Here is a 100,946-nt window from a genome sequence, read left to right as displayed (position 1 = left end):
CTCATTCGTCTAAGTTATGAGTTCTCAGTGGGAGACCAGGGCATTGACCTGAGGCTAGGTTATTGGGAGCCCCGATGAGAGATCAGGAGAGATGATGTTCCTTCCAGGACATTTTCCTTCTCTTTCTGAGGCTTCTAAAACACTATGAGTGTTGACTGTCTACCTTCCATTTCATTGGCCCATTTCTGGACTGAGTTGGTCTATTAGGCAAGTGTTCTTCATAAACGCAAGCATGGGATTTCATTGACATGCTGCTCTGAAGTCCCACAACTCTGGGAATAAGAGTGATTCTAAAAATATAATTACCTATTATAATCAGGCTCCTATAGGCAATAGAAAAATAAAATAATTTATCCAGTTACTTGTAACTTTAATTAACTGTAATAAGTTAACAGTTACTTGTTAAGCAAGTAACAAATTAACAGTGATATAAGTGCTTAATGAGAAGTGCAAAGGCTTCAAAGAGGGAGCAGATACAAGATCCATCTGGTTGGGAGGGGTCAGAAGTCTTGATGGAGCAGGTATCACTAAACTGGATCTTGAAGGAAGAACAGAGCCTTAGTTACGTATTGGAATTTGGTCAAGTATGGTCTGACCGTTGGTGATAGGGGCATAATGAGGCTTGGAGGTGAATCTTGCATCCCAGCAGACAGAGCTGGTTCTCCTGGAATACAGTGCTTTACACTACTTAATAATTCACTTGTCAGACAGCTGACTGTTGGGGTCAGCATGTGGTACTGAAAAAGCACAATGTTCAGGCCTTCAAGTCAGAGCTGCCAAGGCTTGGGTGCCACCCTGTCATGTTCTGTGCGGTTGTGGATAGGATATCTCAGGCTTGTGGGCTTCGGTTTCCCATTTGTAAAATGGAAACAATACCAACCTTAGCTCTTAGGTTGCTGCCAATATCAAATAGTATAGCATAGGAAAAGTGCTTTCTCACAGTGCCAGGCATCTAATATCTCAGTGAAGAACAGCTGTCTCTCCTTCCCTGTGTGTACCTGCATAGTGCTGAGGCAGATAGTAAAACCAAATAAGACTCACTGCTGGTGCGAAAGTAAAACTCTGGACAACAGTTTGGCAGTTCCTCAAAATGTTAAAATAGAGTTACCATATGACCCGGCAATTCCACTCCTAGGTATATACCAAAGGAATTGAAAACAGTTGTTGAAACAACCCCTTGTACAGAATGTTCATAGCAGCACTATTCACAATAGCTGAAAGGTGGAAGCAACTCAAGTGTCCATCAATGGATGACTGGATGAGCAAATGTGGTCTATCCATACCATGCAACATTATTCAGCCATGAAAAGCAATGAAGTACTGATACATGCTAGGACATGGGTGAACTTTGAGAACAAAAGTGAAAGAGGCTGAACGTAAAAGTTCACACATTACGTGTTTCCATTTAAATGAAACATCAGGAATAGGTAAATCCATAGAGACAGAAAGCAGGTTAGTCGTTGCCAGGGGCTCGGGAGCGGTGGAAATAGGGAGTGACTGCCTACTGACTAATAGGTCTCCTTTTGGGGTAAAGAAAATGCTTTGGAACTAGATAGAGGTGGTAGTTACACAACATTGTGAATGTACTAAATGCCACTGAATTGTACACATTTAAATGGTTAATTAAAAATAAAATAATAGGGCTTCCCTGGTGGGGCAGTGGTTAAGAGTCCGCCTGCCAATGCAGCGGACACGGGTTCGAGCCCTGGTCTGGGAGGATCCCACATGCCGTGGAGCAACTGGGCCCGTACGCCACAACTACTGAGCCTGTGCTCTAGAGCCCGCGAGCCACAACTACTGAAGCCAGTGTGCCACAACTACTGAAGCCCACATGCCTGGAGCCTGTGCTCTACAAAAAGAGAGGCCACCACAATGAGAGGCCCACGCACCGCAACGAAGAGTAGCCCCCTTTCTCAGCAACTAGAGAAAACCCGCGTGCAGCAGCGAAGAGCCAATGCAGCCAAAAATTAAATAAATGAATAAATAAATACATTTATTTTATAAATAAATAAATAATAGAATAGAATAAAATAACACACCTGCCTTACCTTTAGGAGTTCACAATCTTAGCTGGGTCTCTTTAGACTCTTAAGAGTTGGCTGAGGGAACTTCCCTGGTGTTCCAGTGGTTAAGAATCCACCTTCCAGTACAGGGAACACGGGTTCGATCCCTAGTCAGGGAACTAAGATCCCACATGCCGTGGGGCAACTAAGTCTGCGCCACAACTACTGAGCCTGTGCACCACAGCTGGAAAGAAGCCGGTGCGCTGTAACAAAAGATCCCACGTGCCGCAACTAAGACCCGATGCAGCCAAAAATAAATAAATACTTTTTTTAAAAAAAGAGTTGGCTGAGGCACATTTGCAGCAACATGGATGGACCTAGAGATTATCATGCTAAGTGAAGTCAGAAAGAGAAAGACAAACACCATATGATATCACTTATATGTGGAATCTAAAATATGACACAAATGAACTCATCTACAAAACAGAAACAGACTCACATAGAGAACAGACTTGTGGTTGCTAAGGGGGAGGGGGCGTGGGGGAGGGATGGATTGGGAGTTTGGGATGGGCAGATGCAAACTATTATATATAGGATGGATAAACAATAAGGTCCTAATGTAGAGCACAGGGAACTATATACAATATTCTGTGATAAATCATAACAAAAAAATCTGGAAAAGAATGTACATATATGTATAACTGAATCACTTTGCTGCACAGCAGAAATTAACACATTGTAAATCAACTATAGTTCAATAAAATAAATTTTAAAAAAATAAAGAAGAAGTTGGCTGAGGCAGAGACAGGTAGCTTTCCAAGCCTCAGTTTCATCATCTGCATGCAGGGCCAAGAGTATGGAATGTGCTGAGACTTCCAGACTTTATTTCTTACACAGAGAATTACCCATAATTCCTCTATCCAGAGACAAATGCTGCCAATGTTTGGTGTAACCATTCAGACTTTTCTCTCTGCATGCTTTTGTGTATAAATTATTTTTGTTATATTTTTCCAAAAATGAATGAAAACATACTGTTTTATAACCTTTATAGCTTGGTGCTATATTTTGACAATTATTTTTCATGTCAATAAATCCTCCTCATTATTTATGGCTATGAGGAAGGTTAAAAAGCCTGAATGTAAACCAAGGTCATTGGGTGTTGAGGCCACAGAAGCCGGTGAGAATACAGGAAAGAGAGGGCAGGGACAGATCAAGGACCTGTGACCCCTCAGCTTGACTATTAGGTTTCTGACTGGTTATTATTAGATAGACTCATTAGGGATACTCAGCTGTACTTTGGAGCCTTCTATTCTCTTTTGATTCTTAGTTCAAGTTTTGCTTAACATTTAAAAAAATATTAAAATGTACTGAAAACAATGTAACATACCCATGGCTCACCACCCTGCCTTCATGTTAGTTAAACCCTTGTGGCCTTTTTGCGTGCCAAAGATCTGGAGCCTCAGCAGTCTCCATCAGCAGCCCTGGATTCCAGCTGCCAGGATGGCACCTTTGGGGTGGTCATGATCTTTCTCTCCAAGTCTGGTCTCTCTCCAGCGTCTTCCTAGATGCTCTTGCCAGAAATCTGACTGTCATCTCTGACCACTTCTTCATCCTCAGATCATCAACTCTTGCCATTTCTGCCCCCAAAGTGCACCTCCAAGTGGGCCAGGTCACACCCATGGCCCAACTCTGGTCCAAGTCACTGCTTTCTCTTGTAGGACCCCTGCTAGCCTAAATGGCTCCTTTGTGAACATAGATCAAGGCACCCCCTTCACAAAGACACAACCTATTGGAAACACAGTTCAGTGAGCAGCGACACCTTTGAGCAAATAAGGAAAAGGTGTCTTTTCCTTTGGTCAGACTCAGCTCTGTGCCAGGGCTCATGGATTTTAGTTCCCACTAGCCTTCTTGGGCGAGGTGCTCTTTTACAGTGAGCAGCCTGCATATCTGTATCTGGAGGCCCTTCTTTCGCCTGGACTGCTGTGCTAGCCTCTGGGGGCAGGGGGATATATGCTTCCATTCCTGGCTCTTCCAATCCATTTTCCACATGTAGCCAGAGTAATAGACACACACCACACACCCCACCCCTACCTCTGGTTATGTTACTCCCCAGCTAAAAGCATAGCAATGGCCTCCTGGTGTTCTTGGAATCGAATCCAAACTTCTTAACCTGGATGATAGGCCCTGCATGGCCAGGTTCCTGCTGCCCTCATCCAGCTATGAAGCACCTTGTGTGCTGAGCCAGGGGACTTGGACTCTGGTCTGTGATGACAGAGCACAGGGTGAGGGGCAGATTCCCCAGGGTCATAGCAGCTGTGTGGAGGGGCTGAGGGTGGACATCAGAGAGCACCAAGGTGCTGGGTGAACTGCTGTGTTGTGGGGTGTAGGCCGTCCACAAGGGCAAGGACTCCTGAGCTGTACCAGACCCTGCGTACCTGCCCCCTCCAGGCTAATTCCCCAGTGATCAGAGAGTGCAGAATGGACTCCTTGCTCCATCATAGCCCAGCTACTTGAGCCTGGGATTTATGATGAACAAATATCCAGGAGCTGGCCAATGAGGTGCTGTACAGGACCTGGCCCCTGGAAGTGGAGAGTGCCCTTGCAGTCTCTCCTGGATGCCAGGTGGAGGCTGAGGGCAGCGGCTGCCCTGGACACTCATGGCTCTTGTGGTAGCAGGTGAGAGGCCATGGGTGGAAGGACAGTGTTCTTAGGTGTGGCCTGGAGCTCTGGACCCTCCTCTGGCTCTCAAGGCTGGTCTATTTTTGGTGTTTGGCTCTTATGCCACCTCAACAGCCTGAAAATTTGCAAACAAGTGGGAAGAAGCCTTTGTTGAAACTTGTACTTGGAAACACAGGACTACTGCAGTGTATGGTCCCTGGGAGAGGGACACATGCTTGGCTGCTGCATGGTGCCACCCCAATGTATGGAGAAGCTGAGAGAGCCAGGGAAAGGGGAAAGAGGGAGAGAGGAGGGTACTTTATAACCAGAGATTTGTATATGTTATTTTAGTAAATCCTCTAAACAACTTCAGAAGACAGGTTCTTAGAGAAGATTATGTAACGTGTCCAAGGTCATGCATGGAGACAGGATCAAATGCAGACCTTTCTGCTGACTCTACTCCTTCTCCCAGTGGTTGTGGCCCATTTCTTCTTGGGTAGAAGCAGAAAGACACATCCTTGAGCAGGGTCATCCCCGGTTCTGGGGGGTGGGGTGGGAGGATAAGCCACTCACATGGCTTCTTCTCTCGCCCCCAGGGCTGCCAGGAAGTGATACAGGGACTCCTACCTCTCTCTTGAACTTTGAGATCCAGATACAGAAGTCTTCCATGGCTCCTTATCAAATCCACAAATACCAGGAAAATTATTGCAAATGGGTCGTGGGCTTGTTCTCCAAGGTGATGACCGAGCACCTTCCCACCACCTTCCACCACATCCGAAAGCTGCCAAGAACACTTGTGCTCTTGCTTGCAGGGGCCCCTTGCCCTATTCCTGGTCTCTGGCTCCTGGGTCCTGGCCTTCGTGGTCAGCCTCGCCCTCCTTGCTGCCCTGAGGTTTCTTGCCAAATATCCCTGGATCCAGTTTGAGGTCATGTCTTGGCACACAGACATGTCTGACATCACCAAATCCTACTTCAGTGAGATTGGCTCCTGCTTCTGGGTGGTTGAGTCTGAGGGGGCAGGTGGTGGGTATGGTGGGAGTGCTGCCCGTTAAGAAGCCCACCCTGTGGAATGAGCAGTTGCAGCTGCTTCACCTACATGTGGCCCTGGAGCACCGCGGTCAGGGGATAAGTAAAAGCCCTGGTCAGGACTATCCGAGTCTGCGTGGGACCAGGGCTACAGAGCAGTGGTCCTCGGCACCAGCACACTGCAGTACTCTGCCCTGGCCCTTTACCAGCGCCTCGGCTTCTGGAAGATGGGCTAGTTTTTCTTCTCCACAAGCTATAGGCTAGTTGCTGTCCCTGCAATTTGTCTACCGTCTCCCCTCTGCTCAGGTCTCTCAGGCACTGGAGCAAGGAGGGGGCCTATGATCTGTGTCGTTGTGGATTAGTTAGGAGGGATCGGCTCTGCTGCAGTAATAAGCAAACCCTGCAGTCTCACTGCGACGGCACAGTAAAAGCTTACTGCTTGTTCACATTGGAACCCAATGGCCTTGGTGTTGGGGTGGCTCTGCTCCATTCAGTTTTTTGGGGTTGCTACTGTTTCATTTATCTAGTGCCATGAGAATGTTTCATAAAAAACCACCACAGGGCTTCCCTGGTGGCGCAGGAGTTGAGAGTCCGCCTGTCGATGCAGGGGACACGGGTTCGTGTCCCGGTCCGGGAAGATCCCACATGCCGCGGGCCCGCGAGCCATGGCTGCTGAGCCTGCGCGTCCGGAGCCTGTGCTCCGCAACGGGAGAGGCCACGACAGTGAGAGGCCCGCGTACCGCAGGAAAAAAAAAAAACCACCACAAAATAATGATAAACATTTTTTTAGCTCACGAGTCTGTGAGTCGGCAGCTTAGGCTGAGTTCAGCTGGGCCGCCCCTCAGATCTCCAGGTGTCGTGCCCTGCCTCTTCAGTGAGAGGAAATGCGAAGTCATGTGGAAAGGGCATGGAGAAGGAGTGTGAGAAGAATCCACGTGAGAAGGATCAGGGCCAATGATGCCATCAGTCCGCTATGGCCCGCAAGGTCTCTGCTGAAGGGGAAGAAGGCAGCCAGGGACAGACTGTGGGATTTGACATGGACTAGACCTAGAAGTGACACAACCCACATTCCACTGGCCAGGACCAGGTCATGATTTAAATCAAGCTTCTGTTGCCTCTTGAGTTGTGTCTACTAAAGGCTAATGGCCCCGAAGGAAGCTGGAATGAGGCTAGGAGGTAGCTCTGGACCCAAGGCACCTGTGTCTGCTAAGTCTCTGGGCCCACCTGGTGGCTACCCTAACCAGACACTGTCTGACACCAAGTCAACAAAAGGGCTCTCACCGTGTTATGCTGCATTTCTTTTCCTTGACTGGTGCTTTTAGACTGAAGTTCCCCACACACCTCAGGGAGACACTGCATAGCTCCCTGCACCTCTACAGATGGGAAATAAATAACACTCTGCTGCTTGCTTTACTATGAGTCAATCAGAAGTTATTTTCTATAAAAACACATACTAAAAGGGACTTACTCTTGCCTAGAATTAAGATAATACCATTGTAACAAACATCCCTGTGGGCAAGGCCACTGTGGAGAAAGTATTGCTCCTAAACCATTAATAATCTCAGTCATCATTCTACCCAAGACTCTTTAGAAGGTTACTACTTCTAAATTACACATGGGCAGCAAGGTAGGTTTTATTAAACCAGACTCATGAAAGTAAGGATTGTGCTCCTTCAGGCCGATAAGAGATAATTCCAAGGCTCTGAGGAAAATACTCTTATGTCAGTTCCAAGGAACCTTTCTCCCCAAGAGTTGATTGGTCACTTTCTGTGGAGGAAGAGAAAGGCAGGAAAGAAGTTAGATACTCTTGCCACTAGGGGGCAGACAGCCACTCCTCACCGCAGACATGCTGCTGCTGCAGAGACCAGTGTTGTTCTCCCCAAGTCTTGTTTATCTTTCCCAGCTACAGAAACTATGGCAATTACACAAAAAATACTTCCTGAAGTGTTTAGGGAAGATGATCTGCAGTCTATTATAGACTACACAAAAATATAATATTAATATAATCCTAATAGAGTAATCCATCCATCAGTTCACAAGCACAGTAAGAGGCCTGGCCTTGCGATGCTGACACACCAGACAGGCCAAGTAGTGCCCGGGGCGTCCCCACTTGAGGGAGCCCAGCCTGAGCTGTGGTATGCGCTCCAGAAGCAGCTCTCCAATCCCACATCGGTCTGGTATGGACTCGTCTCTTGGTTTCTGGCTTTCAGAGTCCTCTGGGGGTGAAGTGAGGGGGTTGGGAAAGAAATGAGAACACTGAAGGATCTGGACCTTCAGACATAATAGCCCATCTGCTTTCTCAAGGAATTAATTGGTAGCAAGTCCCCTGGCCTGTGAGGTTCTGGGACTTGCAGTAGCACTGATTCTACTGGGGCTGTGGGCAGGAAATGGTAGTGGCTTCAAGGCTCTGAGTACCCAAACTGCCAACTTGTATGCCACACTTGGACATTTTCCAATTTATTTAAAAAGTTCTAGTAGTATATGATTCACCCATAAGGGGCATAAAACTATCATTTGGGACTCTGGATGAAAACTCATCAGTTCTGAAAGATGTGGGCATTTCCAGCATGGCATCTAAACTGACACCCAAGTATGAAATTTGGTTTCATTCCAAATGTATGCCTGGAAGGTGCCTTATTTGTTTATTTATTAAACAATTTTAAAACATTAAAACAATTTTTTTCTCGACCATGCCGTGCGTCATGTGAGATCTTAGTTCTCTGGCCAGGGATCAAACCTGTGCCCCCTGCAGTGGAAGCATTGAGTCTTAACCACTGGACCACCATGGAAGTCCCTGGAAGATGCCTTTTTTAGATTTGCCTTTCTAGATTTTCAGATTTGAAGTCTAGTTACAGGTGCTTTTATCTTCTAAATTTTAGTAGTGGTACAATGCGTTATGAGCTTAAATTCACTCTCCAAATGTGGTTAATTCAAACAGGTCAGATGTGTTTTTCTCGATTTCTCTCTCCCCTGATAAATCTCATCAATCCTGCTCTAGGAATGACTGACCTTTTTATATAGCTGGGCTCGCAGCCGGTATGACTTATATTCCGATCTCCTCTTTTCCTCTTCTCTCTTTTTCTGTACTTCTGGAAGCTGTTCATAAATCCTTAGAAATGGCACCGATGGAAAGACAGAAAGCAGTGAGGTCACCTGACCACAGAGGCACACGATCACTCCTCCCCACACCTCCCTAAGCTCTACTGCTCTCCAGGCTCTCAGTCCCTCAGACAGGCTGTGGGCCTGTTGTGTGCCCAGCTTCCTGTTAGACACTTGGACACAAAGAACCCTGGCCTGGAGTGCTCATGATCTGAAAAGGGATACAGATAAAACCATGATAAAATCCTGCTAATAGTGGTTACTTACAGGAAAGAAGTGGAGTAAGGGGTGGAGATGAACTTCTTTTCACTCTATATGGAAAAATGTATGGTTTCAATATAAGATAATGACTTTGTATTACTACCATATTTTTAAGCATGAAAAATAATGCAAAAGAAAATACAATAATCGTCATATCTACAAAATGCTACATAGAGCTATAGGAAAAGAAACAGAACTTATTCTGATTGAAGGAGGTCAAGGAAGACCAGAGAGGAGACTAAGCTTGAGGTAGGTCTTGAAGAATAGTTAGGAGCAGGAAGGGGAGGTGGGGAGAAGGGAGTGTTGGTAAGAATGGAGTCAAGGCTTCACAGAGAGAGTGTAGGAGAACAGGAGGGAAGCAGATGGGGTGAAGGTCTTGTAGCCATGTGAAAACCTTGGGCTCTGTCCTATCAGGGACTGGATGCCACTGATTTTAAGTAGGGAGGAACATGATCAAACATGCATTTGATAAGTACACTCTAACTGGAAATAATGTAAATCTCCAACAAAAGAACAGTTAAACAAATTATATGGGCTATAATAAAATTATTACAAAATGTTTCAAATAGTTTTTATGCTATGGGAAATCGTTCACAATACAGTGTTGAGCAAAATAAAGCAGGCTACAAACGTGTATATATAGTAGGATAAACAATTTGGAGAGAAAGAAGTGTGTTAACACAGGTCTCTGCAAAATCCCCATAGAAACAGGACTAGTGTTAGTTATGATTAGATGGAAGAATTATGAGTGACATTTGTTTTCTTCTTTCTAATTTTTTCTATATTTTCCAAATTTTTCTATAATCTGAAAAGAAAATCATTGACAATGATGTAGAGGCTCCGTGGAAAAGAGATTAGAGAAGATAAAGAACAGAAGTGGGAGAAGAGCAGTCCTCCGAGAGAGGAGGCCAAGCCCGCATGAGGGCAGTGAGGAGAATGGGTTCCAGAGCAATCAGGACGGCGAGTCTCCAGGACGCACTAGCCGGCTGTGCGTGCACTGCGGGGTCACGGAGCTGGAGGCAATAGCTCCCTAGCTTTTCTAGTGGGTGAGTGTGTGGCCCAAGTAAGTGTGGGAGAGGAAAATGGGTAGATCCACTTTGGACACAGTTAATGAGGATAATCACTAACTGAAAACATGAAAGTGGAGGTCAGGAAAGAGACCAAAGAAGAACAAACATATATTTTTTAAAGTCACTGTTGATGAAAACCACAATGAGATAGCACATCACATCTGTTAGAATGGCTATTATCAAAAAAATAAGAGATAACAAATGCTGGTGAGGAGGTGGAGAATGTGCTCTGTTGGTGGGAATGTAAACTGGTGCAGCCACTATGGAAAACAGTGTGGAGGTTCCTCAAAACATTAAAAAGAGAACTGCCGTATGATCCAGCAATCCCACTTGTGGGTACATATCTGAAGGAGATGAAATCATGATCTCAGAAAGATATCTGCACCCCCATGTTCATTGCAGCACTATTTACAATAGTGAAGACATGGAAACAACGTACGCGTCCATGAATGGATAAAGAAAATGTGATATATATCTCTACATATAATGGAACACACATATAATGGAATACATATCATGGAAAATGTGATATATATATATATATACATACAATGGAATGGCCATAAAAAAAAGAAAAAAATCCTGCCATTTGCAACAACATGTATGGACCGTGAAGGCAATGTGCTAAATGAAATAAGTCAGACAGAGAAAGACAAAACTGTATGATCTCACTTATATGTGGAATCTAAAAACATCAAACTCATAGAAACAGAGAACAGAACGGTGGTTGCCAGGAGCTGAGGGATGGGGGAATGGAGAGATGCTGGTCAAAGAGAATAAACTTCCAGTTTTATGATGAATAAGTTCTGGGGAGCAAATATGCAGCCCAGTGACTGTAGTTAAGAACACTGCACTATATATCTGAAAGTTGCTATGACAGTAGAGCTTTAATGTTCTCACTATAACAACAACAAGATAAATAAAATGGTAATTATGTGAGTGAAGGATGTGTTACCTAACTTTATTGTGGTAAACATTTTGCAATACTGTATGTCAAATCATCAAATTACATAGCTTAAACTTATACAATATTAAATGTCAATTATATCACAGTAAAGCTAGGGGAAAAGTCACGGTTAGAGAAGGGATAACAAAGGCCATTGGAAAAAGACGAGTTATCCCAAGGAGAACATGTGATGTGAAGAGAAAATCTGCTTGGGCCAGTAAAGGTTGTATTCTAGGGCTAGAAAGCTGGGAGTCGAGCTAATCAAAGTAGCCAGAAATTGCATTTTGTAAATGGATCCTTGAAAGCAATTACTACATACTATTGGAACTGTCTGTCTGCTCATGGTCTGGAGTCAACTATCTTTCATTTGTAGTACCTAGTCCAGTGCCTGGCGCATACCCAAATATATGCATTAATAAGTTAGTGAAAACACTTCTCTTAAAGGACACATTGGAAGAAATGCTTCAAGTTAAGAGAGTCAGGTTCTCTCTTCTCCAAATCTTTTCTCTTATCAGAAACGTTTAAACATCTTTGGTAGAGGTAGGTGATGGGAAAAGATGTTGAGTAACACAGAGATCCAGAGCTCCAAGTCCTCCACATGCTATAGTTGAAGGAGTACTGGGTGGAGAGCCTGCTGCCAGACTCTAACCCCAGCTCTGGCCCTGACTTGCTGGCAACCTCTCTCTGGGTTACAGTTTCCTAAATGTCAAAGGTAGACTAGATGATCTTTAAGATCCCATTCAACTCTATGATCCTCAGATGGAAGTAGATGGCTTCTTTGAAAGAGGGCCATATCAGAAATAAAATGGAACAGAAGTACTCTAATAAAAATGTATCGATTTAAAACCTGTCTCTTCCTAGAAGATGGGTACTTAATCCACTCCTACAACTATACTTATATTTTAAAGCACAGATACCTTTCTGAAGATGGCCTTCCTTCTTGCAGGCAAGCTTCATAGTCCCATAGAGCAAAGACTCCTCTTGCTGAGGTGAGAGTGTTATTAGCTGCCACACAATGAACACTATGTAATTTCCATTAATTAAATTTTGTGACATCCAGAATGAAGCAATAATTCTCAAAGTTTTTGGACTTTCGACACCTTTATACTCCTAAAAATTGAGGGCAATTTTGGTGAATGTGGATTTTATCTATTGATACTTACTATATTAGAAATTAAAACATTTTAAAAGAATTTTTAAAAATACTTATTTCACAACCTAAGTGTCCATCAACGAATGAATGGATAAAGAAGGTGTGGTATGTATATACAATGGAATACTATTCAGCCATAAAAAGAATGAAATTCTGCCATTTGCAACAACATGGATGGACCTGGAAGGTATTATGCTTAGTGAAACAAGTCAGACAGTGAAAGACAAATACTGTATTACATCAATGATGTGTGGAGTCCAGAAAATAAAACAAATGAATGTATATAACAAAATAGAAACAGACTCACAGATACAGAGAACAGACCACTGGTTACTAGTGGGGAGAAGGAAGGAGGGAGGGGCAAAATAGGGGTATAGGATTAGGAGATACAAACTATATAAAAAATAAGTAAGCAACAAGGATATATTGTATAGCACGGAGAAATATAGCCATTATTTTGTAATAATTTTAAATGGAGTATAACCTATAAAAATATTGAATCACTATGTTTTATGCCTGAAACTAATATAATATTGTAAGTCAACTATACTTCAATAAAAAAACTTGTTTCTTAATTTATTTAAAAAAATAAGCCTGTTACATGTTAACATATAAAATAAATATACTTTCCAAAACAAAAATAAGAAGAGTGGCATGTTATACATATTTTGCAAATCTCTTTAATGTCTGGTTTAATAGAAGACAGCTGAATTCTTATATTTGCTTCTGTATCAAGTTTGTTGTTGTTATATGTTGTTCTGGTTAAAGTGTACATTAAAAAAAATCCAGTTTACACACATATGTAATTGGAAAAGAAAAGAGTATTTTAATATTCTTTTCAGATAATTGCTGATTTTCTTTTTTTTTTTTTTGGCCGCTCAGCTTTCAGGATGCAGGATCTTAGTTTCCTGACCAGGGACTGAAACTGCGCCCTCGGCAGTGAAAGCGCCAAGTCTTAACCACTGGACCACCAGGGAATTCCCTGATTTTCTTGATACTATACCAAATCTTGACAAGTGGTAGTTTAAATGCTGACATATTTACTTATATAATATGAAAAATATTACAATTATTTATGTCACTGCTGATCTCATCAGAAAAGTCTGAGTACTGGGAGATATTCAATCTCATAGTGGTAGACACAAGTTTTCTAGAATTCTATTCTTTGCTTGAAAGCTCAGATTTTCTCTTTGGCAATAAATACTGTCAGCTGTTCTCCTGGAGAAGTGACAGATTCACTTCCTCATTTTCAAGAAAATATCTGTCATATACCCAATTTGGAATAGTTAGTTTATCAGTCATTCTATCAAGTAAAAGCTATGTTCCATGAAAAAGGCAGCTAGTTCAGCTCACTACACAAACCAAGGCTTTTCCTTGAACCAATCATCGTATCTTGGTATGCAGCAGAAGTGCTTTATGTGTACTTCCATTACACTGCTGCCATGTGGCTGTGAAGAATAAAATGCCAACTAGACTAGCACAGTTTGGTCCACTGTCTCAAATAGTGCTAAGGCATCAGCAGTTTTAGTCCTCCCTTCATTACTTTTGCATCATCTGTACAAATGTGAATACAGTTAAAAAGACACGTAATATCCTAGTATTATTTTGAAATTCGTTTTGACCTGGCAAATCCCCTGAAAGGGTCTCAGCAACTTCCAGAGGCCCATGGACCACACTTTGAAAACCACTTGATTAAAGCATCCCTTTGAAATACCTATAAGGAAATGGTTTACTAAATGGATACTAAAAAGATTTCAAGAGGAATGCTTTAATTACCTAAGATAAATTATTTTTTTGTGGTTTTTTTGCGGTACGCGGGCCTCTCACTGTTGTGGCCTCTCCCGCTGCGGAGCACAGGATCCGGACGTGCAGGCTCAGAGGCCACGGCTCACAGGCCCAACCGCTCCGTGGCATGTGGGATCTTCCCGGGCCGAGGCACGAACCCGTGTCCTCTGCATCGGCAGGCTGACTCTCAACCACTGTGCCACCAGGGAAGCCCAGATAAACTGTTTTAAAGCAGTATGCCAACTATAAAACTGTTCTTATTAAAGGAAGTCTCCAATGACCCCCTAAGAGGTAACAAACCCTTAACTTAGTTATTCTATGGCAGTCTCATGAGCAATATATGCATATCTCTAATTAATTAATTGCTAATGAATGCAAAGGCACAAAATTTTAAAAGGTAAAAAATTAGTCTTTCTCCAACCTCTGTACCCCAGTCACTCAGTTCCTTGTCCCAAAGGCAACAACTATTACCAATTTTGGGGGTATCCTTCCAGAGATAGTCTATGCATATACAAGTATATGCATCTATGTAAGTACATACTTTTTTATTAAAGACTACAAATGGTGGCAGTGTACACATGCTTCTGAAACTTGATTTTTTTTTAAGCCGAATTTACTGTGTCTTGGAGACTATTCCCCTATCTCTCATTGTACTGGATACAATTCCTAGTAAAAGGATTGTCTAGGGCTTCCCTGGTGGCGCGGTGGTTGCGAGTCTGCCTGCCGATGCAGGGGACACGGGTTCGTGCCCCGGTCCAGGAGGTTCCCACGTGCCGCGAGGAGGCTGGGCCCGTGAGCCATGGCCGCTGCGCCTGCGCGTCCGGAGCCTGTGCTCCGCAAAGGGAGGGGCCGTGGCAGTGAGAGGCCCGCGTACCGCAAAAAAAAAAAAAAAAAAAGGATTGCCTAGATATAAGGCCACAGATATTTAATTTTATTTAAAAATATTTTTTATTTATATTTGTTTCTAACAAACACAAGCCTGATTAAGGTAAACAAATTAGTGGCGATTCTTTGTATTTTTTATATATGAGGCATCCATACCATGATCTGCTATTTTTCATTTCTTTTTTAGTGCCATAAGTGAGAAACTATTTCTGTAACTAATTTTCTCATAATGTATTTTTTTTAATCTCTCATAATGTTTTAACTAGAGCATAATGCCCTTATTCTGGGGCCAAGCTATAGCTCCTGACCATTTGGTGGCCTGATTTATACTTTTATAGTTACTTATTCTTTTGGCCTTACCACTTAGATCGCTGAATCATTTCCTTCTTTCCAACAGGCCTTTCCTTTGGGCAGCCAGGAAGCCTAAGCAAAAGAAGAAGAGGTTTTTTTAACGTATTGTGTCTTTTTTTTTTTAATTGAGGTATAGTTGATTTACAATATTACATAAGTTTCAGGTGTACAACATAGTGATTCACAATTTTTAAAGGTTATAATATTAGCTATACTCCCTGTGCTGTACAATATGTCCTTGTAGCTTATTTATTTTATCTCTGAATCCCCTACCCCTATCTTGGCCCTCCCCGCTTCCCTCTCCCCACTGGTAACCACTAGTTTGTTCTCAATATCTGTGAGTCTATTTCTTTTTGTTATATTTACTGGTTTGTTGTATTGTTTAGATTCCACATATAAGTCATGTAATACAGTATTTGTCTTTCTCTGTCTGACTTATTTCACTAAGCATAATACCCTCCAGGTTAATCCATGCTGTTGCAAGTGGCAAAGTTTCATTCTTTTTTATGGCTGAGTAGCAGTGGTGTCACCCATACCAGCCCCTAAAAACTGAAGGACCTGTGACTTGATTTATTTCTCTGTTTCCATAACAGACCCTGAGAGCTGAAGGACCTTGCCCTGATTTATCTTTGTGTTCGTTTCAAAAGTACCTGGCATTTGGCAGAGATGTTTTACAGCTGTACTTTGAGAGATACATGCTTTGAGAGATATATAGTGGTAAACTCCCCCAAACAGGTTCTGACTTGACCATAAGAATAAGCGTGCACAGATGAAACCTAGAAGTGTCCAAAAGTTACCTTTGCTTCATTACCATGCTATGATCTCTGCTCAAAGGGGGCATTTGTACTCTGCTAGGCACATTCTGTGCCATGTGCAAAGGACCACGGAAGACTGTGCATGCCCTCGCTGCCCCCGGCTGCCCCTGAAAACCTCCAGCCCTTTCCTCAAGCCCTAATGACCAATCTGCCTCCTAACCCTTAAAATCCCTTACTCTGCTCCCTTCAAGGAGAAAGTATCTTTGGAACATGAGCTCTCCTTTCTCCATTCCTTGATCAATGAATAAAGTCTATGCTCTGCTATGTCGAACCTGGTCTCATTCAATTGACATTTGTGACTCTAGGCAGAGAACCCATTGAGGGGTCCCCCACACTTAGGGGATCAGTAACAGGGGACTGTACCTTAATAAGGAAGGGTGTGTTGCTCAAGAACCGTGAGAGGGAGCTGCTAGGACTTTGAGCCCCTACCGTGAGCTGGCAGTGCTGGGTGGTGAGTAATGGCCAAGACCAAGGCCAGGGTTAGACTATGATGACTATGATAGCAGCCTGAGGCTTCTGAAGACACAACACTGTGGCACAGACTAGACAGTGTGCATTGAAACACCGACCAGTTTACAGGTAAGGCTGTGATGAAAGCATTAGGTAGTGCTTCATAGTTTTCACAGATTTCACATATTATTTTAGTGAGATCTTACATCTAGCATAATTGTTAAGAGAACAGACTCTAGCGCCAGCCCACCAGGGTTCAAATCCCAGTTTAACAGGTGTGTAAATCTTGGGCAAGGTACTTAATCTCTCTTTGGCCCGGTTTTCTCATCTGTGAAACAGGGATATTCATAGTATCACCTCAGAGAGGTTCTGTAAGCATTAAACAAGAAAGAGGTCTGGGCAAAACATAAGGGCTATGTAAGTATTTATTATTATTATTGCCACCCTATGAGGAAGGCAAGCCTGGAATCAGCACCAAGCCCCTCAAAACATTATACTTTTGGAACTAACTTGCTCATGGTGACAGAGCTGGTTTTTAAAAACACCATTCTTGGGAATTCCCTGGCGGTACAGTGGTTTGGACTCCGTGCTTTCACTGCTGAGGGCATGGGTTCAATCCCTGGTCAGGGAACTAAGATTCCACAAGCCACGTGGTGCCCCCCAAACAAAAACAAACCCAAACACCATTCTAACTGCACACTCTCACTTTTAAAGTGTAGTGACAGGGCAAGAGTAACTGGGCTTATTTGGATTGTGAAAGTGCTAAGAGCTAAATTGGGCAGGATCTGCTACCTAAGGAGATTTGAATCATAACAAGCAAAAGGTCACTTTCTGACCTGTAACTAACCTGGCACTGAGCAGTGCTGCCTTGTATGAAGCAGACCGTGCCCTCTCTACCAAGTAATAGGAAAATGAACAGGAAGAGTATACCTCTCTTGGGGAGCAGATGCATGGCGTCCCGGTGGCCCTGCCATTCTCGCACAGTGTTTTTTTTTTTTTTTTTTTTAACATCTTTATTTGAGTATAACTGTTTTACAATAGTGTGTTAGTTTCTCCTTTACAACAAAGTGAATCAGTTATACATATACATATGTTCCCATAACTCTTCCCTCTTGTGTCACCCTCCCTCCCACCCTCCCTATCCCACCCCTCTAGGTGGTCACAAAGCACAGAGGTGAACTCCCTGTGCTATGTGGCAGCTTCCCACTAGCTATCTAATTTACATTTGGTAGTGTGTATATGTCCCTGCCACTCTCTCACATCGTCACAGCTTCCCCTTCCCCTTCCCCATATCCTCAAGTCCATGCTCTAGTAGGTCTGTGTTTATTCCCATCCTACCACTAATCTATTCATGACATTTTTTTTTTTAGATTCCATATATATGTGTTAGCATACGGTATTTGTTTTTCTCCTTCTGACTTACTTCACTCTGTATGACAGATTCCAGGTCTATCCACCTCATTACAAATAACTCAGTTTCATTTCTTTTTACGGCTGAGTAATATTCCATTGTATATATGTGCCACATCTTCCTTACCCATTCATCTGTTGATGGACACTGAGGTTGCTTCCATCTCCTGGCTATTGTAAATAGAGCTGCAGTGAACATTTTGGTACATGACTCTTTTTGAATTATGGTTTTCTCAGGGTATATGCCCAGTAGTGGGATTGCTGGGTCATATGGTAGTTCTATTTGTAGTTTTTTAAGGAACCTCCATACTGTTCTCCATAGTGGCTGTATCAACTTACATTCCCACCAGCAGTGCAAGAGTGTTCCCTTTTCTCCACACCCTCTCCAGCATTTATTGTTTCTAGAGTTTTTGATGATGGCCAATCTGACCGGTGTGAGATGATATCTCATTGTAGTTTTGATTTGCATTTCTCTAATGATTAATGATGTTGAGCATTCTTTCATGTGTTTGTTGGCAATCTGTATATCTTCTTTGGAGAAATGTCTATCTAGTTCTTCTGCCCATTTTTGGATTGGGTTGTTTGTTTTTTTGTTATTGAGCTGCCTGAGTTGCTTATAAATTTTGGATATTAATCCTTTGTCAGTTGCTTCATTTGCAAATATTTTCTCCCATTCTGAGGGCTGTCTTTTGGTCTTGTTTATGGTATCCTTTGCTGTGCAAAAGCTTTTAAGTTTCATTAGATCCCATTTGTTTATTTTTGTTTTTATTTCCATTTCTCTAGGAGATGGGTCAAAAAGGATCTTGCTGTGATTTATGTCATAGAGTGTTCTGCCTATGTTTTCCTCTAAGAGTTTGATAGTGTCTGGCCTTACATTTAGGTCTTTAACCCATTTTGAGTTTATTTTTGTGTATGGTGTTAGGGAGTGTTCTAATTTCATACTTCTACAGGTAGCTGTCCAGTTTTCCCAGCACCACTTATTGAAGAGGCTCTTTTCTCCACTGTGTTTCCTTCCCTCCTTTATCAAAGATAAGGTGACCATATGTGTGTGGGTTTATCTCTGGGCTTTCTATCCTGTTCCATTGATCTATATTTCTGTTTTTGTGCCAGTACCATACTGTCTTGATTACTGTGGCCTTGTAGTATAGTCTGAAGTCAGGGAGCCTGATTCCTCCAGCTCCATTTTTCGTTCTCAAGATTGCTTTGGCTATTCGGGGTCTTTTGTGTTTCCATACAAATTGTGAAATTCTTTGTTCTAGTTCTGTAAAAAATGCCAGTGGTAATTTGATAGGGATTGCATTGAATTTGTAGATTGCTTTGGGTAGTATCATCATTTTCACAATGTTGATTCTTCCAATCCAAGAACATGGTATATTTCTCCACCTATTTGTATCTTCTTTAATTTCTTTCATCAGTGTCTTACAGTTTTCTGCATACAAGTCTTTTGTCTCCTTAGGTAGGTTTATTCCTAGATATTTTATTCTTTTTGTTGCAATGGTAAATGGGAGTGTTTTCTTAATTTCCCTCTCAGATTAAGCAGCTATGAGACAACATGTAATTACACCTATACATTTTTGGTATGTATATTTGAAATATAAGACTTTTATTTCTTAATATCATTTTTAATATTAAATACCCAGTGAGTGCTCAAATTTGCATTGTCTCCTGAATGTCATAAAAAATTGTTTTTAAGAATTTTAAATTAGATCCAAATAAGGGCCACACTTTGCCGTTGATTGTTAGGTCTCTGAAGTCTTATTTAATCTATAGGTTCTCCCTCCATGTCTCTCTCACTTTTTTTTCTCCTCCTTGAATTTTAGTTTTAAAGAAACCAGGTAATTTGTCCCATCTAGATTTTGATGATTACATTTCATGTGTTTTTAACATAACCTTCCATCCTTCTATTTCCTGTAAATTGGTAGTTGATCAGAATGAAGCTTGCATGTTTTGTTTTGGCAAGATGGTTTCATAGGTGATGATGTGCTGTTCCATGGAGACATATAATTGTCTCTTTCTGTGATATTAGCAGTCACTGATGATTCATACCTCCATCCATTAATTCAGTTGAGTCATCAAAAACTGGTGAATTCTGTTGTTTTTTTTTCATTTATTAGCTTGGTATATTTCTATCAGGAGACCATTCCCCTCATCAGCTACTTGGTTGCCCAGGCATGATTCTCTTCTTTTATTTAACAGTTTTCAAAATAATGAGTTGATTCACAAATATCCTCCAGTGGTGACCAATTTTTTTAGAATTTATTTATTCATATCACCGTGGACTCCGTTACAGTTATTATTCTAACTGAGGCCCTATCTTTGGCCAGTGGAGCTTCTCAGAGATTCCTGAGTCCTTCTGATATGACATCAGTTGTTTCTAGACTTTTTCAATGGTCAGAGCTGGGAGCTATGTATGTTTGTTTTGAATATAAAATATGTCATAAGTTCATACTGCTACTTTCCATTTAAATTCAGAACTACAGAATTTTCACTTATACTTTTCTCTCTTCTATTGATAGTCTACTTTCTCCCACCACGAGAATACCAGTTCTCAACAATGCCTGAAATTTGCTCTATTTCCTAATTCGAATCCAGGTTCTTCTGACTCTATTCTACTATTCTACTTAAATCACAGCCACTTTATGGCCCTTGAAATGTAAGATAGAACATAAATGTAGGTAGAACTGTTTATATCATTTTGAGTTACATGTGCATTCATTCACATAGATTTGCTTTTCCTTTTGCATGCCTAGTAACTGTCCATTCTGCAGTTTTAATGAAAATCAGGTGATACTTACTGGTTAAAGCAGCTTTGGAAAAAATGGATCTTATCAGAATGACTGACATACTAAGTTTAATGTACTCTCTTAGTTTATATCCTGCCTTCTCTAATTAATTTTTTTATTCTTTCCCTACAAATGAAATAATACATATTTTCATGGTTTTGCCTTATAGGATTTACCAGAAACTATTCCTTATTTAAAAATTTGTACAATTGGGCATCAGGTGCCAAATGATGACACTATTTTTAAATTCCAATGTGCTGTTAATGGGTTCTTGAAAGAAAATAAAGATAATGGTGAGTTGGTTTTGTTTTTGTTTTTTTCTTTTCTGTTACCTGAACTTGGTATGCATTTTGAGTGGGGCTGGGGATTTTTAACATTTTTAATAGTTCTGACATTAGGCCTGTTGTGTTTGGTAACATTAAGGTGGAAATGTCAGATGGTGCTAATAGAGTATGGTGTTTTTCCTGTTTATGGTCACAAAGGATTTAGTTTAGTTTGGAAAGTGATTTTTGTATGAAATATGAACTGAACTAGCTTACTTATCTCTTTTTTAATACATAAAGAAATAAAAGTGTTCTTTTGTCCTACTTATTGGTTGAGAGGTAGAAGAAAATGTTAAGACTCTCAGGTTCTCAGCGTATATAAAAGAGAAAACAAAAAGCAAAGGTTCGGAGTGAGACAGATCCCTAGAAGCAAAACAAAACAGAGTGGACCAGAAGAGTGGCTTCCGTATCATATGTGTTTAAGATATTTTTGCTACTTTCACACTTTGGGTGCAAGTGAGGAAGAACACTAGCACCTCGTATTCTTATCTTCAGACAGGAAACTTAAAAGGCTGGTGTTTTCTTGTTTCCGCTTTAAGATCTACTCTGTTGATAGGTCTTAATAGCGTCTGAATTTTAAGGATCCAGTTGCCTGTTTCTAGCATCTGACTATTAGAAGGAACATGGTATTTGCCGTATTTGAAGACTGAGGAATCTTTTGTCTTTGAAACACCAGTGACCCACATGAGAAGGTGTTCATTTTGTCCTCTTTCTAAATTTATCCTGAGGTGTGTGCACTTTATTAAATAAATCTAACAGACAGTAAATATTCCATGTATATAAAAAGGATGCACATATATGCATAAAACAGGGAGTAGTGGAGAAGGAATAGAGATGGAGGTGGGAAGATAGGGGATAGGAGGTGAGAGAGAGAGGGAGAGACTGGAATTTCAAGCTAAATTTTCATTCTGTAACGTGGTTGCTTAATGCAGGTACTAGCTCCCAAATACCTTAAGCCCTATTCACATATCTTCCCTGTACTTTAGCTTTAAAACTTGAGAGGCTTGGCCTTGCCTGTGATAACCAGGGTGTCTACAAAGGAGGCAGATTATCTGATTTGTGTAAACTGTAGTCACAGAAATGTTACCTCTTAAGATGTTAGGGTGCAGCTGCCGGCCTACTCACTTCCTCCAGGCTCCTTTGTGTGTGTTCTGTCCTGCGTGGGCTAGAAGATCCTTACAATTGCATGAGAACATGTTTATAAACGTTGATTGTTCACATGTTATACCATTGCATATGCTGACTCCTCTGTGGGTCTTCTGCATGCAGTGGGCTTACTTCACCATGCTCTCTGCCATTGCAGTCTCAGGACCTTAGTTTTGACCCATTGGTGGCTTCCTCTGCTCTAAGGCCCTCCCACAGATGCCAGGCACACTGATAATGAGGAGGAGACTGTACTATCCACTCCCTAGAATTGGTAGAGACTCAGAAAATAAATTGTTTTAGTAAACACCGAGAGCCTTATAGGTTTGTTTTTAGGGCACGGGGATACAGAGGTGACTAGAAGTCTTTGTTCAGTAGCAACTTACAGTCATCTGGGAAGGTCAACATGCAGTGACTGTAAGTGGGTTAATTACAATAAACGAATCAGGTGCAGCAGGAATATAGAGGAGAAATTGAGGAAGGCCTGACTGAGGAGACAGCATTTGAGCTGGGCTTGGAGGAAGAGGATTTGGCCAGAATGAGGAAAGGACAGCCCAGGTATTGGGAACAGATACAAAAGGCACAGAGCTTGAACTTGTGCTCTGGAGGGGCAGCCTCTGGTGTGACGAGAGGGTAGTGTGAAAGGGCAAAGAATTCATACATTCATTTTCAGCAAATATTTGTATAACACCTTCTAAGTTGAAGGCACTCTTTTAGGAAGTAGGAACAGAACAAAGTTCTTGCCCTTACTACTTTACATTCTAGTGGGGGAGAGAGATAAATAAATAAGTAGTAAATATATGGAGTGTCAAGTGTGGTAAATGCTTTGGAGAATAGCAGAACAAGATGAAGAGGTGAGGGAATGTGGTAGGTGATCAGGGAAGTCCCCTCTATTAAGTTGTCGATTGAGCAGAGCCTTGAAGTGAGAAACAAGCCACTGGATATTTGGGAGAGGAGATGGGTTGGGAGGGTGTGTTCTGAAGCAGAAGGAATAGTAGGTGCAAAGTCCCTGAGGCACGACTGAGCTTGGCATGTTCGAGGAAGAGTAAGGAGGCCAGTGTGGCTGGACAGGGGAAAGTGAGTGAGGACAGGGCAGTAGAGAATGGGATCAGGGAGGCTGGCAGGGGAAAGGAGGGAGGTGGATGATGTAGGTCCTTGTAAGTCATAGTTTGAACTTATAATTCAGTTGAAGAGACAGACTGATGCTTGTTTATAAAGAGTTCTCAATGCTATGCCGAAAACTAGGGCTTTATTCTGTGCTACGTGAAGATATTTAAGCAACAGAGCAATCCAGCCAAGTTTATATTTTAGAAAGATAACATCTTCCATGTGGAGGCTCAGTTGAAATAGAAGAGATTGTTAGAATTGTAGGGCGGTAGTAATCCAGGCAGGAGATGACGAATGCCAGACACCACCTAGTCACAGACATACCTTTTGCAGAGATCAGCTACATGTTGTTTTTTATTTACTATCTCATATAATTTTTTTTAAGTGCTGGACCACGAAATATTGTGGCATAGTTGGAAAAATCTGAGACTCCATTCTAGTCTTTTTTCTGTTTGCCTGCTGTGCAGCTTGGGCTTATGTCTCAAGCCTTACTTTTCCATTGTGAAATAAGAACGGTGCTACTTACCCGAGGTCTCCACAGGACATAGACCCGTGGCGTGTGAGGAGCAGTGAATGAGAGAAGGAATGGAGATGCTTTGGGACCCCAAGAGCCCTTTAGAAACCGTTTTTTCTTTTTAATATTGAGCATGAAAAGTGAAGGCGTTCCATTTGTTTCACTCAAAACCAAATTCTATTCTTCTGATAGCGTGTTTTTATTTTTCCACTCCCTTTTTCTATAGTCACATCAGTTCCTGATGGGCATTCTCCAGTCCACACTATTGCATCTGATTGGAGGCTATGCAAAATTTCCCAGAGACAATGAATTTTGAGTTTATAGTAGTTAATTCTTCATAGTACATTCCTGCAAAAACACTCTTTACTTCAGAGTATTTTCTTTTTTTTTAAATAATATATATTTGTAGCTTTTTTATTTTTATTTTTAAATTTTTTTTGCGGTACGCAGGCCTCTCACTGTTGTGACCTCTCCGGTTGCGGAGCACAGGCTCAGCGGCCATGGCTCACGGGCCCAGCCGCTCCGCGGCATGTGGGATCTTCCCGGACCGGGGCACGAACCCACGTCCCCTGCATCGGCAGGCGGACTCTCAACCACTGCGCCACCAGGGAAGCCCCAGAGTTTTTCCTTTTCAGGATAGTTGTAGTGTCGTGGTAACTAATAAACGCTACTCTTCAGAATATTGTATAACTTGTTTTTAGTGTATTTACTTGGCTTACTTAATTCCATATTCTCTGTTTTATAGACAGACTTATTGGTGTCCACTGTACCCATGGTTTAAACAGGACTGGCTACCTCATCTGCAGGTGAGTTGCCAACCCCAAGAGGCAGACCATGTTTAAATTGTTCTGTTTACAATGGTAATGTAAGCTAATGTAAGCTGAATGCAAAAAATGCAGTCAGAGAAATGTATGAAGTGGAAGGCAATTTTGCCCCCTACTTAGAGGTTACCACCAGTAATAATTCAGCACATATTTTTTCAGATGTAAAAAATGCAGATATAAGCATATACAATGGTCCCTTGGTATCTGCAGGGGATTGGTTTTAGGACTCCCCATGGATACCAAAATCCTCGGATGCTGAAGTCACATATGTAAAATGGTGTAGTATAGTCGGCCTTCCATTTTTGCAGGATATGGAACCATTGGATATACAGAACTGACTGTATATGTGATTTAATGGTATAGTGTTTAGACATTCTGGTTTATAATTTAATATATGGCGGACATCTGCCTATGAAAATATTTGGAGACCTCATTCTTATTTATTTATTTATTTTCCTCAAATTTGCTTTATTCAGTTGTATATAAATTAATGAACAAAAACTTAAGCAAGATACATGTAACAATTTAATAGAACCTGATACTCTAATTCTTTCAGTTTTTCTCAAACTCATCATGGGGCTCATAAGAAAATTAACGAACATGGATACTACGACAGTTGAATGTCAAATCTTTAAGTGCTTATGACATACTAAATTCTTCTATAATGCACTTACGAAGAACCCTTCAAGAGACTTCTGTTTTGTATGTAGAAAAGTGTTAAGAGTCAAATATTCAACTCAATATAAAATAATAAGAAACACTTGTGAGTTGTTAGGTTGCGATTGCTTCTCCTTTCACTAATGAATGATTTTTTCAGCTGTAGTATCACTGAGCTGAACAAATATGTCACCTTCGAGTACATAAGGAAAAATAAACACATGCTAAATGGGTAAAACATTACAACTACATCTTTAGTAGACCATCTCTACTTGTAACACTGCAGAAACTTAGAGATTCAGAGTGTTCTTACATTAATTGCAAGAAAAATATAAAGGAGAAATTCCTTCTCTTTTGAGATGGCAACTGTGAAGTCATGATTATACAAATTCTGCATTTGTGTGCAAAACATGAAACACATTTATCTTAATTGTCCCTGCTTAGAATTGTCTGTCAACTAGCAGGACTTTCCTTCCAAGAAACAGAGACTGAGATGTGTTTTATATGATTTCAATAACCTCAGCACTACTATAAGAAGACATGCAGTATCCTTTTGCTATGGTTTAAGACAACAGGGAAGGAGGTCACAGGAAGGAATAAATCAAAATTGTTACAACTGAGAAACTTTTCTCAGTTTATCCATGGTGCCACTTTCATTTTTACATAAGCATGGTGGCAGAATTGAAGCTCAATAAATCAGAATTCTTAATGTTGAAAATTTACCTTGACTTTTAATTATCAACATATTAACAACCAAAATAATTAGATGAAACACATAAGAAAGGGCAATGTTAAACCCCAATTTACTAGAGTTCGTTTCTGGACACATTAACTCTTTTTTTTATAGAAGAGGGACAGTGAATCTCAGTTTGCTTACAAGCTAGGAGATCACTTTGAATTCTGCATTTTGTAACTGCAAACAGATATAGCACTTGTAAGAGGTTATAAATAAACTGGTTTTCAAGCACAGAGCCAGCCCCAACAGTAATAGTACACTATTTTAAAAGACCGAAGGCAATGAATTCCATTTCCACGTGAAAAAAAGAATCATATGGTCTTGGACAAACAATTCTGAATGGTTTACTTAACAGTCCCTTAGTAGTTCTTCCTTGCTCATAGAATTTTATGATTTTTTTGAGGAGTGAAGCGTTCAGCTTTAGTGGATAAATCCTTGTTAGGCTGAGGCAATCATTATCATATCCCTCTTTGCCATGAATTGTCTTATGAATGGTCATATCAATCTGTTGTAGCCAATGAGTAATTAGGGGAGGGCTGTTATTGTGCTTATGAGAATGATATTTTTCTCTGAAGAAAGATAAATATGCATTAGGAAAATGACCATTTGGACTCTTTTTCTGCTTCCTCCTTGTTTTGTGAAAATATGATACTTGGTTTTACAGCAGCCATCTTGTGACCTTGAGATGATCATATGCCAATAATGACAAATGGTAGATTAGACAGAACCAGCAAAGACAGAAAACAGCAACATCAGTAGTAACAACAATCACAGCAAAAGAACAATGGGACCTTAACTTGTGGAGTTCCTATAAAGTAAAAAATAAATGCTCTATGTTTATTTTTTAAAAAAGAACTATGCAAACAAGCTTAAAACTACTTTTTTTTTTGTGCCAGTGTTATAAAATGTAGCTTTTAATAAACGCTTGACCCAAATACCAGCAACTTCAGAAAAGAATTTGGGTAGGGGGAAGAAGAAAGTTATCTCACTTAGGAAAAACAACTGCTATCTTTATCCTAATCTTCGACACACAATTGAAACATATATAGCTGCTGTAACACTTTACACAATTCCTATGTACTGGAGCAATAACAAGATCTAAATACAATTATATTTTTAAACACTGGGTGAAGTCTTTACATAATAATAGCATCCTACTTTTCCCCCTAAATTTCTAAAATATCACGTACTTTTCCCCAACATCTGCAGCCGTTCAGGAATTTTTAGGAAACTTTCATGCATGATCTTAATTCCTAATTCCTAGCTCTTTGGGCTCAACGACAAAAGATCAAAACCACCAGAAATGATGGTTCATTTGAAGTCAGGTGAGAGACACTGGCTCAGTTAGTCTCATAGGACAAAAGCAGTGCTGCATCAACTGTCTCCATGCAGGAGGGGCACATGAAGGATCTCATCAGCCAGTCATCTGTACAGCCCAGGTGATCTGCATACACAGCAGAAATCAAACTGGGTTCGCATAAACAAAGTCCATCATACACTCCTGGATCTTTTTAAAAATATTTTATTTTATTTATTCATTTATTTTTTTTGGTTGCGCTGGGTCTTAGTTGCAACCGTTGGGCTCCTTAGTTGTGACATGCAAACTCATAGTTGCGGCATGCATGTGGGATCTAGTTCCCTGACCAGGGAATGAACCCAGGCCCCCTGCATTGGGAGTGCGGAGTCTTTAGCCACTGCACCACCAGGGAAGTCCCCTGGATCCTTTTTTCTGATCCATTTCTTCCAGGGTCATAAACTCCTTCAGGCTGATGCTGTATGAGGCCTATTCTTTGAGCTATCCTAATTTGTTCCTCTCAGCTGCGTTGCTAGGCGAGTCTGGCTAGGTGTTGGATGATAGACCAGAACTGGAACTTGATCCAGATATGGCAGCAGTGGCTCCTGATCCAGCTCTGTCCCCTTGCCAAAGCTAGCCCAGTCAGACTGAGACTTCTGAGGCAGGAAGATGTCATCCGAAGTGGGGGACTTAAGGCAGTTCCCCATCTTCCGGGGCTTGAGTGTGTGATCTGTGTGCTGTTTTGACAGTCTTCCACCTCATTCTTTTTTTAAAAATTAATTAATTTATTATTTTTATTTATTTATTTTTGAATTTAAAAAATTTATTTATTTTTTATACAGCAGGTTCTTATTAGTTATCTATTTTATACATATTAGTGTACATATGTCAATCCCAATCTCCCAATTCATCTCACTACCACCGACCCCCGCCCTGCCCCGCTTTCCCCCCTTGGTGTCCATACGTTTGTTCTCTACATCTGTGTCTCTATTTCTGCCTTGCAAACTGGTTCATCTGTACCATTTTTCTAGATTCCACATATATGCATTAATATACAGTATTTGTTTTTCCCTTTCTGACTTACTTCACTCTGTATGATAGTCTCTAGGTCCATCTACGTCTCTACAAATGACCCAATTTCGTTCCTTATTATCGCTGAGTAGTATTCCATTGTACATACGTACCACATCTTCTTTGTCCATTCATCTGTCAGTGGGCATTTAGGTTGCTTCCATGACCTAGCTATTGTGAATAGTGCTGCAATGAACATTGGGGTGCATATGTCTTTTTGAATCATGGTTTTCTCTGGGTATATACCCAGTAGTGGGATTGCTGGGTCATATGGTAATTGTTTTTAGTTTTTAAGGAACCTCCATACTGTTCTCCATAGTGGCTGTATCAGTTTACATTCCCACCAGCAGTGCAAGAGAGTTCCCTTTCCTCACACCCTCTCCAGCATTTGTTTGTAATTTTCTGATGATGCCCATTCTAACTGGTGTGAGGTGATACCTCATTGTAGTTTTGATTTGCATTTCTTTAATAATTAGTGATGTTGAGCAGCTTTTCATTGCCTCTTGGCCATCTGTATGTCTTCTTTGGAGAAATGTCTATTTAGGTCTTCTGCCCATTTTTTGATTGGGGTGTTTGTTTTTCTAATAGTGAGCTGTATCGCCTATTTATATATTTTGGAGATTAATCCTTTGTCTGTTGATTTGTTTGCAAATATCTTCTCCCATTCTGAGGGTTGTCTTTTTGTCTTGTTTATAGTTTCCTTTGCTGTGCAAAAGCTTTTAAGTTTCATTAGGTCCCATTTGTTTATTTTTTTTTAAGGCTTCATTGTTCTTTTGCTTACTGATGAACATATAAAAGTCAGAAATTTTTGATATTATAAAACATCAAAGTAATGAACATTCCTGTGTGAACATCTTTGTATACATAGGCTTTGTCTCAGTTAACTTCACTCAGAATGGGACTTCTGCATCAAAGAGTTTATGCCCTTATGCTTTTTGTGGACGTTGCTACACTGTACCAATTTATGTTTGTTCATGCAGGAAATACTTATTGAGCATCTGTTATTATGTTTAAGCACTGTGCTGGGTGCTAGCAAGAAGACTTCTGAAATTTTGTGAGTGAAGACACTTGACCTGCCCTTTGTGAATTCTAACAGTCCAGAGAGGGAATAGATATTCAAGAATCATACTCTGCATGTAGAATTACAACTCTGACAAGTGCCTAGGAGAGGGACATGGTACAATGAGCGCATATTTTAGGGAGGATTTGATCTCATCATGGAGATTAGAGAAGGTTTATTTAGGGATGTTTCAGCTGATAATCTGAAAGATGAGTAGGTATTAACCAGATAGGGACGTTGGGGAGATTTCTGAGCATAAGGAATAGCAAAAGACCCTTTAAGAGGAAAGCATATGTTGTGTTGGAGGAACCGGCCATGAAGGTTGGGCTGTTGGGGGAGCATGTCATTATAATGGAGCTGCAAGTGTGGGTAGGAGCTCAATCGTGCAGGCTTATGTTTAAGGTTTCAGACTTTAAGAGGAATAGAAAACCATTGAACTTTTTTTGTTGAACGTGAGTGTGTGGAACATACCTAATTGCATTTTTAACCTATCGTTTTGCTACCAAGTGGAGAATACACTGCAGCGAGAAAGAGTGGAAGCGAGGAAACAAGTTAGGAGACTTTTGTAGAAATTGGGCATAATGGTGGCTTGGACCAGGGTATGGTGCTCATTTTGGTGGAAAGATGTGGACAGATTCTAGAGGTATGTAGGCAGTATCATTATTAGCCCTGGTCGTGGGTTGAGGATGAGGGTGAGGGAGAAATAGCTGTCAGTGATGGTGATTCCTAAGCTTCTGGCTCCTATGGTTGGTTAGATAGGGTTTTTTACATATGATGTTAATATTTATCCTAATTTGTCTTTTGTTATTTGTTGGTTCTTGATGAATACTCTGTCATATTAAGTCTCCTGTTTTGAGTGTACAAAGCATTTTGACCAAAACTGACTGTGGTATGTTATCAGATAGCTTTTTAACATCTGCCAGTTTGGTCCTGTATTTTATTCTCTTTCATTTATTAATTAAATTGTTGTATTAATGTAAATAATTATATTAATAGATTTTCTAAAGTTGCGTTATCCTTGCATCCTTGAATAAAGCCTTTTTGTAGTCACAGTATACATCATTCTTTAATAATTAATGATTAGATATGCTGATATTTCCTTAGGATTTTTATGTCTATGTTTTGAAAGTGAAACTGGACCTTTCTTGCAACAACTTGATTTTCTTTTCTTTTTATTTACAGATGACTCGAATTTTGTTGTTTTGTAGATATTTGATTGATGTAGAAGACATGTGGCCCGATGATGCAATTGAATTAAGTATAAGGGTTGTCACTACTTTCCCCTTTTTATAAAATTTGAAGGTAGAAGTATAGGGGAATTTATCAAATTTTGGAAAAAGAGAAAAGTTTGTAATTCATTTGTTCTGACATAAGATAGCATTTTACCAAAAGTTTATAAAGGGTTGTATCTGGAAACAGTGAGATATAACAGGCTGAATAATTAGTCAGTGGATTTCAGCATTTTTCTTTTTTAACTTTATTTAATTAACTTATTTATTTTTGATATTATATCCACTGCACCACCAAGGAAGTCCCTTTTTCTTCCTTCCTTCCTTCCTTCCTTTCTTTAAAGCTCCAAGTCATTTAAAGTACATGACTTCTTACTAAAAATCTCCAGTTCATATAACCAAGGGGTTTATAACTTCTCCTTTAAAAGTTTTATTCCTGGGACTCCCCTGGGGGTCCAATGGTTCAGACTCCGTGCTTCCAGAGCAGCAGGCGTCGGTTCAATCCCTCGTTGGGGAGGTAAGATCCCACATGCTGCGCAGCCAAAGAAATTTTTCTTTAAGTTATATTCCTGTATTATTGAATTTAGTGGTTTAGATTGTATTTTAATGTTTAGAAGATTTCAATTTATTTACCAGGAACAAACAAAACATAATGTAAAAATAGTTTTCCAGAAACTATTTCCATCATTCTCTTCTTCCCTTTCTCCTGCAAACTGGTGTTTTATCTTTACAAGTTCTCCATCATTCCATAAGAAAGCTGCTTTTCTTCTGGTTTCATAAGAGATAGTGAACAGTGGTAAAATATCCAGTTTACCTAAATTTCTAGAGTACACTTCAGGGAGCAAATGATGGGGTGGGATGTTGGGGCAGAGTGAGAACTACAGATTCTGATGAGACTGAGGGTCATTCACAAAAATTACTGGGCTGTGGTGAAGGGAGAACAAAACTAAATCAGGTTCCTGCTGGTGGACAGGAAGCCAAAATGAAGAAGAATGGTGCGTAGCTGGGCTGTGTAACTGGGCCCATAAGTGCTGTGTCTTCTGATAGTAATTATGAACAGAAACCAAATAGTAATTACTGCTAACATGTAGGTGACCCATCCTTGAGAGCTGAGGCAGAGAGAAGGAAAGATGGCATTATACCTTGTTTCTGGTTCATTGAGTTTCCCAGGCTGATTGGTGACCAATCTTGGGTGAAATCATAACTAAATCATTTTTGCTAAGGTGATCAGCTTTCGTGGGGTCCTTTCTGTGCACTCTGTCCAATCATAAAGCCCACTGGTTTGTGCCTCCTGGAAAACAGTCATTCCAAAACAGTATAAGTGAAGCATTGATGGAACAGCCATGAAGAACGTGTTTCCACATGGCCTCGCACCTCCTTTTCAAAGTGCTTTAAAACTTTTTTCGTCCAAAAATCAATAACAGAAAAGGATTGGGATCAAATCCCGTACAGACATAGTGAAAGAAAAAAGAGAATAAAGAGCAGAATAGCATCTCTTCAGACAATAAAATCAAGTTGGAAAAGACAGGTCCACAAAACAGATCAAAACTGTAACCTGTTATTTCACAGTGGGCTAAAAGACGTTAGGAAAAACAACGCGAAAGATGAAAGAACATGGATCGAGGAGGGAATGGGAAGTTATTGTTTAGTGGCGATAGAGTCTCTGTTTGGGATGGTGAAAAAGTTCTGGAAATGGTAAATGGTGATAAATGCCACCTATGGGTGTTTGGTTTTAGTTGATCTTCTTCCATGTAAGGGTTTGGAGAGATTCAGAGACTATGCGCCTGCCTCCATCTTTCTGAGGTCCTGCTCAATCTTTTGGCATCATTATTTTGAATTTGGATAGTGGTGATGGTTGCACAGCATTGTGAATGTATTTAGTGTCACTGAATTGTGTACTTGAAAATGGTTGAAATAATAAATTTCATTTTATGTATATTTTACCATAATAAAAAAGAGATGAAAGTGCAGGATAAATTAGAATTAGGTAAGATGATAGAACTCAGGACAGAATTCAAAATAAAAGAAAAAAATTTCAAAAATGAAGACTAAATTTAAAATAATACAAGAGTGGGTACTTCCCTGGTTATCCAGCGGTTAAAAATCCACCTTCCAATGCAGGGAATGCAGGTTCGATCCCTGGTTGGGGAACTGAGATCCTACATGCTGCAGAGCAACTAAGCCCGCATGCCGCAACTACTGAGCCCATGTGCTCTGGAGCCCATGCGCCACAACTAGAGAGCCCACTAGCCGCAAGAAAGAGCCCACGCACTGCAACGAACAGCCTGCCTACTGCACCTAATACCCGACACCGCCAAAAATAAATAAATAAATAAATAAATAAATAAAATTAAATTAAATAATACGAGTGAATGAACATAATGGATAATGCCTTAAGAGAAACAAGAAAAGGAAAAAAATTTTTAAATCAAAAAGAAGATAAAAAGAATTTTAGAGAAATGGCAAACATAAAAGGCAAAAAAGAGTCAGGACAGCTCTGAAAAGATTAATATAAATAGGTATAAGAATCTATTATACCATAAAAGTGACATTTCAAATCAGTGGGACAGATTAGTCAATAAATTGTGATACATACATGTTGGGGAATAAATATTTCTCTGGAAGCATCCACAGCACGGCAAAAGCAGATGTCTCTGAGGAGGGAAATGTGTGGCTGGGGAACGTGGGGAAAAGGGTGACTTTTCATTGAATTCCCTTCTGTACCTTTTCTAATGTTCTGTCACGTGAATCTATTACCTCTGAAGTTTGCCTGAGTTCAAACCCCAGTTCCCCAGGTTGCTAGCTCTTAATCTTAGGCAAACTCATCACACTCTCCAAGCCTCTTTATCTGTGAAATAAGGTCAGTAACTTAGCCTGGTGCTGCCTGGCACAGAATAAACTCTCAATAAATGGAGATTATTAGTGAAAAAAACCCAGATGCCCATCAGTGGATAAATGGATTTTTAAAATGGGGTGTATATGTGAAATATTATACAGTCATAAAAAGGAATGAAGTACTGACACATGCTCCGACATGGACGAACTTCAAAACATTATGCTAAGTGAAAGAAGCCAGACACAGTGGTCACATTTGTATTATTTCATGAAATGTCCAGAAAAGGCAAAACCATAGCTACAGAAAGGAAATTAATCGTTGCAGGGACTGAAGGAGGAGGGGATGAAGAGGGCCTGCTGATGGTTACGGGGGCTTCTTTTTGGGATGATGAGAACGTAATGGGTTAGATGACGGTGATGGTTGCATAGGCTTGTGAATGTACGAAATGACACTGAATTTGCAGTTTCAGAAGGTGAACTTTATGGCATGTGAATGACATCTCTAAAAAACAATTTTGAAACTGAAAATTGCCAGTTTTCCCATAGTCACTCTCCACTGTCTCCATCTCTCCCTTCTCCCCACTGCATTCCTTTTGACGCCCACCCCTGCCGCTCTCTCCCATCCTCCCTCCCTCGAGCTGCCCCACGAGGCCTCCCAGGGAGCCCCTGAACCGCTGGGCGCCTGCGTCCTGTGGCTGTTGGAGCGGCTGCCCAGTGTGCGTGCCCCACCGCTCTCACCCGTGAGAGTGGGCACTTCCATCGGATTTTTCTCATGCGTTTCAATTGATAGTGATGTTTACAGAAGGCGGCATGCGCCCTGGTCAATGGAGGAAGCCCCTCAAGTTAATATTTAGGCCCGTTCAGAAGTTTGATCTCGTCCACCAGTAACGTCAGGATGCTGTGCTCTGAAAGCCAGGTTGGCCTCCTGCGGGCACTTGCAAATACTGAGGACTTTGGAGGCATTTGGGCCTCCAATTGAGGCCTTGTACCTCCACATGCGATGTGACCTCAGCCCTTTGCTGCACCTCTCTAAATGAAGTGGCACAGGAATACTGACCTTGCCTGTTGTTGCCAGGATTAACTGAATAGTGCATTGGCTGCCCTGGTGCTTAGGTGTTGAGTACATGGTGATTTACATACCAGGCCCTATTGGTGGGCCTCCTGAACTGAATAGTGCATTGGCTGCCCTGGTGCTTAGGTGTTGAGTACATGGTGATTTACATACCAGGCCTTACTGGTGGGCCTCCTGATGCAGCAGTTCCCTTGGCTCTGCCCCTGTCATCAGCTGCCCCTAGGATAACTCTGAGCCCTAGCCACTTCTCTGGCAGATTTCCCTATTCCCCCACTATAATCACACCTGCATAAGGCAACTCAAACCTTTCAGAGATGTGTCCTGAACCTCTTGTTCTCTTAAATACCTATCTGGTGGTTGTGAGACTTAATGCCAACCTCCCCAAGAGACTTTTTCTATTTCTCCTAGTAATCCTAGACTCATCTTCTGTCATCTTCAACTCTACTCAAATGTTGTTCTTTCAACCCTGACCTCTGACCCTGCTTTTTACTTCTGCCATTTCATCCTCACTTCTGCTTCCTTTCATAAATCCATAAATCTCTTTTGGCCTTCCTAGCCCTGGGCCAAGTCCCTTCCTCTTTCCTCAGTTTTTACCCCTTTCCTCCCCTTTCCTTCTTTCTGCCATCCAACTTTCAGTCCTTCCTTTCTCATGCAGACTTTGATTCCAACCCCATCAAAAAAAACCAAAAAACAAAAAACAAAACAAAAAACGCCACGCCACAGCAGCATCTCAAATTTCAAAAGGTTTATTACTCATCTATTAATTCTAATACATTTATTCAGTTTTATTGTTTTAAAATGTATCAAAATAAATAGAGAAATTTATACCTATCTTATCTATATATGGAAAAACAGCTGGTACCCAAGTTGGCACCAACAATCCTAGCAGCTCTTACTTTACATATCCGTAGTAGTCAGCAATTTCCATTTCTTTTTCCCTCTCAATGAAAAACTGCAGTTTCCCCAGAGAGGTGTATTTGGCAGCATTCTCACGTTCTTGTTGAGCCCGCCTCTTCATGGCCTCCCGCCCTGGCCTCTGCTCTTGTTCGATGGGCTTTGACATACTGGCTCAGGAACATTGGGTTCCCTCCATGGAATTCGTCGCTTGCTGAAGGCTTGGAGTAGAAATGGGGTTTGGAGCTTGGGTGGGGACTGGCGCTTAGTCACAGCAGGGGGAACAGGCTCCCGCTGGAGAGAAGCGCAAGATGAAGTTTGTACGGTGCAGGCCTCGGAGCAGCAGACTGACGGACACTAGGCTGAGTATGGTCGGTCCAACCCGGTTGGGTTGGGTTGGTCACAGTTGGCTGAGCTGGTTTGGCAGGACCTGCCTGGCAAAGAGGCAGGAGCTGGCTGGGGTGAACTGACTGCAGCAGGTTGAACCGAGTTAGTAGAAGCAGGCTGGGCACGGTCAGCCCCAGCAGACCGGTGTGAGGCCAGAGACTGTGGCCTCCAAGGAACACGTCGAGCTTGAGGCTTGTCCCAGGCAGAAAAAGGCAGAGGTATCAAGTTAACCTTCCCAGGAGGAGGCAGCTCATACTGGGATGGAGATAGACACTTTTTCAGCACTGCTGTCTGGTTTCTGGGCTTGGCCTTGAGTTTTCTCAGGACTCTTACCCTCATGTGGGGTATGCCGCCATGTCTGGATTGCTGGGGGTGGCTGGGGGTCTTTAGGGTTGATTGAATTTCCCAAGATCTGACAGGAAGAGAGCCCAGTTTTCTTATCATTCTTCTTCCCCAGTGCATGAAAAAGCATCACAGACACCAGCATGCGCATGCCTAGGGAGGTTCGAGGCTTTTTAAAGCTCTCTTGGATAAGCTCAGTTTGGTGTTTCTTTCGCTTTGCCTTGGGAATTGTTGGCTTCTCTTCTGCCTTGACTTTGTTCCCTGACTGCTTATTCTCTAACGTAACAGATAAGGAAAAAAACACGCTTTGTGAGACAGTCAATGATTTGTCCAAAGTCACACAGATAGTAAATGCCAAAGTCAAAACTGAACTTAGGTCTCCAGACTTCTAGTTCAATACTCTCCCTCATTATTCCATGCTATTTTGAATCTACTACTAAATTTAGGGGCAAAATAAATCTAATGAAAAACTTTTAAAAGTTTCTTTTCTTACCTGACATGGTCAGAGAAGAAGAGTAAACATCAACTGCAGATACAAGGGATGAGGAGACAACACTAGAGGATGTCTGAGTGGCTGCAGCTGAACGGCGCATGTGTCCAGTACAGAGGTCACTGTTTACTGGTCACTGGTCACTTGTGATGATCCAAATTTATTTACAAACAACTTCATGGAAACCCCAAGACTCTACCAAGTGGTAGAAGGTTTGGTAGGAGAGTGATGTCACAAAGCAGGCAGCTTAAAGGTATGAGATAGCTAATAGGGAGGTCCGATCCCGAACAGGAAGGCGGGATTGGGTGAAGAGAGTGTAGGAGAGCTATAACAACACCTAAATTTCTGAGCTCCGGGGAGGAAATCCTAGAAGACAAATTTACCTCCCCCAGGCTCTTAACATTAGGAAAATCATTGTAACATTTCTTACAGATGTCCATTAATATAATTAACTAACAGTTACTTATATTCTACAGAGCATTATATTTTATGTGTCATATACTTAGAGCTATATATATATCTTATTTAATTAATATCCTTAGGAAGGAAAGAGCCATCTAGTTTGAACTATTACAGTTGTTCTGAAATCATATCTGTCTAATTAGTGAACTTATAGCAGTTTTTAAGGAGCAAAAATAGGGATTAAGAAGCTCTTTTTGTCACTTGGTTAAAGAGCAGGGTGAAGTTTGTTGAGTGTACCTTGTGGAGAATGTTGTGGTCCAAGGCTCTTATCTTTTAGTTTCATCTCCTTGACTCCTGCCTTCCTTGGGCTGGGCTAGGCTGGGCCAGGTGGGACTTGTGACTTAAATTTCTCTTCTGCTTTCTTTTTTATCATTATGCGCATTGTTTCTAGGACAAGCCTAGCTCTTGCATTCTTACCCTCATGGATGTTAATTCTTGTCAACTTTCAGCGGCAGGAGTCTTCTTTTCAGTGCTTGATGCTTCACAAAATAGACTCTGCCCGTTGGAAGCAAATACCAGAGAGCTAGGAGACAGAGCTGGTTGCAAACCTTTCCTCTTCCAGCCTTTGGTAACTATGCTTTTGCCCATAATTTACTACTTCTAGTTCCTTGGGCCACACAGGTATCCTGCCATCCAGCTCTTTTATGTGTGAGAGACATTCTGAATACTGTCCCTTTTTCTTTACACAGAAGTATATACAGTGTGGCAGTTACTGTAATCTCCTCCTCCTTGCAAACAGCCACTCTTGAATCTCGGACCTCTAGGATTCTCTGTCTTGCATGCTTGGGTGCAAGGCCAAGCAAAATGAAGAGGAGAATACTTAGAAAAAGAAGAAGACATTCGTGGAGAATTGGGAGCACGTAAGGTGAAAGGGCACAGGAGAAAAGAGATTCATGTAGATTTTTTGTTTTCTGTGGGAAACAAGTTGACACACTTTCGCCTCATTTTGTATTAACAGAACAGAAAGTTATAGATATAAGTAGCTCGATAGTGCAGCAACTGCCATGAATTCTGTACACTAAAGAGAACAGTCTTGCATATATTTTTCATTTTGTTTTATGTCATATTACCTTATTTATAGCATTCCCTGGTATGTTTGTAGGATACAGATTTTTAAAAATTCTCTGGTTTTGTCTACAGGGTTATTTCCTTGTCATATTTTTAAGGACTGCAACATTGTAAGACATATTGCATGTTTTCCTCTTGACGATTGTTTATCTTGAAGCATCATGAACTAACCTGACCTGTTGGATTTTGTGGAGAAACTTTACAGAGGGTCTGTGAAAAAGACATTGTGGTGAGGCGCATTATGCACCCAAGAGTAAGGAGCTGATATGTGCCATCAGCCCAACTTGGCCTGGATTCCCTCTGTTTTAGTTGCCCTGGTTAGTGCTTTTCTCCCTAACCACTGTTGTGACTGTGATAATGTGAGTAAGGGCTGAGTTGCTAATGATTTATATGTGAGGTAAGCTGGTATGAGGGTGGAAGTCTATGGATCTAGTCATTTTCCTTGGGGGTAAGCTTTGAGGGGTGCAAAGACTGATCTTTCTGGGGACTTTTCTAGCACCAGGAAGATATCCTATAGATGGGACCTCCAAAGACACACATTTAATTTTTAGGCCTGTTTTTCCTATTATGAGATATGAGATTTTTCCCTGATGGCGATGATGCTTATCTGAGAAGAAATTGTGAAAGGTGTTGTAGTATAGAGATGTGGCTTAAGCTTTTTAAGTTTTTTTCAGGGTTTTTCCTCTAAGCTTCCTACTTCAGATGGCCTATTTACACGATATTAGTATGTGATGTGAGGCTAACAACTTACTAAATAGCTGCAAGCCAGATCAGTGTCTCTTTTCTCTATATTTCCATGGAAATCAAGGGACCCATAGCTATTGCACGTTAGGGTAGGTGGTGTGAGATTGGGGGAAGTGTGGTAAGACACATTTTGGTATCAGTAAAATGTTTGCATGTTAAAATATTCAGTTCCAATATTCAATTCGATTAGGCTTTTCTTGGTTCCGAGCCTATGTAACCAATTTCTCTCCCTAGTTCCAGCCGTTTAACTTTAGCATCATCTTAACCTCTAAAAGAATCTTACATGTAGGAGGAAGAAACTAAAGAGCTCTATTTCAACACTAAGGAACATCAAGTTCTACCCTGACCTAAACCTTTATTCTTATAGTTATGGTATTGTCTTGTCCCATATACCCACTTCCTGCATTTTGAACCCATCAGGTTAACTGAGACATGTCTTGGTGTAACATACCCGGTTCATCTACCCCTGAGGCTGTCCTTAATTCTTCCCATTGTCACATTTTGATTTAACTAAATACTGGAATCCCTCAAACCCTTGCATGGTTCCTGAGGCTCTATCAGATACTGGTAGATTTTGTTAGTGTCAAATACTTAGCTGTCTGATTCTGCAAATAGCCATTGCTTCTATATTTTCCATCCCAGCATGCTACATACCCATTAAGGCATTGTTTTATCTCATGTTGGACCCACTCCCATCCAGAGGCCTACTCTTTGCTAGTTCCCATACTTTCTGGAAACCCTGTTACAGCCAGGTCTGGATTTTTTGTGTTCCCACCCAAAGCCTGTATCTTCTAGCAAGCTGGAACTATAAGACCAACACAGATTTTCTGGTTTCTCATAGATTTATGTCACAATTTGTACATTGTCATGTCTATAGATATTTGTATCATTTGTACTTTTTGGCCATTACATGCCTATTGGATATTTTTCATAAATTGCAAGAGAATATTTTTTGATTTAGCACCAAATTGAATGTGCCTAATTGAAAGTTTGTAAACTATGTTGTGCTGACTTGTATCTTTTCTTTATCCAAATAGTAATTTACTACTATTGTCCCATTTGTAATTATGTGGAAGTTTTCAGAATTGTAAATAAATGCTTGTGGATTGAAACTACCAGAGCCTGGATGTTTGGCTCCGGACTGAAAGCCCCATGGAGTCGTTTTTTCACATCTGTTCACCAATGTGTATGAATGGGAGAAAACCAAAGTTCTGGTTTGTTCGATCAAGGGGAGCCACACTCCTTTTGCTTTTGCTGCGACAAACAAGTAAAGAGGTGTAAAATATCTGAAAAGAGCCTCTTAGGGTTTGGTAGAACGCTTAAGTGTGATGTAGAGAATATACAACAAAAAGAAAAGCAAGTGAGTACTGCTGGCAAACTTTTTCAAGGACAGCTAACAAAATATTAGTAACAACAATAGTAAGATTTGATTTTAAAAGGCTTAAGAGTGGCATGCATTCCTAACCACTCTATATGTATTAACTCCACGCCACAACTCTGTAAAATGGGTGAGATTATTAAGCCCTTGTTTTTCAAAGAGGAAGTGAAACACAAAGAAGTACCACTCCTGAAGTCCCACCACTAATAGGTGGTGGAACTGGGGAAAAAAGATCCTGGCAAATTAATTTCAGAGTTAGTGCTCTTAACCAGTAGGTTATGTCCCACAGGTAATATTTGCACATTTTGAAATCACTTTATAAATACTTTACCCCTAAAGTACACAGGGAATAGCCAGGGAAATTGGCATTATAATTATTTTTATTTCTTTGCCAATAATCTGTTAACTTTTGGAAGTTCAGTATCCTTCCCCAACGTCTAAAAAATTCAGCCTACAATCCAAAAAAATAAGGGCTAGTGAAAATAAATGTCTTGTAAATCCAGTTCAAGAGAGCAACTAAAAACTAAGTCGCCCTGGATGTAAAAGAGAAAGCAAAAGAAAAGAGACAAGAAGCCCAAACCCTATGATTAAGCTCCACGTTGTTAGGTAAAGGGGCGTTTAATTAATGCTTCTTTAATACCTTGTGCACAGAGGCATGGCTCTACAGAAGCCAAGGAGTCTCCCTTTCATCACTGATTCATGGTATGCTTCTGGCAGCGTCACTTCCTTCTTTGAGCCTCAAAGCTTTTCATCAATTCAGTGAGGGAAATGGAACAAGGTTAGCTCTCACAAGCCAGCTCTCAGGTTACCTGTGAGTCTAGGTAAGTGCCAAATGTTTTTAACATGACAGATTATATGTTTTCTTAACCATTTGTCTTCTCCTGATTTTTACATAATTTCTAATACATAGTAGAAAAGAAAAAATACCACACTGAAAAGTAACTGATACACTAACTTTCCATTCTCATTTCACTGCCAATTCAGCCAAAAGTCTTCTGTAGAATTCTGATGCAGACCATGAAAACACACTGTAAGTGTTCCAAAGTCATTTCCATATTTGGTAGTCCTGTGATTTCCATTGGCAGAACTATCTTGGACTGTCATCTGAAAGTCTATCAAAAAGAAATTAAGTAATAGGAATTCATATCAATGGTATTGGAGAAAGAAATCCTTGAACTTATCTTAATGCATGAACCTTCATCCATGTACAAAATTAACAAGAAAGGCTAAACTTTAAAGGCAACATATTCCCATGAATAGAAGAGAGAACATAACACAAATAATATACAGTGCTAACATTATGTACGTACACATATATACAAGTGGTCTTGAAATATATTCCCAGATATTAATTGGATTAAAGTTTGGGGCAATAAAGCATTTTTTCTCATAGAGAACATTATTCTTTAAGGCACATACAGACACACATATCTGCCCTGCTGGCCTCTCACAGTTTCAGTTGATTCCAGTCATGTCCCCAGTTCATTTCCCCATATATTTATTCTCGGATTAGTGATTTTTGAACAGGTTTTCATCTCTTTAGAAAGACCTGTGCCATGACCGCAGAGTACTCAGATTTCTTTTTGGCCTTTGGTGGCATATGATGGGGAAAGTGATGAGTTGTATGACAGGAGAGGTACAAGGTGAACCTTAGAGTAAGTAAGACTTTATGCATAGGTCTTTTTTTTTTTTTTTGCAATAGCTTAAAATTTCTGAGCCACAGATTCCTCACTTACAAAATAGTGAGCCGCTCGCCAAATTCTATCACTGTGTGTGTGAAAGAAGGGAATGTACACAAAGCCATTAACACAGAATCTGACATTTAATCAATTCCAAATAAAGGATAGTTTCTCCATTCCCATAAGCCCTAGGGCAGACTATTCCTCTTAAAAATCTGGCTAATTATAGAACCATATCAACCAAGAGGCAATATAATTAAATTCTGTTTCCATTGACTAGAAAACATATTCTCTCGAGGTTTAGTTGTCCATAACTTTTGTTTAAACAATTTCATGACCTCTGAACCAAGGCATAATTATCAGAGAACTGAAAACTGCTGCTGATAATCAAGTATGTCATGCTGATTAGCTTCATTGAAATTTTCTTTTTGATATTTTATTACAAAAAATATAAAGAGATACTCAAATAATTGTATAATAAACGCTCATGCACCTACCAACTATACTTTATGCTAAACATTTAAATATATTTTCTTTATCATATTTATATCTATTTATTTCTTTCACATCCACTTGATAGGGATTTATTGCTAAATTAAGTTACTTTCATTAAAATTCTGAGAATAAAAATAAGAACAAGAAATACGCTTCTCCCTAGAACCAACCCAAAACAAATGACAATGTTTTAAAACTTCTAAAAAGAATGAGATGCTCCATGTTTCAAAAACTTGGTAGATTAAATTTTTTTTACCTCTTTGACAGCTACAATATTTGTTATAATTATCTTTAAAAGTCAGGATATTTAGAATTGTAAAACTGATTTATATTATAAAAGTAGAGAGTTTAGCCATCAGAGCAGAAGACACATATGTGCCTTATTTTTCTGACTTGGGAATAAAGCTAATTAACTACATATTCTGTATTCTATAAAAATTACCCCCCAAAATGTTTCCTTGTATGAACTGAAAATGTCATCTTCCAAATAACATATTTTGACATTTAAGCAACTCAAATGTTGGGTGAACTGATTTTCTGGCAATGCCTTTCTCTGCCAAGTCCAAACCCAAAGGAATCATTCTATTCAATTGTCCTATTTTAACTTTTGCAATAGGCACTGTTAATGAAAATCTCAATGGTCACTCTGTTGAGACACATATTTAACCATGCACTCCACATTTCAGTTGCTTGTATCAAAAACAACTGGCTTTACAGCATTGTGATACTCTCCTTAGGAATCATACACCTGAGCACATTTTTCATGTTGTTAAAACTGTCTTTGGTTACACACTGTTTCTACACTATATTGGTATGCAAACTCTGCCCATCTACGAGTAAAATCCTCTGGGCTCTGCCCTCTTTCTCCAGTTCATCTCAGTTTTGTTGAATTCATTCTCTTATCTTGCATCACAGCACCCGAGACCATTTCTTGCTTCCTTGTTTCCTCAGAGAGGCTCTACCATAGGAAAGAGCAGTCTATGTGTCTCCAGAAAATGCTCATCCAACATTTTCCCCATTAAGATTGTGTGCAGTGAGAAGATAGTCTGGTGTAGTAGAAATAACACAGGCTCTTAATTCAGTTATTCAGAGAATATTCACCATGTGCCTGCAGTGTTCCAGAGGCTGTTTAAGGTGCTAAGGTTACAGTGGAGTGAGATACATCCCTTATCCTTATGGAGGAAGGAGAGAGACAAAAAGAATGTAAAAAATGGCTAAGATAATTTCTGGTGCTAAGTGCAATGAAGAACATAAAGCAACGTGATGGAAAGCAGTGAAGGGAGCTCTTTAGCGTAACAGGAAAGTCTTCTCTGAGGAGCTAACATGTGAATTTTTAGTCGAATGATGAGAAAAATACAATTGTGTGCACATCTGGGGAAAGTGATTCTTAAGCAATCTAGGAGGATACAGCTAGAGGTTTATAACATAGGTCTTAGGATGGTAACAAAGCATGCTGTGGCACAGAGTGGAGAGGTTAGCCTTATGAAGGAGAAGGGGTGCTTATTCCACTGAGACAGGAGGCTAGGCAGGTGTGGGTGAAGACCCTGGGTGATGTAACAATAAAGAATATCTGGAGGAAGCATGAGATGTTGTCAACATCTGATAGTAAGTGGAGTCAAGGTGCTGGAGATTTGAGAAGAGAGAGAAAAGAGAAGTGGCTAGGGCAGCATGGAAGGATTGTAGGACTTTGCTGAGTGCCTGTTTCATGTTTGTGGTCTTACATTTGTAGTGGATCCAGTTAACCTGAGTGGGTGACTTTTCTCAGACTGTTTCAGTTGCTCTGGAGCAGGAATAAGTAGATATTAGGAAATTCCATGCAAGTGTGACTGTGGGAAAGAGGATGAGCAGTAAAAATGAGGTCTGTGAGGAAGTGGTTTTTGAGCTGATCATGGAAGCTAAGCTTGGTAAGGAGCGGAAGAAGGACATGTGCAGAGTGATAAAACAGTGGGAAATGGTAGAGTGAATGAACTGAAGGACTCAATGTGAGTGAAGTTTTGTTATAGAATGAGTGGTAAGTGATGTTCACATATGAGATATTTAAAGTGGGGATATTACAAGTGTAACAATAATAATAATAGTAACTGTTATTGCTTATTAACACTGTGCCTGGCAAAATACTAGGAGGTTTATAGTCATGAACTCATTCAAACTGTACAACAGTTTTCTGAGTTAAGAATCACAGATATACCCATTTTACAGAAGAAACTGCAGAACAAAACATTAACTTGTTCAAGTCACGTTGGTAGAAAGTCACTGGGCCAGGTTACAAGATGATAACCACATCTAGGGTGTGATAATGGGAGTGGGTGGCTAGGGCAGAGTGAGAGAAAAGATTATTGGAGCAAAGGAGGATATGGACAGAAAAACCAGGGTAAAAGGTAAATCTGTTTAGACTTTAAAGACAACAAGAATTATGAGAGAAATAGTAGCAGTGGAAATAAAGATAGTCGCATCTTGAAACTCACAAATACTGAGGGCAAGTAACCAAGAGTTTGACAAATGATAACACCAAGAGGAGTAATGGATGGAAACTTCTGATCACCTGTGTTTCAAGGCATCTGGAGGTTTTGAGGAATGAAGGAGAAATGGTTTAGAAACAGTAATAATAAGCAAGGAAAGCCTAGTGCACCTCCAGACCCTGAAATATTTGGGAGCATTGTATTAACTATCTTATTTTCTGTGTTCTGAATAGGCTAGCATCTGGGCCCTTACTGACTGCCCCTCCCAGGGCGAGCCAATTCCTAGAGACAGATTGCTGGTTGCCAGAGGAGTGGGGAGATGGAGGTAAAATGGGTGAAGGGAGTCAAAAGGTATAAACTCCCAGGTATAAAATAAATAAGTTATGGGAATATAATATACAGCATGGCAACTATAGTTTATCATTATATTGTATTGCATATATGAAAACTGCTGAGAGTAAACTTTTAAAGTTCTTATCACAAATAATTTGTAACTATGTATAGTGATGAATGATAACTAGACTTGTGGTAATCATTTCACAGTATGTATAAATATCAAATCATTATATTGTACACCTGAAACTAATAAAATGTATATCAATTACACATCAATTTTTTTAATAAAAGAAAGAAAGGGCTTCCCTAGTGGCGCAGTGGTTGAGAATCCGCCTGCCGACTCAGGGGACACGTGTTCGTGCCCCAGTCCGGGAAGATCCCACATGCCACGGAGCGGCTGGGCCCGTGAGCCATGGCTGCTGAGCCTGTGCATCCGGAGCCTGTGCTCCGCAACGGGAAAGGCCACAACACTGAGAGGCCCACGTAACACACACACACACACACACAAGAAAAATTGACTGGAAAGTAAAGAGGTTCCCAAGCATCCCCTCCCACACACAGTTCCCCCTATTACTTACATCTTATATTAGTGTGTAGTGTGGTACATGTTACAATGAATGAACCAATATCAATACACTATTATTAATTAAAGTCCATAGCTTACATTATGATTCACTCTTTAAATGTATTATGACGTGTCCACCATCACTGTATCATAGTTGTTAGCTGTATTAATCATTTTGAAGAACAAATTGTGGCTTCATTGATCTTTTCTACTTCATTAATTTATGGTTTATTATTTCCTTTCATCTACTCACTTTAGAGTTATTGTACTTTTTCTCACTTCTCAACTGGGAAAAATAAAAGCACCTTATTATTTCATTCAACCCAGTTTTTGTAGCCTTCTATAGACAGTTTCTTGGGCCAGTTCCTCACCCAACGTGCCTCAAATGCCCCAGTCTTCCGTCAGTATCTTAGGTCTACTTTTTTTTTTTTTTCGGTATGCGGGCCTCTCACTGTTGTGGCCTCTCCCGTCGCGGAGCACAGGCTCCGGACGCACAGGTTCAGCGGCCATGGCTCACGGGCTTAGTTGCTCCGCGGCATGTGGGATCTTCCCGGACCGGCACGAACCCGTGTCTCCTGCATTGGCAGGCGGACTCTCAACCACTGCGCCACCAGGGAAGCCCCTTAGGTCTACTTTTTAAATTCAATTTTGCTTCTCTATCTCCTCTTCTCTATGTTACCAGTCACCTGATAAATCCAGATGACTATACTGTAAACTCACTGAAGGGAGGAACATCTCTACCTTTCTACTGCAAATAAATTATTCCAATTTCTTTCAGTTCACAGTTAAAAACAAAGGTCTCTATCATTTCATTTCGTAAAACATGATCTTCATCATGACCCTCAGGCTTCAGAAGCCTTCTTTGGTACTTAGGTTAGCCTTCAAGGTCTCTGTAATCTGATACATTTTTTCTACCTGCACCTTTTTCTCTCTCAGTATAGGCAAACGTTCCACTCAAATGAAGCACAATCCACAAATTAGCCTTTATGCATTTTATCCACATTATTATCCACTGTGAAGCATCTCTTCCACCTGTGAAATTTGCCACAATCATGCCAGGTTATCAAATGATTGGTTGCAAAAACTCATTCTTGCACTTATAAAATAATAATATAAAGTAACATAAAGAAATCTAGAAATAACTTTTTCTCAACAATCTGTTTTATCTTGCTAAATGAATTGGCAGCTTCTTAGATGCATGAACTATACTTCATACTTTTTCAATCTTTAAGAACACAACGAAGGACTCATCACATTGTAGATTTGCTAATATTTACTGAAATGCAGGTATATATCAAATAGAACATAACTTGCCTGCCAGGCGACTGGAGATGATGCCATTGCTAGATATAAGACAGTCAGCCAGAGTAGTTTTTCCTGTTAAAGTAACAATATTAATTTAAATCGATTTCTTTTCTTTAAAGGGTGAGGTAGGTAGATTGTATCAACAAATTTAACATCTAACCATACAACTGGTTTAGTAAATATTTCCTATTTACCTATACTAAGTGAAGCGAGATACAACGGGCATGTTAATTAGAACTTTGAACAAAACATCATCTGGAAGGACACAGATTCCAGCACTCCACAGTGCTGTAATCTGTACTGCCAACCCTGCGGATCAACCTCACTTTAAAATCCGTCAAGCAACATTTTTTTTTAAGGACAGAAAAAATTTTTTTAAAATTGAGGCATAATTAACACAGAGCAAAATGCACAGACTCTTAAGTGATAAGACAAACCACTGTACCAGTCAAAATATAAAACATCTCACAGGGCTTCCCCTGTGGCGCAGTGGTTGAGAATTCGCCTGCCGATGCAGGGGACATGGCTTCGTGCCCCAGTCCGGGAAGATCCCACATGCCGCAGAGCGGCTGGGCCCATGAGCCATGAACCGTGAGCCTGTGCGTCCGGAGCCTGTGCTCCGCAACGGGAGAGGCCACAACACTGAGAGGCCCGGGTACCACCAAAAAAAAAAAAAAAAAAAAATCTGACAAGCGACTTTTACAGTTACTCCAATCTGTCCGACAAAGAATTTGATCAAGTTTATTGTAATGATTGCATCAGTCATCAGATATCCGTAACTGTGTCCAGGCCTATAAACTTAAACTCTTGATAGCTCAGCATGACAAAAGGGTAGCACAGCAATCATTTTTTCCTCTGAATGATATACTGGGTAAAACATCACCACAAGACAATGGAACATTATCTTTTGCCGTATTTCCCCACGTATGGCCTCAGCTGGCTTTTGCCAGTTAAACTGTCGGAAGAAAATACCCATTTGGCAAAGAAATTCATGAAATTTACCCATATCTCCTACTGTTTGCAAGCCAATGGAGGGCATCAGCTACACTGCAGTGACCAATGCTACCTAGTATCTATGTTCAAACATAAACCCAGGAACCTACTCTAATAATAAAAAGAAATTCTTACGATACTCAAGTACCCATTTGGACCTTTAATACTGTATTAAGTGCTTGCCATGTAAATATTATGTATCAGCGTATAACCCTAGAGCGTCATTTTCCTGCTTCCAATGTAGTGGAACATTCTAAGTATGGCGAGCATATATCCCCCCTAATGCAAGTGTCAAGAAAGCAGGGACTTTGCTTTATTCACAACTGTATCCCTGGGACCAGAACAAGTCTTGGCATGTAAGAAACATTCAGCGAATTATCTGTTGAATGAATAAATGAATCACAGGTTTTCTAGGATAGTATTATCTTAACATATTTTTAAATAGTAAACTTTAAAGGAGTTTGCTGTACACACACATGCCACTGACTTGCCGCATGATTTAATTCACAAAGCAAAAAAAATATTTTTGTCAAACTTCATGTCCTCAAACTGTGAGCAGTATAATTATAGAAACTCATAGGGTAGGGTTAGTCACCAGATTGATATACAAAACTCATTCTCAGTTGCCTTCACTTACAAAGTGATCCATTACTTCTCCTTTTAGTTCCCGTAAGGACTTCACTTCCAGTATTATACCAATGGCAATAGCCACCTAACATCTTTTCTGCCTTTCAACCCATCCAAAACACTTCCACCGGACCATTCTTACTAATGTACTATTTGATTACAACATCCCTGCTTTATTCTGTTCTCCCAATGGCACCCTATTACCTAATAATAAATGCCAATGATCATCTTCATGATAAAGCAAGCACCTGCCAAGGGCTTCTCATTATCATCATTTAATCCTCACAATGCGATAAGGTAGGTTTGGTTTTTATTCCGCTACACAGAGGCTGTATACTGAAGCTCAAAAAGGCAAAGTAACTTGAAATGTTTTGAGTTCTGAACTCAGGTTGTCTAACTCCAGAGCTGGAGCACTTAACCCATATCCTAGTGCCTAGCTGGCACGAAGGGCTCTTTAAGATACAGCCCAGCCTATCTCTTCACTTTTCTCTCCTACTCCCTCACCTTCAGGAGGGTATAGAGGTTTTATTTCACACTCCCAATCCTATCACTTTGCTGTGGCTACGTGAACTAAGAAGGAGTCTGAAACCAAGCGCGGGCTTAGCAGGAGGCAATGCTGTGGTATGAAAGCAATGTCTGTGAGAAGCTAAGCACCATGCATCCCTGCCCACCTCTCATATCCCGTGCTTTGGTCACATACATTTCATTCTCCCCTTGCTGACATTATTCCCATTTGAAATGTGTGTCCCCATCTGCCATCTTGAATCACCCTTCAGGGGTCATCTCTAACACTGTTATAAAGCCCTTTTCTTAACTCATTACTAGCTTCCCGACCCTCCAGCTCTCTCAACCCTTAGAGTCTACTTTTTCCCTGTCTCATGTTGTGCTGCCTCAACCCCCAAATCACCTCTCTATATAGTGGGCTGGTGCCCTGTGCATAAATCTCTACCTTCTGACATAGCTAGCAAAATACCTCGAAATTAGCAGATGTTCAATAAACATCGGACGGGCTTCCATGGTGGCGCAGTGGTTGAGAATCTGCCTGCCGATGCAGGGGCCACGGGTGCGAGAGCCGGTGCGGGAAGATCCCACATGACGCGGAGCGGCTGGGCCTGTGAGCCATGGCCCGTGAGCGTGTGCGTCCGGAGCCTGTGCTCCGCAACGGGAGAGGCCAGAACAGTGAGAGGCCTGCGTGCCACAAAAAAAAAAAAAAAAAAAAAAAAAAAAAAAAAAAAAAAATTGGACGAGTTAAATAGAATCACGTAACTCAGGTTCTGAGGATATTATGTCAAGGCTACAGACGTTATATTACAAAGCCATTTTAAAATACTTGACAAATACTTAAAAACTCAATTTTTCGTTTAAAAGACAACAAAATATACTACATAAAAGAATAACAATCACTACTTAGCTGTGTTCCTCCCACAGCACAATTTTATTTTTTAAAATTTTTTAATTTTTATTTTATTTTATTTTTTTTTGCGGTACGCGGGCCTCTCACTGTTGTCGCCTCTCCTGCTGCGGAGCACAGGCTCCGGACGCGCAGGCTCAGCGGCCATGGCTCACGGGCCCAGTCGCTCCGCGGCATGTGGGATCTTCCTGGACCGGGGCACAAACCCGTGTCCCCTGCATCGGCAGGCGGACTCTCAAGCACTGCGCCACCAGGGAAGCCCCCCACAGCACACTTTTAAAGGAAATAAGAGTTGCAGCTTAGTAAGCATCACTCTCATCTCCCCAGAGCATCACTCCACTGACAAATGCGGAGACGCACCCCCTTCATTACTGAAAATAAGCCATTTAGAAAGGATTCTTACCATGGTCAACATGAGCCAAAACACAGATATTCCTGATGTTAACCGTGTTTTTCTGGAGTTGAATCATCTTATCCAAACTATTGAGCACCATGGTCACTTATTTCCTGTGACTAATAATTAAACACGTATTACAAATGGCTGAAGATCGGGGCGTTAAAAGATCAAAGTTTCTACTGCTGGGAGCTGACAAGACTTCTCGAGTCCCTTAAAGTAAGAACCCAACGGATGCTTCCTGAAGGGACAGACCCACTCAGGCCCAAGTCCAATTTGAGCGCTTCAACAAATACTGTACCACGACTGCACTTGCGGAGTTTACTCATCCTTCCGGATCGGCCTTTTGCGATGAATCACAAAGCTCGTGGGGGTTGGGTGCACAGCGACACCTGGAACTCTGCCCCGTACTGTGTACTCGGGCATTATTTCTCCAGGTCAGTGATTACATACTGGAAGGGTCTTACGCAGGAGGGAGAGAAGGTGCCGACATCTCTCTCTTCCCCTGCTCAATCTTTTTCCAAGCCTCTCCTATCACTCCCACTTGCTTTCACTGGAGGTGAAACACCCAGCTTCCCGACTAAATTTTGGGGTCACGTGCAGGTGCACTGAACACCTTCCATTCCTTTCCACACCGGGGAAACAAAGAAAAAACAAACCCTCAACTCTACATTCCCTTTATCCTCACTCCCTTCTTCTTTGAGAATCCCGGGTCCGCACCGAGAAACGGACCGGTCCGGACACTACGCTCGGACGGCAGCCGCTCCCAGGCCGGGCTCGCCCCTAGCCCCGTCCCCGCCCTGCCGCCGCGGCGACCCGAGACCGACACTGCCTGGAGTAGGCGGAAGAGGACGCCCGGACGCCTGCGGGCCCGCACTTACCGGCTGCCGCCGACCAGCCAGTCTGGCTCGGACCCCAGCGCCCGGCCACACCACGCTCTTCGCAGCCGCCCAGACCTCCGCGTCCACCAAACGCCCGCGCGTCAGGGGCGGGGCTGAGAACGCACGACCTTTGACCCGTTCGCGTCTCTGGCGCCGCCGGAAGTAGGCATTGAGTCCGTTAGCCATGTCCCGCCCCGTCGGTTACCTGGACTGAGGTCAGCGCGGTGGAGTTGCAGAACCTGCGGGTGCAGAGGAGCTGTGGAGCTGATCCAAAGAGCGGGGAGCATGAGGACCTGGAGTCTCTGTCAGATTTGTACCTGCGGGTAAGAAACAGCCGGTGTGGCGACCGCCGGGGCTTGGAAGCGAGCTGCGGTCTCGGGGAACGGAACCCTCAGAGTGGCCGCCCCGCCAGGTTGGAGGACGCAGGGCCCAGCGACGTCCCACTTATCCCTGTTCCTCAGATGCTCGCTGCTCACCCTCCAGCAACCGTGGGTTAAACAGTTCTGCTTTGTCGGCTCCTATCCAGGGGCGCAAACTGGAATGCTATGGCGCCAGGCGGATGATATACGCCTGTGTAGCAGCGGCTGGATGTCAGGCTGCCAAGTGTGGAGACCTGAACCGACGGAGACAGTGTATACCCACAAAATTTCTTTTTAAAATTTATTTACTTTTGGCTGTGTTGGGTCTTCGTTTCTGTGCGAGGGCTTTCTCTAGTTGCGGCAAGAGGGGGCCACTGTTCATCGCGGTGCATGGGCCTCTCACTATCGTGGCCTCTTTTGTTGCGGAGCATGGGCTCTAGACGCTCAGGCTCAGTAGTTGTGGCTCACGGGCCTAGTTGCTCCAGGACATGTGGGATCTTCCGAGACCAGGGCCCGAACCCGTGTCCCTTGCATTGGCCAGCAGATTCTCAACCACTGCGCCACCAGGGAAGCCCCTATGCCCACAAAATTTAAAAAATAAATAAATAAAAGGAAACGGAAGGAGAGTAGAACAGTGTGCAAGTCTATGGGTTTTCGACCCGTGTTACGCTTTCTTCTGTTCCTAGCTTTCCATCCCGGCCTGACCATATTCCCTTTCCCAGTCCCATCCAAACTGCTTTCCTTTGGGATCTGACAGACTGAAAATGTAGTAGGTAGTCTCCTGAAACCCAGAATTGGTCAGTGAGTTCTGCCTAACCTGTAAGCAGTCATCTCCTTCCTCAGCTTCCTTGCTGACCCAGGGATTAGACGACTATTTGCTAAATAAATATTATGAATATGTCAATCCTGTCGTACTGTAATCCCCTCCAAAGGAAAAACACTTCACATGGTGATGGAAAGCAGTTTCCCCGTAGTTTCATGGAAAATGTTGTTTTTAATTACTAATTGGATGTAGATTTAAAGGTAAGTCGACCTTTGAGGATTTGATTCATATCTGAAAACCCTGATATGCAAGAAAATTGTTTAATTTTTTTTTCTAATCTTTAAATTAATTTCTATCCAACCTAAGTTCCTTTCCCATCCAGCTGTCAGGAAATTTCAGTCTTCATTATGTTGGAGGCTCCCTTTTCTCCAAGCAGTAAAATGATCCAGGGAGCAGAGGCATTGCCAATGCAAGAGGAGTCTTCTCTGGGCTTTAGACATTGGTAATGCTTCCCCCTGAAATGTCTCTTGCTGAAGTTCGCAGAATTCCTTCAAGAGTGGTGCCACCGCTGCTTTCAAGTTTACGTATGAGGTACAAGAATCTTGGCAAAGCTGGGAGTCACTGTTGTAGGCTTCCACCTAGCCAACTCTTGATATCCGGCCACCTCCTGGAACACTGATAGAATGGGGCAAAGACCCCCGCTCTTTTAAGAACTCCCTCCCCCTCATCTTCTACCTCCTTCCTCTCTCTGGGGAATCGTCCCCTCTTCCCTCTTTTGCAGTCCAGGACCATCTGTTTCCTCTTAGGACCTTATTTCCAGAAGGACATCTGATTTCATCTCTTCATGAATTGTTTTTTAAAAGACAGGAGAACGTGTTGACTTCAGGCAGCTTATATCCTTGGCCCTTCCAAAAGTCCTGCAAGAAGGAAATATCAGGGTCCTGACTACCTGCTTGAAATAAAGGAGGGGAAAAAAACTGGGAGAACAAACTCATTAATATTTCAATACATTGCCTCTCTTTAGGAGGATCAAGATTGTCAAGAGACCCCTTCAGGGAAATTTTGACCTGCATCTGCTACTTTTTCACCTTGCTGTTTGAATCTTTTGAATCTTTGTATGTAACTAAATCTTTTCAAATGTCTATTTCTTTCACTATGTCAGTCAAAACAACCATGTATCTCAGAACATCGTTTTCTCTGCAATGTGTGTATACAATTGCTCATGTGAGTTAAACTATGATAAGTTATTTATGTTTGCATAGGCGACATCATTGCCCACATGGAATGGGCATCATTGCCCATAGTAGGCACTCACTATTTATTCAGTGTGTGAGAGACAAAAAAGTCCTTTTAAGCCTAAACTTTTCATTTGGACTCAGCTCTTTTGATCTTTGTCAGTTCAGTGGGTTCTTTTCTCTATTTTCTTAATGTGTACACTATATTCAAGGTACAATCTTAGGCAGTAAGTATAAAAATATCAAGAAAGAGAGGTTTTTGCTTTCCAGGAACTCATACATCAGCTTTCTATAATTTAGGGTTTTTGAAATGCTCTGTAACAACTTTAATTTTTAGTGCTATCCATTTTCTTTTCATTTCAGATAGAGTTTATTTTACTTACCTAGCAAAGGTGGAGAGCTTCAAACTTTTACTCCAGTACTTATACCTTTAACATTTCAGGCAACTCTTGCAGTGCTTTGGTGATTCCCGTTACTTTTGTAGGTTTGCGGCTCTTCCAGAGATGTGAAGATTTTCCATAGTCCTCATACTTTGGTGTGATTTGGAATCATCTAGAAAGGTTAAAATTGCAGATTCCAGAGCTCCACCTAAAATAGTCAGTAGATAATGAAGTGGATCCCAGGAATATGCATTTTTAACCAGCACTGCTGGTGATTCTGTTGCTACAGACACAATGCAATGGGCAGGTATTGGACTGTTCACTGGGTATGACAGGGAACAGAAAGAAGGGCTTTCCCACTATGTTTATAGTCTTGTGGGAATGATAGTCCCACAACAAAAATCAGGTAAACAAGATAACGACACATTATAGTAAATGAGATGAAGGAATTGAGCAGTTGGTTGAGATAGAGCAAATGGGAATGGTTGCTCTTTTCTCTTTACCTTTATTCCTTTCTTTCTTGATGCCTTAATGATTCATAATGGAAATTTGAAATAAATTTCACAATGTTCATATTTATTGAATAAAGATTTTGCATTTAAGCAACTCGAAGTGTTAAAATCAAGAAAGTTTAACCTGCCACATCTTTCTGTCAAAGGCAGTTGCTTTTCCATTCTGGGCTTTCTCAGTTGCCTTGTTCAAGTAGCCTGTAATAGTAAAACAATAAAATAAAATAAAATAAGAAATGTCCCAACTCCCAAAAGGTTCAAATATGCCAACAAAAGTAAAACTTCCATGTCTTAAATCATCATCTTTCCACTTACTAAAACATTAGATCTTTTCTTTGTAGTTTGACTAGGGAACTAGCAGTATTTCCAAGAGCCATATTCAAGGGGTTTGGAACTCTTGCTTGACTCCTTCATGGTGACCACGTTGACTAGGCAGCAGAAAGCAGCTGATTCATCTGTACCAACAAAGAATCATGTGTCATTCTGTTCTATACTTTTCTATAATATAGGAAGAGACTGTGTAAAGAGCAGATGTCTGGACTTGTACAGGACTTTTGATCCTTTATAGCATTACAGCTGTCGCACAGTAGATGATCGCCAGAGTTGGCCGGAAGTCTGCCCTGAAAGTATGATTCCAGACATGTCAAGTGTTTTAGGATAGATCAGATGACTAAGAGTGTACTTACCCTTTACTACTTCTCCATAGAAAGTAGCTCTGGGTTTGGAGATCAACTTTCTAACTCCTAACTAATCTTACTAGAGAAACTAAGACTTCTAAGCTTTCTCTGTCCTCTCCACTTCCTGATTGCATTCTAGCCTATTCCTCTCTAGCTGGTATTTGGGAAGAGCAAAGAACAACTCAGGTGTCTTGAGAAGCAGAGGTATGGGATTTATCCACTAAATAATATTTCATAAGCATTCGTTAAGTGTCAGGTGCTATGCTAGGCACCTGGGATACAGTGGTGAGCAAAACAGTCATGATCTCTGTGCTCACAGACGTTGCAGTCTCGTGAAGGTGTCAGTCAAAAACATCACTCAAGGGCTTCCCTGGTGGCGCAGTGGTTGAGAGTCCGCCTGCCGATGCAGGGGACGCGGGTTCGTGCCCCGGTCCGGGAAGATCCCACGTGCCGCGGAGCGGCTGGGCCCGTGAGCCGTGGCCGCTGAGCCTGCGCGTCCGGAGCCTGTGCTCCGCAACGGGAGGGGCCACAACAGTGAGAGGCCCGCGTACTGAAAAAAAAAAAAAAAAAATCACTCAAAGTAAGTATGAAATTGCAACAGTGATCAAATCTGTGAAGGATAGGCGCAAGGTAACTTCGGATCCAGAATAAGAGGCTTGACTTTATCAGGGAAATGAGAAAAATGAGCTAAAATCTGAAGGCTGTAAAGCAATTAACTGGATTAAGACTGTAAGAAAGTGCCTTCCAAGGAGAGAGCAGCATGTAGCAGGAAGGAGCATGATAAGAAGGAAATTGTCAGAGAAGGCCAACAGGAGCAGAGAAAGCAAGAGGAAGCACGGTGTGATTTGAAGCTAGTGAAAGAGGCCATGTTCAGTTTTTTCTATGTCCTTAGAGCAATAAGAAGCCACTGGAGCTTTCTTTTCTTTTTTGTTTGTGTGTTTGTTTGTTGAGGGGGGTACGAAAGAGAGGTGAGGAAGAGGCTAGGGAGATGTGGGCAAGAATGACCTGATCAAATTTATGTGAGAAAGGATTTCTTTGGGTGCAATGTAAGAAAAGATTGGAGAGAGAACTAGTAAATGAGTTTAGGAAGGTATTGAATGGATTTGAATGAGCTATTATGAAAGCTTGGAATGGTGATGAGAGAGAGAAAAGCGGATTTAAGAGATATTTAAGAGGCAGAATTGACAGGAGCTGATGATGAACGAAATATAGGAGGGAAGTGAGGCGTGAAGGGTTAGTCGTAGGTTTCTGAGTGCAGCTGAAGAGACGGTGATGCCAGTCACTAAAATAGGGAACAAGCCAATAGGCCCAGATTTGTTGGGGGGAAATAGTTTGATTAGGGGTATACTAAGTTTTGAAGTGCCACTGAATATCCAACAGGCCACTGTAAAGACTGGTACGGAGCTAAGAGAGGAGGTCTGAGTGGAGATGTACGAGTGAGAGGTGTTTCCACATAGTTAGTAATTGCAGCTGTGGAAGTAGAGGCGTTGTCCTCAGGAGGGAACATTGGGTGAGAAGGGGAGAGTGGGTAGCCCCAGTGTCGAGGAACTGCCCAACTTCATGACTGACTATAGGAGGGCGAAGCTGCGTAGGAGACCAAGAAGAAATAATGAGGAAGGCAGGGAGCGAGAATTTCTCAGAAATGGAGGGAGTGGGCAATAACGTCAATTACAACTTGAGAGGTTAAGTAAGATGAGGACTAAAAACGCCTGATGGATTTAATCACATAGAAGTCACGGTGCACCTTCAAGCTGTGTTAGAGAAGTGACAGTGCTGGCAACCAGGTTGAAGTGGGTTGATGGGGGTGAGGAAACGGAGTTAACAAGTCTGAGAGGTTATATCGTGACTAGAGAAGGGATTCAGTGAGTTTTGGTTTTTGGAGCTTAGGGACATAAACAGAAAATATTAATACAAGATGGTTTAAATAAATGATACAGTGAGTGAAACAGTCCATAGTGTCCCAAAGGAAAAAAGCAATTTTGAAGACTTGTAGTGATTTGTAGAGCTAACATATTACCCTTACTGTGTACTAAACACTCATGTGTATGCTGTACATGCGTGCATGTGTCAGTCCTTCCAACAACCCGATGAGGTAGATGGTATTATTGTCCTATTTGATATCTAAGGAAACTGGACCATCGACAGGGGAAGTTATCCCACATCATAAGTCTGGTGAATGACAGAGCCAGGGTTTGGACCCAGGTAGTCTGATCAGTCTGAGTCTGTGGTCTCACCACCCCACCAGACAACCTCAGTGTCTGCAGTACTACCTCTGCCACATAATGTTATATAATGTCCAGGGTGGCTAGGGTACCATATGACTCCTATCCCTGGCAAGGGCTTCTGGGGATCTGAAGATGGATAAGACCCACATCAATACTATGAATATGATTTATGTCTAAAGGCCAGAGTTTAGACGTAAGTTCTTTCCTTAATTGATTACTTAATGATGAGCAGAAAGACAGCATGACTTCAACAAGAACAGAGCATGCCCAAATCGTTTATTAGAGTCTTTAATAGGATGAATAAGGATTTTGACAAAGTGGACCCAGGCGATAGAGTTAAAATTGTTTTCAGATTCATTAAATCTTTAACCTGAGATTTCCTTCCAGGTTAGGAAAAAATTCAATGATTTGAAGACTGTGTTTATGTAAGATCCAGTTAACTGAGGATCCATTGTAAAGATGTTTTGAAAACTAGGATTTTTGACATTTATTTTTCTTATATCTAGTCACTGGATAGGACATAGAGGAATTCAATAATCTCTTTCAAGTAGCTTATCAACCATCACCATTTTAATATCTTCTTAGACTTTTCAAGTAAAAAAAAGTCTGGAAAATTTTAATACTGCATTGAAATACTTAGAAATAAAAGAACCTGTGAAGCTATGTTTCAAATTTATATATTTCAGGTCAGATTCTCATCCTTATGAAATAGTCAAAGAGGCTTGCCATGCACCAGAACAATATAAACCAAAGCAGGGGGAGATTGATCTTGGTACTGCCTATAAACGGCCTCTTAATTCTTGTAAAGTGCAGCGTGTGGCAATAGCTCGGCCTTTGGAGAGACAAGTTAAAAAAGGGAAGTTGGCTACTGTCCCAACCTATAAAGGTAACTTGCCATTTCAAAAACTAAAGAGGCGGGCTTCCCTGGTGGCGCAGTGGTTTGGAGTCCGCCTGCCGATTCAGGGGACACGGGTTCGTGCCCCAGTCCGGGAAGATCCCACATGCTGCGGAGCAGCTGGGCCCGTGAGCCATGGCCGCTGGGCCTGCGCGTCCAGAGCCTGTGCTCCGCAACGGGAGAGGCCACAGCAGTGAGAGGCCCGCATACTAAAAAAAAAAAAAAAAAAAAAAGCTTTGAGATCTAACATCAGATCATGATTTTGGTGCATTGCCAAACTTAAGTCTCCGTGGCTTAGGAGAAAACTTTTTTCTCTGTTGTCTAAATAGTATTGTATAGTGAGAAAAAAACAGACTATTTGCTTGATGGACAGTTAAGAGACCTGGATTCCTGTCCAAATTCAACCACTTAATTAGTTTTCTCTATCTCAAACCATGAAAACAAAGGATACCACTGAACAAGCATTATGTCATATTTGTCACATTATGCCACATTTAGTCGGCACTGTTCCTTTCCTTCCATCCCAGAATGAGTTGAAACTTTACTGAGCATACTGGAGCCTTTGAGAACGTCAAATAAAGAGCATCCCTCTTCTCCATTCAAGTTCTGAACCAACCGATAAAGCAACAGAGTTAGCAGGTAGAGAACCAAAATACTCCCTTTATACTGATAAAGGCTGGAGTAGAGGGTGAAGCTTGCATCTGTTAGCAGATGGTCCCTGATACTGCACCTCAGAACACAGTAGGCTTGTCCACCCAGTGAGACAGTGTTGGAGCACCACCTAGGCAACCTGCTCCTCCAAGACTTCCCGCATGGAATACCTTCTGCCTCCTGGCAATGGACTTGGAAGAGTAAGGACTGTACAACGTATGACCAGTTTCTTTCCAAAAATCAATCTGATTATATAATAGTCTGTTGATTTTTGGCAGGGAGTGGGGTCCTTTATTTTTAAACAATAGGCTATCTTGTTAGTTCATAGTTTTTCTGTATTTTTTGGTTAATAATGTAATTGCATATTTAGGCTTGAAGCCTTTTCACTAGTTATGTGATATAACTGAATGGGTATGTTCTAATATAAAACACTTTTGTACGAGTGATGCCATCCACAATAAAAGTCATGATTTATACTTTAAACGGGTAATAACAATACATACTTTTTCTTTAAATGTCACTCTTATCAGTTTAATGGGTAACTAAAGTATATGGTATCAGTATGCTGTGATCTATATGTCAGCCCAGGAGTGAGATCTATACAAAGGACACATTTTTAAGACAATGCACATGGTGAACAAATATATTGTTATAGTCTAATATAGCATATAGTAATTGCTAAGAGATGTATTTATTGGTATGCAGAGGAGATAGTGTATTGTGTAATAATTTGACATAAAAGATAATTGGTGGGCTTCCCTGGTGGCACAGTGGTTGGGGGTCCGCCTGCCGATGCAGGAGACACGGGTTCGTGCCCGGGTCCGGGAGGGTCCCGCATGGCGCGGAGCTGCTGGACCCGTGAGCTATGGCTGCTGAGCCTGCACGTCTGGAGCCTGTGCTCTGCAACAGGAGAGGCCACAATGGTGAGAGGCCTGCGTACCGCAAAAAAAAAAAAAAAAAAAAAAGATAATTGGTGAACTGTCTGTACTAGGTCTTTTAAACAAGCATAGTAAGATTTTCTTTTCTTTTTTTCCCTACAAAGTCTATTTAAAAATATAACAATAGTGATATTCCTTAATGCAGTGACTATTTACATATGAGACACACACATACACACCAACACTAGTTCTGGCTTCTCATTACCTGGGTTTCCTATAGATAGATTCCTGTACTTCCACTCCCATAATCCAGTGTTGAGGATTCCTGGGTTCCTTCTGGCCTTCTCTCTCCTCATCTTCCCTAGTGAGGAAAAGTGATCCTTGTATTTCCAGGTTTCAGGCATGAGACAACAAATACTAAGGGCCGAGGGAATAATTCATCGTGCTGCGTGATGATTGTACTGCAGGCTTTGTAGATACCTACTGCAGGACAGGTCTGTAGCTGAAGAGAAATCATCATGGGAAGAGACTCTCTCACTGTCACCTAAGAATTAGAGGACAGAGCAAAGGCAAAAATGGGATATGATTAAAAACAAAAATGAAAAACTCTACAAGACAGTGAGAAGGGTGACATCTAGATTCTGGAGATGTGGTTCTGTGAAACTGGTGGCTCTTAGACAGATACATACCTGCCCCTAGCAGCCTTGCTTTAGAAAGTCATTCAGATTAAAATGTAGATAGTGAAAATAGGTCAGTATTTGATTTGATACTTTTTAGGGATGACTCTTCTGTGTGCTGGGCACTATAAGGAATAGAGATCTGAATTGAGCATGGTTGTTGACATTTAGAAACTTTACAGTTGAGTTGAGAAAGAAGAGCAGTAATAGCCTGAAGAATTAGATAGTCATACGAGCAATCAAAATATGAGATATCACAAGAAGAGGCGAATAATTCACTAGAAAAGTAACGGAACAATTAGGGCTTCAAACACTTAGACTAAGCAAGATATCACTCCAGGCTAGTCTGGGAATGCATCACAGACTAGTAAGTATTGATATATAGAAAGAGGAGGGATATCCTAAAAGCTAGGATGAGGTGAGCAAAAAAATCATAAAGCCAGAAAGATAAGAGGGTTGTTCAGTGAACATGGTGGGAACCAGAGAATTTCAGGATCTGAGAGATTGGTGTATAGTTCCAAAAATGTAGGTTGAGATCAGATTGTGAAGTCTTGGTTGTCAGACTGAGGAGCTCAATTAACGTTTTTCTAGTAGCCAGTAAAAATTTTTCAGTTCTGCTACCAGATAGGACATAGCAGATGGCAGAAAGCCATTACTTCCACTGAAACAGCTTAAAAACATACATACATTTAAAAAAATCTCTTTTTAATGGAAGCAAAGAACTAAAATTACAGAGACAGGGGAGCCCTTCCTAGATGAGCTGGGATGGCCAACTGTGTACTTCTCTGGGAGCATTTGTCAGGTCTAGGCCAAGGCTGAAAATTAAGGTAGCATCAGCAGCGGGACCCTCGTAGGGGAAGGGAAACCAGCGGAGCACCTGACATGTAGGCCAGTGTGACCAACTGGAATCTGTAAATACCCCTGATGTGTGGCTGGTTTTCCTTGTGGGATGTCTGCTGAGTGATTAGGGGGCATGGTAGGCTAGAGGACTGAACCTTCTAATTATCAAATCATGTTTAAAAGGAAGCTAGCTAACAGAACATTGGTTTCCCAAGGGCAAAACCAATTTTCTATGGTAGAAAAAAAATGTTTATGAGAGCTGAAAACAATCATGTTTTAAATTTTTAAACGAGATTTAGAAAATTTGTTACAGGAAATCAGGATTTTTGTTTTTAAATTTTATTTATTTATTTATTTATTTATGGCCGCACTGGGTCTTCTTTTCTGTGCGCGGGCTTCCTCTAGTTGTGGCTAGCGGGGGACACTCTTCATCGTGGTGCGTGGGCCTCTCACTGTCGCGGCCTATGTTGTTGAGAAGCACAGGCTCCAGACGCGCAGGCTCGGTAGTTGTGGCTCACGGGCCCAGCTGCTCCGAGGCATGTGGGATCTTCCCAGACCAGGGCTCGAACCCTTGTCCCCTGCATTGGCAGCCAGACTGTCAGCCACTGCACGACCAGGGAAGCCCCAGGAAATCAGGATTTTAAAACCCATTTTGTATTAATATTTTAACCAAGATTGTCCTTTAATATGCATTCTGAGAGTTGCATAATGTACATTCCCGTCCGAACTATTTTAATCCAAACATACTTTCTGGTAGCTTGCCTCAATCTACTATCATTTGTACGTGTGTTTATAATTATGGCAATTATAGGGTTATTCATATATGAGTTATTTATAAGTGCCTTAGGACTAATACAACACCACTGAGAATGATACATGCATTCTTTTCATTGAAAATGATACATGGATTCTTTTTTCATGACAACAGTATTTTTTTTCCTTAGATTTCAAGACATCTGCATAGTGTACCCTGAGTCAAGTTTTGGTTGGCAGTGTCAAGATGGCTGCACTGCTCCTCGCTGTGTTTAAGTTAGAAAGAGGCATTGTGGTATGACAAGTAAAGGCTCTGTGGCTTGGGAATCAAAGCTCCTGTGCTCAAGTTCCAATGACACCGGTTTCTACTTGTGCCATCCTAGGTAAGTGACTCTTGTCTTTGAGGCTCAGTGTGTTCATTTGTAAAAGAATTATCTGCTCTGCCTACCTCTCAGAAGTTTTGCTCTGAGCATCAGGTCATGTGATACAACATAATGCGTAAACTAAAAGTGCTAACCAAGTGTCAGGGATTGTTAATAAGTCACTCAGTCTCTTTCTGTACCTGTTTCTCTGTTTTCAAATTAGGAGAATTACCTACTCATCACTCACTTTCTGTCCTGTAGCAAAGATTGTAAAATAACCTAATCTGCTTCGAGCTTACGAGTAGTATGATTTCTGAGATGAGACTTGCCCTCTAAAGCTTCACAAGCACCCTAGAAGTTGTTACAGAGAATGGAGAGCTTGGATGGGGGGAATAATGTGGTTCGAATGACAGTACTTCCAAAAAGGGAAAAGCACTTGCGAGAGTACTTTAAGGAATGACTGACAGCTCTGAAGAAAATTTTCACGGTTACCTCAGGTAATTATGCACCTAATTGCTGCTCCCAGAATCACGGTGCAGAAGAAGAATCAGGCTTGGTATGGGCACAATTATGTCCTCCTCCTCCTCCAGTGTGAAGAGAAATGCCAAGAAGGGAAGGAGGGAAGGAATGGTGCCATTAAGTGAAGTAGAAAGAACAGACTGCAATTATAAATGCTGAGACTTTCCTAATGAATTAAACTCTTAGTGGGTGTTTTTTCTTTGATCAATGATGCATTATGGGATAATATGATTTATTTTATCTTTTTAGTCTTTAGTAGCTTTAGAACTGTTTCAAAATATATACTTAACTGAGGACAAGTCCATCAACATTTGGTTAAAATATTTTTCATTATGTGGAAGTAGTTTGTTTTTATTTACTTTCGTATTAATTAGGGAAAATTATGTTGACTTGATATATTATCATATTAATAGAGCATCATTAAATGAATTTTCATGAAATCATTTCTGCAACAGATCTTCTCTGGAAAAGATTAAAGAATAAAGTATTTTCCAGGTTAAGCTCTACATAATTCACACACACACACACACACACACACACACACACACACACACACAGAGTCACACAACATTTTAATGGCACTGGAAACTAGTAATATTATTATTTAACCATCTGCCAGATTTAGAATGAATTTCCACTAAGCCAAACTTGGATAAATCGGATGAAGGAAGGAGGGCATTTGGAGACAAAATTTCCACCCCCACCCCATCCCATCTCCATCCTGTCTCCCTGCATGTCCTTGTTGTGGAGAATGAGAGCACAGAATGAGACAGAAAGGCTTTGTAGTTTATAAACCCTGCAGGGACAACAACGTTAAGAGTGCACCCTAATGTAAACCGTGGACTTTGGGTGAATGATTATGCTGTGTCAATGTCAAGTCGCCCATTGTGACACATGCACCCTCTGGTGCAGGCTATTAATAGTGGCAGGCTGTGCATCTGTGGGGGCAGGAGGTACAGGGTTACTCTCTGTACTCTCCACTCAATTTTGTTCTCAACCTAAAACTGCTCTAAAAAACAAAGAATATTAAAAACAAAGACTGCATGGCAGGAAGAAAGGAGGGGGGAGTGTTCACCAGTCAGAGGTTGGGAAGCCCGTACCCCAGCCCCTGAATACATCAGATTTAGACTTCATTTCATACAAAACTATCTAAGGCCCTGTCTGAGAATCACTGTGTGAGAGGAGTCTGGTAATAAGCGAAGAGGAGACCTCTGAACATCCATCAGAGAAGGGGAAGGTGAACCTTGTCATCACAAGTTAGCAAACTTCAAAAAGGCTGTTTAAAAAGAGTGCTGATAATGTACCTTTCAAAGGGTCACAGTGTCCAATAAGGCATGAAGAAACGTCCATTTTGTTAAGGCTTTAGCTTTTCTTCTCTCTCCACTCAATGATGTTTTACATGGATGGGTAGAGTTTCACCCCATGTCACAGACCTAGGACTTTGACCAATGTCGCCCCTCCCCATCCTCCCCTTCAACAGGGCACACAGTTTGATAGCTGCCAGGGCTATCTCTCCATCACCTCCAATGTCCCCATCAGTACTTCTTTATTTGTAGCCATTAAGGAACTATAATGACCAACGACACAGATTTGGAGCAACTGGAACACTTGTATGTCGTTAGTGGGAACAGCCACTTTGGAAAACAGTTTGCTAGTTTCTTATAAACATGCACATACCATGTGAGCCAGCAAATCCACTCCTTGTTATTTATCAAAGAAGAATGAAAACTTAGTTTTACACAAAAGCCTGTATGTGAATATTTATAGAATTTTATTCATAATCACCCCACGCTGGAAACAACCCCGAGGTCTTTTAACTGGAAAAATAATACACCTCTATAGTATACCCGTACCAAGCCAATTCAAGGAACAAACTGTTGATTCACCCAATATCATGCATGAATCTTAAATGTCTTTTGGTCAGTGAAAGAAGCCTCAAAGGCCACATAATGTATGATCCCACTTGCATGAAACTCTGGAAAAGGTAAAATTATATGGACAGAAAATAAATAAATGCCAGGGGGTGGGGAGTGGAGAAATTATTGACCACCAAGAATCAAGATAAGGGAATCTGGGAGGTGATGGAACCGTTATGTAAGAAACTGTGCTGGTCGACAGACAACTCTCTGAATTTGTCAAAACTCTTAGAACTGTAAACCACAGAGGCAATTTGACCGCATGTAAAATTATAAAAACCATCACCAGGAGGTGGGGAGAACTCAAGGAGGAATGCAGACTGTGATAAATGAGGATGACTGTACTACGAATGAATCACATAACCACACTGCAGGGGGTGGGAAGAAAGGGGATGACCTAAGTCACTCTGGAAGTGGGTTCTCACTGGACACCATAAGGCAGTAGACAAAAAGAATACTATACAAATACTGTACTCTAGTTGGTAATTTCTTGTTTTGCTTTCACAGGGGTATGTGTTAGCAGCTCTGAAACTACGTGTATAATAAGGTCAAACCAAGAAAATATATTGCAGATAATGAAAGCCAGGCTTCTCCCTGTCAGAGAAAGAAGTTGACAAACAAGAAAAAGGTATGGACTATAATAATGACCCTATGTGCTGGAATGGCATTCAAGGTTTCAGTATGAACGCATAGATACAGGGAAAAAAAAAATTGTGTGTGTGCGCGCGTGCCCGCATATTCAAGGATCAGTGTATACGCAGTCAACCTTTTAACCCTCCCAATGGCCAAAGCTAGAATGCTTTGAGCAACAAAATAATGATGGTGTTGGATTTCAACCCCTAAATATATACCTAGATACAGATATCTAGATATAGATATCTATAGATATCTATATCTAGATATATAGATATATATGCATTCCCTGGAGTCTATATGGATATACATAAAGTGCATAAATGGGGAAGAAGGGACAACTCTTCCCTTCCAAAGGATTCCAATTAGCAGAAGTAGAAGGAACGAAGAAAATAGAAGGTCACGATTAGAACAACTTCGTAATAATTGTTGTAGGCACAATCCACGGTGGACGCTAACATTAAGGGATAGTACTTTAAGAAGAAGCAGAATATTTGTACAGTGTCAAAGTATTGTCTCTAAAATAAGTATTTATTAATTACAAAGAGAATAATAGTAACTTAATAGACTTGGCAGAAACTACCTGAACCAAGGATCAAGTCACTAGTAATAGGACTTATTGACATATTGTTCCCCCTGTTAGTATGCATTAAGAAGGGCAATAATGCATAACCTCACTCTAATCTTGAGAAAACACTAGATAACCCCAGACTGAGGGACATTCTACAAAACCTGTAGCCAGTTTCATGGTCAAAAGCGTCAAGGTCATGAAAGACAAGAAGAAATTGAGGAAGCATCACAGATTGGAGGAGGCTAGAGACGCAAGGCAACAAAACACAACGTGGGATCCTGGATTAGACCTCGGGCAGAATAAAGGACAATAGTGGAAAAATGGTAAAATCCCCAAATGTTGATATGTAAAAGCCAGAATATTTGGGATTTCATCACACTGTATATGACAGAGGACCCAAGCCTTACATTAGTGTTTAGATTGTAAAATGTGGACTTTTTTCGGTGTCCTTGTGGAGTTACTCAACATTACAAAGTATTTCAAACTGGAAAGCAAATAGAGGGGATTTCCTAGAAAAATTTATCTGAGTTGGAAATAAAGTTGTAACTTTTCCACTGTCCCGATAATGCTGTCCACTGCTTGTAACCTATGTAGGCCTTAGAGAAGGAAGGGAAGGAGGGAGGGAGGCAGGGAGGGAGGGAGGAAACGCAGGGGAAAGAGGGAAAGAGTCAAGGAGAGAAGGAGGAAAGGACAGAAGGAAGGAAAGAAAGAAAAGGAAAGAAGGAAGTAGTACACTGTTGAGATCTCTGAGTTGTCCCATTTCTTATCTTCTGTGTGGCTCAGCCTCATTAGGCTAACACAGTCTTACAAGTTACTGTAAAATGGTTGATTTTTGTCTTCATCAAGTGACCTTGGAAACTCCAAGGCCTGTAGCAAATGAAGGGGAATTTCAGTTCCAGCACCATGAATGTTTTCTAGAAAGACTCACTGCTCATCTTGAAGCACTATACACTTGATCCTTGCACAATGTGGGAGTTCGGGCGCCATCCTTCCCCGCCATGGAAAATCACAAACAGAGTTCTTCTATCCCTAAATCGTCTGTCATCTCAGACTTCTATAAAAGAGGGAAGCATTTTTTTTCTTGAGTAAGCCCCTTAACGAGATAAAAGTTAATTTTATTCTCTGCTAAAGTAAATTTTATTTTCTGCTAATAACGTTGGACGTTATTCTGTGCCAACATCCTAATCAGTTTCTAAGCAAAGGAATAAAGTAGTTCATTGAAAACAGTAGGTTACGGATTTAATCTGTAAACCTAAATGAAATATTATTAGGCTTCATCAGCTTTGTATATAGAGGGAAAGGTACCTGTCTATTCTCAATGCTACTTTTTAAGGCCGTGCCTGCCATTGGCAGTTTTATAAACCTCTCCAGAAGATTGTAATGTACAGCTAGGTTTGACAATCACAGTTGTAAATGAAGCACTTTGGGAATTGCAAAGGCATTGCAGACATAGAAAGTAGAAAGTGGCTATCGGTATTCCTTCACTATCCCTGCATCTTCCTACCTGCGTCAGGAGTGTCGTGCAAGTGCTGGTCATTTTCTTTTCGGCCCTTTTGGCTGTTTGCCTAGACCCTTTCTCCCTCTTTCTAACCTAACACCCTGCCTCCTCCTTGTCCTTCAACCTCCAGTCAGTCATCTGTTTGGGATTTATCCTAAACTTGGTGGGAAGCCATTGCAGGGTATAAAGAGAGAGAGTGGTGTTACAGAGACGCCTTTTTCAGACACCATACCGGCTATTGTAAGAGAATGGATAGTAGGGGACAGGAGTAGATTTAGGGAGAGTCACTGGGAGACTGGCTGTGTGCACAGTGGTGGCCTTGGAGATGGAGTAAAGGAGGCAGGTTAGAGTCCTATTTGGAAGGTTAATGATGGCTTGGAGATGAAGAGGAGTAAGTGATGGATTGGATGTGGGGAATGTGAGTTAAGGATGTGTAATTGGGTAAATGGAGGTGCCACTTAACTTAAACGGGAAGAATTCTCTGCCCACCTATTGGCCTGAAAAATAAACACCTTCTCACCCTTTAGAACTGGAATCAGAGATTCCTTCTTGTCTTATTTATTATGCTTTCTTTTATTTCATTTTTTATTTGGGCTGCAGTGCCAGCTTGCGGGATCTCAGTTCCCCAACCACGGATTGAACCCAGGCCCCCTGAACTGGAGGCACAGGGTCCTAACCGCGGGACCACCGGAGAATCCCCAGCAGACTTTTCTTCTTTCTTTTCTTAATATAAGTTTTAATTAACTACTTAATTAATTTCTGGTAGCGTTGGGTCTTCTTTGCCGCGCGGGGCCTTTCTGTAGTTGGGGCGAGCAGGGGCTACTCTTCGTTGCGGTGCACGGGCTTCTCACTGCAGGGGCTTCTCATGTTGCGGAGCAGGGGCTGTATGCGCACGGGCTTCAGTAGTCGTGGCGCGTGGGCTCTCGATAGTAGCGGCTCGCGGGCTTAGTTGCTCCGCAGCCTGTGGGATCTCCCCGGACCAGGGAGCAAACCCGTGTCCCCTGCACTGGCAGGCGGATCGTTTTCGCGTTTTTGCTTTTAAACATCTCTGTTGGAGTATAATCGCTTTCCGATGGTGTGTTAGTTTCCGCTGTGTAACAAAGTGAATCAGCCGTATGCCTACGTATATGCCCATATCCCCTCCCTCTTGCGTCTCCCTGCCACCCTCCTGATCCCACCCCTCTAGGTGGTCGCAAGGCACGAAGCTGAACTCCCTGTTCTATGCAGCTGCTTCCCACTAGCTAGCTATTTTACATTGGGTATTGTATCTATGTCAGTGCTACTCTCTTATTTCGTCCCAGCTTACCCTTCCCCCTCCCCGTGTCCTCAAGTCCGTTCTCTACGTCTGCGTCTTTATTCCTGCCCCTGCCCCTAGGTTCATGAGAACCTTTTTTTTTTCCCCCCGATTCCATACATATGTGTTAGCATACGGTATTTGTTTTTCTCTTTCTGACTTCCTTCACTCTGTATGACAGACCCTAGGCCTATCCACCTCATTACAAACAGCTCAGTTTCATTTCTTCTATGGCTGAGTAATGGTCCATTGTACGTACATACGTGCCGCATCTTCTTTACCTACTCGTCTGTCGGTGGACACTTCGGTTGCTTCCCTGTCCTGGCTATCGTAAATAGTGCTGGCAGGCGGATTCTGAACCACTGCGCCACCAGGGAACTGCCCAGAGATGATTTCTTAAGGGAGGCCCTACTACTCATCCCCCAACAGTCTCTTCCCTGCCGACATAGACTCCCACAGCCTTACGTAACTGCTCCTTCATAGCACCATACACGGTTTTAATTTCACACATAATCTGTAACTTCCCTTTCCGTGACCCTCTGTTCTCCTGAACCTTTCCCTCCTGCCTCATCATTTTTTCTCTGGTGCCCACCAGTGTTTGGCGTATCTTAGGGGCTCAGTAAGTGTCTGTTGAATACATAATTGGAGACGGAGGACAAGGCTTAGCAGGGAAGATCAAGGCTTTTGTTTTCTACATGTTGAGAAATGGTCCTCGTGGGCGCGCAGACCCCTCCAGCCGCGCGAAGCGAGCGGCGCGTGCTGACAAGGGCCCGGCGTGAGGCGTGCCGGCTGGTCCAACTCCGGTCGCCGCGCTGACGACAGCAGCGGCCTAGGTCGCACCAGCCGGCCGGCACCGGGCGCGGGGGGCTCCGCTGCCCGCTGTGCCGCTCTCGGTGCCGCCGCTGGAGCGCCCGCGGGATGCGCACCACGGGCAAGGAAGGGGCTTGTTGGGACCGCGGACCGTCAGGTCCCGGCGAAGCGCCAGAAGCAACCGAACCGCGAGCGACAACAGCCGCCGCCGCCGCCGCCTCCGTGCCAGAGCCCTGTTCCCCTTGCTGTGGGAGAGGCGCACGGCAGTGACGTCACGGGCGCGCGAAGGCCTCGCGGGCAGCGGGCAGCGGGCGGCGGTCGGCGGTTGGCGGTTGGCGCGGCTCAGTAAGGCCCGCGGAATTGGCGAAGTGTGTGGAAGGAGCAGGATCTGTAGAGCTCAGCAGCGGCGGCGAGGTCGGTAGGTCCGGGCAGGGGATGGCGCGCCCACGAGGACCATTTCTCAACATGTAGAAAACAAAAGCCTTGATCTTCCCTGCTAAGCCTTGTCCTCCGTCTCCAATTATGTATTCAACAGACACTTACTGAGCCCCTAAGATACGCCAAACACTGGTGGGCACCAGAGAAAAAATGATGAGGCAGGAGGGAAAGGTTCAGGAGAACAGAGGGTCACGGAAAGTTGGCCCTGGCCAACTTTGGGGCAGGGTGCGCGATGGAGGCAGGACCGGGGTCCGACGATTCGCGGCGATGGGGCCCTGGCATTAGGAGCCAGGAGGGCGGAGGGCTTGTGGCGATCCGATGTCCGATCCCTGCAATGCTCTTTTGTCACCCTCACGGCTCCTGTCACGGCTTGGCTAGGTCGGGTCTCCCCCTGTAACTTATGAGGGTGCGGCGATGTTTTTTTCCCAGATGTGGTCCCCGTGTAAGGTCTTTGAATACAAGTATTTATTGAGAGTCTGAGTGAATGGTCAGGCCTGGGGGGCCGAGACCAGGAGTCCGGAGTCGTAGATCCAGGCTCACCCTTCCCTTAGAGCTCCCCAGAGAGCTGAGGGCCCCGAGGGCAAGCTGATGGCCTTCAGCCTATCTTCTCTTCGGTCAGGAGAACTCATCGCTTGGTACTTTTCCCCTTTCTTTTCAGCTGAGGCTCATTCTCCCCTCCCTTGTCACCCTTTCCAACTTCTCATCCTGAACCCACTGCTTTCTTGGCTAGTTCACCTCCACCGGCTTTGCGGTCAGCTACCTCAATGCCGTAAATAGCATTGAGGAGGGTCCTGCTAGAGGTTTGTGGCTTGTCTCACAGAGCCATGGTCAGGCAGAATATTCTACTTGAATTCAGTTGTTCGGGTTGCCAAAAGCCTTACGCTACTGGCTACTGGTACTTCTGGAGCGGATGCCGAAAATGGGTGTCAGATCATTTCTTTAATTTCCATTGCCTGGGGTAGGAGATAAGGGAAGGGCGGATTAACCACCCGGGAGGTTGTTAACATCTGGAGAAAGGCTTTTACTTTCTTGAGATAATAATAATAGAGATAAGTACTATTAAATTTCAAATAGCATTTTGATAGACCATAGGCTTCCTGGAGAGTTACCTCTAAGCCAGCAGAGGGGAGAGTTTTGAGTACTCGTGGGTGATCAGTCATTGGATAGAGCAGTGGCTCTTGAGTGAGGGTGATTTTGCCCTCACCCTTCCCCCAGGACGTTTGACAGTGGATGGAGACATTTTTCTGTGTCATGTCCGGAAAGGGGGGTGGGTGCTGCAGGCATCTAGTGGGTAGAGGCCAGGATGCTACCACCTATCGTACAAGGCACAGGACAGCCCTCCCCACCACCCCCAAAAGAATTATCTGGCCCCAAATGTCAGTAGTGTGCTCTGGAGGAACCTTGGATAGAGACTGAGGACTGAAGAGAGGGAGGCTAGGGTTGTCACAGGTACTCTCACTTCAGGTAGTCAGGCACATTTGCCAGGCTGTTGTGTGGCCCTGCCCCTTCCCCAGAGTCTGTAGCAGGCACCTTGGTGCCAATGCCTGTCACGTCCTTGGGATGAGAAAACCCTGGGGGCTCCTGAAAGTCCTAAACACAGGAAGGAGTGATTCAGGAGAGTGACGTGGGAGCAGAGAAGTCTAGGAAGAACAGAATTGTCCTCATGTGTTTGGGAAATGTGCCAGATGGAAAAGAGATGAGAGGTGTGCCGTGGGGTGTACCGTTCCAGAAGGCAGACTGGGACTGATGCGTGGCAGGGAGTCAGATTCTGAGTTTGCTATAGACTGCTGTAGCAACTAGCGGTGCCTAGATCTGTCTAGAGAGTGCTGGGTTTTCTGTCACCGCCAAGTTCCTGTACAGGCTGATGACCACTGACTGATTGGTGCTGTGATAGCGGGGGGCTGGTATAAAAGATGCTCTGGGATATTGTGGTTCTACACTACTTTTACGATTGTTTCCCATACCTCGGAGCTCCTGGTTCGTGAGCTGCCGAGCTCCTTGGATGTCTGCTCTGACATGTTTCCTCCCTTTACACCTGCCACTCATTTTTCAGGTACAAAACAGAGAATCGCTTCGCACAAAGCCAGAAGGGATACCCTTGAAGGAATGATCAGGAAGGAATAATGCATAGGTATGTATTTGCATTGACTTTCTCCAAAGGTTTGTGACAGGGGTAGCTGGTTAGTGGCTGCTTTCTCGTGCTCGAGCCCTTACAATGTGATCACCTCAGAATGTCATAGGGACTGGCGCTCGTCGGAGCCTGAAAAAAACAGCGCACCATTAGTGACAATTTCCCTTCCTGTTCCTAATGGTGCCACCATGTGAAGGGAATTTGATTAGTATGACTTTTAACCTCCCTGCTCTTGTATTCACTGGCACTGGCTAGGTGAGGTGACCTAGTTGACGGGCAAAGTTGGGGAGAATAACTGGCCATGCTTTGCTAAGCTCTTCTTTCCTTCACCTTGGGAGTGAGTCTGGTGATAGAGAGATAAAATTTCTCTGCTCCACTGTGGACATGCCCCTCTCACATGGGTTTGCCTGCAACCAACTTGCTGCAACCAAGTGGGTAAGTTTGGATAATTCTAGAATTCAGTCGGCAGACTCACTTGGCTATGTCGTGAAGCCCCATTTTCCAACATGGGCTCTAACAGTCAAAAGTGACATAATGTGTGGGCTCCAGTGCAAAATGAAAATATAGTGCCTCTTGTTGAAACTGCAAAGCAAAAGTGTTGTTGAAAGTATTTGCACTGGGGTGCATAGTGTCCTCCCCACATTCATGTTCACCTGGAACCTGTGAATGTGCCCAAGTAAATTCTGTTTTCAGATAGAATCGAGATATGATGACATCATACTAGATTAGGGTGAGCCCTAAATGGGTTCTGTAGGTTGTTCTCGCTTCTCTTTTTCATATATGTCATCTTTTTCAGCAGAAGTGTTTGGCTAATATTGGGAAGTAAAACGAGGAAGCAAGGATATGATCAGATTCCTTGGACATTCTTGTTTCTTAAAAAACAACTGCTTTCTTTCTGTGTTAGAAGTAAGTTCAGATTCAAATGGAAAGCATGGCCTCTCGGAGCTGTTAACACCTTCACTTAGTCTTGGATGTGACCAGTAGCACAGAATTCTGGTGGAACTCAATAAGACTCCAAGTGGGTACCAGATAAGCATGTCATGGAAAGCACACCATAAGCAGGGTGAAAACTAGATGTGAATACGGCAGCAGGAATTGTGGTAGTGTCACATATTGCACATGTCTCCTCTGCTCATGGGTATATTTTATTGTCCCATAAATTTTACTTACAAAACCTAAGTTCAAAGATAAAATCATTAAGAATTTCAAGACAGCAATAGCACAGCATGAAACCAAGCAAGCGTGGTCCCTTCTGAGCATGGTTCATCCCGGACTTGGTAAACTGCTAAAACAGCCAAGGCTGTGAGATACCCACAGCATGTCAGTGACAGGAGTCCATGCTACAGATATTGAAGGAGCCGTCAATGCCACTCAAGCCCTGAGAGCCCTGTCACTGAGAATGAACCAAAATATAAATTTAGGAGAATAATTTATGGACACTTAGGACTTTGTATTTTTAACCCACAATAACAAGAAAACTTCATTTCAAAAGAAAGTGTGAAGTCTTCAAGTTTGCTTTGGTTATTGAGGGTCCTTCGTGGTTACATATAAATTTTGGAGCCGTTTCTTCTGTTTCTACAAAAATAGGACATTTTGATAGGCATTGCGTTCAATCTGTAGATAGCTTTGTGTAACATGGACATTTTAACAATAGTTCATGCACATGGATGTCTTTCCATTTATTTATGTCTTCCTTAATTTCTGTCAATAATGCTGTAGTTTTCAGTGTACAAGTCTTTCATGTCTTTGGTTAAGCTTACTCCTAAGTATTTTATTCTTTTTGATGGTATTGTAAAGGAATTGTTCTCCTAATTTCTTTTTCGGATTGTTCATGGCTAATGTACAGAAATGCAAGTGATGTGTGTATGTTGATTTCATATTCTGCAAACAAACTTTGCTAAGTTGGTTTATTCTAACAGATTTTTTGTTCTAATAATTTTTTTGTGAAATATTTAGCATTTTCTACATCTTTTTCAATAGTTTCCCTTTCAGCCTAAGTGTATCCTTAAATCTAGGGGACATTTTGACCTCCATCTTAGGCTTTCATCTTATCTCTCAACTTATTCAGAGTCTTAGTTAGTTAGTGTTCTCCTTATTGTTTGCCACTTTGGAGAATCCAACAAAATGTTCTACTCAAGGTGAGACCTCTTTTCTCTTCCACCTCTGAACCTGAATATCACTTATTACTTACTTCATTCTCTTAGAACTTAGCATTCGAAGTTTAACTGGTGATCTTTCTTAAAGGAGGTCAATATGCTCACCGAATTCAAGACCTCTGGTGAGTTGTGTCAAGTGTGTAGGAATCATATTAACTTGTTGGCTGTTAGCCCCCCTGGAAACATTTCTAAAGTGGCATTTAAGCTTGATATTCAGGTTTATTGGACACCGCATTAAAGAGTTTAACAGAATAAGAGTAGGCTGGTCTTTCCTAAAGCCGAGTTTATCCAAGGGTGACCTTGTAGCCACCTGCATCAGGATCATCCTCGTTGAGTCATTGAGTGCCCTCAACCCCCCTAAACTGTCAATTCCTTATAGACAAGAATTATGTTTTATAGCTCTTGTTCCCCTTCCCTATACCTAAACATGCCTGGAATAGAAGGTGCCTCTACAAACAGGTGTTGCTTTATTTTAAACTACATTAAGTACATGTATATGTTCATTTCCCTCTGGGAAAGGAGGCTACATTCCACAGGATTCAAATATCAAGCCTTTAAACTTCCTTGAACCCATAGATATATAAGTAGTTGCATAACTATCCTCCCTCTATACAACTCTAAGATGATCATATCAAAGTATGGTCATTAATTGTTTTTAATTACAAACGGATAATAAGCAAAGTGAAAGGAACTTCTTCCACCAAAGTAAAGGCCAAAGTTCAAAAAGTCAAATTAATATGGGATTTGTTACTATTCTAAATAGTAAAGAACACTGACTAGAAATATCACAGTGCTGGTTGCTATTATCATCTTTTCATTTTCCATTACAGTTGTTTATATTATCTTCATGGGATTTCACTGAAGTTATCAAGGTTTCTTAATAGTCAAATTAAAAAACAAAATCCCTTGAAATGCCAATGCGAAGAAAAATGAGTCAGAACATGAAAAAATATTTTAGACAAGTTGACAACATATATTCTTTGCTCATTTCTCTTTTTGAGAGAGGTTCTATCTTATTCACACCCACATGTACAATAGACTGAATAAAATACAACCCCATCACTCGATGGTGATAAAAAAAGGAAAGACAAGCTGGTTCCAGAAAATTCCTCTATTTATTCGTAGTATCCTGTTGCATCTGGCGAAAAAAGAGCACTTTGAAATATTCTCTAAAGTTTTGTATTTTATTTTATAATAATTTGCTTATTTATCTCAATGTAAATATTAAAAACGCATGAGAAATATTTGAACATTTGGCATTTGACTATTCCTATCTATTTCCTTAATGTTTCCTTTGCGTCCTATGATGATCTTTTGGGATAGGCAGCACATACCACTCTCATACTCCCCAGACTCTACAGCCCCATACACATGCAAAATAGCTTGTGGGGATGGGCATAACATACACTTGGTTGAGGCAGGGAGGCTGTAGAGTACATCGTTTTTACACCTCAACATTTTAAGTGTTTTTGGAAAGTAACCCTAGTTTGAGTGCAAGTTCCATCGATTTATCAAATGCATTTCAGTTATACCTAGGTATGTCCAGTAAAATGGTAAGGCTATATTACTGGGAGACTACTTACATGAGCAAGTGAAAAGACATCAATGAAAGAATATATTATGACCACGAGTCAGATATAATAAGTCAATCAAATAGAATGTAGATCCCAGGAATATATCTACACATATTAGGACAACTGGTTTTTCAACAGAGCTGCAAAGCCAATTTTGAGGAGAGAGGATAGTCTTCTTGACAAATGGTGCTGGAAGCATATAGCACACGGATATTGTGCCTCGATAGCCATGTGCAAAAGTATGACCTTTGATTCCTACTTCACACCATATAAAGAATTAACTAAATGTAGATCGAAACATAAATCTCTAAAACTTGGACAGGGCTTCCCTGGTGGCACAGTGGTTGAGAGTCCGCCTGCCGATGCAGGGGACACGGGATCGTGGCCCGGTCTGGGAGGATCCCACATGCCGCGGAGCGGCTGTGCCCGTGAGCCATGGCCGCTGAGCCTGCGTGTCCGGAGCCTGTGCTCCGCAATGGGAGAGGCCACAACAGTGAGAGGCCCGCTAGCGCCAAAACAAACAAAAAAATAAAACCAATAAACTTGGACAGAATCTTTTTGACCTTGGGTTAAGCAAAGATTTCCTAGAGATGACACCAAAAACAAGATCCATAAAAGAAAAAAAGTGACAAATTGGGTTTCATCTTTAGAAGCCATTATTAATAAAAGAAAAGCCACAGGTTGGAAGAAAATATTTACAAATTATATACCTGAAAAGACTTGTGTCTCTAACACGTATATAACTCTCAAAACTCAGTAATTAGAAAAATTTTTAAAAATTAACAATATGGGTAAAAATATTTAAGAGATTCCACCAAGGAGGTGTACGGATGCAAATAAGCACATGAAGTTGCTCAACGTAATCACTTATTAGCTAAATGAAAATGAAAGCCCCAGGAGATACCACTACACAACTATTGAATGGCTCAAATTAGAAAAGTCCAACCACACCAAGTATTGGTGAGGCAGCGTAGGAACTGGAAGTCTTTTACACTGCTAGTGGGAAGGAAAATGGTACAGTCACTTCAGTCAACGGTTTGGTTGTTTCTTTATAAGTTGAACATACACCTACCGTATGATCCAGTCTTTCTGCACCTAGATATTTATGCAAGAAAAATTAAAGCATCTGTTCATACAAAGACTTGTACATGGATCATCATAGCATCTTTATTTTTAATAGACAGAATTGTAACAACCTCGAGCACCCATCAACAGGCTAATGAATAAACAGACTGTGGTATACTCATACAGTGAAACACTCCTCAGCAAAGCAAAGAGATAAAGTATTTATACCAAAAAAAATATGAATTACTCTCAAAATAATTACATTGTGTGAAAGAAGCTAGATAAGAGTCCTCACTGTGTGAATCCATTTATATAAATTTCTAGAAAAATGCAAACACATCTCTAACGATAGAAAGCATACCAGTGGTCACTTGGGGAGGTGGAGGGGTGGAATGTGAGGAAAAAAAGGGGCTTTATGAATGAAGCATAAGAACACTTGCAAGTGATGGATATGTTCCTTTTCTTGATTGTGTTGGCAGGTCCATGGGTATATGCATATTTCAGAACTTAAATTGTGTTCTTTAAGTATGTGCAGTGTACTGTGTGTGCGTTATATTTAACAGAGCCATTTAAAAAAGGTTAAGAAGAGACATTTGTCTCAACAAATAAATGTAGGAAAGAACAGAAAAGTCAAGTACAGTATGATCTCTGTCAGTTGAATTTTCCTATAGTCTTATTTCCCTCAAAAAATATATCCCAGTTCTTAAGAGATGGGACTCTTAATAAAAGGTAAAAAAAAAAAAAAAGAAACCCGGCAAAGCCATCAGCAGGGTGAGCTCCAGCTACTTTTCAATTGTGAGACACTTACATGCACGGTGCAGACATGCTAGGATGTTTGTTCTTCCTGCCCAATATTTTAGAGAGGATATGAAACACCCCTGTTAAATGCCTGCAAGTGATGGCCAGAGTGGAGCTTGGAGAATGATGGCTGTGATCTTTAATACGGTTGTGCCTTTGTAAAGAGTCTCACTCAGAATTTCCAGGGTAATTTTGGAGTCAACTTTTTTTTTGTTTTTTGGATGATATATATGTCTAACTCACCTCAAGAATATATCCACGTAGACTAGAAGTTAGGGACCAGCTGGTGTAAATTTGTGTGGTTATCTCCTGACCTAACCTTTTAGCTTCTTTTTGTTCCTTGATTGTAGTTGAACTTCATCTTGCCTCAGAGCCTTTGTGTTTGCTGTTCCCATGTTTTAGGAATATTGTTTCCAGAAAAATTTTCCATAAATGATTCCTTTCTATTCTTTGGCACTCATCTCTTAAAGATATTTTTTCCTTGATTGTCCTACTAGCCTAACTTAGTCCCAGTTTATCAGATTACCTTACTTCTTTCACAGAATAATAATAAAATCAAATATTATCTTTGGTGTCTCTGTATTTAGAGGAACTTCTTTCCAAAGAACTCAAGCCCCACGGTGACAGAGGTTGTTACCTTTCTTATCCCTTATTCTGGGTCTTAGGACTGTGTCTGGCATGTAGTAATCACTCGAGGTCTGTTGACTGTGTAAAGAATATGTGAGTAGATGAACAGATTTGGAGTTATTTGAGGTCGCTCTTAATGATGGCTGCTGTTGGTGATTAAATTAAAATTGTAGGTTTTTTAGTTGGAAGTGATCTTGCTGAGTCTCACAGCTATGGCAAAACTCTCCCTACTGTAGCATCCCTGACAGATGATCAAGTGTGAGCTTGAATAACTGTATATGGAAGACCCTAACCAAGGCAACCTCCTAGCTTTCTTCAAGCAGATCACAACTTTCCATGGGAGTTTGCTCCCTATTATTCAGCTGTAATTAGGAGAAACCGGTTTGATTTACCCAGAATCATCTTCTCTCAGTCTCCTTGTTCTAGTTCCTAGAGAATAGACAGGGCAGAGTTTCCTCTAAATTACATCTTTTGGGTTTACATTGCTGCTTGTAACAAAATAAGCACCATGCTATGGCAAAATTCCCCTTGATTGTCTGCCACTTGTTGCTACATTCCTTGTTAGTGTTTAGAAATAATTTGTCTTAATGTTCCACATTATAATTGATGCAGTACATAAATAAAAGAGATCTCGGAGTTATGTCAGAAGCAATGAGACAGATATTTTAACTTAACCTTTTAATGTATTTAATGCTGACACTGTGAGGAATTGAGCAGTATAGTCACCGCGTTATTGCCATTGCTGAAAAAATGTATTTATGGTGAAGTTTTTGGTCACTTTGAAAGCATTAGCTGATGGGGGAATTGTCAGCTACATCTTAGAGCTCTGAACATGTCTCAAAAAGTTGTGATACGAAACACCTCTGCCTTTTCTTGTATTTCTGTTATGTTCAACTATTTCACAAAAAGCGTTCTTCATATTCCTGAAATAATGATGGGCTTAGTTGAGATTCTTTTGGGTCCTAAGGGACCAACATGTGTGCATACTAGTGTCGAGTTACACAGAGCCTGGATGTTTGACTCCAGACTGAAAGCCCCATGGAGTCATTTTTTCACATCTGTTCACCAATGTGTATGAATGGGAGAAAAACAAAGTTCTGGTTTGTTCGATCAAGGGGAGCCACACTCCTTTTGCTTTTGCTGCGACAAACAAGTAAAGGGGTGTAAAATATCTGAAAAGAGCCTCCTAGGGTTTGGTAGCACGCTTAAGTGGGATGTAGAGAATATACAACAAAAAGAAAAGCAAGTGAGTGCTGCTAGCAAGCATTTTCAAGGACAGCTAACAAAATAATAATAGTAGTAACAACAATAGTAAGATTGATTTTAAAAGACTTAAGAGTGGCATGCATTCCTAACCACTCTACATGTATTAACTCCACGCCACAGCTCTGGAATATGGGTGATTTTGTTAAGCCCTTGTTTTTCAAAGAGGAAGTGAAACACAAAGAAGTAACACTCCTGAAGTCCCACCACTAATAAATTTTGGAGCTGGGGGAAAAAGATCCTGGCAAATTAATTTCAGAGTTAGTGCTCTTAACCAGTAGGTTATGTCCCACAGGTAATATTTGCACATTTTGAAATCACTTTACAAATACTGTTTTTACCCCTAAAGTACACAGGGAATACCCAGGGAAATTGGCATTATAATTATTTTTATATCCTTGTCAATAATCTGTTAACTTTTGGCAGTTCAGTATCCTTCCCCAACTTCTTTTTTTTTTCTTTTTTCTTCTTTCTTTTTTTTGCAGTACGCGGATCTCTCACTATTGTGACCTTCTCCCATTGTGGAGCACAGGCTCCTGACGCGCAGGCTCATGGGCCCAGCCGCTCCGCGGCATGTGGGATCTTCACGGACCAGGGCACGAACCCGTGTCCCCTGCATCGGCAGGCGGACTCTCAACCACTGCGCCACCAGGGAAGCCCCTTCCCTGACTTCTTAAAAATTCAGGCTACAATCCAAAAACATAAGGGCTAGTGAAAATAAATGTCTTGTAAATCCAGTTCAAGACAGCAACTAAAAAACTAAGGCCCCCAAGGATGTAAAAGAGAAAAAGCAAAAGAAAAGAGACAAGAAGCCCAAACCCTATGATTAAGCTCCACATTGTTAGGTAAAGGGGCGTTTAATTAATGCTTCTTTAATACCTTGTGCACAGAGGCATGGCTCTACAGAAGCCAAGGAGTCTCCCTTTCATCACTGATTCATGGTATGCTTCTGGAAGGGTCATTTCCTTCTTTGAGCCTCAAAGCTTTTCATCAATACAGTGAGGGAAATGGAACAAGGTTAGCTCTCACAAGCCAGCTCTCATGTTCTCTCCTGTTACCTGTGAGTCTAGGTAAGTGCTGAATGTCTGTAACATGACAGATGATATTAACCATATATATTAACAATATATATTAACTATTTCTCTTCTCCTGATTTTTTACGTAATTTCTAATACGTAGTAGAATAGTCGAAAAGAAAAAATACCACACTGAAAAGTAACTGATACACTAACTTTTCATTCTCCTTTCACTGCCAATTCAGCTAAAAGCCTTCTGTAGAATTCTGATGCAGACCATGAAAACACACTGTAAGTGTTCCAAAGTCTTTTCCATATTTGGTAGCCCTGTTATTTCCATTGGCAGAGCTATCTTGGACTGTCATCTGAAAATCTATCAAAAAGAAATTAAGTAATAGGAATTCATATCAGTGGTATTGGAGAAAAAAATCCTTGAATTTATCTTCCTGTGTGAACCTTCATCCAGGTACAAAATAAGTGAGAAAGGTTAAACTTTAAAGGCAACATATTCCCATTGAAAGGAAGGGAGAACACAACACCAATAATATACATTGCTAACATTATGTACGTACACATATATACAAGTGGTCTTGAAATATATTTCCAGATATTAATCGGATTAATGTTTGGGGTAATAAAGCATTTTTTCTCATAGAGAACATTATTCTTTAAGGCACATACAGACACACATATCTGCCCTGCTGACCTCTCAGTTTCAGTTGATTCCAGTCATGTCCCCAGTTCATTTCCCCATATATTTATTCTCGGATTAGTGATTTTTGAACAGGTGTTCATCTCTTTAGAAAGACCTGTGCCATGACCGCAGAGTACTCAGATTTCTTTTTGGCATTTAGTGGCGTATGATGGGGAAAGTGATGAGTTGTATGACAGGAGAGGTACAAGGTGAACCTTAGAGTAAGTAAGACTTTATGCATAGTTCTTAATCCCAAAAGGAAAAGAGAAGGATAGCAGCAAAAGTCATTTGAATAAAGGACCTCTCAGATGAATCAGCATCAGGATAATTCATTGGTTACTGACTGTCCAGTCGGTTTAGGTTATAAAGGATTCCTGAGTGACTGCATCACTTTATGAAAGGATCTACCTAACTATAGCTGTCTTTTGCTGCAATTAGGTTAGGTGGCAATAATATGCATAGAGAATGGCAATTGTGAATTCCTGTCTTCCTAAAATTGAAGACACTCGTTAAGGTACAAGTTTTCCCAAACTGCAAGTGATTTATCCATACTATACTAACTGAGACAGTGTCTTACCATTCTCGTTTGTTAAAGGAGGTAACAAGGCTAACTTTGAGTAGAGTAATAGCAGGACACTTAGAAAATACTTTCAGGTTAAGTTTTGTAAACAAAGTACAGTGTTTACCCACAAAAAACGAATCAGCTCACTAAGTATTGCAAGAAATGCCTTGAAACATTTTCATTGCCACTAAAGGAATTTAAAACACCTGTTGGATATATTCCCTCGTAGAATGCCATTTGTACACTTATTCCTAATAGGACCTGTTATTTAATTTAATTTATTTATTTATTTATTTATTTTTTGGTGGTACGCGGGCCTCTCACTGTTGTGGCCTCTCCCGTTGCGGAGCACAGGCTCCGTACGCGCAGGCTCAGCGGCCATGGCTCACGGGCCCAGCGGCTCTGCAGCATGTGGGATCTTCCCGGACCGGAGCACGAACCCGTGTCCCCTGCATTGGCAGGCGGACTCTCAGCCACTGCGCCACCAGGGAAGCCCTGGACCTGTTATTTTAAATGCAAATTCTTAGTATAAGGCTCAGAATTGATATTCAGTATTTTTAGTATTTTATTTATTTTACAGAAGGAACCACCTCACAGCAGAAGCCCACTTCACAAAAGAGATGAGGAACCCAGCAGGAACCACGTCACACCAAAAGCACACATCAGATGGGATGAGGAACCAAGAAGGAACCACTTCACAGCAAAGGCCCCACATCACAAAGTGGATGAGAAATGCAGCAGTAACCACCTCACACCAAAGCCCACATCACAATGGAGATGAGGAACCCAGGAGGAACCACCTCACACCAAAGCTCCCATATCACAAATGGGATGAGGAAACCAGGGGGTACAACCTCACACCAAAGGGCCCACATCTCAAAGAGGATAAGGAAACGAGCAGGAACCACCTCACACCAAATGGGCTACATCACAAGGGATGAGGACCCAAACAGGAAGCACATCACACCAAAGGGCCCACATCACAAAGGGGATGAGGAACCCAGCAGGAACCAATTCACACTTCATCATCCTCATAATAAAGTGGATGAGAAATGCAGCAGGAACCACCTAATACCAAAGGGCCCACATCAGAAAGTGATGAGGAACCCTGGAGGAACCAGGTCACAACAAATGCCCACGACACAAGGTAAGAGGAACCAAGCAGGAACCACTTCATACCAAAGGTCCCACGTCACAAAGGGGATGAGGAACCCAGCAGGAACCACCTCACACTTCATCATACTCATCAGAAAGGGGAGGAGGAACCCAGCAGGAACTACGTAACACCAAAGGGCCCACATCACAACGGGGATGAGGAACCCAGCAGGAAACAACTCACACCAAACGGCCCACATTACAGAGGGTATGAGGAACCCAGTAGGAACCACTTCAGAGCAAAGGGTCCACGTCAAAAAGGGGATGAGAAACCCAGCAGAAACCACCTAACACTAAAGGGTCCACGTCAAAAAGGGGATGAGAAACCCAGCAGAAACCACCTAACACTAAAGGGCCCACATCACAAAGGGGATGAGGAACCCAGCAAGAACCAACTCACACCAAAGGGCCCACATCACAAGGTAAGAGGAACCAAGCAGGAAATACTTCACATTGCAAACGGAAACGGCCACACTGGAGAAGTGTATGGTGTTCCCTAAAACACCTAAAAAACACAGCTATAGAGCATAGGGCACTTCCACTCAAGGGCGTATATCTTGGGAAAACCAAAAATCGACAGGACACAGGCACCGCAAAGTCGAGGGCTGCTCTGTTTACAAGAACCTCAACTCGGGTACACCTTAAATATCCCACGAAAGAGAAAAATGGATAAACAAGTTGCGGTACATATGTACAATGGAATGTCACTCAGCCATGAAATCAATGTCATAAGGCTATTAGCAGCATAATGAGTGATTTAGGTATGATAATTCTAAGAGAAATAAGTCACAGAGATAAGTGATATAAGATATCACTTATAGAGGGAATGTAAAAATCGCTACACATGAACTGTATTACAAAACAAAACAGAGTAACACATACGGAAAACACACTTATGGCTGCTTAAGGGGAAAGGTGAGGTGGGGTGATGCATAAAACAAGAGTTTGAAATTAGCACCGATACCGTTCCATAAACCATATATGTAATAGACAAGACCTGCCATTGCTCAGTGAACTGGACTCAACACACCCTATTCACTGCAGAAGAATATATCTGCGTAGTAAGAATCTTAAAAAGTATTTATTGATATCTCTCTGCAAGTGAATCGAGTGGGTGTAAAGGGGCATAAACACAGCGTTGAAAAATAGCTAAACCCCATTATAAATATAAATTACAAAACAAGAGATAGTGAAATAGAATTCTTACAAATTTCCTTCAGAGGGTGTGATGCAACCTACATTGACCACATCTAGACGACAGCTGGAAGAAACATAAGGATGGACACTCTTGTGGCTGAGATGATTGGTGAGGTTGGTGAGCAAATGCAGACCCTTTAAGTAATACTGCGTGCTACCCATTCCATGGGGAAAGAGTTTTCAAGAGGTAGATTGGAGTCGCCTTTAAAGCACCTAAGAAGCGGCAGAACTTCGACAATGATGCAGTTGGCCAAAAAGGGCGTATGCGTTTTTTCCTGAATATGTTCAGGAAAAAACGCATACGCCCTTTTTGGCCAACCAAACAAGCGGGCAATGCACGTCAGCGCTACAAAGAAGTCACACTTCGCATCGGTCAAAAGGCCATCGTGAAAAAGTGTAAAACCCAGAAATGCAGGACAAGCCATGGAGAAAAGGGAGCCTTGTCATGCTGGTGGAAGGGATGTAAGTTGCAAAGGGCCACTCTGGAGAAGTGTATGGTGTTTCCTAAAACATCTAAAAAACAGCTACAGAGCATAGGGCACTTCCACTCATGGGCGTGTATCTTGGCCCCGGCCCTGCGGTGGAGTCTGGGTCTGGGCCAGCCACCCCCGGAGCGTCTGGTGTGCCGCTGCCTTCCAGGGCCGCCTTCTGGCCGCCTGGCCCCGGCCAGGCCGGCGGGGAGCTCCCCCTCCGGCGCGCACTGTTGTTGGAGGGGCCTGAGGAGGTAGGGCCTGCAGCGGTGCCCGGCCGGGGCGGAGGCGGCCTCGACCCCGGGCGACTAAAGGAGAAGGCGGGGCGGGAGGCCAAAAGCGTACAGCACCCGGTATTCCCAGGCAGTCTCCCATCTAAGTACCAACCAGGCCCGACCCTGCCTAGCTTCCGAGGTCAGACGAGATCGGGCGCGTTCAGGGTTGTATGGCCGTAGACAGGGATCGGGCCTGCGGGCTGCCTCTTGAGGCCCAGCTTCGCTGGCGCTTGCGCTTTACCGCCAGCCCCGCGGCCAGCCCGCCCCCGCAGGGCCCCGCCGCCCGCCCAGCCAGGGGGATGGAGGCCTCGGGTACCGCGGGGTGGTGGAGGGGTTGGCGACCTCCCAGCCCAGGGCGGGAGGGACCCAGCAAACCCTTTGGCGCTTGGCGCCCCGCCCCAGATCCCGCACGTCTCTCACAGGGACGTGGCCCCGGGACGTGACAGGAATCATCTTAGCCAACTCAACCCCAGACATTGTGCTCCAGGATACATGCTATGTAGTAGCACACTTCCATGACCTAATGTCCATGGGAGCAGTCTTCACTATTATGGGAGGCTCCTACACTGATTCCCACTATTCTCAGGTTTTACAGTTAACTCAGCATGAGCAAAAATTCACTTCACAAGTATATTTGTAGTAGTAAATATGACTTCCTGCAGCACTTTCTTGGCCTCTCAGGGAAGTCACTACGTTAGTCTGTGTGCCCTGAGGCACACACAACATGAAATATTTTGTCTTTAGGCTCATTCATCTCAGTAGCAGCAGTAATGCTAATACTCTTCATATTTTGAAAAGCATTTGCATCTAAACAAGAAGTCTTAGCAGTGGAAACTCCTACTCCTAACCTAGAATGGTTACACAAATGCTCTCCACCATATCCTATGTTTCAAGATCCTATCTATGTAAGTGTAAAATAAGGAAGGACTCAAGTCCTTTTCAACCAGTTTCAAGCCAACACCATAACAATTATGCCTTTCTCAATAAATGAGATAAAGGTAAAAAGTAATGTAGATTTGTCAAAGTTAAATCATAGGCTAAAATCCTGTATATCACTATGGCATATAAATTTCATCTAGGTTCTCAAGATACAACATCACCAATTATGGAAGAACTTTTACATTTTCATCATCACACATTAATAGTGATTTTTAAAATAAGTTCTCTAGTCCTCTATATTATTTCACTAATATTGACATCTAAACTAACTCATATACATACAATAGATGCACAGGTAGAGAAAATGTGAACAATTTACTAGCCATTATTGTAATCTTAATTGCCCTATCATCATTGTAAATCCTTTACATGATACATGAAATCAAAAACTCTTTCAAACCATAAAAAAATATGGGTCAGTAATGATACTGAAGCTACAGATACACAGATTATGAAGATTTAAATGTTGACTCCTCTGTAATCCCCACATCAGAGCTAAAACCAGGAGAATAAGGACTGATAGAAGTCAACAACCGCGTAGTTAGAGATGGTCATTGAATATTAGTTTCATCTGAAATTGTACACTCCTGAGCTGTTCCTTCTCGGGCCTAAAAAGAGCTGCTATCCCAGGACACCCAAATTAAAGAATCCTAATAATACCAACAGGACCAGGCCTATGTTGTGGACAAGAGAGCCCGTTTTTCTGAGTTCAAGACGACAGAGTGATATGGCTGAGATATGAGGTGAATCTGGAGCCCATGGGGATGCACTCTCCAAGCTCCAGGATAGGAATGGGGCCTCTAGGGTGCCACGCCACCCACCACACCCTCCCAAGCAGGATCTTGGCAACATTCCCTGTCAGTGATGAGGCAGCCCTAGCACTTGTCACGCCCCGATGTTGTGTCCTATGTGGGCCCCATGCTCTTGGGACCACACCCCACACTCTGGAGGTCCATGCTACAGGGTCCTTCGTGCCTCAGGAGTAGAGACCACACAGCAAGCAGTTCCCTCCCCAACCAGCAGGAGGAGGGGAGGAGAGCAAGGGCACCAGGGGAATCTCACTCAGACAACAACAGCCCAGCGGTGCCAGTGGGGACAGTGATGATGCAGATGAGGCACAGACCAAGAGATGGGACCAGAGGACCCAAAAGGCAGCTGGTCAGGTCCTGGCTCATCTGCACCCCGGACACCTTTGTCCCTCATACACCCCCTTCCTCATACACCCTCTCCTTAAATGCAGATTCTTCGGATGCAAACAGGCAGAGCTTCAGACTGAAAGTCAGCTCTTCCAAAATGACCCGTCAGCAAACACTGCAGGATTCCACTCCAGTGGGTGCCCTGGAGTCGACAAATCAGGGACTGAAGTGGATATCGGTGCTAGGGCAGTGAGAGGGAACGGGGAGGGAGACTTTCATGGTTGTGGAATTTTGGTTTTGCAAGATGAAAAGTTCTAGGGATGGTGATGATGGCTCCACGAGCAAGTTAATAGATCTGATGCCTCAGAAACGTGCACTTAAATTGGTGATGACGGTAAAGGGTACGTGATGTGTGTTTTATTTCACTTAAATTCTTAAAATAATGTCTTGTTAATTGAGATTCCATTTCGACTCCCCTTCATCACAAATGTCGGAGGCCCAGACACAGTCCCCTACCTTAGGGGCCATCACGGTACCCTCACAGATCATGTGGGAGACCATTCTTAGGGGGGGCTAGTCTGTGCTCAACTGACCTCTGTCCAGGGGGACCCAGGCAGTGGTGACCCCCATAGATTAGACATATGATATGCTATGATATTAATAGGATACCACCAAGTGTTGTCACTCACCAGAACACAGCAGCAACCCACTCAAACATGCCTGACCTCATATGATTGTGACCAGATTAAGAGAAGAAAAGGAACCACAGGTTAATCGGGGCAACACCATTAATGCAGAGGTTGGAAATCTCAAAGGGGACAGGACACACCGCAGGCAAAGAGCACATATGCGGTCTCCCTGTACATGTGATCCTGACCCATGAAGATGTGGTGAGACCCACACAGTCCCCGCACCCTATACCTGGGGTCACACATCCACACTCACCAGGGTGACACACCTCCCCGGACCCTGCACCTAAAGTCACACGTTCTCTCTCAACAGGTGACCCCTCCTCCCCAGACACCTCCACCTGGGTCACATGTCCATAGTCCCAGGGTGACCTCACCTCCCCAGACCCTGCACCTGGGGTCACACGTCCCCTTGGTCAGGACACCATGGCTCTGCTCGTGGCTCCCCTAATGTGGAAACAAGCTGGGTTCCTGGGACCTCCTGGGATGGGAAAAAGTGTCAGGTGGGTCTCCTCTCCCCACACTTGTCCCAGAGAAGTCCTCCTCTTTTCACTTTGGTTCTGTGTGATTTTAACTGTTTTTAAAGCTTTCACGTTAGTGTTGAACACGCGACCTTGGTGCTGGCAGGTTCAGTCCTTTCTCGTCTCACATGTTGAGAAAACTCACAGGACAGCAGGGCTGAAAGCCGAGGGGCAGCTCTGGACGCTGCTGAGTAGGGACAGTAGACTGGAAAGAGAGCTCAGCAGCAGCCTCAGCTGTTACCCATCGGCCTTTTGCCCGCCCTGAGGTGCCCTGCAATCAATTCACCAGCTAAACCTGCCTCCCTACGCACCATGCACCTGCTGGTGAATTGGAATTATTGCCAGGTAGCCCTCCTGAGGATTCTCCACGAACCCCAGGGAAGGGGAGCCTTGCAAGGATTAAGACTAAGGCCCCGACCATAGCACTGACCCTTGGGAGGACCAGGTCACCACACTCAGAAGAGAGGCTGTTACGTAGACAAGCCCACCTCAGCTCCAGACCCCAGACATCTAAGCACTGACCTTCAGATGCAGGCACGGAGCTTCCCAGTACTGAGGCCAGGCCGGGTCTCTACCCAGGTCCCCATAGTCCTAGCACAGACATGGTTGGGTCGAAATCTTCTTATAGACAATACATGGTCAGCTCTAAACATAATCAGTAGACAGGACATGCAGAGGTCTAAATCTACTGCGTAGACAGAACTTGATCATGTTTACACTAGTGTAGGGCTGATCTCATAGGAGGTACAGATCACACACGTGGGTCTCTCATCTTTGGACACCCACATCAGGAAACTGAACAAAATCTTTGTCATTAAACATTTCAACAGGCAAAACAGAAATGTTACCATTTTCTCTGGCCACCTGATGGTCAGGATCCACGGGTGAGCCACGAACTTCTTCTTATAGTGCAGCACAGTCTGCTGCAAGGACAGACAAGACGTGGCCTGATTCCAGCCTCCCAGGCTTCCAGAAGGAGGCGGCCACACTGGAAGCCCAGGCAGGACAGTCCTGCATGTTCCGGGCCGGGAGATCCGGTCTGTCCATTCCGCTAGCTGATTCCAGGCAGGGCGCTCAGGGCCGCTGAGAGCCCTGCACTCAGGTCCTGCTTCCCTGCAGCATGTGCGTCTGTGTGTGTGTTTAGAGGGGGCGGTGGCTGACGGCTCCCATGGCTCCCGGTCAGGTGACCTCATGCCCTGGGGCTGACAGCCAGCAGGGACAACGAGCTGTCTTCGAGGGGAGGCACGGGGAGAGGTAGGGACACAGAAGCCATTGGAGAGGAGAACCCACCGTGGAACTCCTTGCACACTGGCTCGCCCCACCCGGGGACCCGCCTGCCCATCGTGGGCCGCAGGTCACCCCCCAGCCCCCCACCCCCGAGGGCAGGGCGCCTGCTCTTCCAACAGTTCAGGGTCTCACATGAAGGAGACCCAGTGGGGACTGTCACTGTCACTTCACTGCCCCACTCCTGATACTGTGTTTGGGGAGAATGAACCCCCTTGACTGGGCGATGGGACCCTGTGAGGAAAGAGGTGGTGGCCCCATCCAAGTTGGGGCCTGGCTGAGAGATGGGAACACAGGAGCCAACTGCAGGGCCTGGAGGCCAGGCTAACTGGAGGGGCACCCCCAGCCTTGGCTGGGCTCTCCAACTGTGACATTGTAGCTTTAGGGGACCTGGGGCAGGTGAGTGAATGTAAGGGCGGTCTAAACTGGACCCTGAATGGGGCTTAAAGAAGGCGTGAAGGATGTTACTGAGACAGTGACAGTCATTGGAAGACTAACTCTGTGTCAGGCCATCCTGCTCCATCCATTTAAATCCCTGAGATCTGTGACCTTTACGTGGCTACGCAGGATTGTTAGAGCAGGTACGTGCGGACATATCGGGAGCACAGTTCAGTCTGCAACCAACTTGCAAGTGGTTCCAGCAAACACAAAGGTGTGCACCCAGGCAAGCACAGCACACACACAAACATATGCACGTGCACAGCACAAATATATTCACACACTAGCATATGAACACACATGCACGCATATGCCCATGCACACACTAATGTGTGCAAGTGCACATACCTATGCACATGCACAGCATATGTATGCAAACAGGCACATGCACACGCATAGCACACACACACGGAATAAAGTGAATCTGTAAAGCATTAAATACTGAACAGAAGTGAAGCTGACATGTATTTTTGCCTTTTCTTAGCTTTGATGTTTTTCACAATAAAAAGTTTAAGAAAAATGTTAATGACAAATGACTTTTCGCGGGCCTCACTGCCGTGGCCTCTCCCGTTGCGGAGCACAGGCTCCAGACGCACAGGCTCAGCGGCCATGGCTCACGAGTCCAGCCACTTCGTGGGATCTTCCCAGACCGGGGAACGAACCCATGTCCTCTGCATCGGCAGGCGGACTCCCAACCACTGCGCCACCAGGGATGGCGCCACCACGAATGACTTTTGATTCATAGGACTTTCTGACGTTATTCCACAAATATTATGACAGGAGAAATGAATGTAGATATTACATGTGTCCACTAATGGATGAATGGAGAAGAAAAGCAGGGTCCATCAATACAAGGGAATGTTATTCAGCCTAAAAAGGAAGGCAATTCTGACATAGGCTGCAGCAGGGATGAACCTTGCGGGCATTATGCTCAGTGATGTAAGATAGACACACAAAAAAAGAAACAGTGTTTGATCCACTCATACAAGACCCCTAGGGCAGTCAGAAACATACAGACAGAAAGTAGGATGTTGAGTTCTAGGGGCTGAGGGAGGGACGATGGGGAGTGAGTTTTTAATGGGGACTGTTTCAATTTTGCAAGGTGAAGAAGTTCTGGAGGACGATGGCGGTCAGGTTTGCACAACAGTACGAAATACTTCTTGACCCTGAAATGTGCACTTAAAAATGGTTATGATAGTAAAGTTTATGTTATGTGTATTGGACCACAAGTTTTAAAACTTTTTAAAAAACAACAGGAAATAGTCTATGAATACCACAAGATGCACAACTTCACTAACACCTGAGGGGTTAAAACCATAAGAAAAATACTGTGCATACACCTACCAGAATGGCAAACATGAAAGACATAGTATCAAATATCAGCAGGATGTGTAGCAATGGAAAGCCTGGTACGCAGCGGGGGAACGCAACCACTTCTGAGACAATCGGGCCTCAGATAGCGAAGTCCGTGCACACAGACCCGCAGTGCTCCTCCCAGCTGAACACAAACCCACCAGCCCTGCACCAGGACACACGTACACGGACTCTGCAGCCACAGGAGCCAAACCTGAAAGAACCTGAAGGCCACCACAAGTGGATGCAGAAATGAACCATGCACGCCCCTATGAAGGAATATTCCACAGCAATGGAGTACATTTTGTTTAAAGGTAGCAAAACTATAAAAATTATTTTTGAAAAAAACTATATTCACAAGATGAAAGAATCTACAGTTCTGGCACCTAGGGATTGTCAAATGCTCCTAAAAATGGATTGTTGTGGAAATGTTTATTATAAGGAAATTGAGGGCTTCCCTGGTGGCGCAGTGGTTGGGAGTCCGCCTGCCGATGCAGGGGACGCGGGTTCGTGCCCCGGTCCGGGAAGATCCCACATGCCGCGGAGCAGCTGGGCCCGTGAGCCATGGCCGCTGAGCCTGTGCGTCCGGAGCCTGTGCTCCGCGACGGGAGAGGCCACAACAGTGAGAGGCCTTCGTACAGAAAAAAAAAAAAAAAAAAAAAATGGAAATTGACATATTCTCTAGGAAGGACGGTGTGAATGGGCCTGCTACATTTTCTACATTGAAGACATATACACGTTTTGATTCTACTTCTGTTAGATCAAGTGGGGCTTCATTGGATTTCTGCTACTGCAGAGAAAATCAAAATTTTGGGGGGTAGGGGTCCGGAGAAAATTAGTCATAGGTGTTCTTGTGTAATAATTACTGTTGAAAGTGTAAATGATCCATTTATCAGAAAGACTGAGAATAGGATAACTGCTACATTACTTTGTATGAGATTGTCTGTGCTACTGCCCCTAGAGCTCCAGTGAGTGAGTATTTTGAATGTGAAGCTCATCCAGATCTGAGGATGGAATAAATGACTAGGTGTGATATGACTAATATAAATAATATGCCTACATTCATATTAATTAGTGGATAAGATATGGGAAGAGTAATTCATGTTGTGAGAGCCAGGGTTAAGGCTAGCATTGGGGCAATAATATATAAATAGATGATGTTGATGGACATAGTGGTTCTTTTAAAAGTAATGTGAATACCTCAGCAATGGGTTGTAATAATCCATGGGGGCTGATGATTTTTGGCCCTTTCTGGATTTGTATATAGCCTAGGATTTTCCATTTAGTTAATATGAGTAATGCTATGGTGAATTAAATTGGGTAATTTGTGAAAGAATGTTGATTATAAACATATTCTTAGGAAGAGGACTTGAACCAGTGCAGATAAAGGTTTCCGTTTTGCAAAATTACCGGGCTCTGCCACCATAACAAACCCTGTTCTACAGTAAGGTATGTATAAATTAATTGAATGTAGATTATATCATCATTTAGTTTGAAGACATTTTGTAAAGTAAGCTGTATTGCTCTTGTCCTTTCATACTGGAAGAAATCTGCAATAGACAGAAACCAACAAGGATGACTCCAGTGTGAACTCAGATCGCGTGAGAATTTAAGCGTTGAACAAACAGAAAATTAATAGCAGTTATACAACTGAAACGTCGTGATAAAGCATCAAGGTCATAAACCATATTGCCGATAAGAACTCCAGAATACAATTCCACTGTTATCCCTAGTACAACTTGTTCCTTTGATCAGTGTTTTAGAAGAACAGGTGATAAAGCATTTTGACTAGTTGGTCTAAATTTTAATCACTCAGAGGTGGGTTTATTCTCCAAAAAATAAATGCCGCACAGGCTCAAGACGCACTGGGATCAGTAGTTGTGGCACTCAGGCTCAGTAGTTGCGGCCCACTGGCTTAGTTGCTCCGTGGCACGTGGGATCTTCCTGGACTGGCGATCGAACCCGCGTTCCCTGCACTGGCAGACGAATTCTTAACAACTGCAAGACCAGGGAAGTCCCAGAATCGCAGTCTCCCTTTTAATATACCGAAAGCCCAAAGAATCCATGGAAAATTGTTACAGAAAATAAGACAATAAAATAGTGTAAGAACTCTAACAGAAGCAAAAGTACACAGTTCATATAGACACCTCCCAACCAGTTCCAAAGTATATTAAACGGGAGGTGACAATTTAAAAAGAATAAGATAAATTATACCCCAAAATTCCCAATCTGTCCTGAAATGTTGCAATCTGAAACCCTATTGTAGGAAACAGAAGATTCCAGGAGACATTCTACAACTGAAGGACTCTAAAACCTCTGACTGGATAAGGAATTCTGGAAGGAAGGTATCCTCACCCAAGGAGAGCAGGTTCCTATACTTCTCTCACATCACATCCCTGTACAATTCCCACTGATCTTGGTCCAGGCTTTCTCACTCCTCTTGAGAGAAATCGATGGCCACATCCTGGAATGTCAGCGGTCCCTGAAATTAAAAGTACACATCCCCTGTGGCCACGGGAAGAGTTCATAATGAGACCCAAGAAGAAAACAACAAGTTAAGAGAACTGGTTTTGATTTAGAAGAGTGTCTTCAATTATTCACTAATATATACTTTTTTTAAAAAAAGTAACTTTCTGTACCTTATTTCTAACTACAAGAAAAGAGTATGGCATGTGATTCACAAACCAGAATAGAGACTATACTTATCTGGAAAAGAAATGATAAAATGATGGTTTCAAAACAGGCATATGCATTTTTGAGTGTTTTATTTATATCAAAGTGGATAAAATGTGTGTATTTCTCAGACAGAGAAGACATGTCGAGGTAGAAATGTACCTTTCAACTCTTCATGGGTATACAAGTACACTGGAGAGACTGTAAAAGTGCAGATTGTGATTCAGTAGGTTCGGTGAGCCTGAGTTTTATTTTTTTAACAAGCTCATTTTAAACTAGTGATGTCACAGTCTCTGATTCATTAAGGACAATTGTGAATAGCAGAGACATAGTTAGAGAGGTAAAAATTCATATTTAACTTTGAACTTAAAGTGTTTTATGGATTTTACACCTTTAATAGGATAGTCAGCACAGCAGCAACAATCATTTGTGAATATTTACTATAGACTGTGTATCTTTCTACCATTTTTGTGTAGGATTCCAGGAAAAAGGCCTGCGCTGCGGCCACCGTGGGCGGGGCCCCAGGCCGGGCCGCCCCTCCAGGACCCCCGACGGGGCCCTGCGCTCCTGGCGGCTCCTGCCCCGGGCGCCCCCCTCCCTCCCGGAAGGCCTCGAGGCAGAGCGGTCCCACACTCTGCGCCCAGAACGGAGCCCGCGTTTCCGCAGAGCTGGAGCTCCCGGCTCGGGGTCTCTTCCCTCCGCCGTCACGGATCTGCCCCGGAGCCCGAGGGGAATGCGGCCTCACTGAGGCTGCCGACTTTGGAGGGGCCCCGGCGGAGGAAGCCGCGACAGTCGTGGGGACAGCGGGCCGGGTAAGTGGGCGCTGACCCTCCGCCTGGTCCGGTGCCCGGGCTGCCGCGCAAGACCAGTTTCTGAGGAGCAGGGGTTCGCTGCCACCCGCCGCTGCTGTGCAGAACGAGCAGCCCCCAGCGTCTGGTCCCCAGGAACTTCGGTCCCTCCTCTCGACCATGCCCTCGGCCTGGCTCGCGGGGCCTCGGGGGCGTGGGGAGGGGCTCGGCCTGAGCGTCCTGTGGAGAAACGGGGCAAGGGAGGTGCAGGATCCGGCTGCAGCCGAAAACTCCTCCCGAGGTTCGCAGGCCCCTTATTCAGCCAAGCGCCTCTGCGCTCCTTCCTCCCTGAGCTAAAGTACAGGAAGGAGGGGGCAGGGCGGCTGTCTGGCGCAGGTAATGGGAACATCCAAAGGTGATTGTTAACTAAGGAAAACCAGCTCTCCCAAGGTGAGGAATGTAGCGCTTTTCTTTGTATGGGAAGATGCCAGAGTCTGGGCTCACTGAAATCCTGCCTTTGATATGCACCTCAGCTCTCTGGGGCCAGCATTCTGTATTTGCATATCCTGAGTTCCTCAGGGCCCGCTGGCTCACATTGGAGGGCTGCAAGTGCTGATGACTGTGACATCCTTTGTTTACTGAGATGGCAAGAAATATTCCGTTTCTCACAGGCTTGAGGGGCAGACAGTGAAAAAGAGTCGGAGAATCTCACTCGGAATGTACTTTGGTTTACATATAGATAATATTTATACTTAGTTGTGCTAATAGAGGTTCTCAAGTCCAATCAACTTGTACGCCTGCCCTCTAGGTATTAATTTCATCAATATCCTAAGATAAATGCCTATAGAATTGACTTAATCCAGTTAAATAGGATGATAATTTTTAAAGGAAACCCAATGGAAATATAACAACAAAACCTTTACCACTAAAGGCTGGGTCTGGAACAACCTAAATAAATGTTCCGTTGTTAAAATATTGAAAGATGTATTCAATAGAAATAGCAACAAAAATGACAAATAGTAAGGGCGGCAGAGTGTTGAAATGTTCTATCTTTATCATTCAAGTGGCAGAAAATCATTTATTAGTAGGCACTGGGGGAAGAAGATGCCTGATTTTATATCCTAGGCATATTTGTGCAGTTGTTTCAACAAGTAACTTAAAGACAAAATGGAAAAACAAGGAGGTTTTTGCCTGCGATCATGTTGATGTGAAACCAGGGATGGATGGCCACCTTGTGCCAGGTGAATTAAGTTTACCTGGCAGGTAAGCCGCAGAGCTGCTGAGAAGCCAGGGTTGGAATTTTTCTGCAGGGTGCCCCTTAGGTTCTGTGACTTGAATGATTGTGAGTCATGTTTCGGGAAAGACCTGATCACAGGAAAAGGGTGGGAATAGAGTGATTTGGGGAGCAGCTAACAACAGTCATCACAGCTCATGGCCTGAATGAATTTTACAGAAACAGGAAAAGAAATGCTTCTTATGGAATCAGAGAATGTGAGGGCTGGACAATCCCAGAAAATGAGGAACACCCATCCCATTTTCCAGATGGGAAAACAGAGGCCCAGCAAGGTGAAATCCCTCACCGAAGTTGCACCCGTCTCTCCTCCCCACTACATGGTCCATGAAAGCAGGACTCTTCCCATCTTGATCACTGTTGATCCCCAAAAAGGGGTCAGGCACCTAGCAGCTGCTCCAAAAATTTCGGTTGACTGTAGGAACAATGCCATTTCTTTCTTTGCCACTGTTATTCAGGATTGTGCCAAGAACTCCCCACGTTGCAATGTAATTCGATAAATGTAGATATTAGTTGAGTTTTGTTGTGATGAGGACTTAGGCTTTGAAGGTAACAGACTCAGTTCAGAACTCGGTTCTGCCACTGAAGAGCTGTTTGGCTTTGGGAAAATTACTAAACCTCTCTGAACTTATTTCCTCCTTTGTAAAGTGGGGATAAATCTATCTAAGCCAGCAGAGCACATGCATGAGAGATGTGCACTAAATATTGGTCTTTCTCACTCTCCCACATCATCTCTCTGTTCTTCCCAGAGAAGTTGTACAGAAGGATATAGTACCTTTTAAAAATAATTAATTAATTAATTAATTATGTCTCATTGGGTCTTCTTTGCTACGTGCGGGCTTTCACTAGTTGTGGCAAGTGGGGGCTACTCCTTGTTGCGGTGCATGGGCTTCTCATTGTGGTGGATTCTCTTGTTGTGCTTGTTGTGGAGCACCGGCTCTCGGCGTGTGGGCTTCAGTAGTTGTGGCCTGCAGCCTCAGTAGTTGTGGCACATGGGCTTAGCTGATTCGCGGCATGTGGGATCTTCCCGGACCAGGGCTCGAACCCATGTTCCCTGCCTTGGTAGGCAGATTCTTAACCACTGCATAACCAGGGAAGTCCCAGAACTGCAGTCTCCCTTTTAATATACCTTAAGCCCAAAGAAACCAGGGAAAATTGTTATAGAAAATAAGAGGATAAAGTATTGTAAGGACTCTAACAGATGCAATAGTACTCAGTTCATAGACACATCCCAAGCAGTTCCAAAGTATATTAAAAGGGAGGCTGCAATTTAAAAAGAAGAAGATAAATTATACCCACAAACTCCCAAGCTGTCCTGAAACCCTATTGTAGGAAGCAGAAGATTGCAGGAGACATTCTGCAAATGAAGGATTCTAAACCCTCTGGTTGGATAAGGAATTCTGGAAGGAAGGCATCCTCACCCAAGGAGAGCAGACTTAACATAGTTAAGTCTCTCTCTCTCATAACTAGCCCATTTAGCTCCAGGTTCCTTAGCGCACTTACACAGCGTTTAAGAGCTTTACACAACTAGAAGGTCATATCTTTATTTCTTATTGCAGGAACACGACTTCTGTAAACTTTATTTCTGTCACAACCTAAACCAAAATTATTGTCAAACGAGTGCTTTAAACCATATATTTTATCATCATTAAAAAGCATCTAAATAGGGGGGAGCGAAAAGATGGCGGAAGAGTTAGACGCGGGGATCACCTTCCTCCTCACAGATACATCAGAAATACATCTACACGTGGAAATTCTCCTATAGAACACCCACCGAATGCTGGCAGAAGACCTCAGACCTCCCCACAGGCAAGAAACTCCCCACGTACCTGGGTAGGGCAAAAGAAAAAAGAATAAACAGAGACAAAAGAATAGGAACGGGACCTGCACCAGTGGGAGGGAGCCGTGAAGGAGGAAAGTTTCCCACACACTAGGAGCCCCTTCGCGGGCGGAGACTGCGGGTGGCGGAGGGGGAAGCTTCGGAGCCGCAGAGGAGAGCGCAGTAATAGGGTGCGGAGGGCAAAGCGGAGAGATTCCGCAGAGGATCGGTGCCGACCAGCACTCACCAGCCCGAGAGGCTTATCTGCTCACCCGCCGCGCGGCGGGCGGGGCTGGGAACTGAGCCTCGGGCGGATCCCAGGGAAAGGTCTGGAGTTGGCAGAGTGAAAACAGCCTGAAGGGGTTAGTGCACCACGGCTGGCCGGGAGGGAGTTCGGGAGAAGTCTGGAGCTGCCGAAGAGGCAAGAGACCTTTTCTTCCCTCTTTGCCTCCTGGTGCTCGAGGAGACGGGTTTAAGCGCGCCGCTTAAAGGAGCTCCAGAAACGGGCGCGGAGCTACCGAAGAGACAAGAGACTTTTCTTGCCTCTTCGCTTCCTGGGGCGCGAGGAGAGGGGATTAAGGGCACCGCGTAAAGGAGCCCCAGAAAGGGGCGCGAGCCGTGGCTGTCGGCACGGTCAACAGAGACGGGTGTGGGACGCTAGGGTTGCTACTGCCGCCACCAAGAGGCCTGTGTGCGAGCACAGGTCACTCTCCACACTGCCCCTCCCGGGAGCCTGTGCAGCCCGCCACCGCCGGGGTCCCGGGATCCAGGGACAGCTTCCCCGGGAAAACGCACGGTGCGCCTCGGGCCGGTGCAGCGTCACGCCGGCCTCTGACGTCGCAGGCTCGCCCCGAATCTGTGCCCCTCCCTCCCCCTGGCCTGAGTGAGCCAGAGCCGCCGAACCAGCTGCTCCTTTAACCCCGTCCTGTCTGAGCGAAGGGCAGACGTCCTCGGAAGACCTACTCGCAGAGGCGAGGCCAAGGCCAAAGATGAACCCCAGGAGCTGTGCGAACAAAGAGAGGGGGAGGTCTCTCCCAGCAGTCTCAGAAGCAGCGGATTAAAGCTCCACAGTCAACTTGAAGTGCCCTGCAGCTGTGGAAAACCTGAATAGACAGCGAAATATCCCAAGTTGAGAAGGTGGACTTTGGGAGAAAGATATACTATTATTTTCCCCTTTTTTCTTTTTGTGAGTGTGTATGTGGGTGCGGCTGTGTGAGATTTTGTCTGTATAGCTTTGTTTTCACCATTTGTCCTAGGGTTAGACCGACCCGGTTTTTTTTTTAATAGAAATTTTTCTTCTTAATAATTATTTTTTATTTTAATAACAATATTTTATCCTACTTTATTTTGTCTTCTCCCTTTCTTTCTTCCTTTCTTCCCTCCTTTCTTTCCCACTTCCCTCCTTCCTCCCTTCCTTCCTTTCTTCCTTCCTTCCTTTCTTCCTTCCTCCCTTCCTTTCTTCTTCCCTCCCTTCCTTTCTTCTTTCCCTCCCTTCCTCCTTCCTTCCTTCCTTTCTTTCCTTTCTATTTTTTTCTCCCTTTTATTTTGAGCCGTGTGGATTAAAGGCTCTTGGCACTCCAGCCAGGTGTCAAGGCTGTGTCTCTGAGGTGGGAGAACCAACCTCAGGACACTGGTCCACAACAGACCTCCCAGCTCCACGTAATATCAAACGGCGAAAATCTCCCAGAGACCTCCATCTCAACACCAAGACCCAGCTTCACTCAAGGACCAGCAACGAACAGTGCTGGACACCCTATGCCCAACAAAGAGCAAGACAGGTCTACAGCCCCATCCATTAGCAGAGAGGCTGCCTAAAATCATAATAAGGCTACCAACATCCTGATACACACCACCAGACGTGGACCTGCCCACCAGAAAGACAAGATCCAGCCTCATCCACCAGAACAGAGGCACTAGTCCCCCCAACCACGAAACCTGCTCAACCCACTGAACCAACCTCAGCCACTGGGGACAGCCACCAAAAACAAAGGGAACTACGAACCTGCAGCCTGCAAAAAGGAGATACCAAACACAGTAAGATAGGCAAAATGAGAAGACAGAAAAACACACAGCAGATGAAGGAGCAAGATAAAAACACACCAGACCTAACAAATGAAGAGGTAATAGCCGGTCTACCTGAAAAAGAATTCAGAATAATGATAGTAAAGATGATTCAAAATCTTGGAAATAGAATAGACAAATTGCAAGAAACAGTTAACAAGGACCTAGAAGAAATAAAGAGGAAGCAAGCAACGATGAGCAACACAATAAATGAAATGAAAAATACTCTAGATGGGATCAATAGCAGAATAACGGAGGCAGAAGGACGGATAAGTGACCTGGAAGATAAAATAGTGGAAATAACTACTGCAGAGCAGAAGAAAGAAAAATGAATGAAAAGAACTGAGGACAGTCTCAGAGACCTCTGGGACAACATTAAATGCACCAACATTCGAATTATAGGGGTCCCAGAAGAAGAAGAGAAAAAGAAAGGGACTGAGAAAATATTTGAAGAGATTATAGTTGAAAACTTCCCTAATATAGGAAAGGAAATAGTCAGTCAAGTCCAGGAAGCACAGAGAGTCCCATACAGGATAAACCCAAGGATAAACAGGCCAAGACACATAATAATCAAACTGTCAAAAATTAAATACAAAGAAAACATATTAAAAGCAGCAA

At 42.7% G+C, this 100,946-nt stretch overlaps 1 protein-coding gene, 1 long non-coding RNA gene and 3 pseudogenes across 16 annotated transcripts; 2 read left to right on the top strand and 3 right to left on the bottom strand.

The window, feature by feature from the left end:
• Window positions 1-425: 425 nt before the first annotated feature.
• On the bottom strand, window positions 426-51,787 carry LOC131765911 (centrosome-associated protein ALMS1-like). Of its 9 annotated transcripts, XR_010835402.1 has the most exons (7): window positions 51,471-51,787; window positions 50,599-50,708; window positions 47,174-47,236; window positions 15,247-15,309; window positions 9,054-9,097; window positions 8,697-8,796; window positions 6,538-7,454 (listed from the first exon to the last, which is right to left on the bottom strand). XR_010835402.1 is itself a non-coding variant. In XM_067007319.1 (6 exons), exons 2-6 carry the CDS (start codon window positions 50,608-50,610, stop codon window positions 7,410-7,412), a joined length of 264 nt encoding a protein of 87 aa, XP_066863420.1. In that variant the 5' UTR covers window positions 50,611-50,708; window positions 51,471-51,787; the 3' UTR covers window positions 6,538-7,409. The 9 variants fall into 9 exon arrangements, 1 of the variants encoding a protein (XP_066863420.1); XM_067007319.1 differs by lacking the exon at window positions 15,247-15,309; XR_010835403.1 differs by lacking the exons at window positions 6,538-7,454; window positions 8,697-8,796; window positions 9,054-9,097 and adding an exon at window positions 426-538.
• Window positions 5,329-6,029, top strand: LOC131765894 (N-acetyltransferase 8-like; annotated as a pseudogene).
• Window positions 27,340-28,000, bottom strand: LOC131765906 (RING finger protein 11-like; annotated as a pseudogene).
• LOC131765901 (uncharacterized) lies at window positions 51,637-94,391 on the top strand. 7 transcript variants are annotated; one of them, XR_010835409.1, is made up of 7 exons: window positions 51,637-51,793; window positions 62,504-62,695; window positions 65,617-65,737; window positions 72,407-72,484; window positions 82,820-83,816; window positions 84,615-85,053; window positions 87,516-87,854. It is a non-coding gene; the product is annotated as an uncharacterized lncRNA (long non-coding RNA). The 7 variants fall into 7 exon arrangements; XR_010835411.1 differs by lacking the exons at window positions 84,615-85,053; window positions 87,516-87,854 and adding an exon at window positions 93,963-94,391; XR_010835410.1 differs by lacking the exons at window positions 84,615-85,053; window positions 87,516-87,854 and adding an exon at window positions 93,243-93,954.
• LOC131766006 (5S ribosomal RNA) lies at window positions 85,400-85,518 on the bottom strand (annotated as a pseudogene).
• Window positions 94,392-100,946: the final 6,555 nt, after the last annotated feature.

This window comes from Kogia breviceps, chromosome 11 (genome assembly GCF_026419965.1).
Source record: "Kogia breviceps isolate mKogBre1 chromosome 11, mKogBre1 haplotype 1, whole genome shotgun sequence".
Taxonomy (NCBI): Eukaryota; Metazoa; Chordata; class Mammalia; order Artiodactyla; family Physeteridae; genus Kogia; species Kogia breviceps.
The sequence above is the reverse complement of the archived record's forward strand: the minus strand, read 5'-3'. Positions and strand labels throughout refer to the sequence as shown.

Bases quoted from the DNA above. Each gene is read 5' to 3' on its own strand.
- LOC131765911 (XM_067007319.1), bottom strand. The intron at 9,098-47,173 runs GCAAGTTATGTT...TTTTCCATATAG, and splicing joins CATCTCCAGTCGCCTGGCAG to AGTGAAAAGAAGTTCATCTC. The intron at 8,797-9,053 runs GTAAGTAACCAC...GCCATTTCTAAG, and splicing joins CCTTACTCCACTTCTTTCCT to GATTTATGAACAGCTTCCAG.